Source organism: Setaria viridis, chromosome 3, assembly GCF_005286985.2.
Source record: "Setaria viridis chromosome 3, Setaria_viridis_v4.0, whole genome shotgun sequence".
NCBI lineage: Eukaryota > Viridiplantae > Streptophyta > Magnoliopsida > Poales > Poaceae > Setaria > Setaria viridis.
In genome coordinates this window covers 8,964,500-9,088,685 of record NC_048265.2, presented here as the reverse complement: position 1 = coordinate 9,088,685, position 124,186 = coordinate 8,964,500, and the positions used below count along the sequence as shown (strand labels likewise).

General features: G+C 46.6%; 14 protein-coding genes and 1 non-coding gene across 21 annotated transcripts; 10 read left to right on the top strand and 5 right to left on the bottom strand.

Annotated features, from left to right (window-relative positions):
- Window positions 1–4,529: 4,529 nt before the first annotated feature.
- Window positions 4,530–5,383, bottom strand: LOC117847594 (protein RADIALIS-like 3). The gene is made up of 2 exons (XM_034728816.2): window positions 4,981–5,383; window positions 4,530–4,859 (listed from the first exon to the last, which is right to left on the bottom strand). The coding sequence occupies exons 1-2, from the start codon at window positions 5,256–5,258 to the stop codon at window positions 4,838–4,840; spliced, it is 300 nt and encodes a 99-aa protein (XP_034584707.1). The 5' UTR covers window positions 5,259–5,383; the 3' UTR covers window positions 4,530–4,837.
- A 15,563-nt stretch (window positions 5,384–20,946) lies between these two features.
- Window positions 20,947–22,340, bottom strand: LOC117847875 (protein RADIALIS-like 4). The gene is made up of 2 exons (XM_034729170.2): window positions 22,040–22,340; window positions 20,947–21,365 (listed from the first exon to the last, which is right to left on the bottom strand). Exons 1-2 carry the CDS (start codon window positions 22,291–22,293, stop codon window positions 21,338–21,340), a joined length of 282 nt encoding a protein of 93 aa, XP_034585061.1. The 5' UTR covers window positions 22,294–22,340; the 3' UTR covers window positions 20,947–21,337.
- Window positions 22,341–25,096: 2,756 nt separating this feature from the next.
- LOC117847126 (anaphase-promoting complex subunit 10) lies at window positions 25,097–27,534 on the top strand. Of its 2 annotated transcripts, none has more exons than XM_072292665.1 (6): window positions 25,097–25,352; window positions 25,450–25,510; window positions 25,597–25,689; window positions 26,157–26,227; window positions 26,786–26,890; window positions 27,150–27,534. In XM_072292665.1, the coding sequence occupies exons 1-6, from the start codon at window positions 25,144–25,146 to the stop codon at window positions 27,178–27,180; spliced, it is 570 nt and encodes a 189-aa protein (XP_072148766.1). In that variant the 5' UTR covers window positions 25,097–25,143; the 3' UTR covers window positions 27,181–27,534. The 2 variants fall into 2 exon arrangements, with proteins under 2 accessions (XP_072148766.1, XP_034584181.1); XM_034728290.2 differs by having other exon boundaries at window positions 25,104–25,352; window positions 27,111–27,534.
- Window positions 27,535–32,707: 5,173 nt separating this feature from the next.
- On the top strand, window positions 32,708–40,447 carry LOC117847418 (uncharacterized). 2 transcript variants are annotated; one of them, XM_034728624.2, is made up of 8 exons: window positions 32,708–33,432; window positions 35,478–38,781; window positions 38,920–38,995; window positions 39,117–39,190; window positions 39,278–39,343; window positions 39,420–39,509; window positions 39,594–39,770; window positions 40,214–40,447. In XM_034728624.2, the coding sequence occupies exons 1-8, from the start codon at window positions 32,996–32,998 to the stop codon at window positions 40,247–40,249; spliced, it is 4,260 nt and encodes a 1,419-aa protein (XP_034584515.1). In that variant the 5' UTR covers window positions 32,708–32,995; the 3' UTR covers window positions 40,250–40,447. The 2 variants fall into 2 exon arrangements, with proteins under 2 accessions (XP_034584515.1, XP_034584516.1); XM_034728625.2 differs by having other exon boundaries at window positions 32,711–33,432; window positions 39,120–39,190.
- A 153-nt stretch (window positions 40,448–40,600) lies between these two features.
- On the top strand, window positions 40,601–43,626 carry LOC117847419 (uncharacterized). Its single transcript, XM_034728626.2, has 3 exons — window positions 40,601–41,352; window positions 41,432–41,646; window positions 42,445–43,626. The coding sequence occupies exons 1-3, from the start codon at window positions 41,088–41,090 to the stop codon at window positions 42,616–42,618; spliced, it is 654 nt and encodes a 217-aa protein (XP_034584517.1). The 5' UTR covers window positions 40,601–41,087; the 3' UTR covers window positions 42,619–43,626.
- A 12,625-nt stretch (window positions 43,627–56,251) lies between these two features.
- On the top strand, window positions 56,252–61,706 carry LOC117849939 (glucose-1-phosphate adenylyltransferase large subunit 3, chloroplastic/amyloplastic). The gene is made up of 16 exons (XM_034731685.2): window positions 56,252–56,385; window positions 57,840–58,065; window positions 58,173–58,292; window positions 58,825–58,995; window positions 59,133–59,219; window positions 59,313–59,399; window positions 59,481–59,536; window positions 59,638–59,731; window positions 59,848–59,960; window positions 60,031–60,103; window positions 60,231–60,311; window positions 60,453–60,539; window positions 60,633–60,737; window positions 60,834–60,940; window positions 61,050–61,110; window positions 61,232–61,706. The coding sequence occupies exons 2-16, from the start codon at window positions 57,853–57,855 to the stop codon at window positions 61,331–61,333; spliced, it is 1,557 nt and encodes a 518-aa protein (XP_034587576.1). The 5' UTR covers window positions 56,252–56,385; window positions 57,840–57,852; the 3' UTR covers window positions 61,334–61,706.
- A 29-nt stretch (window positions 61,707–61,735) lies between these two features.
- On the top strand, window positions 61,736–70,922 carry LOC117849005 (uncharacterized). Its single transcript, XM_072292347.1, has 5 exons — window positions 61,736–61,777; window positions 61,944–62,254; window positions 68,965–69,029; window positions 69,895–70,116; window positions 70,705–70,922. Exons 1-5 carry the CDS (start codon window positions 61,736–61,738, stop codon window positions 70,920–70,922), a joined length of 858 nt encoding a protein of 285 aa, XP_072148448.1.
- A 3,376-nt stretch (window positions 70,923–74,298) lies between these two features.
- LOC117847714 (sister chromatid cohesion 1 protein 1) lies at window positions 74,299–80,622 on the top strand. 4 transcript variants are annotated; one of them, XM_034728981.2, is made up of 20 exons: window positions 74,299–74,511; window positions 74,685–74,753; window positions 74,849–74,907; window positions 74,998–75,042; window positions 75,133–75,152; window positions 75,251–75,327; window positions 76,532–76,628; window positions 76,708–76,789; window positions 76,867–76,945; window positions 77,066–77,229; window positions 77,776–77,813; window positions 77,933–78,082; window positions 78,170–78,338; window positions 78,445–78,512; window positions 78,619–78,766; window positions 78,838–78,934; window positions 79,207–79,337; window positions 79,456–79,540; window positions 79,628–79,740; window positions 80,160–80,622. In XM_034728981.2, the coding sequence occupies exons 1-20, from the start codon at window positions 74,459–74,461 to the stop codon at window positions 80,240–80,242; spliced, it is 1,827 nt and encodes a 608-aa protein (XP_034584872.1). In that variant the 5' UTR covers window positions 74,299–74,458; the 3' UTR covers window positions 80,243–80,622. The 4 variants fall into 4 exon arrangements, with proteins under 4 accessions (XP_034584872.1, XP_034584873.1, XP_034584869.1 ...); XM_034728982.2 differs by having other exon boundaries at window positions 74,300–74,511; window positions 78,448–78,512; XM_034728978.2 differs by having other exon boundaries at window positions 74,300–74,511; window positions 77,927–78,082.
- A 6,742-nt stretch (window positions 80,623–87,364) lies between these two features.
- On the top strand, window positions 87,365–90,265 carry LOC117847234 (putative pentatricopeptide repeat-containing protein At3g47840). Its single transcript, XM_034728403.2, has one exon. It carries the CDS (start codon window positions 87,404–87,406, stop codon window positions 89,570–89,572), a length of 2,169 nt encoding a protein of 722 aa, XP_034584294.1. The 5' UTR covers window positions 87,365–87,403; the 3' UTR covers window positions 89,573–90,265.
- Window positions 90,266–91,995: 1,730 nt separating this feature from the next.
- Window positions 91,996–92,068, top strand: TRNAR-CCU (transfer RNA arginine (anticodon CCU)). Its single transcript has one exon. It is a non-coding gene; the product is annotated as a tRNA-Arg (tRNA).
- Window positions 92,069–95,943: 3,875 nt separating this feature from the next.
- On the top strand, window positions 95,944–97,298 carry LOC117847475 (uncharacterized). The gene has a single exon (XM_034728691.2). The coding sequence runs from the start codon at window positions 96,094–96,096 to the stop codon at window positions 96,925–96,927; it is 834 nt and encodes a 277-aa protein (XP_034584582.1). The 5' UTR covers window positions 95,944–96,093; the 3' UTR covers window positions 96,928–97,298.
- A 4,791-nt stretch (window positions 97,299–102,089) lies between these two features.
- LOC117848574 (uncharacterized) lies at window positions 102,090–109,365 on the top strand. 2 transcript variants are annotated; one of them, XM_034730028.2, is made up of 10 exons: window positions 102,090–102,551; window positions 103,453–103,496; window positions 104,161–104,248; window positions 104,330–104,450; window positions 105,386–105,900; window positions 106,628–106,886; window positions 106,957–107,236; window positions 107,465–107,614; window positions 108,214–108,687; window positions 108,766–109,365. In XM_034730028.2, exons 1-10 carry the CDS (start codon window positions 102,344–102,346, stop codon window positions 109,009–109,011), a joined length of 2,385 nt encoding a protein of 794 aa, XP_034585919.1. In that variant the 5' UTR covers window positions 102,090–102,343; the 3' UTR covers window positions 109,012–109,365. The 2 variants fall into 2 exon arrangements, with proteins under 2 accessions (XP_034585919.1, XP_034585920.1); XM_034730029.2 differs by having other exon boundaries at window positions 102,091–102,551; window positions 104,333–104,450.
- A 318-nt stretch (window positions 109,366–109,683) lies between these two features.
- Window positions 109,684–110,668, bottom strand: LOC140222350 (uncharacterized). Its single transcript, XM_072292663.1, has one exon. The coding sequence runs from the start codon at window positions 110,176–110,178 to the stop codon at window positions 109,891–109,893; it is 288 nt and encodes a 95-aa protein (XP_072148764.1). The 5' UTR covers window positions 110,179–110,668; the 3' UTR covers window positions 109,684–109,890.
- Window positions 110,669–111,126: 458 nt separating this feature from the next.
- Window positions 111,127–113,528, bottom strand: LOC117847395 (uncharacterized). Its single transcript, XM_034728601.2, has 4 exons — window positions 112,966–113,528; window positions 112,174–112,590; window positions 112,029–112,059; window positions 111,127–111,923 (listed from the first exon to the last, which is right to left on the bottom strand). Exons 1-4 carry the CDS (start codon window positions 113,027–113,029, stop codon window positions 111,674–111,676), a joined length of 762 nt encoding a protein of 253 aa, XP_034584492.1. The 5' UTR covers window positions 113,030–113,528; the 3' UTR covers window positions 111,127–111,673.
- A 7,317-nt stretch (window positions 113,529–120,845) lies between these two features.
- On the bottom strand, window positions 120,846–122,326 carry LOC117847403 (uncharacterized). The gene has a single exon (XM_034728608.2). The coding sequence runs from the start codon at window positions 122,194–122,196 to the stop codon at window positions 121,252–121,254; it is 945 nt and encodes a 314-aa protein (XP_034584499.1). The 5' UTR covers window positions 122,197–122,326; the 3' UTR covers window positions 120,846–121,251.
- Between the last annotated feature and the right edge of the window lie 1,860 nt (window positions 122,327–124,186).

Here is a 124,186-nt window from a genome sequence, read left to right as displayed (position 1 = left end):
GAGCTAAGAGGTTCCTATGACAAAAACAAGAAAACAAAAGGAAAATAGCCATCATCCAAAGTAAATGGTGAGAACGCGACATATGACAATCATATTTGACCCAAAAGGGTACATAGACAGCAAGGTAGCCTATTGTCTACTTCAACACTACCGTTGACCACTAGTCAGTAGTCACAGTGAAAAGCAATTCAGTTTGATAAAGGTCCCTGGATAACAAGATAGGTTCATTTCGTTTTAAATCTACAACCAGTTGTCTTAAACAATCCAACCATCTCCTGCCAAAAGAATGATGAATTATCTGGAAAATTTTAAATACTACTTCCCTTTCTACTCAGAATAAATTACAGGAATATACATCTTACTGCCTGAGCACTCCAGTACACTGAAATGCCTGAGCAACTGTGAGCACTTCACACAAACATAAAGAGAAATCAGGTAGAGCACATCACAGGGGAAGATACATACTCATCTGAGAGGTTAAATAAAAAAGTTAGAATTATCTGCTCTGAATGAGACCGTCCTAGCTAGCTCCAAACTTGTAGACCTGCATGGTAAAAACCAAAAACTCTTCTTAAAAAATTGAAGGATGACAGTTTCTTATGCATACTAAATAGCTCACAGAGTCACAGGCACACATGATGAGGTGAAGCCATAAGACTTCCATCCTCACAAGTCAGAGCCACTTCCATATAAGTTTATTCTTCAACTCTTCCTTTTTCTGACATGAAAAGGTTTTCATGCCTTGTATTAATTGTGGAGGCAAATAATAACAGTTTGAGGTACAAGCAAGCTCAAAAAACCATCAACAATTAAGGGGACAATAAGAATAGTTTGAGCTGAATACAGAAAAACAAGGCAAAATGACAAAAAAAAAAGAAGAAAAAGGAAGTTCATTCTTTACCAGGTCATTATTAACTTTTCAATATTTACACGGGTAGCACATGCGGAAGCAACATCATACAATGAATTCACAGAAACTACCAATATAGGTATTAGAAAATTTAATGGTCATTATCCAAACATAATTGTATGGCACCTTTTTGTCACACATAATTTAACTTTTGCTACTGTGAGTCAGATAAAAAGACAAATGTAAGTCTGCATCATCTGAGATAAATTGCAAACTACAATAAGAAACTAATTGAGCAAGAGTGTGTTATAACTACTTCTGCATACCCATAAAATTCAATCCGGCTAGCAGCCTAAGTGAAACATGTTTGTTGATTATGCAACAATCATGGATATACGAGGCTCTGTAAAACAATTAGAAAACAGATCTGCCTCAAAGAAAAAAATCTAGAACATTTTTAGATCAAATAAAAAAATTCCTAAAGATGGCAATGCAGCATGACTTTGAGCTTCTGATGTAAATAACTTAACTCACATGACGCACACTTAAAAATCCCTTCTGCCAGCTACAAGCTTTCTAAATCAAATAAAAAAACATTTATAAAGCAGACACTGCACTAGACTTCTCTAGTCCCTATGTCCTAGGCATGCTGAGACACTTATTGAGAAATAAAATGCCGGCCAAAGCCATATGCAGTACATCAGTAGATTCTGCAACAATCAATAACGAATTGTCCTTGCTGAAAACTTGCCTCACCTCAAACTCTTCATCTGATCCACACAAGTCATTTCTCATGGCACGGACAGTACTTCGAACCTTAGTTTTTGTGGGCTGGATTTCATATATAAATGCTGAATCTAAGATGCCATGACCTGCTTGACGCACCATCCTGCAAAGGCAATCGGGCAGTCATGCCTCTATTTTTACTGACTTTATACACCATATATATACAGAAAAAAAGCCGATCAGTGCCTGCCCAGGAAGGAAAAACTTCGGAGCTGCAGGCATCTTCCGTAATCAACAAATTGACCAAAGCGTCAACCACGCTTCACACATTGATGCAATGACCTAGTGTACCCAAATAGTTAAATTGGAAGGCGGGCTACAATTTATATTACTGGCGACGACAGCATGGAGCTGAAATTCACGTGGTCGGCGGAGGGGAGGAGGACGCCCGGCGACAAAGCGATTCCCCCCTCGCTTCAATCGGAGACCGAGTCATCGAGCGCTCGCCCGATTGGACCAAATCAGATCACCAGGCGGGCCTCGGCGAGGGCCGAGGGGCGTGATAGGAGGATGGGGCTGGTTGCGAAGGCGGCACGAGAGCTCGTCACGGCGCAGGGTGCGTAGACCGACGCCGAGGCCGCGAGCAGAAGTGCACAACCCCGGAGAGCACACGGCGGTGGAGGGTTCGCAGGCAGACAGGCAGTGGTTGGGCAACGAGTCGGAGGGACGGAGAGCGCGAGGGAAACTGCGAGACGCAGTCCGGAAACGCGGCGGTTTCGCCGCGCGTTGCCGCCGCGCCGCCGGGCTCTCCCCCACCGACGGAGTTATGATGGGCCTTATGGGAGCACATATACTATTTATGGGCCGGTTCGACGCTTCATTTTCTTCACGCACGCGCCATAGGGCTGTATCGACCACGTCGTTTGAGGCATCGGCCCATGCTGCACTAGAGCCTTTTTGTGTCGGCTCCAATTATAAATGAGCCAAGCTGAAGTTGGAGCTAAAGCTCACGAGCCAGGCGGCTCCAGGGAGCTGTGTAAAAAACTTGAGCCAAAGCATAATACTCCTGCACTGGAGATCTCGTTTGTGGAGAACAAATCAGGTGCACCCTAAGCCCTTGGGGTAGTCCCGTGTCCCTGGCCGGTGCATCCGTTGGATGGAGAATCAACGACTCAAGTGCATCCAGTTCTTGGACTGCGGGTGGGATTTTGCAAAATAATAGGGAATTAAATGCAAAAGAGCCTCATACAAAGTGGATGCACTTAGAGCTGTTGATTCTCCATCCAACGGATGCACCGGACGAGGGTCGGGTGCACCCGATCTGTTCTCCTCGTTTGTGTGCCGGGCCATGGGATGGAAGTGTTGCCGTGGCAAAAAGAGAGTGCGAACTGAGCGCAGCTCAGCTAGTGAGGTTAGTTGTGGTGGAATCTATCCATCAGGATTTGAGTCCTCGACTCGTCACTAGTGCTCGCATTTTTCTAGATTTATTTCAGGATTTAATCGGCGCTATTATTTCAGTAGTAGGCGACATATCCGTCGACAACGAGACACCTGTGGTGACTTCATCAATCTCGTGGATTCGTCAGCTCAGTCTTTCGGAGGTGTTTATAGGGGTAGGGTTGCGTACGTGTATTCATAGAGGTGAGTGTGCGTGCGTGTTTGTGAGCGTCTGCATCTGTTCTGTGTTTCGCAAAAAAAAATTGGATCCGTTGGTTGCGTGCTCGTAGAAGTAGAGTTACGTGCGTGTATTCATAGGGATGAGTGTGCATGCATGTTTGTGAGCATCTGTTTCAGAAAAAAAAGCGCCTGCCGAAGAAGATGAGACGTGCCGAGGTGGTATACTTAATGTACATTGCTTGGAACATCTGGAAAAAGAGAAATTGGCGCATCTTCGAGCATTAACAGATGATCGATGTGCAAGTTGGGCAAGAGATCAAATCAAAGATCATGATTTGCAAGATGGTCTGTGGGAGTTTCCTTTAGTTTCACGATTATTGTAAATATATATCAACTTTGTAAGAACTTGTTTGCTTCTTCTTCTAGAAGTGCCTGCGAGCTTTTTTTTTTAAAAAAAAGACACATTAGAATACTGCCAGCCACGTCTCCACAATAAGTACAGTTCCTACTTCATAGTGGTGCTCTGGTGGATCCACGCCCTGTTTTCCTTCTTCGTTCTACTATAGTTTTTTTTCCTTCCTCTTTTTTATCCGTCCGCACTTGATTGTGTTGAAGTAATTTTTTTTTCGGGTGTTTGAAGTCAATTTGATCAATCAACAAGACAAAAGGCTTCAGCCCTAACTACTTCCTGCGTCCCAAAATACTACTCCCTCCGTTTCAAATTATTGATTGTTTTGGTTCATAGATGTTTGTATGCATCTAGATATATACTAAATATATTTAGGTGCATACAAATATCTATGCATCTAGAAAAGTCAAAACGACTTGCAATTTGGGACGGAGGGAGTATTCGTTTTGACTTTTCTAAATATAAAATTTTATTATATATATAAACATAAGTATATATCTAGGTCAATATTAAAAACTATGTATCTGGAAAATCCACAACGAATAGTAATTTGGAGACAGAGGAAGTAGCTAGTTTCAGCTGCTTGTGTGAAGCTTGTTGTCTTAATTAAGGTCCGCTTCGAGATCGGCTTGAATTAGAAATGCGCAGCTTAAGCTTAACTGTAGGTTTGGACAGTTTTGAGGCTTGGCGGTTGGCGCCACCTTCTAGCGAGCGTAAGCCTTGAGTGGGAAGCTCGCTCAAGCTTGGGGTTGGCTCATAGACCGACCTACACTGCAATTCACTTGCCTGGCAGCCGGCTGGGCCATGGTAATGAGTGAGAGATACACCCATATACATGAGTGAATTAATATTTTCACAGATCGATCCATGTTCGTGGGCCGGCACCCAAGCAAGCATTCGGAACAAAGAAATCATCGTAGAAATGCATTAGCTAATATCAAGTTCATGTTCTTCTTGATTGGTATGGTACACAGATGCAGCTAGGATATAGTAATACATACGAGTGGGTACGAAGGACACATGGGAGATCGATGGGTCGGTCGATCTCGCGTGACAGGCTAGGATACCACTCATCCCATTACTAATTATTAATTAACATGCATGCATCTCATCTGAATTCTTGCTTCTTCCAGCCCACTTGCGTAGGAGTAGCATGGACATGCATACTGTCCCAATCATATATACACGTGCGCGCGCATCCTCTTCCCGATCATCATCTGTAAGTTCACATTCGCCTAGATCTTCAGATGCCTCAGCCTGCGTACAGATTTCCAGTGATGATCAGCTCACCAGAAAAAAAAAATGAAGCTGAAGTTGGTGAATGAAACGGTAGTGATCGAGCCAGCTCGATCGCCATTGCGGCCGGTGATGCACGTACCTGTCGGCCTCGTAGCCGAGGGCGCCGGCGCCGCCGGGGCAGCGGTAGGCGGGGAAGGGCACCTTGCCGGACTCGATGTGCTTGACGTCCTCCTCCAGCAGCTCGTAGTAGCGCCTGACCTCCTCGGCGGACTTGCCGCCGACGGCGCGGGCGATGTTGTGCCACCGGTCGGGGGTGTCCTTGTCGTACACCGCCAGCGCCTGCTCGAATAGCTTGTTCTGCTTCTTCGTCCACTGCGCGCGCGCCGAGGCCGAGCTCGTCATCGACAGCGACGCCATCTCTTCCGGCCTCGCTCTTTGAGCTAGCTGCGCTCCTGGTGAGAGTGAGAGGACCACTCGACCGATGGAGAGGAAGCTCCCTTGCTAGAGATCAAGAGCTGTGATGAGCTGATGGGAGAAGGGGGAGTGGCAAGGGCTGCTATTTATAGAAGTCGTCGAGAGGCTCCTCAGGGAGAGGGAGGTGGTGGACCATGGAGAGAGTGACTCTCGGCTCATCGGGGTGGGGACTGGGGAGGGAGGGAAAACAAGAGGAATAATGCCGGTGCGGTTGAGGCGAGGAGCAAGGAGCCAGGGAACAAAGATTTCTGTCCCCGGGGAGTGGGGGATCTAATCTAACTTTCTATCGCTTCCCTCGCCGGTCACGTCGCCACCATTCAGCTGCTTGCGAGCATCTGTTCTCCCTCCTCCTTGCCCTCCTGATCAAAGATTCAGAGCTTGCTTCTCCCGTCTCCCGTCCGTCTCCCCGCGTGTGTAAATTCCAATACTCTCTCCCATGAAGGCAAATAACACGAACAGAGCCGAAATCTTTGCTATATCTAGTACCTTAGCTTGCATCGTCTGTTCTTTGCACGACACGGACGCCGACAGTTTCCCCATTTCGTTTTTTTTTCAGACCAAAGGCTTCAGAGATCATAATCCAGACATCTTCCCATTTCAGTCGCTACTCGAGTCGTTCTTCACACACTGGTTTCTCCATGCAAAGTTAATTTTGCACTGAATATTCAGACGGAGAGCAAGTGGATATCGAAACAATTATCACTGATGATCTCTGTATATTAGCCACAATCATACGTTTTGGAACATGCATACATACTAACTGCTTGTTAAATTAAAGGAGCTAGATACCTGCACAATTATTTGGTTCAGAACATTCAGTCGCTGTCTCCAAATAGCTAGTTGCAAAGATTGGATTCCATCACTAGAAAGAGGGTGTGTGGTAACAAGATCGATACGTGAGCATATATATCTTGCTTTTTAGAAAGAACAGAGAATAATATCCATCAATCTAGCTCCAAGCTTTTTGTGCATGACTAATTAATTTCAGCTAGCCATTTGTTTCCGAAACCAACTGAAGGAAGAACCGCTTTCCGCGATCCAGTGAAAGGTGCTTAATGTTCCCGCTGCGTGTGCTGCAGCCGATTCGGATCTGTTCATCCCTTTAGCATTTAGGCGATGATTCAGGAACGTTTGAAGGCAACAGCCCCCACCTTTTCCAATACTGTAGTCTTTTATTGAGTATAGACTAAGTGAGCATGTATATACACTCACAAGCTAAAGTAGTTCATAATTCTTGCCGCAGATTCGTTGTGTACGAACTTCCAGTAATTTGAAAACAAATATATGAACCAAGCACCGACCTTTATCTGACCAGAGAAGAATTCAATTTGATGTATGTATATGATCAATTAAGTATCAATTAGGGATGAAAACAATCAGAAATGAAATCAAAGTTCAACTTATGGTACGGTGAGCCATAGATCCTACCATTTATGCATAGATTTGGTTTAGTCTTGCTGATTGCTGTTTTTTCTAAAAAAAAAGGTCAGGACTAAAAGTAGGTATAAAATCCACTTTTGACTCTTATTTTTTCCCCCAAAGTCCAAGTGTCATCCAAAACTTGAAATTAGTACGGTTTTTATCACGAGCCATTATGGAGATAATCTCCTGTACCAACCAGAAGTGCACACATATATTTATTTTGTTTAAAATATAGCACTAGGATTTGAACTCTAGTGGAGGAAATCTTACATCTACAACTCCACGAATTTGTTATCTATGATACTGAGTTACTTGATGTGCCCGATTGGTGGTTAGGGCTCATGTGTAAAGGTTCCTTTATATGTTTATATTTTCCTTCATTTTTTTATTATCTGTTAGAAATCTATCTTTCTTGTATTTTTCATGTTGAATAAATTTAGATTATTAAATTTTAGATATGCATGCAATAACTTTATGATTTTATGCTATTAATTAAATTAAAAATTACGTGCAATTTAGTTACTCCCAATATATGGTTAATTTTACTAAATTTGAGTTTGTATATAAAATTTTACACTTACATTCTGTTTATAGATTTTTATACTGATTTGACATAAGATCTAAAAATTAGGCAAATTAATTACTCTCAATAGATGGACCTCGTAATCAGGGATGGTCTTGAAATAGCGAGGAGACATCGGGTTCAGAATCTGGTGGTGGAATCAGACAATTCATCTATCACTAAGGTCTGGTTCCGTCACATCAAATGTTTAGATACTAATTAGAAGTATTAAACGTAGACTATTTACAAAAACCCATTACATAAGTGGAGGCTAAACGGCGAGACGAATCTATTAAGCCTAATTAGTCCATGATTTGACAATGTGTTGCTACAGTAAACATTTGCTAATGATGGATTAATTAGGCTTAATAGATTCGTCTCGCCGTTTAGCCTCCACTTATGTAATGAATTTTGTAGATAGTCTACGTTTAATACTCCTAATTAGTATCTAAACATTCGATGTGACACGTGCTAAAAATAAGCAAAGGACCAAACGCTCCCTAAGATGATGGATACAATTGATGCCCCTCGATCGGTTATCTCGAGCATTTGGCATATGTTCAAGAGCTCTTTAGGAGTTTTATTCCTATTTTATTTTGCTCATGTAAATAGGGTGGCAAATTTAATAGCTTAGGTTTCCGCTAAATTAGCCTCTTATAATAATATTTATGATGTTTGGATGAACTCCGCCTTGTTTGGCACACATACTCATCAATGATTGTCCTATTACTTTTGAGTAATATAATGCTCTTATAACTACCCTAAAAAGTTAATTTCAATATATGATTACATTTCTTTTATTTGAGAATGTTTTTAGATGAAGGAACAAAAGTAGATTCATTCATTTCAGAATACTTTAGACTGAATGAGGCCGCAATTTCAAAATACAGTGATAGGGGGTGTTTGGATATCAAGGGCTAAACTTTAGCCCTGTCACATCGGATGTTCGGATGCTAATTAGGAGGATTAAATATGAGCTAATTACAAAACTAATAGCAGAACCTTTAGGCCAAATCGTGAGATGAATCTATTAAGCCTAATTAATCCATCATTAGCAAATGATTACTGTAGCACCACATTGTCAAATCATGGACTAATTTGGCTTAATAGATTCGTCTCGCAAATTAGCGTAGGGGTTGTGCAATTAGTTTTGTAATTAGATTACGTTTAATACTCCTAATTATTATCCAAACATGCGATGTGACAGGGGCTAAAGTTTAGCCCTTGTCTCCCAAACACCCCCATAAAATAAACTGCTAATTTAAATATTTTTTGTTCACCGTGGATGAAATTTCAAATTTTACATATGTTAGCATACAATAAGTACATCAAATAAAATCTATGGAATCAATTTAATTATAATTTTTATATTTAGATAATTAACTCCGCAAGTATATGTGGTTTGTATTCTTATACTAATAAATAAATCGGAAGCTCACGTGCAAGACTACAAGTTAGTGTAACCTTAGCAAATGAGTGATTGAGGTAAAAATTAGGTCTAATTGTCCTTAAAACCAAAGAGGTGCAATTTTTCTTCTATATATCCTCCATCACTGATGACATATATATATTGGCATATAACCAAAAACCAAAGTAAAACAAAAGCTCAGCATATCAAATTTGCTATCCCAACTTGCTGTAGAAAGCTCCTTGGAGACATGTGATGATGTGTGACCAATCCGATGCGATCCTCCTATTCTTTCTTTGTTCAGTGTCAAGTCGAAGTGAACCTCTCACTAGATAGGAGATGCGTTAGAGAAAACTAAACGATATTCGAGCCCCGAAAATGTATAGCATTAGGCACGAAGTCTAAGGGGTAGATGAAGTTAAGACTAGGTATACTTGCTTATACTCACTGTTGTGCAAAAGCTAGATGCACACTACGCTAGAAACAGTTTGTGCTGCCATAGGCAAACTAGTGTGCTGGCGGGCGTGATTGGCACCCGCCAGCACAAAGTTTCGTCGAGCCGACGGGGGAGCGCCCGCCAGCTTAGTAGCCACTAGCCAGTGTGCTAGCGGGCGATGCAAGCACCCGCCAGCACAGATCACCCCATCTGTGCTGGCGGTGTGGGCTACTGTGCTGGTGGTCAACCTTAGCCCACAACCAGCACAGATGGGGTGATCTGTACTGACGGTTGGCTTATGTCGCCCGTCAGTACAGAGTCCACCATAAATGCTCCTGTTCATCTTCTTCCCTAGGCAACTTTCCATTTGGAGCTTGCCCGACAGGAGCTCGGAAAAAGCTCCAAAAACATCTAAGGGGGAATGTTTTGCTCTTGATTTCCTTGGAGGTGGTGGCTATATAAGGTGAGTTTGTGCCATTCCAACCTTCTTTTTGAACTTCTATCCATCATATCTAGTTTCATTAGCTTATCATCTAGATCTCAATCTAGAACTAGGAGAGAGAGAGGGGAGGGAAGAGAGAACAAAAACTAGACATGGACTGTTTTTTAATAAAATTCTATGATCTTATTATAAGTATTACAATGCTATGTTTGTCATTTTAATGTAATATAGAATTGAGTTTGATTATATTTTTCCTTCTTATTAATTATTGCATCCATAGTTTTAACTAATGAAGTTGATTCTCTTAATATTCAATTGAGTTTGATTTTTCCCTTCTTCTTGTTAATTATCATATGCATGGTTCAATTGATTCTCATTTAGGATAATATAGAATTGGTTTTTATTATATTGTCCCTACTTATTAATTATTACATCCATAGTTTCAATTAATGAATTTGATTGAATTAATATATAATTGAGTTTGATTTTTTTTCATTCTTCTTATGAATTATTACATCCTAGGTTGAACTGCTCGAGAAAAGATTCAAAAACACTAAATCTCTGGAGGAGGTGGCTATATAAGGTGAGTTTGTGCCATTCCAACCTTCTTTTTCAACTTCTATACATCATATCTAGCTTCATTAGCTTTGGGGTAATATAGAATTGTTTAATTAAGTTTCATTTAGGGTAATATATAATTATTTTTTATTAAATTTCCTGCTACTTATTAGTTAATACATCTATAATTCAATTTAGTTTATGGAACAGCTCATTAAATTAGTTAATATAACATAGAAATCTTGTCATTGGTTGTTAAAGATGGATCAAAGAACATGGATGTATGGCATACAAAGGCATTCGCCTACTTTCATATTAGAGGTAGCGAAGTTTGTGGAGGCTGCGAAGAAGCACGCTCACATTTGCAAGATAAAGCAAATTCGTTATTCATATTTTGACTGCAGCAACAAAATTGTATGGGAGGATACTAATGTCATAAAGAGACATTTGATAAAGCGAGGTTTTGTAGATGGCTACATAATTTGGTTCCACCATGGAGAGGCAGGAGGTACTTCAAACAACATAGATATCAATACTGGCTGTGATGAAGTGGGTGGTGATGACGCAAACGACAATGATCCTGTTATGATGGATGATGATTACGACTGTGGAGATCAAAATGGTGAGATCAAAATGGTGATCAAACAAATGTGCGTGTGGAACCACAGGTGGACGAGGAACGTGATGTTGATATGGAGGACATGTTGTGCCACATTGAACCAGAAGTGTTGCTAGGGAGTGCTAAATGGTTAGAGAATTTCAAGACGCTTAAGAAGGCAGCAAATGACTATATGTATATGGGATGTGGGAAGGAGTGGACAGTGCTACGTTTTGTCCTTCATCTTCTGATCCTGAAGGCTAAATTTTGCTGATCAGATAATAGTTTCAATGATCTCCTTACTTTGCTAGGCAATTTACTCCCGAAGCTGAACTTTATGCTAAAAAACACATATGAAGTAAAGAAGATTAGCAATCCATTGAAGATGCGTGTGTAGAGAATACATGCGTGCATGAATCACTGCATATTGTACTGCAGTGAGTCTGCGATATTGGAAAAGTGTCCAAATTGCGATGCTAGCCATTACAAAAGTAATGCCGATTTTTGTGAGGACTGTGCCGGTTCCTCCATCGGGAATAAGAGGAAGAAGGTTGAAAAGAAAAGTGCTGGTGCTCAAGTGGAGGACGTGTATAGGTACTGATACGACGACTCAGCGCAGAGTCCCTACCTTGGTGATGTGGTACTTGCTGGTGGTGGAGCGTTTGAAGCGTTTGTACTCAAATCCAAAGACCACTAAAATGATGACTTGGCATACTGATCGCCCAGTAAAGGATGACGGAAAGCTTCGACATCCTTCCGATGCTCGCTGGTGGAGGACCTTCGATGCTAATCATCCAGAGTTTTCAGATGAAAAATGGAATGTACAGTTCGCGTTGAGTACAGACGGCATGAATCCGTTTGGTGAAAGAAGCAGCACTCACAGCACATGGCCAGTGCTAATGACCATATATAACCTTCCCCATGGCTATGTCACAAGAGGAAGTTCCTTTTCCTAACCATTCTCATACAAGACCCGAAGCAGCCTCGCATCGACATAGATGTTTTTCTTGAGCCATTGATGGAAGATATGCAGAAGCTTTGGAAATATGGGGTTCGGATGTGGGATGAGTACAGACACGGGCACTTCACACTAAGGGCCATTATCTTTATTACCATCAATGATTATCCCGCCGTGTTTGTCTTGACAGGTCAGGTAAAAGGTAAGACATCATGCGTAGTTTGCCTAGATGAAACATCACCAGTGTACTTTAAGGGATCTATGAAGACAGTGTTCATACGGCATAGGCGCTTCTTATTGAAGACGCACAAATACCACAAGATGAAGGACTTCTTCAATGGCATCAGTGAGAATGACTTTGCTCCAAAACCGGCTACTAGTAAATTAGTATTTGAAATATGCGAGGATGTCAAGTTCAAACTCGGTAAGAAGTCATTAGGTGGTGATGATAAGTCGAGAAGGGGAAGGAAGTAGGCTGAAACTACAGACACCGCAGATGTGCCGTTTAAGAAGATGTCTATCTTCTTTAAGTATTTGCCATACTGGCGAGAGTTGGCGATTGGATGCATCTTCAGAAGAATCTGTTCGATAGTACCATCAGATTCTTGGGCTTATCAGGCAAGGCAAAGGATGGACTAAAATCACGAAAAGAATCTTGTTGACCTTCAAATCAGGCTAGAGCTCCACCTGCAAGAACTACCTAATGGTAAGCATTACCTTCCCCCGGCTAGCTACAACTTAACACCAGCAGAGAGATTGGCCATGTGCAAGTGCTTGCACAGGTTGAAAGTGCCAACCGGATTCTCATCAAACATCCGGTCACTAGTCTCATTGAAAGACATGACAATTGCCGACTCTAACTCTCATGATTGCCATGTGATGATCACAGTTTTTCTCGCTATTGCGATTCGAGCTATCAAACCAGTATTCGTGAAGATGGTTATCACACGGATGTGTTACTTTTTCAACGTGATTTTGTTGAAAGTGATTGATTGTGTCGAGTTGCCTAGGCTTCAACTGTTTGTGTCAAAAACTCAGGTTCCCATCATGGTTGAAGGACCATGAGCATCTATTTCAAGAAAATTCCATAGAAGATGTAACATTGACCAGGTTGGCGTCTGGGCCATCAAGCAATGTCACCTCATGGCAAGCATATGAAATTAATGGATACACATTTTATACCACCGTAAAGGACAACAAAAGTGTGGCTTACCAAAATAGTGGTGTTCACATAGAGGCGATAGATACATCCGGAAAGAACATAATTTACTATGGTTTCATAGAAGAAATATGGGAACTTGACTATGGAGAGAATATCCGGATCCCCATCTTTTGGTGCTAATGGGTCAAACACCTGAATGGCATTACAAATGAAAATTATGGGTTGACACTTATAGACCTAGCCAATGTAGGTTACAAAGATGACCCATGGGTACTCGTTGAGCGTGTCGCACAGGTATTCTACATAACAGACCCTATGAATGCAAAGAAGCACATTGTTGTCTCCGAAAAACAAAGGATCCTTGGAGTTGAAGGTGTAGTGGACATTGAGGATTACAATCAGTATGAGGAATTAGATCTTTTCAAAGACCATAAATGAATAATCAAGCGTGTTGAAGTAAGCATTGATAAATTCATGAAGCCATGGTTACGTACTGATTATGAAGGAAGAATTGTTAAAGGATAAATTACATTTATTTTCTCTTATGTTATTTGACCAATTAATATTCTTGTAAGACTTATTAATGTGTACTAGATTTTATTATCTTGTAACTTACTGTCAGCATAAAAAAAGGTAGGGTACATCCAAGCCACAATACAAGATAACTACATAAATAATTAAAGGCCCTAGAGAAAACAAGTTCAAATGCATAAGAAAAGGGTAGCGGTACAACCATGCATGTTACATATTTCATCATACTGTAGCTATTATCTTTATCAACATCTTGTAAAATACGACATTATGCTCTGTTACCTAATCCATCATCACAAACAAAACATGATCACAATATATAGAATCACAATTTAGAATCACAAGCAAAACGGGAGCATGATCAACATATGTAAAGGTTTTTTTCCTTTAACCCGAGCATGAGCAAAACAGAGCATGAGCAAAGGGGTCAGATAGCATGTGGAGTATGATCAAAATTTTAAAAAAAATTAAAGCATGATCTAACGTTACAGTGTCAGTGAGCACATTATCTCACATTATCTCACATTACTTATAAGAGACATCAAAATCAAAATGCACAGATCAAAATCAAAATTAAGAGACATCTAACAAAATGCACATATCAAAACCAAAATCAAAATGCACAGATCAAAATTAAGAGACATCTAACATCTCACATTACTTATCTCACAATCAGAAAATCTCACATTACTTCTAACATCATCAGCATTGTTTAAAAACCCCAAATTTGTGTACGTATGGAAGGCACTCACCTCACTGCTGCCAACCACATCTAGGGTCACCGGTGCCTTCCCTTTGTCCCTCGTGGCAATGGGTTTGAAGCCTGGTGGGACTTCAAGGTTGGGCTTGACGTCCTCATCATCTTCCATGGTGGCTGCCGTGTCAGTGTCGAGGTGGCGGCTCAGCCCCATGGAGGATGAGGGGCGGCGGGAGGTCGACGGCCCCGAGGTGGACCAAAGCTGCAAGCGTAGTGACCAACGGGTTGGCGCAGGGCACGTGGTGGACCGATCCGGCGAGAGGGGAGGAAGGGAAGTTGGAGAAAGAAGGCACGCGGGCAATGGGACATTTTGGGGAGAGGAACGGGTGCAGGCATGCGAAGATGGAAAGGCGGAGGCCACAAGGGGATGTTTATATAAGTATTATGGGGACAACGATTTTTGTTGGCCCACGCAACGCGCCCAAGCAACACGCACTGTGCTGGCGAGTGGTAATGCCGCCCGCCAGCACAGTGCGTGTTGTGTGGGCCATTTCGGAGTTTCGGTCCACTTGAGGTAGCCGCGCGGCGTGCGGTCACCATAGCAAGATTTTAGTCCCACCTCACTTTTGAATGAGGAGAAACACTTGCTTAAATACTTGGTCGCTGGAGCCTCTCTCGAACTCACGTTATCCTCCGTCTCCCCTTGTGGCTTGGGCCGCAACGTCTCGTGCAACTGCGACTGGTCTTCGGGCCATGCTGCTCGTAGTGCTACGCGCACTCGCAGGTAGGCCCTGGTGACATTAGTAGGCCCCACTATCATCAGCGCTAGCGGGGCGCTAACGCCGCTCGCCAGCACAATGCCTCAATGCTGGCGGGCCGCATTAATGCCCGCTAGCGCAATGATTTAAAAAAAATCAAAATTGTTTAAATACTTGGCAAATAATTTTAAAATTATTTCAAACTTTTGCACATGAATATAAAGATTATTTAGAGAATTTAAAAAATATTATTTCATAGATAACACAAATTATTATGAGTAGTTAGTTCACTTGTCACTATAATTGACTAAATAACGTTTATATCCATGTGTAAAAGTTTGAAAGAATTTGGAAATCATTTGGTAAGTATTTAAATCATTTTGTATTTTTTTGAAAGCATTGTGCTGGCGGGCGGCATTAGCGCCCGTTAGCGCTCAGGCTCTCTGCCCCTCCATATAAACTACCGTCCGGCTGCCAAATTTTCCCATGGAACCGCTGCTGCCGGTCACCGCCGCCTCGCCTCCGCCACCGCACCCTTCCCGCCGCCTCGCCTCCTCCGCCATGTCCTTCCTACCACCTCGCCTCCTCGCCACCTCGATGTTGGGCCTCCGCCGCCTCGACGCCACCGCCTCCGCCTCGACACCCGCCGCCTCCGCCTCGTCATCCCGCGCTGCCGCTCCTCCCCGAGCCGCACCTCCTCCCCGACCTCCAGCCCGCCGACCCTCCCCAAGGCTTCCGCGCCGCCACCGGCCCTCTCCGAGGCCTCTGTGCTGCCGCCGGCCGGCACTGAGCCTTGGTGAGCCTCGGTCTAACTAAACAGAGGATAGAAAAACATGTTTTTGTAGAATAATTGCTAATGTAACTTGATATTTTCCAATGGTATTTTCCAATGTTATAATCAACATGTTTTCGGGAACAATGTATATGTTGCCACTTCAATTTGTAGAATTTTATGACCAAATTTAGATATTATTGTAATTATTATTTGGTAATTTGAAGATAGAAGTTTGAACTGTCACAGCAAAACAATTAAATTTTTCATCTATCTCCAGTAAATGAGCTAGAATGGAACATAAGATCCTAAATATATTTTTTGTGCAATTTTTTGTATCTTATTAGATGCACACATAGTTCAATTTTGAATTAATTTTGATAACCATGTAAAAATTCATTTAACATTTAGAAAATAGTAAATCAGTTTCAAAACTATTAAAACTTCTACCAAACAACTTATATGTAGTAGACTAAATATAAAAAATGTACTGGCGTAGCTAAGATAATTATTTTTATGTGTTACTTCAGAATGGTGCAAAAAATGAAAATAGAAAAATAAAAATGTTGCGTAGAAATGAAACAAGGCCTGCATAAGAAATATTTTGAGTGCAATATTTTGAACCAATTGAAATTTTTTATGTCAAATGCATAAGAAATATTTTGAGTGTAATATTTTGAACCAAATGATATTTTGACCAATTAGGTGTACAAATTTGTGTTGATTTCCATAAATTCATGAATAATTTTTAATTGCAAGTATTACAATTTTGCATATTAAGAGCGACTGAATCCGCCAAGGAGGATTCTGATTCCGACGGCTCATCTGGATCGTGCGAAACTCCATCTGAGTACGAACCAAGCCCACTTAGGACTCACAGGCGCTTAGATGACTTGGATCCTGAATACGATCCAACCGCGAATCATCAGGTATCTGCATGCACATTCATATACTAGCTAGTGATGCGTTTGTTGTTCACATAAAGATGATAAACTCCAACTATTGTTTTCTCTATAGGATGATGACCAATCCTTGGATCATTTGCCACCACGATATCATAGAACATCAACTCTACAGGAAGGCGAGGTAGCTGCCTCTGCACCATAGCCTTCGGCTACAACTCCTTCTAGTAGTGCTCCGAAAAAGCAACGTGGGAAAATAGCCCAAAACCAAATCCCTGAGAAAGGTACGCTCGTCATAGAGATGCTTGGCTCCAAAGATGAGCCCATATTACCTTTGGGGATAGCTGCTAGGTTTCGTAACATATGTGGAGCTATTGTCAGGGACAAATTGCAGACCTGGATCATGACCAGTAACTGGAAGAATGTGCCTTCCACTATGAAGGAAGTTTTGTGGGCCACATTGAAAGAAAAGTTCACTTTTCCTGAAGGTCATGAGGATTCCGAAAAAAAAATTGTTGAGAGCTTCCTTGGGAGATGTTTCAGGAATTGGAGGTCTATGCTTAATATAGAATATGTAAAGAAAGGCAAGAATACTAGGGACGACTTCAGTAGGATTCCTCCAGAAATGTGGGAGGAGTTCGTACAACAGAAGAACACGTCAGAAGCAAGAGCCCTGAGCGAAGAAAATACCAGGAAGGCTATGAAAGCTGCCGAGAATCCCTATCACTTGGGTGCGGGAAGGTATGTGGCCAAGATCGCTAAATGGAGGAGAGAGGAAGAAGAACAGAGGCTAGCTAGTTTATCGGATTTGTTTGAAGGCTTGGATCAGCGCAGTAGGAATTGGTTGCTAGCTCGAGCTCCGGTATTCACACCCAACGGTAAGGTTACATTCAAACACCCAACAACAAAGAAAATTTATGAGAGGTTGGAACAGCTCGCCGAGATGCAAAAGAAGGGTCTTTTCAAGCCGGACAGGGAGAGAGATCAGCTAACTGCCACAATCGAAACCGCGGAGCACTCTGGTCGTGTTCGAGGGATATCATCAGCATTGCCCTAGGGTAAAGCATTTCAAAACAACCAAGAAAGCTACAGGAAGCGGGACCATTATAAGAAAGACCTTGAGGAGAAGATAAGAGCAATCTCCAAGCAGGAGCTGATTGAGTTCTTTGCTACCCAACAAGCACAAGTGATGACCAACCCGACAGAATCCGATCCTCAGCGACAGGTAGAACCACCCCTGCAGCTTGCCAACACAGGATACGTTGCTCCGAGTAGTACTAGCTCTATTGCAAACGTGAGGTATCCCGTAGATGAGATACAAGTGGATACACCATGCAGGTTGGTGATACACCATGTTGGTGATACCTTATGGAAGGAAACAGAATAAGTTTTGAGAGGTTGCAACCAGCATGGCAGTAACGGCTCATGTGTTCCCAAATGAACCGCCGCTAGAATACTCCTGGGTGCAGGTTGTTACTATGTTGGTTGAGTCGTGCGAGCTTGACATCCCTACTGATGAGGGGATTGAGGTTCTTGGTGATGCGATGAATTAGTAAATACTATAGCATTACCGAGATATCATTCTGAATGTTAATGCATCGCCAAAAACCTTAGGGTCAAACCAAGATGAACCCATGCTACAGTCACATGTGCAGGTAGCTACCACTGAGGGCGAGCAGCCGAGTCAATCACATGTGTAGGGAGCTACCAATGAGGGTGGGCAGCCAATGCCACTATCACCTGTGGAAGAAGGTCCCACTGAGGAGGAATGGACTTTGTTTCTCCAAGGCAATGATCCAACATCACTGAGGCCACCACCTCCACCTCCCCAGAGGTCGGCATCTCCAACTCCACAGCGCCCGCCATCTCCACCTCCCCAGAGGCCGCCACTGGTACCTCGTATGGTCAGGACATATGAGAATAGGAATCCATCGACACAAGTCAACAAGTTCATGAACGTACTGAAGACCAAAGCTTCATCTTCCAGTGAGGTGGAGAAATCTGTAGCTTGCGGCCCCTCTCGTGAAAGAAAATAGATGAAGGCCTCAATTTCTTTGGGTTAGATGAAGTCCCAGATAAATATGAGCATGGCAAACCATTCTTGTATCGGTGGGATCTGGTGGACGGCCCATGGGAACTTAATAAGATTCATGGATGGATCATGGCCGCAATGAAGCAAAGCATTCGAGCAATCACTGCGCTTATCCCAAAAAAGGTTTTCCTTGGCGCTGAAGATTACCCGCTTGTGATCGATTTCGAGGATTTGTTCAGACTTTACCATCATCAACACCTCAACATCCAGCTCATTACCGTATGGTTCTTGTAAGTCCACATGTACCGCATACACGAGTTTTACATACATACGTATATATTTTATATATCTAGTACCTGAGCGACTACCTATTCTACAGGATGTAATGGAAAGAGAAAGAATTGATGAACGTTAGGTACTCGGTAGCGTACCTTGACCCAGCACAAATTAGTGAGCCAGAGCACAAGTTCAAACTGAATGAAAGGGTCAAAGCAGAAATGGAAGCAGCACAGACACAAGCGGAGAAAAATGCTATAAAGTTAAAAGCCCACAAAGAAGAAAAGCACAAAGTGTCCGTGTACATTGCAAGAGTTATGAGGAAAAAGGCTCACAAGCAGTGCATCATGGGGGCTTACAATTTTTAGTAAGCAAGCTAGTTTAAATTACTATTTATATACTTGGTGGTAATTAATGTCATCTATAATATAAATTATTCTAATATCATGCAGAGACCACTAGATTTGCATCATGATTTACCCCAAGCTTAGATCTGCAGTTATCCTCGAGACTCTCAGATATACCAAAAATAGTTACAAGGACTTCCTAGACATTGTACAAAAGTAAGACATTCCTTGGTAGTATTTAAATGCATGTTGAGATTCTATGCACCTAAGTTGTATTACTAACTCTTGTCTTTATATCCTCAAAGTGCGCACAAGCTTTACGTACTGAAAGGTGGGGAATGCCTTGAAAACAGGAAGAAAGTGATGAAAATAATAGCACATAGATGGGTAAGAACATAAAAACTTGGTTTCTTTTCATATAATGTATACTTGTTATTTGTAACAACTCATTATTTTTCTATTTGATTGCAGTGCCACAAGCAACCGCCCGGCTCTGTGCTATGCGGATATTACATGTGCGAGTTCCTTGGAAACAATGGAAGGTACCGGACAAACCCCGAAGATGTAAGTCTCTTATACACTGCCATGTGCTAACTTCCTAATGGTAATACATCCTAATCTTCATTTACTGTATACCTGCAGATGCCTAGGATCGACACTCGCGATGCGGTGCTTGAAGACAGAGGCATCGTCAACATTTGTAGGGACATGGCGAGGTTCATCCAACGGGAGATTTGTCATGAGGACGGAGAATTCTTTGATCCAAATGGCGTGTTGGCGGCGGACGGATGCGACCGTCTTCGTAGCTAGACAAAGGCGCCACCGATGTAGCTCTATTCCAATTGTTGAAGTATGTGAATTATTTATTATTCAAGTTTGTTGAATAATGTGAATTATCTATTTTGTACTATGCAGTTTTTAATAATGTAAATTATTTATTATTTAAGTTTGTTGTTATGTGGGTTGGAGATACATATTTAAATTTGGCGGCTAAAAACTAGCAAAAAATAGAAATTATAAATAAATCACGGAAAATAATATATAGGGTGGGAAAATAAATCTTCCTGGCGGCGGGTGGTATGCAGCACAGAATGCCAGTGTGCTGATGGTGGGTTATGCCACCCGCCATCATAGAGAGCCTCTGTGCTGGCGGGTGGATAACGTCGCCCGCCAGCATAGACCGCTATTTGTGCTTGCTCAAAGTTGCTAGCGGGTGCTCGGCCTGCCAGCACACAACCCTTTTAGCCGTCAGCACAAATCTTTTCTGGTCTGATGGCAGGTGTGCCCATTAGCTATTGGGGTATACTGCATTTGAACTCCTTAGCTACTATGCACTAGCTACCGTGTGATAGCAAAAGGTTCAGTGTTGCCTCTCAAGAGCATGAAGTTGATAATACACACTACAAGGACTGCTTGGTAGAGCTCCTATGAAATTAATTCTATAAGGAGTAGAGATTATTTGGTTGAGAGTACGTTGTTCTCTAGGGATAAACTCCAAGGAGGAAGTGAATCGGAAAGGGTAGTTATTTTTGCAACTCCTAGCGTTTTAGTTTATTTTATAAAATCTCTCCAGGGGATCACTCCTTAGCTTGCAAACTAGCGTTTGACATAGCTCTCGACTGAAATTACCCTGGAGTTTCTCTAGAATTACTATGTGGGAAGATATTTTGAAAAAGATTTCAGTCAAACTTTTGAACTTTCCGGGCGTCTGCAATTAGATATTTATTTTTGAATATGCACAAACATGGACATTTCTTGTAGAATACATACTTTCACAATTTTCATAAATTTATTGTATTTGACAAATGTATTCTTACAAAATAATGTGCTCCAAGGGTCACTTTGGACGTATCTTATGACTGATGGGAGAAGCTGCGGAATATTTCTAATTGCTTTGTGATATACACGATACTTTTTTTTCGAAAGAACGTGCATATAATACGTGGACATTTTAGCAGCATCATCGATCAACACCGTTCTAATTAGCTAATTTACAACATGTTGAGGGTGAAAGATTACTCTTCTTGGCCTCCTCCCACCCCCTAGGTCATCCATATTTGGAGCCAATTGATCTCACATTATATTAATAATTCATGCGTCATCTTTGACACCATCGGGGACTCGGCGACGTGGTCGTCTCTGGCGCCGTCATTTGTCTTGATCACTGGAACTTGAGATACTTGGACGACCTACATCCAATAAAAAATCACGTAAGAGACGCGTGCGCGCATGTGAGTACATGTGTCAACTTAGGGTCTGTTTGGTAGAGCTTCATCTGATTCCAATTCTTTTGGGAGCTGATTTTTTGAGAGAAGTGATTATATGGTTGAAAGTGATTCTATTTGATTATTTAGCATAAATTTTTAAAATCAGGATGGAGAATCACTTCACAGAATCAGTAGAAGCTACTTTTTTCAACTCCCAATTTTTTAGTTCACTTAAGAGAATCTTCTCTTTATAAAATTGTTTGGTAGAGTTCCTTCTGGATTCGCAAGAGAGCCCTCAGCTCTTCGTATGTGTCAGATAGCAGCGATGTCGGCAACCCAATGCTCGCACGCTAGCTTATGGAACGTTCATATATCTATCTGTACGCACGCGCTGTTTTTTGTTTGTTTCAACGGCCATGGATATATACATCTATATATCTTGCCAATAATAAAGGTTATCGCTGCCCCATGAGAGCCATGCATGCATCAGGATTAGATCTCATGTGAGTATGTGACCATCTCGCATGGCCACCGGCAGCGCAGAGCCACACTACGACTGCAGGAGACCGAGTTTATAATACCAGCACGACATGTGTTCGTGCGTGCATGCATGCTGCATCATGTGTGGTACATCACCCTGGAACCGTTGAGATTACCTGCTGGCAGCGGCGGCGGTGTCGAGGCCGGCGCCGGCGCCGGCGTCGTAGCGGGGGAAGGGGACGCGGCCGGCCTCGATCTGGGCGACGTCGGCGACGAGGTGCTCGAAGTGGCGGCGCACCTCGTCGGCGGACTTGGCGCCGCCCATGTAGCGGGCGATCTTGTGCCACCGGTCCGGGGTCTCCCTGTCGTACACGGCCAGCGCGCACTCGAACTGCTTGTTCTGCCGCTGCGTCCACCCGCCGGAAGCCATTGCGTCTCGTTCTGATCGAGATCGAGTTGAGTACCCGATGGCGAGCAGGAATGGTTCCTGAGAGAAGCTGGGTGGCCGGGAGGAGCGTATTTATAGAGCGCGCGTGCATGCACGAGGGTGGGTGATGGCCACTGGCAGCGGTGAGCTCATGCACGCTCCGCGCTGCACGTACGGTCGGAACAAGATACCGGAGCTGCTGATACCTACATGACGTACGTGCGTCGGTGCGTGCTCTGCCTTTGCTTGGGGGCGCTGCACGTAAGGTTTTCAGATCTAGTTTGTCTCGTAAACCATGATCAACTATTTTTCTTCCTATACTGAAATGTATAAACTCATTACCTTTCTGCAGGTTCCTAACAAAGCTACCATACTATGCCATATCAACGCGAGTAGTCCCTACGACCCTACCGATTCAAACTATAAGACATGCACTACAACATTTCCACGGTCTTCAAGATGACACTTTGACTACTAATAATTTTCATAAAATATGATATTTAGAAGAAAAAAAGATAATTAAAAATTATGAGTAATGTGCTTTTCATGATGAATCTAGTAGCATATATCTATATTGTGAATATGGTACATTCTTCATACATTGATGATCGACGGGAATTTGATATGTATATCAAGCTTGAAATTGACCTTTGTACTCAGTTTGTCTACTGCAAATAAATTTATGTTGTAGTTGATATGTCATCTTAGCAAATCTCTAAAGTTTTTTTTTTTTGCTTTCTAGGTAAGTTTATGCAAGTCGTCAGGCCTTCTCCGTACCGACCATTTGCTATGATGAAAAAGGAATCCTAATCTCTAGTTAATTATCAACCTATGTCTTCATTGAAATACATATATGTTTATAGATTATCTTGGAACTCCATTGTTCATATATATTATCTAGAAAGGAAATGGTACTGTTTGTTTCTTCTTTGAAAAGAATATAAATACTATATACACTAATCAGTTTTGTGGTGGACTATTTGAAGAGCTAGCAGCCTAGCACCATGCAAGATACTCTAAAAATCACTTGGGAACAAATACGATGCTCCCCCGACCCCCGATGTGTGGATCCACTGATGACAGGGAATGATGCGTGGCCGCGCTCTCAAATCAAATTATCACGCAAGTTGGGGGCCGATCTCCCCACTCCCCAGGGTGCCAGATTCTGCCAACTGCGGTCAAGAACAGATGCCAGCCAAGACGCCAAGCAGTTACGCGCGCAGCAGATTCACCGATCCCCCCTCCTGCAAGTGGAATCCTTATCATTTCTGTAACGGCAACAGCGATATCAGCAGCCGGCCTCCTCTTTACTACTAGCCTGCAGTGGCCAGTTTGTTCCTCTGTCGGCCAAGGAACCGCGCTAGATGCCGCAACTGTTGCGCGAAAAGCTGCGGGATCGAATCCACTTCCCGCGGCTCGTATCGTGATCGAGAACGAACTTTTAACAGTAAAGCTGGTCAAAGACTCCACAATTATTGCGCCGGATTCTGCTCGCGACACTGTTTTGCTTGGACCCTGGATGGATCATTCAGAGCCGCGCGTTGGCTTTCTGAAGAATCCGGCCATGCATGAACGAAAACAAAGCGCATGCAGCTTTCTCTCGATCGCCATATTAGATTATGAATTCGACCTCCACAGACTGAAAATTCGAGCTGCAGAAATTAAAGAATTTTGTGTTAATCCTTGCAGCAGGTGTGTGTAAGGTGCTCCTTTGTTCTGCTGAGAAATTCTTCTTCCTCTGGCTCCAGGGAATCTTCAATCTTGACGAGACGCGAGGCGCTGCTGGCCACACGCGGTGCAGGGCGCCTGGCTTTGCGGGAGGCTGCTGCCGCTGTGCGGGGCGATAAGCATCTACCTGCCAAGTAGGATTTCCCCGTATCGGAGGCTACAGAGAGAGATGTCTCAGCTCCCCGGCGATAAGATATCGTCGCCGGCTTTTGAAGATACCAGATGATGAAAACAACCGGGGGATCTCAGCATCTATATATCAGGGCACATTATCTCCCGGAAAGCTATTCTTCCACGCGCTCTGTCTGGTGCCTGTTTTTCACTCGTAATATAGTACAATTTTCTATTAATAACGTCTCCTCCGTGTCTTCTCTGCTAATTGGCACCTCGATGAATGACAGAAAGGAGGAATTGAAAGTTTAGTGTTTAGCTGGAGACTGTAGATTGAGGTTATCCAAGAACACTGTAACTGTACTGTGGAGTTTGGATGCAGCAAGTTATCTTGGAACAGTTTTGCATGTAGCAAGAATAGTAGAATACTGATACGTCTCGGGCGGCGGCACCGCTCGTTTTTCTGTGGTGTGCAAATGAGATGCTGAAAGTTAGGCAAGTTTTAGATGGTTTTCAGAATTTCAGGTCGGCCAAGATGCCATATTTCATTGAGGCCAACAGTGTTGTGGTTTGAAGCCAGGTGATAGTGTGATGTGCCAGTATTGCGCATCTAAATCTTCTAAGCAACTTGTAGTCATCAGTAACCGGATGTCGTCACGTTGATGATGAGTGGGACCGCGTGGGTGGGATGTGGGAATGTCTACGTCTGCACAAAGAATGAGGGAGACTAAAATTACCAATTTACGTTCGTTCATGTCAATTTTATATTTTTTTTTAAAAAATCTCCAATTGAAACGATATTCAGTGCTTTTCTTCACCGAAAGAAACAGCCAATGTTTTTGCAACATAACAAATATGGAAACAAACTCCGACCTTTTCAAATTATGGGCCCGGCCCAGATCAAAATCAGAGAGCGTTGGGCCGGGCTGCTTTTGTTAATTTTTCCTTTTCCGTTTTGCTTCCCCGCACAACAAGTCCAAAAGCTTCCCCAACATTTCCCCTCCCACCGCGCCGATGGAATCCGACGCCGAGGAGGAGGCCACGGCGACCCCGGCGGCGGCGGCGGCGGCGCCGGCCGCGGGGCGGCTGAAGGGAAGCCCGGAGCTGACTGTGGAAGCGGACATGCGGGAAATGGCGAAGACGGCCGCGTGGAGCGTCAGCTCCTGCAAGGCCGGCAACGGCGTTGCGGCCCTCCGCGACGACAACCTCGACACCTACTGGCAGTGAGTAGCAATCACCCACCACTCGTTTTCCTTTTTTACCTCTTTCATGGGACTAAACGAAATTAGAAGCCTGATTCGGATTTGGCGACTTGGTCAGGTCGGACGGCGCGCAGCCTCACTTGGTTAGCATTCAGTTCCAGAAGAAGGTGCAGCTGCAGGTGCGTGCTTCAGTAGAGATGCTATTCCTTTTGGCTTGTTTGATTCGCGGGGTTCTGGATTAATTTGTTTTGTGTTGCGCGGGCAGCTTGTTGTGCTCTACGTGGATTTCAAGCTCGACGAGAGCTACACGCCCAGCAAGATCTCCATCAGGGCCGGGGATGGCTTCCACAACCTCAAGGTACTCTTTTTTCTCCAGGAAAAATCGTTTAGCAATGCTCAGATGCTTGTCAGGTATTGTAGAGTTTAGGCAATTTTATACATGTTGGTTGGTTGGTCCAACTTATGTGCAGAGAGCTGTGTGTGAACATACATTCTTGAGTTTAAAAGCCTGTGAAAGACTTCAATGATACGCAGATCTCCTGTGTGTTCGGATAAAAGAAAAGCCTGTGAAAGACTATATTTTTCTTACTTTATCTTGTTATTTATGTTGGTCGAAAAACTGAAACTGATGGTAATACTGTAACTTAATTGTTTGTGTATTCCATGCCTTATTTAGGGGTTAGGTACAGTTACATGACCTGGCCTGGCATTTCAGGAGAAAGTTGCTTCCGCATTGCAAGTACTGGTCCTCAGGATGTTGAGCATACTGATTGACAATATTGCCATAATATCAATAATTCGCGATATCTTTTCTCATGATTCCAGGAAATTAAAACTGTGGAGCTTGCAAAGCCAGTTGGATGGGTCCATATATCATTATCTGGGGCTGATCCACGGTATGCATTTTAAGTTGAAGATGAATACTAGTTCCCAAAATTGTATCCTGCAATGGAAGAGTCTGACATAAGTTCTAGGATGACTTTTATCCGGTAAATACGTTGTACAAATATATAGCTTACAACCATGTGCTCACATGCTTATCTATTTAGGTTATACTCCATAATTATGAGTATAATCTCTTTATTTATGTGGGAGGACTAAAATATGCAGACTCAATCTGGCATCCTTGGTTTGTTATTTTGGTGATAATGCTTTTTTTTTTCTTGAATCTGTCTATTGACTTTGAAAAGATCTGGATATCCTGTCAAGTTTACCTGATACTGACTCATTTGAGTCAGATAACTACATCTGTGTTTTTGGTAGGCAATTAATCCAGCCAGCAATACTCTAAAGAATTTAAGATAGTTTAGTGAAATGGTACAGGAATTTTACCATCCTAATATATTAGGAGGTGAAACTATTTCAAAGTAGTGGAAGTGATGCTCTGTTTAAACATTGTACTACTTGATTTTAGTTACTTTACTGCTTACTGTCTGTCTTTCTTGTGTATGCAGAGAAACATTCATTCATACATTTATGCTGCAAATTGCGGTTTTGTCCAATCACCTAAATGGGCGGGACACTCATATCCGACAGATCAAGATCTATGGGCCAAGACCGTAAGTTGGATACCATCCAAGCACTCACCTACCTGTCTACTCATTTTTAGTAATACCCGGGTACATTTGACTGGATTGAGTTTTATGTGCTTACGAAGTAACAGTCTGAGTTCATATAGAAGTTGACATCTGTACCCATGTCACATACTGTGTATGTTACATGGCCTAAATCAAATTTGTACTATAAAATTCTCCATCCTTACGTTTTTCTTGCTTTCAGGAATCCTGTTCCCCTCCAACCATTTCATTTCATTTCCAGGGAGTTCATCACATACTCCACCATTAGATGACAATCAGCGAACCTAATTGTGTGTAGTCCTCCATGCTGGAGTTGTCTGCTGAAGATTGGAGAGTGCTTAACTGCTTATACGGTTTCAACACTGAAAGCACCTGTCAAAGCCTAAGCCTGAGTTGCCCCTGAATACCTGGACTGGAGAATTCACACTCCGTACGAGTTAACAATCTGTTATCCATGTAATGTGACGTTATTCACCTCCATGGGCATGGGAGCTGCTCCGGGAGAACATCGTCCTGGAAACTCTCTTGCACTTTATTTTTAACAATTTCTGACACCTGTGATTCATTTGATATAGACTATTCATGACGATTTTTAAGAAAATTTTAATGTGGTTATTTGAGAAGCAGCTATATGGTTCTTATTTACGTGGGCCTTGAGCCCGGAAGGACTGCTGTGACACTTTTGGAAGCCCACGAACCCTTGGCTGGGCCACGCAATGCACCCTAAGACAGTGGAAAATTGGTCCTGAAGCTGCAGAAGAAATGGCATTTGGTGTTCTTCCACCGTTCTACGCTCCTCTCGCAAAAAAGAAAAGGCGTACACTCTGTCACGCGACTGATAAGTGTTGAGTGAGATGTTCATCAATGATAAAGTAGAAATTTAGAGTCCACGTGGCACGTGCCTTCAGCAGTAATCGCAATTAAGAGCGCGTGTATGTCGTCCTCCGAGCCTCCGACTCGTCCCCTTCCGCGCATCGCATTGCGACCGGGGAGGGACAAGGCAACAGCTGTGCGCTGAAAATGGCATTTGTGGCGGAGGAGAGGGAATCGGAATCGGAAGAAAGAAATGGTCCTGACGATGGGCGTCGATCCTTCCTCCACCACACACCAACCAACCGAACCCCGCCTGTCCAGCCGCCCGGCATAAATGAGCAGCAAGCATCTGCTTGTTGCTGCCCCTGCTCTCCAAATTCCATTCCCACCAGCTGCTGCAGGACAGAGGAGGGTGTCAATTTCCCTTCCCTGTTGCCTTCTCCTTGGACATCACTCGCCTGACACGCCAGCCATCACCAGCCAGTGTGAATTTTGAGCTTCTGATGAAGTGAGCGAGTAGTTTAATGGACAAGGTTAGGAGATGTTTGAAAACATAAAGAACGCAGAAAGGAACAGAGGAGAATATACATGTGCGATTTGGTTGAGTTCGTGCGTAGACAGATAATATATTTCTATATATACATATAAGCATATGGTTTTTGTCAGTTGCCAGGGCGTGCCTGCAACGAAGCTTATAATCCGCCCCATGTTCCAATTAATAATCCACCGGATCCTCCAGCGTTGTACAAAAATAATTGTACCGCAGGCGCATTAATACGTGCAGGGACATGGTCAGGATGTCTTGCTTCCTTTCCACGTCACCATAGTTTACTAGCGGGATTAAACAAGTCGTAAACAAATGCTTCCACTCCACATGACAGCAGCAGGGGACCGGACGAGGAGGAGGAGGTGCACCTAGGATATTGCTTGCAGGCGTGTAGGGCCGTCAATGATCACACGAGCTGGTGCCTGGCTCCTTGACAGCGTGCAGAATTGTTTTACTGGGACCCAGCACCAAGGATCATGCAGCTTCTTAAACCTGCATTGGATAACCCTGTGGCGTTCTAAAGCATGCCCTACTAGCTAGTACACTATCATGATGTAACTTAATCTTAAATAAACCATATTACTGACCTTTTTTAAAAAAATGATTGTTTTTTGAAACTATGTAACGTTGTGCTGGAAAAAGCGAAAGCCCAGAATTGAGGTCTTGTCGTGTAAAGAACATTAGCTGGGCGATCCAAAAGTGAGCTGAACAATTAATAAGAACTCCAAAGTTTTAGAATCGCAGCAAGCAAAAGCATGGTGCATTAGTTCCAAAGAGCAAAGGAAGCAGGAAGCATATGAATCCATATATCGATCTCACCCAGATTCGTGATCAGATGAATGAATCGATCGCTTTTACGTCCTCCTAATTCTCCCTTTCTTTCCGCATTCTTTGTATCTAAGGCATAGATCCCTCTAAGCAAAGCGGCGGGATTTTCGTTTAGTTTATTCGTCAAGGGCTCGATGCGCGTCAGGAATCTTAAGCTTTCGATCAAATCAGCGTCTTTTTACACGGGAACTGACAGCAGGCGCCGGAGATTTCCCATTGTGCATGCATACGGCTTTTCTTTATCAGCTCAAGCTGTCTTCTGATTTGGCCAGGCAAAAAGGGGAAAAATACAGGTACGTTCAAGTGGTTAATTTGTTAATGTTTTGCTTTTCTTTTGTTCGCAAATCTCCGAAGTCGCTTTGAATTGAATAGCATTTACAAATTTCTAATGAGAAAAGAAAATGCATTTAGTCATGTCATTCCTTGTCAGTGAGTGAAGAACCGACCTGATTGAAGCAGCTGGGATCACACAGATATGCGGAATTTTTTGTTCACGCACACATGTATGGAGACAAGCAGACGCGATGACGCTAGATCTTCATGATACAGTGACATAAGCCCACTGCATCTGCATACATGGTACCAGTAGTTTAGTAGAGACAAGGCAATGGTTGCAAGCTCGTAGCCCCACAGTCCCACACAGAGAAATGCCAAAGAGCCAAGAACATCTGCCTGGCTCCGTTCCATCTGTCTGTTACCTGGAGAGGAGAATATGTCGGTCCAACAGACCCATCGCGCCAACAATTGGACTGAACTGCCCCCACGTAGGCACGTCCAAACCAACCCAAAAACAAGAGCAAAGACACTCCAATTGTTTAGGGGGTCTAACCAACCACGACTCGGGCCAAATTCCCGGTAAATCACTTGTTTTTTTTTGCAAGTCTGGACCGTGTAAAATATTGACCCAACAACCATACCACAACAGCTACATAACAAAACACTATCTGAGTCTCTGAGAGGCTTGGCATTCACAGCTGGGCAGATATTCCAATCATCCCAGATGCCCCAAATTGGCAACCACACCACACCAGAGCAGCGACAACGACGCAAGTGACACAAGCCACGGGCCATGGGAATGCTAAAGAAATAGCGCTGCCAGGGCAGACCAGGCAAGCAGCTGATGAGCCTGGCGAGGTCAACGTCACGGGGGCCATGCATGAACACTGACGTGACGGCGACTGTTTGAAAGAAATTAAAGTGTCAGATTGGATTGGACTGCAATAAACTCCTCTTATTAGGAGTGGCTAGAGAGTAGAGACAGTCCTGTCGTTTGCCATGAAGAGAAGCCGCTAGCTTTTGTTATCTTGGTCTTGGTCTCGGTCTCTTGGAGGAACAGTCTAGGGCTAGCGTTGGGGGCATGATGTGGAAGGGACAACGGAAAGAGGCGCAATGATTTCGTGCCGAGGGAGCGGAGGACGCCCCCAATGAGACCGCCCACTGGCCGTGTTCGGGCATAATCCATTGCCATGCAAAAGGGGCCCATCATGGAGCTCAGGGGCACCGATGGATGATTTCAGTTCGGGCAAGTAGAGATCAGGAGCACTGATGGCTCGTGCTCGTCAGGCCACATACGGCTGCCAGATGCAGCATGCATTGCCTGATTGCCGCCTGCCCGGGCTGCTCCCGGCCACGCCACCGGCGATCTGGCCGGGCGGCCGGGCGGCAAGGCCTGAACCGGCCGTGTGCTTGCCCCCTTTGCTTTAAGTTTTGTTGCAGAGAACGGGCGGTCGGTTACGCACGCTTGACCTGGCACGCGTGGAACCTTGTCTCTCGCATCGCACGCTCGATCGATCGCCATGGCCGTTTCTTTCTCTCGCTGTCAGTCTGCCGCGGCAAGGTTTAGCGTGCAAGTAATCGCGCCCATCCCGAGTACTACGACGTTTACAACACCGAGTCACCGTGAATCGGACATCTCAGGGAAAGAAGAGAGGGGCTGCGTTGGGCGGCTGCAGGAGGCAGACGAAACCCGTTGCTTTCGACACGTGAGACGCAAAAAGGCGGACGAGCACGCCATCCCGGGCTGTCCCGGGGAGATCAGTTCGTTGGATGGCTCAGGAGCGGTTGTTCTCCGGGGTTTAATTCCCTCGACCGAGACCCTCCCCAACAGACGACCCAGTCCGGTGTCCACTCCCTCCCTCGCTTTCTCTGCCAGGCACATCGTTTTCGCGGAGATCTCACCACACCCCCAACAGGGCTTGCTGGTGAGGACTGAGGAGTACAGAGTACTACGATTTGGGATGGGCCTCGCCATGAATTGGAGCTGGAGCCGGGGCAGGGCGAGGACATGAACAGGGGAGAGTGCAAAAGCGCGCCGGGGGGGGGGGGGGGGGGGGGGGGGGGGCGCATTGTCCCCGTCAAGCGGCATGATCTGGCCGTGGCTGAGGCATTCCATGTGTGTACAGGGTCCATCCAGTTGACCCTGACGGCAGCGCCGTGCTGGCGACGTGTATGTAGACTTTGATCCGGTTGATCCCAGCAATCGTAGGCGTAGGCGTATAGGCGTAACGTTCGGCGGATGGGGTAGGTAGGGCTCACCGCACAGTGTGAAATAAACCACCAGCATGTCATGTCCTGCTCTCCGGGGCGGGCATAACGCGGTGCATGCAAGGACCGTGGTTGACCGGTTGCAGGCCTCTGCTAACCGTACCCAGCCACCCGACGATAGTGGGCAATCCTTTGGAGGGAGCATGATCTATCCCATAGGCCTGCTTGATCTACTTTATGTTTATGGTATGTCGTTCTAAACTTTGTTCCCCCTGATGAGTCAAACATCAAATACAGTCAAAAGAGGAGAGCTAATTTTAAAGCGTTGCAAAGTCTAAGGAAAAATTGCAAGAAAAACAAAAAATATAATTATGCAAAACAGATAAAGCCATCAGACCACTTAACGGGTTTCGAAATGCATTTTCTATCTTATCGTAACGTGGTTATAACTTACATTTTTGTCAGGATGTGGTTACAACCTGCATCGCAAATCGAACTGTCGAGGCTGCAACTTACATGGGACATACAGGTATACGACGTATCGACATGCACGTATGGCTACAATTAGAATAGAATGCTAGATATAGTTCTGCATAACATTTCATATTCGTCCTGTTCGCTTCAGCTTATAAGCCGGTTAAAAAGCTGAAACGGCGGATTTGTTGTGAGAGAAAAATACCGTTTGGTGGCTGATAAGCCGGCTGAATAAGCTGAAGCGAACAAACCCATTATCCCTTGCAGTAAACACTATTAATATACGACGCAGTAGAGGCAAGAATGATTACTCCTGCCCAAAATCTAAGCGTAGAAGCATGCCAATAAAGATGTTGATTGATCCCACCACCGCAAACCAAAACCCCGCCGCGGTTCACTCGGTCGGCACGGTGAAAAGCAGCCGTCTCCTTCGCCCCCGACTGGCCGACTCCCCCAACACGGCCACAACCCAACGCCCGGGCGCCCGCCGCAGCCGCAGCCGCAGCTGGCAGCAGGCAGGAAGCGACAAGCGCCGACGCGGTTCCGCCCCGCCCGTCTTCCCCATCCATTCCACTCCAGCGAGACGCGCACACATTTCCCCGCCTCCCCCCGCTGCCTTTTTTCTTTCTCCGGCCGCAACGCTACAGCCAAGCCAACACGGCCGCGGTCCCGGCCCCACGGCGCCCCCCAGACTCGCAGCAGCAGTTTTTTTTTATGGAAAGCACCGTCCCAAACACCGCGAGTCCCGAGTAAAGGCCTGCCCGCCTGCCTGCTCTGCTCCCCCGCGCTCGCTCGCCTCCCACTCCCCGACCTCTGCTCCTGTCCTTCCCTTCCTCTTCCTTCTTCCCCCAAACCCAAACCCCCGCCGAGAAGGTGGAGGGGAGGGGGTGGTGAAACCCTAGCGCGCGCGTGTGGCGGCTGCGGCTGCGGCAGCGGCGGCCATGGACGCGGCGTGGAGGGAGCGGAGGCACCACCGGAAGGCGGCTGCTGCGGCGGCCGGTGGCGGCGGTGGTGCCGGCGGGGTAGGAGGAGGAGCGGCGGCGGCCGCCGCCGCGCGGGCGGCGTACGGGGACGTGTTTGGGGGCCCGCCGCGCTTCGCCGCGCCGTTCGGGGCCGCGCCGCTGGACTACGCCGAGGTATTCGGGGGCGTCGCGGCCACCTGCTCCATCCCGTACCTTGACCTGCCGCCCTCCGCGGCCGCCGTCGGGGGCGACGGCGGCTTCTTCGCCTGCCGCGGGAAGGGGGACTACGGGGAGATCTTCGGCCGCTTCGACTTCGCCGACTTCGCGCTGCCGTATGAGGACCTCTTCGGTGGGCCGGGCGCCGAGCCGGAGGAGAAGGAGCCGGAGATCGCGTCGCCGTCCAGCGGGAGCTCCAGGTTCGTACATTTGCCTCCCTCCTCCCCTGCACCTGTAACCTTGTTTTTCCGGGTATAGGTGAACAGTGGCGTTTGCTCCCGTCTTGATGGTTTTCGTTTGGGGACATGGATTTGAGAGGCGGGGATGAGTGTGATTTACGATTTGCTTTCTCAATTTGGAATGCGACTGTGTCACGTCGTAGTCTGGTGGTAGATGGGGGAAGGACTTCTGGGCTTGTACCGTCTTGCATCTTCCCTTCTCGTAAAGGCGGCTCTTCCAATCCTCCTTTTTAAGCCGCACTCTTAGCCTTTGCTCGCTGTCCAGGGTGTTAAGGTTGCAGAACCTGTGTGTTCAGAATTTAAGCATTTCTGTATGATTTTGGAATTTTTGATTCGTAAAGGTGCCTTCTTTGAGGGAAAGTAGCGCCTTTTCTGCCCATTATTCGAGTTTGCGTGAAATAGTGCCATCAGGTGTTGTCATTTGCACTTTTGTGGTGCTCCTATGGTATTTGGGGTCTCTGTTAAGGATGCGCTGTTTGCGAGCTTTTATTTTTTATTTCATGTGGTTACATACAGTATGCAAGTTAGCCGTCCAATTTCTTTGCATGGGTTGAAAAAATTTAACTTACAACATGGGTAGGATGAATTGGTGAGAAATGTTGCGCTGTTGCTGTGGGCGAATTCATATGATCGGGAGGAATTTTGTGGAGCAAACTTGGTACAGATAAATATTGTTAAATGCTTCTTAAAATTAAGTGTAAGCTTTACTTTGGCGGTGGATGCACATATATCCATATACAATGTTGTTTGCTCTTCTATGGTTAGTCAGATGGTATTATACAGAAATGGACATACCTTGGTTTGTGTTTTTAGCTCATGTGCGCAGTTTCCCTGTTTCATTTTGTTGTAATAGGTCTTCCCTGATAGATTGCATGTAACCATTGGCAAAGATTTTTTTAACCATGGGCTGGGCCCTACCACACCTAATAGCACAAATGGAGTTGGTGTTCCTCTCCAATGTTTTGTGAAAGATCTGCCAGTGGTTGTTAGCAGCAACCAACTTGAAGTCCCTGCTTCCTCCTGAGGAAGGAGCCACTGTCACACCAGAATTGGAACATGTGGAACTGAGCAATGTAGTTAAAGAGGATGTTGTAGTGTAGCAAACCAACCAGGTCAGTGCAAGAGGTGTTCGCACCGCGCTTTAGCATGTCCAGTTGATGTGTCTTACTGCCAAGAGAATGGACACGCAGGTGAGCCATGATGTTGCTGACCAACAAACTATATCCGGTAAGTTGGTGAGTCCAGCTGGCCAGGGTCATTGCAGTCTTGCAGGATAAATGAAACCCACCCTGGGGTGGGGGCTGGGGGTGGGGGATGATTTCCTTTGCATCTTGTTCAGACACTGTAGATGTCTTGTCAGTAATGAACAGAGGTGTTACTTGGAGGGCAGGGGGATTGACTTAGGATTACTTCTGTTTTGGGGAAGAACCTGTGGTGGGGCTACATCTAAGCTCTCATCTTGTTCGGCAGGATGTCATATGATAATAGGAAACAGCGAGGATGGTGGCATTTGGGTGGAAAGGGAAGCCATGCCCTTAGCTAATTTAGGTGACCCGTGGCGCTATGCAGTGAGATTGTAGTAATTTGTAACGTATGGATATCTTGTCGTATTGTGATCTTTGCAAGTGAGACTTCATGCTACTATGTTCTGATTGAAGTTGGTGTCTATGTGCTGCTGCACCAATTTTGTCAGGATGCTGATAAATCTAGTTAGTGACGTCAATATGCTATATTTGGAATACCTACTGCCAGTAATTACAATCGAATCTATGCATTAATTGTCTCATGAGGTGCGTCCCATCAAAAACTACATATCCAAATGTGACCAATGAAATCAAGATTTGAGTTTACCATCTGTATCTGCATTCTGTACAGCACCACGTCTAGTGTACCATGATTGTTTTAGTCTATTCATGTTTATTCCCTTGGAATCTGCTCTGGTGGTTAAAGTGAGTGCACTTCATATCCATCACATGATTTACCGTCAATATTTTTGTATTTAACAGATCATCGATAAAAAAGGATTTCAGCCAGCTGGAGGATGAGCCTCCTGCACTTCCTCAACATTACCAAATTCTGGATCATCATCATCATTTCAAAGACCATAAGTTTTCTCCAATATCCTTCTCTCCAGAGACAGAAAGTCAGCAGTTTGTTATGTCATATAACAAGACTACTGAGAGGAGACCTGATGATCTGATTGAGATGCCGACCTGCACAGTTGAACCTTCGATGGACTTTGTGATTGATTCACGCAATTTGTCGCATGGTCCAGCAACAAATCATGTTTCAAGAATTGACAATGGCACAATGGCCAATGACGATAGTGACAAGAACCCAAGCTCTGTTAGTGCGAGTGTGAGGAGTCCTGAGAGTGATTTTATAGTTGATCAGAAGCAGCCAAGTGCATCGTGGACACCTATTTCTGGAAATGTTTCTGCAAATGAAAACCACAAGACCTCTGATAGTCATTCAACACGCAGTACTGTGACACCCGATTATGCATTTCTTCGGGGATCTGACACTGATGCACAGGCACAGTCAGTCAAAGTACAGCCACTGTTGAGGCAGGAACCTAAACTGATAAACAAGAGAGAAAGTGCAGCTAAAGGGGGCATCAATCTTGTAAATCACAGTCACACTCCAACTGCTGCTGCACATAACAGTTCAAGTAGCAACATGCCTCATGCTGACAAGAAAGCTGGTGCCAATCCCACTTCTGCTTCAGCAGCTATGAAGGAGGCAATGGATTTTGCTGAAGCTAGGTTAAAGGCTGCAAAAGAATTGTTAGAGATAAAAGGTGACAGTTTTAAATTGCGGAAGAAGCCAAGTCACCATAGAAGCACAAGGTCTACAGAAATCAAGGCTCCAGTATCCGTAGAGGTAGATACTTCCGAACAAATACTATCAGTGAAAAAGTCATCGGAAGAAGAAAAGAACCATGACGATTCTTTGTCTGACAAGCATAAAAAACTAAGTGTGGATAGATTTTATCATTTTGATGACAATGGAAAAAAGGTATTTCCACTGGAGAAGCCTCAGAAGATGATGCAACGCTCCACTGAGTCCTGTCAAACTTCCAGTAAACTAGAGAAATTAGGCAAGTGGAAGTCCGGTAATGATTTTTTTGAGCTAACTGGAGATGATCAGAAATGCAAAACTGATGAAGCCAGAAGGGAGGATGATAAATGTGAGCAAATGAATCCCATTACTAGTGTCATCAATGATCACAGTGACACTGAACTCAGTGCAGCGGATTCTGACTTGGCAAGGTATGAAAAACTTTGGGAGGTTAATGATGGCAGGAATCTGGGGGTGAAGCATGTAGATCTGCGAGAGGGCAAGACGGTTCCAGTGGACAAAGATAGGGCATCCGTGATTTTAGAAGCTTCTATGGAAAATATGGCACACCAAGAAACTAATAATTCAATTAGTGAGGGACTTGTAACACCGGAAGTTGCTAAGGAAAGCCATGATACTGATGAGTGTCTGGAGCTTCCTTCTACAAGTGATGCCTCCACAAAGCTGGATGTCATCAAGGATATGCGGGGTTCATTACCAGAGCCTTGCTCATCAGGAAATGCCAGCGATTTTAGAGACCTTGGTAATAGTATTCCAAAGGTAAGTCCAGTAGCAGGAACATCACAGGACACAAACAGTAAACTGGTACTAGAAGTACCATGCAATGGTGGGATGCAATGCACTTCTGGAAGTAATGAAAAATTACAGGAACCCTCAGATGTGCCTAATGCTGCAGTTTCCCAGGGAAGCAACATCAAATCATTGATTTTAGAAGAACTTAAAGAATCTGATGTATGTGATACTTTCCCGAGACCAAGACCGAGTAAAATTGAGCAGGAAGCTGAAACTTATGGAAGAGAAAAATTCAGTTTTATTGATGGATCACTCTTGCATAATAAAGGTGCTAAGATAAATGAAGTGCTCTTTGAGGAAGTAGACAAAGTCGAAATTGAGGAGAAGGTTAGTCCATATACACACCCTGAAGAAACAGTTGTGGATCTGGATGCTGAGTGTCCTGAAGATGAGAATGATATTATTTTACAAAATGATAATTTGGCAGACCGAGAAGAATCAAACATGCTGAATGTATTTGAGGTAGCTAGCAATTTGATTAAAAGAGAACTGGATCAAGAAATGCATGGATCAATGGGTCATGGTGAAGCAGAGAATGTGGAAGAAGGAATGGATGGACTCGTCTCTGATGTTAATGATAAAGAAGCAGACGAAACCCCATTAGAAAATACTGACAAGACAGGTAGTGAAGAAGGATCTGATCCTTGTAACCGGGAGGACCAGAAGTCACCTGAAAGTACCAACAGAGGACAAAGTGATGTGGATGCAAAGTGCGATACAACTTGTGATGAAGTTGGATCTGAATCCTTTTCAGGAGATGAAGTTGCCATCAAAGCTGCAAGTGACAGTGCCACCAGAACAACTATTAATTCGAAGGATGAACAGGCTCCCTCTTCAGAAATGTATACTCGCATGCAGCACTCGATGCAAAAAGATGACTCTGCTACATCTCAGACATCTTGTACTGTTCCTAGTCTTGGAGAAACTGGAGAGATTTCGAACAGTGGAGAAAGAGAATTACCAACAGAAAGGTCTACATGTGAAGAGAAGAGCAGGGCTAGCAAAATGGAAGAAAAAGACACTGCAGCAAGGATATCAAAGGCAGAGCATGGGCCATCTCCCTTGGAGACGACACATGCCTCACCAGCTTCTGCTGAGACATGGAAAAAAGACTCACTTGGAGTTCAGAGAGCCAAAGAGAGGGAAAATATAACAAGAGCAGATAGTGCATTTGAAAAGGACAATTGGTCTTCTCGAAAAACACAAGAAGCAAAAGAAAGTGAAAGGAGATTGCAGAAAGAAAGAGAACTTGCTGAAGAGAAGGAAAGACGGAAATTGGAAGAGGAGGAAAGGGAGAGGGAACGAAAAAAAGATAGACTTGCTGTTGAAAGAGCGACAAGAGAAGCGCACGAGAGAGCATTTGCTGAAGCTCGCGAAATGGCAGAAAAAATGGCTTTGGAAAGAATTACTGCTGCACGACAACGGGCATCTGCAGAGGCCAGAGAGAAAGAAGAGAGAGCAAGTGCTGAAGCAGCTGCTGAAAGGGCTGCTAGAGAAGCTAGGATAAAAGCAGAACGTGCGGCAGTTGAGCGAGCAACTGCAGAAGCTCGGGAGCGGGCAATCGAAAAGGCAAAGGCTGAGAAGGCTCTTGCAGAAGCAAGAGAACGGAGGGAACGGTACAGATCCTCTTTCAAGGAGGGTTTTAAGTCCAATCGGGTAGGTGCTTTCTGTTAGTATGGTACATTGTGTGACGGAGTTTAAGAAATTCAGACGATACTATGCAACATTGTTTTCTTTTTCTTTCTCTTTTTTAGAGAACTGCTGACTAGATATAAATCCTGATTCTGGATGCAGGATATTCGACAGGAGTCACAGTATCAGAGGGCGGCTTCCAGTAATTTCAGCAGAAACCCAGATTCTGTCAACAGAGGTACTTAATATGTTCATGATACTTTATTATAAATCATGTGTTTCAAGGAAGCTTTGCATGCATTTTTTTTAAAAATGTTTGTTACTCGTCTTAATTTCTGCTCTTTGATATTTGTTGGCAGCAGTGGTTGAGGTTGAGTCAGCTTTAAGACATAAAGCAAGATTAGAGAGGCATCAACGCACAGCTGAACGTGTGGTACGCCTGATATTTCTTTCTGGTTTTATTTCAGTTTTTGCCTTATTTGCCAGTAGTTTGGTGACTATGCATATTACCTATTTTCAGACAAAGGCACTTGCTGAGAAGAACATGCGGGATGTGCTAGCTCAAAGGGAGCAAGCAGAGAAACATGTAAGACTATACACACAAAGGGAAACTTCTCACTGTATCTGCATTTATTCACAGTATCGGTGTTTATGTATTTCAGAGGTTGTCTGAGTTCCTGGATCCTGAGATCAAGAGATGGTCAAATGGAAAGGAGGGAAATCTGAGGGCCTTGCTGTCCACATTGCAATATGTAAGCGGTTAATTTCATACATCTTTTCAATCCTTCATGTAGAACATGTAAAGGTTATCATTTTTGCTTTGTTTTCCCTGGCAGATTCTTGGTGCTGATAGTGGCTGGCAACCGGTGCCACTTACAGATCTCATTACAGCTGTTGCTGTGAAGAAAGCTTACAGGAAGGCAACCCTCTGTGTCCATCCAGATAAATTACAACAAAGGGGTGCTACAATCAGACAGAAATACATCTGTGAGAAGGTTTTTGATCTTCTTAAGGTATGTGCTTGTTCATTTGGGACTAAATTATAGCAGTCCTTTCCACTTCTGAAAACACTTTCCTGGGAACATTCTTTTTTTTTTTTTTGAAAGCCTTCCTGGGAACATTCTAGTTACATATGATTCAGAATATGCTATCGATTGTGGTAATGTACGGAACTTTTACATGCATGGTTCCCATTGTCCCTAAAGCATATGCTAGTGTGCCCGTTATGCCTTCGATTTATCATACACCTCATGCTGCGCCTTTTGCTTTATTGGAACTCTGGGTCTTCTGAAACTTTGCATTGCTTGCAAACAAGCTTTTAGCTGTGAAACGTTGCTGCATGAACTTCATTTCTGGACGTGCAGTTTTACCATTTTTGCACTCGTGTTTGTCCTACGTTGGTGATAATTCAAGGTGAAAAAAGAACAGATGCTCACTGGCTGCTGCTGTTTTGCAGGATGCTTGGAACAAGTTCACTTCGGAGGAGCGCTAGGATGAAAGCTAAGCAGCGGTTTCTTTTGAGGCAGGAGATTCATTAGTATTTATATAGCTATATGGTTAGTTTCTTCATTCAATATTGATGTAAATATGCAGTTCTAGCTCTAGATATCCATGTCAGAAACAGCGCCAATGCCGCAGGCTATTACCTGTTAACTAAAATCGGTTCAGTAGAAGAGCTTCATTGCTTCCAGTTCCTGCACCGGCTGACCGGAAGTTCTAAGTGGCCAGACGCCGGACGGCGTTAAGCCAGTGCCGAATGCCATCACCAGACCGTGAAACGTAGGATACGAATATACGATACTAGCCCCGGAAAATACGTCGAAGTTTGGTTGTAGTACGAATCCTTGCCTAATTCGATGAGCCTTACTGAATTCAAATAGGACTTGTTTAGGCAAACTTTGGCAAGGAGACCTGGATTTGTTCGGGTTCGGTGTGCCCAAGTCGGCTCTTGCGCTGGCCGGCCTGAGGCCTCGCCGCCTGGTGAACGATATTTGCGCCGGCCGGGCTACGGCGCTGCGGTTCGGGATCGGCGGCGCAAGTTGACGCCAGCGTGGGTCCTCGGCTCGAGCTCCCACCCACCTGAACCCGACCTCCTCATCCCCTTCTCGCTCCAGCCCTCGGTGGCGGTAGCGACATGGAGGACGGGAACGAGAGGTGCGCTACGCCTGCCAGTCCGATCCCGGAGCACGCTAGTTCCTGCGGCGATGGCGAGGATGCTGACTTATTACACAGCTCGTCGTCCGCAAAGGATGGCGACGACGGTGGCTCCTCGTTATGCGATTCATCCTCGGTAGAAGAGGACGACGACGGTGGCTCGTCGTCAGCAGAGGATGACGATGACGACGACGGCGTCGTCGTCAGAGGAAGAGGTCCACGATGGCGGCTCGTCCGTGGGGACGGAGCTGGCTCTTGAGCTAGCCCGGTGGGAGGTGGAGTGGGTGCCGGAACCGGAGCCGACGGAGGAGGACAAGGCGGTGGAAGCTCTCCACCTGGTCCTCTGCCGGCAGTTCACCGAGCACGACCCCAAGTTGGGCTACCCCGTCCCTACCCGCTTGTGCCAGTTCAACATTGCCTTGTTCGACTTTGAGAAAGAATGTGAGTGTGCATATTCACAACCATTTCACTGTTCTTCTTTTGCTCTAAATTTGTGTTGTTCAACTTTGATTATTTGCAGCTATGGCTGGCATTGGTCAACCGCTTTGCACCCTCGATCTATCTGACTGGATGTCATTGGAGGATTCCATCAACGTGGTTTCCTTGAAGGTAGCTGAATCTGTGGGCTACCCGATCAGCGTGTTCGGCACCGTGCTCGCGAGGGATCAGGTTGACTACAAGTGCGTCTATCTTTTCAGGCGGGACAGGGAGGATCCTCAAGTCGTTACATCACCGGTCTGTATTCATCCCCTTGTCTCTGTGAATCCTGTTTGCTAGATTATTGTTTACTGCGAATCCAAATATCGTTTTATCTTGCCAACTTATACTATAAAAATGATGTCTAAATCACTATTTCATCAACATGTACCTTCCTAATAACCTGAATATTGCGCATCTTCATTACTGTGAATTTTGGTTGCTTTTTGTGTGCGTCCAGTGTAGAATAACGTTCTTGAATCATGAAGCGTCTTAATGTTGGCACGTTTTCATACCGGCAATAAAAGAATTTACTCATAACGCATCTTTAGTTATTTGGCTGTTGCTAGAGATCATCCGTAGATTCACTCCAGCAGCAGCAGATTTAATATTTTGCTGGATGTGCATAATCTTGGCACTTATTGTATTTAGGGCTGGTTGGATCCGGCGTCCTGAACTTTAGAACATGTGGATGTTTAAATACTAATTAGAAGTATTAAATATAATCTAATTACAAAATTAATTGCACAGATGGAGTCTAATTCGCGAGACGAATCTATTAAGCCTAATTAGTCCATGATTTCATTGCTACAATAACCATTTGCTAATGATGGATTAATTAGTCTTAATAGATTCGTCTCGCGAATTAGTATGGGGTTATGCAGTTAGTTTTATAATTAGCTCATGTTTAGTCCTCCTAATTAGCGTCCGAACATCCGATGTGACCCTCTAAAGTTTAGTACATTGTATCCCAACACCCCCTATTTCCTTGTTCAGTTCAACCAAGTTTAGATGACGCATATCATGATGTTCTTTTTCCTTATACCTCTTGCACAGGATGATGCGTTGACTTTGACAGGCCCGTGCCAAGGACTCGCTGCAACATCCCACACGTTTTTCGAGGTCAATCTGAAGATCAGGAGCGACGACGGCGACAAGGATTTCAGCGAAGGTTTAGGGAGGGTTTGGTTCCAAGGACTAAGCTGGCTCTCTGTTACATCGAATGTTTAGATACTAATTAGGAGGATTAAATATGAGCTAATTATAAAACTAATTGTACAGATGGAGGCTAATTCGTGAGCTGAATCTATTAAACCTAATTAGTCCATGTTTTGATAATGTGATGCTAATAGTAAATATGTGCTAATCATGAATTAATTAGGTCTAATAGATTCGTCTCACGAATTAGCCTCCATCTGTGCAATTAGTTTTGTAATTAATCTATATTTAATATTTCAAATTAGTATCTAAACATTCAATGTGATAGTAACTTCAGTTCGTGGAATCAAATACCGCCTCAGTAGAACACTGGACCACCAAACAACCAACCCATCGTGACCCGGCTGCTGACTAGCTGGATACACGGCCGTTCCATTCGCCTTGGAAGCTACCCTTGCAGTCAACATTCTGAATCTCAAGGGGCCAAGGCCATGCAGCTTCACCGGCAGAGTGACTGCTTGGACTAGTGGAAAGAGAACCACATCGTCCTGCATGACAGTGACGCCCCGGGCACCGTTGCGGCGGTCGGAGACGGCGGGTCCGTTCCGTTATCTCGCTGCGTGATCGCTGTCCCTGTGGACGAGGAGCTTGTGCTTGCTGTTTGTGTTCAGCGGGATGGCGATGGCGAGGCTGCGGCTGTGCCATTGGAGTTTGAGCTCACTCTAGGGCACGGCGATGGCGAAAGGGTCTGCGAGGAAGGTTCCTGCGAGCTGCGAGTGAGGGTCACTTGGTCGCGCATGCTCAGCAGCAGGCGCCGCAGGGTGTTTGAGATGGTCGGAGATTCCCGGGTGCTGGTGTGATGGTCGGAGACTCTTTTGTCAATCAGTTAGATACCTTTGTTTGTTTTTTTGTCAGTTGAAGTTCCCTTCTGTCTACTTCGTCTCTGTAGCAACACAAATTATAAGAGTTTGTGTTGTGATGGTGTCATTGAGAATCCATCGCTTAATTCCTTTGGAGTTCCAGTTAAATGCTAGGGACCAAATTCAAACATTCAACCAGTGCTCAAATTTTCCCCACGGATGCAGCAGCACTCACAGGAGGATTTGTAAGTCCAGTATCCTTTTCACCAGAATAGGTGATTCTAGATCAGGAACAACGTATGAGTGTTGCAGTTGCACACAGGTGCGCCCATGAAACTTGAATACGTTGAAGCGGCGAACCGTCTCAGCAGTCAGCACGGTCACGGTTACGGTCATGTGCATGTAATATTTGTGGTCGCCGAAGGACGGGAGGAGCAAGAACATGGGCCTTTTTAGTCTGGGCTGCTGGCGTATCACCTCCTCCGACAGCCCAAATGCCCCAATGTAACAAGAGTTGGGCCAGCCAAATCAGGACCCACGCGCATACACTACAGCATGCCAGCCAGCAAGCAAGCAATATGAATCCGTTCCGGCCTCGCCGCCATCTCGCCCCGCATGCCACCTCCTTGCGCCTCTGCCCGTCCGTCGCCGACCGCGCCGCCATCTCCGAGTCCGAACGCAACTCGTAACGCCATATCCGAGGCGGCAGTCGATTTGTTCTATATACGTCCTCACCGGAGACCGCATTCATTTCGATTCCGGCAGATCTCGTCCCACCCGCCGCCACGCTCTCGGTCACTCGCTGCCTCGCCCCGCCACCGTCGCTCTCTTCCCCGCTGGTTCGCGATGCTCGACGAGCGGGCTGCCTCCATCTGCGCCACTCTGGACTGCGACGACGACCCCTCCGGCGCGAGCTGGTTCAAGCGGCAGCGCCTCTGAACTATGCCAATTAGGGTTATTTTGGAGAAATCACCAGTCTCAAGGTCAATAATTTTGATGTCTACTTCACTTGACGCTGGCTTTGATATCTACTTCACTTGACGCTGGCTTTGATATCTACTTCACTTGACGGCTCGACCTTGGCTGCCCCCGACTTCTTTTCTGGAATCTCGATCTCTGACGGAGACAGCTTCTTGGATGCGGTGAAAACTTGCATCATCGAGTTTAGTACTTGGGTAGTTGTCGCTAGCTCCACGGCTTCTGTGTCGTAGTCGTACAACATGTTCAAGTCTCCGCGCAGGGAGAGTACTCTCTTGGGTCCTAGCATCTTGATTACTAAGTACACGTAGTGTAGGATGGCTTTGAATTTGGTCAATGCTGGTCTTCTAAGTATGTTGTGGTACGATATTTCGAAGTCCGCCACCTCGAACCAGATATATTCTGTCCGGTAGTGTTTTTTATCCCAAAAGTAAGTGGCAAAACCACCTGTCCGAGGGCCCGCGTTGCCCAGAACGATCCCATAGAACGGAGAGTTTGTTGGGGTGAGCATATCGGTGACGTCGAAGCCCATCTTCTTCAGTGTCTTGGCGAACAGGATGTTGAGACCGCTGCCGCCATCGATGAGAACAATGTCGGAAGTTCCGATAATAGGTGCCGGAAGTTTCCAGTAACTTTTGGTAGGGGTTGCTCATCCGTTTTATTTGAACTGTGTCGGAAGTTCTGACAATCACTTAACAGAACTGCAACGCCTAGTTTTTGAGGCTCGAGTATTTATACCCCCTCAGCTCCCCTTCATTTGTTGCTGACCTAACTCGAGACAAACACCTCCTTGAGCATTCAATACTCCTCCCCATCCCCCCTTGAGCTAAATCTTTGAGAGTTTTGAGCTAGAGATTGAGTGAGAGAAGGATTTGAGGTGTGCGACTCTAGCTTTGAGTGTGAGGTCAACCAAGTTCATCTCAAGAGCACTTGAAACATCTTCGATCTTTGATTCGTGTTTGTTACTCGTGGAGCTTACTTCTAGACGGTTCGACATCGTTCATTTGAGCACTCTCTCGTTGTGGTGCGTCCAGGAAGTTTGTATTGCCCATCCTCTTGGAGAATTTATAGTAAGTGACTCAATCCTCCTTTGTGGTTGATTGAGACAGGTAAAGGATTAGTGAGGACCCGACTCTTTGTGAGCTTCTCAACGGAGTCGTAGCTTCCTTTGTGAGAGTGAACTTCGGTAAACAAATCCTTTGTCTCGTGTGCTTATTGTGTTCTTCAAGTTCTTGTTGACCTAAAACTTGATTTGTGCCGATCTACATTTTTGTGAAGTTTATATCATAAAGATTACCTGCATTATAGTCTATACTTCATTGCTGAACTTTTGATTCAAATTGTTTCTACTAAAACCTGTTTTATTTTGAATTTCATAGAGTAGCTTTTACTCTGTTGGAAGTTCCGTCCCTATACCAGAAATTCCAACACTGTCGGAAGTTTCGGCACAACGTCGGAAGTTCCGACACATTTAACTCTGTTGCGAAGAATTTTTCAGGTTTTAAAGATCGAGCCTATTCATCCCCCTTTAGGCATCACACGATCCTTTCATTTGGTATCAGAGTCTAATCTCTTGATTAAGGTTTAATCGCTAAGGGATTCAAGATGTCTCAAGTTGGGGATGGTGCCGCCGCCGCTGAAGAAGCCGCTGCTCGAGCCGCTGTTATAGTTGTTGCCAATGTAGGTCTTGGAGGAGGTCCCGTGGACCCTCAAGGCCGGCTACCAAGGAGTCGTCCACCCTCTATTCTTGAAGCAAGCTCCGATAATGATTTCTAGCTCAAGTGATGATCTTAGGGGTGAAGACTTGGAAGCAAGGAGAAGAAGAAAAGAGAAGATGAAAGCTAAGATTGAGAAGAAGGCGGAGAAGTTGATGAAGAAGAGGATCAAGGAAGAAAGGGACAATCATCCTTTCTACGGGTTACATTAAGTTCCTCATAATTATGCAAATGTATCATCTCAATATCCTCCTTCGCAATTTCAATCGGTCCACCTGGGAAAACCTCCTTATTTATGGGACAGATTATCCCAAGTGGTCATATGATATGAAAATACATCTCTACGAACTTCACCCTTCTATTTGGAAAGTTGTGGTTGTAAGTGTAACTCCACCCAAGAATGGTGTACCGACGGCTGAGCAAGCTCAAGATTTCTTCCGCAATGCACAAGCCGTAAGGGTCATCACAAGCTCTCCATGTGCTCAAGAGTTCATTAAGATTCGCTCAGTCGAGATTGCCAAGGTAATTTGGGACACACTGAAGGAGGTACATGAGGGGACCGATCAAATTAGAGAAGGAAGATAGAGTTGATTCATGGAAGCTAGAGCACTTTGTCATGTTTGATGAAGCGTGGGGCAAATATTTGATAGACTAATGCTCCTTGTATCGGACATTAGATCTCTTAGAAGCATGGATTGGTATGATCATAAGGTCACAAAGAAGATGCTTAGGGCTTTCACACCAATGACTTACCACTATGGTTAGAAGGGATCCAAACTTCAAAACAAAGACACCCAATTAACTTCTTGGTGAAATCTTACATTAAGAGTTGGTTGAAAGAGATGTGGCTAAGTAACTTAGTCTAAAGATGAACAAGAGTGTTTTTCTCAACGCTAGCTCAAGCATCATTGTTGAGTCAAGTCCCAAAGCTCTCAGGCAAAGAAAGAAGACTCAAGTGATGAAGGAAGCACAATAAAGAAACCAACTTGGTCTTGAGAAATTTAAAGAAGTTCATGAAGAAGAAGAATTTCAAGAAAGGTGGTGATGATAGGAAGAAGACATCACAGAGAAAATGCTATGAGTGCAAGGAAGTAGGTCACTACATTGCCGATTGTCCATACAAGAAAACAAGGATAAGGAAGAGAAGAGGTACAAGGAGAAGAGCAAGTAATACAAGAAAAAATATCAAGATCAAGCTCATGTTGGTCAAGAATGAGATTCTAGTGATAAAGACTACAACAAAGAATGCATGGCAACTCTAGCCATACTCAAGTCTCCTACACCAACAAAACTCTTCAACAACACTTACGATAATGAGAATGACACTCCTTTCTGTCTCATGGCAAGAGGAACCAAGGTAGAAGAAACAATCACATCCCCATCTCTCTCTTCCTCCATATCTAGTAAGGTGCAAAATGATTTGGAAGATGAACAAGAAAAATATAAAGCTAACATGATAAAAAAAATTTGGAAAGAAAGGTTACAAAGAAATTAAAAATCTTATGGAGAAATTAGAGAAAAAGAAGGAGTCTCTCGATAGGCAAGAAGATTTGCTCATCTTTGAAGTTAATCCGACTGGCGGAAGAAGTCAAGTTGAACTCGGACTCGTCCCTCCAGCCTCTGACTAGGTTAGAAATTGAAAATTTGTTGAAATTCTCGACGAGATCCTCCAAAGATTGGCGCTGGAGTTTCATAGTTTGTTGCTTATTCTTCGGGGTCGACGCAATGTGACGATGGAAATTTCCAGCACCATTTGTGATGCAAACCCAGGAGCCAAAGACGAGTCTCACGCTTGCTTCAAACACGACGACTGGCTTGATGATGACTTGTGCCATCAAGTTCGCCAGTGGATTCTCGGCGAGACCCCCTACTTGGCGTGTCAGTTGTCTGTGTTTAGACCTAGCTACTTGTCGAGGGGGGTGCCCGAGGTAGTATTTTGGTTGGTGGGGCTCATCAAGATCAGGAACTCAAAGGTAACCGCAGACACACGATTTAGATAGGTTCAGACTGTTAGATTGCATTATACCCTACGTCCCATGTGTTTATTGAATTGAATTGCTTTGGAGGAGGTCCCTGTCTCGTCTTATATAGTCGGGGGTAGGGTTACAGGTCGGTTAGTTACAAGAATACTAGTCGGATATGACTAGAAGCAGTTCTACCCTTATTACAACGAGTACATTCCTAATCCTCGACTAGTTTCTATCTTTCCATGTAGACTACGCCACCCCGCATCATGATCTCCATGTCAGATGCATCTCAGTCTCCAGCTCCATATTTAGGACTGTCCAAACCTTATAGTGGGCCGATGTATGTACGACAGTGACCCCGCAAAGATTGGGAACCGAGAGAAACAGACCGCACCGCACTGACAGTTGCCAAGCAAATCAGCCGCTGCAGTCCGCTGCAAGCAGCCATCCCGACAAAACGCGACAACCACTAGCCGCCACCAGAATTGCAATCGCCTTCACATGAGGTAAGCAACCCCCATCAAGCCTGCCATCCTTCACCATACCGCCTTACCCCTATCACCATCGATGCAGCCTCCCATGAACAACGCGTCACCAGGAATGCTACAAACCGAGTTGGGTCTCTGGAGACGATGCCTCCAAAGAGGGGACAACTGAGACGATGCCTCCAAAGAGGGGACAACGCCAGTGGCACCACCGTCGCTCGCTCAGAATCTGGATAGGGTTTTCACCTAGAGGACCCCGTGCAGCAGGGATGAAGCTCCAAGATGACATCCCCAAAGGGGAAAACGACATCGTAGGACGCCGCCGGCAACATCGTCGGCTAAGGCTTTCGTCCGGAGCATCCCACCCCTTGCACGCACGTATTCAGCCCAGCATTCCTGGATCACAGCCATGGGAGCCCATCCGCGGCGCCACTACCGTGCCTCCTTGCATTGCGACGCCGTCGCTCGACCACCCTCGCCTCGACTCCTTAGCGCGCGCGACCGCCACCGGGCCTGCGTGCCCCGGAAGCAGCACCTCCTTCTTTCCCAGGTCTGGCGTGCTCGCTGCCCAGGCCACACATGCACGAGGCCCCTAGCACAAAAGGGGCGCCTCCTTCGCGCCCGCGCGCGGTCGGGCCAATGCACCGCCATCGCCGGATCCGCTATGACCGGCAACGCCGCCCCAAAGGACGAGGCCGCCACGCGCCACCGATTACTCTCGCCGCTGGTCGGATCCACCGAAGGGCCATGCGGATTCAGCCACAGAGGCACCAGAGCCGCGAGCCCTAGTGAGGATCCCATGGCTGCACGCGGTGCAACACTCGCCCATCGCCAGCCTTCACCCCCCACGCCTGGGAGCAACCTGTCGGCGGATCCGGTCGTAGGGATACCGGATCCGTACCCGCCGGCGCCGGATCCAGCCATCCTCGCCGGCGCCGCCATGAGCCGCCCCTCCGACGACCAAGGCGGCCGCGCCCGCCTGGACGTGAAGTCCAAGGCTGTCCCGCCACCACCGTCCTTGCGGACCACTCGGACTTCCGGCGGCCGGCTCGAGCGGCGGCGGTGTTCCGCCCGCGCGTGTCGCCCACGCGGGAGCGACGCAGGGGGAGACGGTTTTGCGACACTAGTTATGGCTGGATATTAGAGAGCTAGATTTGCAGTTTCATTTGATATACCTTCCTCATCCACCTGATTCAACATAGCAAACAGTTGCAACTATTATCAACACAAGATGCACACTAAGGCAGCATGACAATGGAAACAGCACGACAATTTAAGTACCACTGATTCGACAGTATCACTAAAACCGCAACTTCTGCAAAATAATACGATTTTGACCTTAGGAATTTGGACAGTATCACCAGTCCAGTGCTCTCGACAATTCCCTTCACCACCTCCACAAGGGACTCCAATCCGAAACACACACACTCCGGATCAAACGAAGATGAGAGAGAGGTTCCCCACTCTGCAACCAACGCAGATTTCACGGAAGCAACTGAATCGATCAAAACGCTTTCAAGCAACAGCAACCTTCTCCCGAAGATCGGCGTCGACGCCCGACGGTTTCGGCGGTGAGCGACGGCGGGCATACGAGCTCGCCTGCCATCGTCTCGTTTTGGCCTTTAGGCTGGCCGCTGGCTCTGTGTGTAACTTGCTTGTTCTGCTCGACGTCGGTCTTGTTGACGCAGCTCGGTCAGCGATTCCTCGCGTCGGTTCCACCCGCCACGTCTGGAGCTGCCTTGGCAGGAGGCCCGTGACCGAGGAGATAGAGGCTCGTGCTTCGGATTCTGGAGCGCGTGGCAGTTGCGCTTCGCCGCCGTGGCGCAGGCAGGCCGATGCGCGGCGCGTTGATCTGAGGGCCGCCATCCGTGCGAGGGGCCGAGGGCGCGTGCGGCGCCCGGGCAGCTGTTCGAGGCGCGTCTTCCGCACGTACCTTACGCGCGGCGGAGCAGCCGCGCTCTCCGACCCGCGCTGCGCTCCAACGGCCGGCAAACGGCGGCCGGAGTGGCGATGGCCGCGGCGAAGGGGGTGCCGGGGTAGGTCGATGGGTCGCGCGATCCGTCGGATCGGCAACGAGCGGCAGGATCCGAGCGGAGGAAGGCACGCTGGTGCGTCGTGTGGGCTTGAAAGCCCAAGAAGCAGGCAGCCCGGTGATCACCGTGGGCCGTGGGCCGTGGCTCGTTCGGTAGTGGTCGGAAATATGTTACTAATCTTTTTTTAAAACGAAAAATATGTTACTAATCACCTTAAGAAAATATTGTGATTTGACTAGTGCACGTGCCACGTCATGTCATGCTTTTTCTAATCAGCTCTGTAACTATAAGTCTCAAGATGATTATGTACGTAGCTGGAGTTAGTAGTGACATGTTCGCATCCTGTTGTGTCATATGGAATGGGCGTGACGTCATATTGGGCATTGACTAATTGTTCCGAGGTAAAAAAAAAAGGAAATGTAACCAAAGTTTATCCAACCGCAGTACGGCATTTTTTTTTGTCTGAGACAAGAAATTATGAGTCAGAACTGAATTTTCATGTCTTTTAGCCGTAGCTTCGAACTGAAACAAATATGCACAGACCTGACACTTTCAGGTTCAGGAAAGCAGCATCAACACGAACTACAGACAGGGTGCCCGAGCTGTGTTGTGATCTGATGCATGCCCCCCGAGTCAGTCGAAGGCGGAAACCAAATCAGCTCAACGACTGAACGGTGCGCTGGTTCACGCTGGACGCATGGAAAGCTTCAGAGCTCGGAGAGCATTTGATTCATCATGATGGGCGATGGGCTCTTACCAGCATGTTGGAGGAGAAGCGAAATTACGGTCCTCATTCTCGGCGATCTGTCGCCTTCGACTAGGCTCTGCGTGCACGCAGGATTCTGGCGCGAGGCCATGCCTGTGATGACTCGAGCTGCTGCTGTGTTCTGACTCCCCTTGCGAAACGGCCGACGGCGAGCCCGTGCAAGCGGCCAATCTGATCGTTTTGAGCCCTCAGAGGTAGCCTGTTAGGCTGGCGTTGCGCCTTCAGGACAGCTCACTGTTGCTCTGAGGCCATAGAGATTCAGTAGAGTAGCTGAAGTATATTCCCTTTCGTACGTGACTATTACGAAGAGATTAACAGCAAAGAAGGAACTAGTTGAAGCCGGTAAAGAGAAATGAAATCGAACACGGCTACTGCTGCACCTGAAGGGTAGAGTGGCCATGCCGCACATGAGATAAGCCTCGGGCACGCCGCGTCTGCCCTCGAATTGGACTCTGATATGATCTCGAGCAGGAGCCACCCTGCGTGCGAGCCCGCCGCGACTGCGAGGGTAAAACGGCCAGCGCGAGCTGTGACTGTGTCGCAGGCCCGCGGCGCCTGACGGATGGCCGACGAGGCCGCCGAGCCCACACCACGTGGGCGTAGGCCGCCACTCAAACATGTGGCTCTCGCAGCTTCTCGCCGAGATCACACGCATCGACCCGGGCCCCTGATCGGCGGGGCGCTTTTGCCCGCCGCGACGCGTCCAACCGTGCCCGATGGAATTCTCTGCTCTGCGGGGGAGGCAGACGGCGACGTCGCAGCCCGCACACCCACACTGCCTGCCCCCCAGCAGCACAGGTGAGCGAGATGGGGAAGAAGCCGCCCTGATTGATCATGGCTTCATGGGACGGGACACCGCGACGGCGACGCGCGCCCGGCCGGCCCCCTTCGGGTAGAATGTCCGTGTGCGGCGGGTGTGCTCGCTCCGCTCCATTCGGGGATGGATGGAATGGTGGATGGGATCGGAGCGGGCAGGCCATGTGTGGCACGCCTGAATCATTGGGGTGGCTGCCGCTGCCGGTGCGGTGAGGTCCAGGACCCGTACGGCACGTACCGAGCCGCGAACTCTCCTTGTCAAGGCGCACGACGCTGTGCGCGCCCGCCGCGACTTTGGGTCTTTGCGTGAGTCACGGCGCGTGGAGGGCGAGATCGATGGCTCTGGTTGGTAGTTTTGTCCTGTACCGGCCGGCTCGAACGAAGGAAACCGCTTGGAACTTGGGCGCAGTCGACGATACGTAAGCTCCTCTTCCTCCCACGCGAGTTTCAGATATTTGCAACCAATATCAAGAGCCGTGCAGGTATCTCCGTGATGAGTTAGGTTCAGTCAGCGACACTAGCGGCACGTCCTTGCTTCCATCACGTTCACGTACAGAACTACGTGAGCTGATGGATCCGCGTATGCACGATGATCACGACACCCTTCTGCCTACTACTCATCATGCACGGACATTCATGATCCCGCTTTGAGTCCTCATAGTTTAAACTGGTGCCAAATCCCATCCATGATCCATAATTCCGTCTCTGCAGCCATCCATGGCCCGTGCTCTGTGAAGTGCCACGGCATGATGCTGCTTCGAGATGTCTCCTGTCTTGTTCACGAAGAGCTAATTTGCCGCTTATAGCTAGCTACAGTAGTTTATCAAGGATCCAAGGCTGCAACGATGAGTCAAGCTTTTGACACGTGCAGATTTACAACCCGGATCCGGGAAAATGAGAATTTTATTTATTTTTTATTTTAGTATTTTGAAAAATATATGGTCTAAGAAAAAAATTATACCTATACTGCTATTTGAAACGGCGGAAGCCAGCTATCGCCAGTTGAACCAGCAGTAAGTTCCCATCTCTGGGCAGTAAAATTTTAAAAAATTATAACTAATTTATATGAACTTGGATGAAGATAAACTTTATATAAAAATTGTATATCTCGATGAGATCTACAATTTTCTAGTTCAAACTTTTTTCATTTGAAATCATCTTAGTGCTTAAATAATCGACACAAGTTTCGCATCTAAAATTCAAATTTTAGATCTGAAACTCACGTTCAAAAAATCATAACTAATTTATATGAACTCAGATAGAGATAAGTTTTATATAAAAATTGTAGACCTCGATGAGATTTAACTTTGTAGTTCAAACTGTTTTTTATTTTATGCTAAATGAACTTGTGTCGATTATTTGAGCATAAAGATAGTACCAAATGAAAATAGTTTGAACTACAAAGTTGTAGATCTCGTTGAGATCTACAATTTTCATATAAAGTTTATCTCCATCTGAATTCATATGAATTAATTATAATTTTTTGAAATTGTACTGCCTAGAAGAGGGAACGTACCACCAGTTGGCGGTAGCTTGCTATAGTACACATATTCTGCGTTTCAAATTGCAGGTATAGATTTGCAATTTTTCGGCTAATTTATATGAATTTGGATGAAGATAAACTTTATATAAAAATTGTATATCTCGATGAGATCTACAATTTTCTAGTTCAAATTTTTTTCATTTGGAATCATCTTGGTGCTTAAATAATCGACACAAGTTTTGCATCTAAAATTCAAATTTTAGAACTGAAACTCACGTTCAAAAAATCATAACTAATTTATATGAACTCGATAAGTTTTATATAAAATTTGTAGACCTCGATGAGATTTAACTTTGTAGTTCAAACTGTTTTTATTTTATACCAAATGAACTTGTGTCGATTATTTGAGCATAAAGATAGTACCAAATGAAAATAGTTTGAATTACAAAGTTGTAGATCTCGTCAAGATCTACAATTTTCATACAAAGTTTATCTCCATCCGAGTTCATATGAATTAATTATATTTTTTTGAAAGTGTACTGCCTTGAAGAGGGAACGTACTACCAGTTGGCGGTAGCTTGCTATAGTACACACATTCTGCCGTTTCAAATTGCAGTTATAGATTTGCAATTTTTTCAGTAGCTGCTACAGTACACATATACCGCCGTTTCAAATTGCAGGTATAGATTTGCAATTGCAATTTGTTGGTTAGCGATATATTTTTGTAAAATACTAAAATAAAAAATATAAAAATAAAAACAATTCGGAAAATGATCACCAGAACGAAGGCCTCCCTTTCCATCATTTTTTAGATCACCGGGGTGGGGTCTTGTTTAGTTGCCAAAGTTTGGAGGTGCCAAATTACTGTTATAGTACTGTAGCACACTGTAACGTTTCGTTTGTATTTGTGAATTATTATCAAACATTAACTAATTAGGCTCAAAAGATTCGTCTCGCAAAGTACAACAAAACTGTGCAATTAGTTTTTAATTTTGTCTACATTTAGTACTACATGCATGTACCGTAAGTTTGATGTGATGGGGAATTTTCTTTTTTCATAATGCTAAAGTTATGAGTTGGTGGTGAACTTAAACAAGGCCGGATCGTGCAGAGTGGAGCACGGGCAGCAGGCTGCCAGGCTCTGACGGCTCTGACGAGTGATCCTGCGGCGGGCCGGGAGCGCTGGCCCACCGCGGCACGTCCGGACAAGCGGTTGTGTCGCCCGCGACTCCACGGCCGCCACGAGGGCCCGCGCGTGGCAAGAAAGATCCTCCTCGGCGCTCGACAGGCAGGCCCACAGGGCCCGGCCTCGCCACAGTAGGTACACCGTGCTGCGCCTGCGCGCGATTTCAACCGTCAGTTCCCCGCTGATGTGTCCCACTCTACTGCGCTATGCTACGCTCACTCGGACACTCCGGTTACTGCCACCGGAGAAATGGACACGGCCACTCGCACTCGGCGAGAAAGAAAACAGTGCGCCGCCTGCTCTCAATTATACCACTAGGGATTGACGCCTCGAAAAAATTAATAAAAAAGCTAGTTTGCGGACATACTAATATCAGTAGGCACCATGTAATTTGGACTGGTTCCTTTCAATTCCACAGCAAACCAAAGGAGGCACGCGGCATTCACATGTGGATGGAATCCCATCCACATAATTCAGTGACTATAATTCACACATTCCTTGCAACACATAGAAATTATGGAAAACGAAAGGAATTCTATGATATTTGTGATTTCTTTCGATCTTGAAGACGAATGGTACCAACTTAAGTTCTATAATGCAAGCAGGAGCGGATCCAGTGTGGGGGCTGGAGCCCCTACCCTCGCACAGCTCATGAAACCCCGAAGCCCTCCTAAAAAATTTAGCCATGAATGAGAGAGGAGGAAGAAGAAAAGAAAGAGAGAAAGGAGGAAGAAGGGGACCTACCCTCAAATCTTAGATCTGCCACTAAATACAACGAATTAATCGAAAATTGTTTCTTTGCCCACAGTATTCGTGGCCTAACTTTGGATTCCTAAGAATGGTTAGAAACATATGTTAAAGAACATCAAAAAATCTTGATCTCGTACCGGAAGCGGCAGGATCACCCATAAGTTCAAGCCAGAAATGCATAAATGGACGATGAAGCATCACATGTTCGAGAACAAACTAAAAGAAGGTAACAACGGATTTGAAAGGGTTTTTGGAACTTTTTTGAATGAACGATTCAGAAACCTTAAAGTCACGTCAGCGCTTGGCAATGACTAGACATTTTCAGCTGGAAAACGCAGAAACGGACACTCGATGCATCGGACGGTGGAGAACCCACCACTGCGCCGCGAGCGTGCGCGTCGTCACACCGGATGGGGATGGCCAGGCAAACGGTGGGGAAGGCAAAGACCAACCGTGGCAGCAAAGGGGACGGTGCCCGGGGTGGCGTTACCGTGAGCCGGGCTCCTCCCCCACATGGACGGGTAGGGGCACGCGTAGCGCCAAGCGAGGCCGCGGCCACCTCCACGCTCGCTGCTCCCCCTCCCCTCGCACCGTTCGTCCGTCCATTGCCCTCGTCTTCCTCCTCACTCCAACGCCCGACCCGCTTTATAAGCCACCGCCCGCTGCACATCACCACCGTCTCGCACTGTCGCGGCCACCCACATCAGCCTCTCCCAAAGGCCGGACCCCTCACTATTCTTCCGAGAGTGCAATCGATCCGCCGTCGGCTCTGCTCTTCCGTTCGCCGATCCGTTTCCTAGGTAACCTCCCTTCGTCCCCTCCTTCCTGGTTTCTCGGGTTGAGGTGTTGCGGATTGCTGTGCATTTGGGTTGGGGGTGGAGCGTTCGGGTGTTCATTGTTCTTGAAAGAGGATGGGTGTCCGAATGTGTTTGGTTCTGTGGTGCTGACTAGATGAACGCTGCGGGTGTGCGGTTCTTTTCTCCATTTTCACTGTTCACTGGATTGTGCGCTGTTGCGTGGTGTTCGCTGTAGAGAAGTCTGGCGCTGGAGTCGTGCCGACGGTGGATCAGGTGGGCGGTGGGGCGGTGGGATTCTGATGGACACCGGTGCGGGCACCGGCGATGTGGTGTCGGCGGGGGAGTGTGGCCGTGAAGCCCTCTGAGAGGGAGGATGGCTGATCTGTTAGGACTTCTTCAGAGGAGTAGGCGGCGGCTAGGATCACAGTCCTCAATTTCTCGCGCTGTCTGAATAAATTTTCCCTGAATCGACTTTTACCGATTATATTTGTCTGAATTGATGTTGCGGCAAATGTTATTTGAGTCGATGTACTGTCTCTGCACGATTTCGTTCTCGGTTGCCGCTCCTTGAAAGGCTGTACCGGGCCTGTTTCTTGGTCCTCGCGGTGGATAGGGGGAGTCGACGTGTTCTTCCGCCATTTCTTTTCGTCTTCCAACAAAAAGGGATCCTCCGTTTTGTTCTTGGATCCTGTGCAGCTTGTTGTATACTTGTATTTGACTTGTGGCCAGCTCCGTTTCATCATTGTTGTCCTTAAAGAATTCGGGAAAATACCGGCTTTCCTTGCGTCGAGAGGCCCCCATTTGCCGTTTTCACTAGGTTCTGAAACTCTGCAATCCTCCCATTTTGGTGTGAATTTCTGCAAATGTTCAGGTGCGCTGCACTTGTTTTAGGTGACTGGTTTGCTATTTTGAGGCTGTGTCTATTCAACCTTAGGATTTCATTGTTGTTACTTTTCATCACTTGCTTGTGGAGTAATTTAGGTCTTTCAAGAGCTGGAGTATCATTTTCATTTGCGGAGTTCTCTTATTCTACTTTGCTAGGATTTGAGTTCAGAGGATGAAGACAGGATCCCAGCCCAACTGGGGCTGAGATCTTGTGATTCACATGCCTATGCCCTGAAAAGAAGGCAGAAAGTCTTTTTTATGGCTTTCTTGGCTGATGATGTGTACTTTCATCTTTCGCTTTCAAAATCTTCGATGTGGAGGCATCATTTGACAACTGCCCTTTATCATGTGCTTTATTCCGTGACTACATTGATGATCCTCCCTTCTTACGACACTAGGAACTGTGAAAGAAAGTGTGGTTCCTTTTCTTCTTCATGTGGGAGATTATCAGGAACTAGGCAAGAAAGTCAGTTGTTTATCTTGTCCCAATCCAGTTCTGACCTTGTGTTTTTATTGTACACAGTGAACAAATTTTCAGGACTGCTTGGTTGTTAATGGTTGTGATCTTGCAGGTGTGCTTCAGCTATGCAGTTCAGCAGTGTGTTTCCCCTGGAGGGAAAAGCATGTGTGAGCCCAGTGAGGAGAGGTAGTGAAGGTTCTGGGAGTGAGAGAATGAGGATTGGGGATTGCAGCAGCATCAGGCAGAACAGGGCATTAAGGAGGATGTGTTTTGGTGCTAGGGGCACCGCAAGTAGCGCTCAATGTGTGCTCACTTCAGATGCTGGTCCAGACACTCTTGTAAGTTTCATCCCATCGATGCCCTTGTTGGTGTTTCATCACTGCCATTTGTAATTTGATGATATTAGTTGCTAGCGTCTTAAACTCTAGTATGCAAAAACTTGCAGGTTGTCCGAACGTCCTTCCGAAGGAATTATGCTGACCCGAATGAAGTTGCCGCTGTCATACTGGGTGGTGGTACTGGGACTCAGCTTTTCCCTCTCACAAGCACAAGGGCCACTCCTGCTGTAAGATGATACATTTATTTAGCTTCAACTTCATGCACCACGACTGCAGACATAAATTAAAAATCTCTGTAATTTGCAAGCTGTCAATTTAACTAACCATCTTTAGGTTTATAAGTAGACAGTATCCAAAGATCTCCTTTTAACTTTCAGCTTTATTTAGTTTCAAGGTGATACATCTGCAGACAGGAACAACAAAAATGTTGCTTTGCAAGCATTTTCAATTTGATTTGCTAGCTATAAGTTTGTTAAATAGACATTTGTTTTGAGTTTTCCTCTGCACATGGTAATCTATTTGGATTAGGCCAGTTTAAGTATAGCTCATTCAGTTGTGATGTTTCTGTGTCGTGTTTAAATTATTAGTGGCAGGGGCCCAATAGCTTTTATAGCTGGCCCCCCACGATGCCATCCACCACTTTAACCGACATGATGTCAAACTCAAGGCCATCAATGACCATCCATCTATATAGTCATTTCAGTTATCTTTAAATCAGTGGTCTGAATCTTGTTTCTTTCCTTTTGTTGCATTACTTAGGTTCCTATTGGAGGATGTTACAGGCTTATTGATATCCCCATGAGCAACTGTTTCAACAGTGGCATAAACAAGATATTCGTTATGACTCAGTTCAACTCAGCTTCTCTTAACCGTCACATTCATCGCACATACCTTGGTGGGGGAATCAACTTCACTGATGGATCTGTTGAGGTAAGTCACCTAAAATCTGGTATGGTTTAATCAAGAGCTTGCACATTCTTCTCATGATTCCCATCGTATAGCTTGGTTAAATTTCTTTATCTGAGTGCAACATATACATTTACTGATATAATTTTGCCATCAAATAGGTGCTGGCTGCAACGCAAATGCCCGGGGAGGCTGGTTGGTTCCAGGGCACAGCAGATGCTGTTAGAAAATTTATCTGGGTACTTGAGGTAATAATTATATCTAGCAGCAGATGGTACTTGTTGCCTGTACTTATTTGGATTCCTGAACTAACGCATCTTGTGTTGTGTGCACTTCTTCAGGATTATTACAAGCATAAAGCTATAGAACACATTTTGATTTTGTCAGGAGATCAGCTCTATCGTATGGATTACATGGAGCTTGTGCAGGTTGGTGATTTTTCTTGTATTCTATTGTAGGATTATGTTCTTATTTTAGCTATCTGACCCTATGGCATCGGCCTTCTGCAGAAACATGTAGATGACAATGCAGACATCACTTTATCATGCGCACCTGTTGGAGAGAGGTATGGCATTGTTCTACATCAGGTTTCTAATTTTATCAGCACTTCTTCCTTCTCATCAGAATTTGTTGCTCATGCTGATTTTATTTTCTTTGTTTTGGAAGCCGAGCTTCCGACTATGGACTAGTTAAGTTCGACAGTTCAGGCCGTGTAATTCAATTCTCTGAGAAACCAAAGGGTGCTGACTTGGAAGAAATGGTTAGCAATCACCTTACCTCAGGGACTTGATATATAGTTATATACTGGAACGTTCCAAGAGTAACTTATCTTACAAAAATAGCTCTATCTGAAGTGTAAGCTGTTGCTCATTGCAGAAAGTGGATACCAGCTTTCTCAATTTCGCCATCGATGACCCAAGTAAATACCCCTATATTGCTTCAATGGGAGTTTACGTTTTCAAAAGAGATGTTCTTCTAAACCTTCTAAAGTAAGAACTCCGCCTTTGTGGTAATACAGTTCTCCTGTAGCTGTCTGTGTTCTAACTGTAGCACTCTTAGGTCGAGGTATTCTCAACTGCATGACTTTGGTTCTGAAATTCTACCCAAAGCTTTACATGAGCACAACGTGCAGGTAAAACCTTTCCTTTATGATTCAATTTCATTGTTTGATAAATCATGGCGCAGTTTCCAGCTGTCACTAGTTCAATTGTTATTGGGATAGCAGTATCACAGACAGTTCATCTGATTCTGTTCGTCAGGCATATGTCTTCACTGACTACTGGGAGGACATTGGAACACTGAGATCATTCTTCGACGCAAACATGGCCCTCTGCGAGCAGGTTTTTTTTTTGCTGTTTCCAAGTTTTAATATGCTCTAACTGTACGTGCAAATAAACTGAAAATATCTTCAGATGATAAAGTTCCATTCAGACTCTTGATATAATTTCGATCAATGATCTCTCTAATTTTCTCCATTGCAGCCTCCAAAGTTTGAGTTTTACGATCCGAAAACACCCTTCTTCACTTCACCTCGGTACTTGCCACCAACGAAGTCGGATAAGAGCAGGGTACGCGTCCTATGCAACAATGATGCCTGCAAGCTGTAAACTGTAATGTGCAGATTAATGCTGCGCCTATCTGAGCTTTGGATTCATGTGCAGATTAAAGACGCGATCATTTCTCATGGCTGCTTCTTGCGTGAATGTACCATTGAGCATTCTATTGTCGGTGTTCGTTCACGCCTAAACTCTGGATGTGAGCTCAAGGTAGGCAGGCGTGTGCATCAATGGTTGAATTTGCTCGCGCAACAATTGTACAGTCTCGTGCTGAACAGCTGAGACTAACGCAAACTATGCTTGCAGAATACCATGATGATGGGTGCGGATTTGTACGAGACCGAAGACGAGATTTCGAGGCTACTGTCAGAGGGCAAGGTCCCCATTGGCGTGGGGGAGAACACAAAGATAAGGTGGGTGCTCGACTTGAAACACTATGCGCTGCTACACGTGGTGGAAGAAACCTAGAAGTACTCTGCTTTGTAACCTGATGATCGAAGCACTTTTATCTTTGCTTTGCAGCAACTGCATCATCGACATGAACGCAAGGGTTGGAAGGAACGTTTCCATCACAAACAGCGAGGTAAGTGGATTGCGGAGGTGTAAACATTTGGGAATTTGAAGTCTTACATACTCGTACTCTTACCAGCACAAGACCCTAACACTGCTCGTCACTAATGATGCTACTGCAATGTTTCTGACAGGGCGTCCAAGAAGCTGACCGGCCGGAGGAAGGATACTACATCAGGTCCGGGATCGTGGTGGTCCTGAAGAACGCAACCATCAAGGACGGGACCGTCATATAGATGCCACCCTGGGTACAAAGTTCAGTCGTCGTCGTCCTGAGAATTTGGGACGTGTGACCTTGACTTCAGTCTTCAAATGAGGAAGAAGAGCAGATAAAGGAGGATCGGTTGGAGCTGGATGGTTGTTTGGATGAATCCTGGATGACCAGGGAAAGAAGATGTGGTAGTATCGTTACTAGTCGTTCTATGTAGTAGCAACGCAATAAGCTGGCCGGGTAAAGGTGCAGCAACTTTTGGGGGATCGGATCGTTGGTGCATCGTGTAAATAAAACTCGGACACAACAAACGGAACTTGCCCGTCGTCTCCCATGTCTGTTCGTCCATTTCGCGAACGGCTGAAGTGATATCTCAGATCCACCGTGTTTGCGTAGTAGCCTACCCTATCGACCTTCTGGCGGTTACATGTCGTTTGAGGCGATAAATTTTCAACTCGTCACCAAATCGGTTTCTTCTTCGTTTTTATACAGACGAGCCCCTCCACCTATCCAAATCGGTTTCTTTTCTCTTTTTACATCCAACTGGCATATATATACCGTTACAAATAAGGAAAAAAAGGGACTTCCGAGATTGTGCTCGACCTGAGTATATATAAAAACCCGGTCGGCGGCAGGGGCAGATCGAATCGCGCGACAGAACGGCAAAGGCAGCGGCTCGCTTCGGCGGAAGCGGACGAGTTCTCACCCGGAGCTGGTACTACAATCCCCTGTTTTACGGTTATGGAGGTCTCCAGTTGGATCTGGATTGGGATTGCGGGTTTGATCCGGAGTTGGACCTAGATTTTAACGATAATCATGTGGTTTCATGGGAGGAACATGCTGCGGAACCTCTTCACATTGTTCGCCTGCACCAGATAACTGAGTATGACCCAGTGCGTTGTATAGTTGTCCATTCGTGCTGCCCGGTCCTTTCGGTACGGACCCGGTAAGGTACGGTAATTTTCGTGCCGGACCTAACCTGACACGATGCCAACGTCGTGCCAGCCCACGGGCTGCACCGACAGCCTAGGTACGAGCCCGCAATACTTTTTCCATGTTGAGCTGGCCCGCAGAGCACGGCAATTTGCAAGGGCCGTGCCAGCCCGCAGCCCATGGATGAAAAAAACTTTCACCAACTTCAAATTCAAGTATTCAACACTGATTCATGAAAGTTCATCACACTCACACATTCAAATTAAACACTGATTCACAGAATGAAAGTTCATCACACATTCACATTACATTCACAGAATCAAAGTTCATCACACAATCACATTCACATTCACATAATGAATCAAAGTTCATCACACATTCACATTTCACATAGAATATAGATAGAGTTGTTACTAGTTCAACACTTGATCTATGTGATCAAGTGTTAGCTACCTCATTAAAAACCTTCCTAGGTAAAAACTCACACCTCGTGAGAAAACCCTAGGAAGGAAAAAAGAGTACAGCTAGCTCAGAAAAGTTCAATGGTTCAAGTTCAACATTACATCGGTACATCACATGATCATAAAGGTAGAAGATAACTTAAGAACATCAGAACAGTAGTCTTCCTCTTCCATGACTCTAGCTTGGTCCTGATCAGTTGGCATTGGCAGGGGCAGGCCTAGCAAGTAAGAATAAAGTATTAATCATGTTAGTATGTTACTCTAATAGAAGGAATCAATGAAAACACAGGCCTAGCAAGTATTAATCATGTTAGTATGTTACTCTAGTAGAAGGAATCAATGAAAACATGACAGGCAATCGAAGAACAGTTACTGTTTTCCACTAGTTTGCCCTTCATCTTGCTTTGGGTAGGGGCTTCTGAATGTTTCCTCCAGTTCATTGATCTCCTTCTTAACATCATGTTGTGTCCTTGCATCTCCCAACTCCCAGTCCTTGATGCAGGTCAACATCTCCACTGTCTTCGGCAACAACCGTCGGCGCCGCTTCTTGATCAACATCTCCACTGTCTTCGGCAACAACCGTCGGCGCCGCTTCTTGATCACTCTGCTAATAAGACTAAAACAAGATTTCGAAGAAACAGTGGAAACTGGAACATACATCACATCTTTAGCTAGTATGGATAGAATAGGATAGGATAGTTTGTGCTCATGCCACCAACTAAGTATGCTGAAGTCATCCTCATAGCAAGTGACAGCTGTCCAAGTAGGCTGATAACTCAGAAGCAGGAGATATAGGAGGTGTAGATGCAAAAATAGGAGAACCACCTGAACCAAATGGAGCACCAAAGATCTTACCCTATGTAGTTTTTTTTCTTACCGGTAGTTCCTGTAGTTTGAGAGGGCCTGTGCAACCTAACTACACAAAACTTATTTTCATACATGTTAAACAGTTTATATAATTCAGTTCTTACCTCACTAAAATAAGAAGAGTAATCAACACCAATTGTCTGAGAAAGAAGCTGAAGAACATTATGAAAAGCTCTGATCTTGGCTCTAGATCCGAAATAAATGCAAAGGAATACAACAGAGGTATGTTCTGCCAATACTTGAGGAACTTGAGCTTCATGGGAACAACAATGTTTCTGAGCAGTGGCTCAGTCTCTTGGTCATGTAAATGACCAGCAATCTCAATACTATGATGCAACATCAAAGGACTTGTTGATAGTAAACACCAGATAAAGCAATAGTTGAATCGTAAAACATTTCAAGGAATTGCAAAAAATTTTCAGCAATTGTCCAATGGCTATCAATCACTAGTGGCTGGCCATTGTGCAAACCATAATGAGCAGAAATATAGACAGAAAAGATGCTCTTATATGGTAGTAGATGTTTGAGCATGAGATAAGTAGAATTCCATCTCACATCCATATCCAAACAAAACTTATGAGGGCGTACACCCTTGACAATACAGAAGTTATGGAAAGCAGCAATGGCGTTGGTTAGAAGAGTTCAAAAAAGAGATGGCAGTCCTAAAAGCCTGTAACATCCGTAAAATTCATTGACTCAAATCATCCGCTAAATTTTGTTTTCAAAAAAATTTGTTTTCAAAATCTTTTGACCGTTGAGCTCCCAAAAATCCTTTTCTTCGCTGCGATTTCGCCGTCTTGACGCCCGAAGCTGAAAACCGTCCTGTAATCTTTTTCCTCTCCGCAAATTTTGCCCAGCACGCGTGCCCAACCGTTTTCCACATTTTTTGCTGACTCTCCCTTTCTTTTTCTCTTCCTTTTTCCTTTTCCTTTTTCTCTTTTCTTTTTCTTCCTTCTCTTTCTTCCTTCTTCCTTCTTCCTTCTTCTTTCTTCCTCCTTCTCCTTTCTTCCTGGCAGCGTGCGCACGCCTGCCTCCCCTCCCCGGCTGGCCCCCTCTGGGCGCCACTGTGCTCCTCACTGCATGAGCCCGGCCCCGCCACGACATCCACGCGGAGCTCCACCTCGCCACGCCACTGCCCTGTGCCGACCAAGAATCCCGACCACCATTAACGCCACTCGCCTGAGCGCCATTGTCGTCTTCCCTGGCCGCCGACTATAAAAGGGGGCCAAGCCCCGGCCGTTCCTCCATGTCAACAAGCTCGCTGCCCTTTCCTTGCTCCCTCCCGCGCCAAGACACCGCCGCCCCTCTTCTGCGCGCCGCCGCTAGGCAGGCCGGCGCCACCTCCCTATCCACCACCGACGCCCCCTCTCCCGTCGCCACCCGCCCAAGGTGAGGGCCCAAGCGGGTTCCCCACACCCTCCTCCGCCGCCCCTGCAGCCCGACCTCATCACCGGCGAGCTTGGTCGGCCGCCCCCCCACCGGTTTCCCCCTCCAACTCCCTGTACCGAGCCAAGGAAGAACAAAGGGGAAAAAAATCCCCTCCAATTTCGATCTAACCCCCTACTTCTTCCTATTCACGAAACAGCCCTCCCACCTCTCTCAAAGATTCTCTCGCAGATAAGCCCTTCCACCTCCCAAAAATATTTACAACCAGGTCCCTAGTTCTCACAGTTTAGTCCTAAACCTTGTTTTAAGCCCCTAATAAACGGTTATCTCGTCATTTCATGCGCCAAACTTCCTCCAATTAATCCTAAATTCGACCACGGAATCCTCCAATATATTCCCGCCGAGTCATCTCCAAATTCCATGAAAATATTCATTCCTCCTAATTTTCGTTCGCGTTCTCTGTTCGAGCTCGACGGGTAAAATGTTATTTCTCTTTTATTTATTGTGTGCCCGATTGTGTGTCCCGTAGATCGTGGAGTGCCTGAGGAGGAGCTTGAGGAGGAGTTTGACCACGAGCCCGAGCCCAAAGACCAGCACCGTGAGCAAGAACTCCCAGAAGGCTTTGAGGACGGCAAGACCAATCTCACCCTTTGATGCATATTTATCATAATTTTTCAAACACAACCTATTAGCCTGTTTTATAAATTGCATATTATTTTACTACTGAAACATGGTTGGATAGCCACCCCCTTTATTGTTATGATTATTCCTTAATTTTCCTATAATTATCTCTAAATATGATTTGCTCTGTTTGGATGATAATTACTACTAGAATGCTTAGGACCTTGTTACTCAATTCAATCATCAATACAATGTGTTTTGTTAAAGAATAAATGTGTGAGTGTTTTTAAAAGGGAAATTGGGTTTTCAAAAATAAAGGAAAGAATTTCTTATATGAGATGGATGGATGTTTCTTGTGTGAAATACCAATAAGTTGGGCTCGTACCTTTGTGGTTGAGCAAGGTTGGGATATATCCATCTTGTCACAATTAAGGACCGAGTTGATGTGTCATCTTGCCTAACCCAACCATCGTGCAACCACTCGACCGTTGTATGCGGCAACGACTTAGCATAAATCCCACTAGCTAGTCTGTTAGTCATCAGGAGAGCTTGTGAGCAACTGAAGACCATGGAGAAGGAGTAAGATCTTTGTGACTTAGGTCCCGGTTAAGACCTCGTTGGTAGGTCATTAACTCCTTGGTTGCTTCTGTGTTGGCTAGTCAGTCTTAGCTAAGGTGGGTAATGGTTTTGATAGGATCTGCACCGACACTAAGGTGATCGTGCTGCGGTACCCTCCTTGTGGGTAAAGTGTACAACCTCTGTAGAGTTAAAACCTATCCGGGTAGCCGTGTCCGCGGCATTGGACGAGTTATAGCTTGGTCACATGACTAGTGCTTGGAGATGGATGATTCTCATGGCGTGTGTTGTATTTTGGAAGTGTTCGGCAGTTGTGCTGTGAGCTACTGCAGACGGGGAGTCCGGTAGCATTAAAACTTGGATCCTTTGTGTAGAATCAACCCCACTTAATGATTTAGTTACTAAAAGAAATGCTTTGCAAAAACTTTTTTGAAAATGAACCCTTGCATGTGTTGAAAATCTAGCTTTATTGCAAATAAACCCTAACCTTATCCTTGATATATCCTGTGCATATTCTTGATTGTATCCCCCTTCGTGGATGAGGTTGGACTTGTTGAGTACTTTTATACTTACCCTTGTTTTGTTGCTTCAGAGGAAGAACTGGACTTCATCGTCGAGGATTTCGAGCAGGAGGTCGATTCCGCACCTAACGCTGCTGTGGTGTTGGCCTTTGCAGAATGCTTCCGCTGCCGTGTAGTCCCGAATGCTGTCTCTTGATAGTAGTTTGGCTCGCTGCTGTTGTTTATTTACTTATCGTTTTGGCGTGGCTTTCACGCCCTCTCCCTCGAGAGTTGTATGGTTTATGAACTATCTGTTGAATAAATGTGTTATAAGCCTCCTGGGACTGATATTTGTATCACATTTAGTCTCAACTTATATGGGATGCTTCAAAGCCTCAAGATAAGACTTGATACTCTTCGAACTAGACTTGACAATGTGCTTTATCAGAATCAAGTGGTTCAGGGTCTGGACCAGGATAACCAACAAATTTGGGAATGAGTGTGGCCATGGCAGAAGTGTTAGATGAAGCATTATCTAGTGTGACAGAAAATCTTATCCTCCAAACCAAATTCAGAAACCACAGCTTCAATATGTTCAGCAATGTTAACACCAGAATGCAACCAATCAATTAGCCTAAGAGTAATGACTCTCTTCTCTAATTCCCAATCTGCAGAAATAAAATGTGCAACAACACTACAACACTAAGGTAGTCTTCCTTAGCATTGCCAGACCAAATATCAGAAGTAAGATAGACAGAAAAAATAGAAGACTTCAAACATTCAACCAGGGAAACACGACGCTCAACAAAGTACTTGGTAAAATCTTTATTAGTGGTTTGCCTAAAAACTTTACCAAAATGAGGATTGTGAGCATGCTGGATGTACTCCTCAAATGCCTCAGTCTCACCAAAGCTAAGAGGTAGATCAAATCTAGCAATTAAAAGATACAACTCCTTACGAGCAACACTGTATTCTCGATTATGGACAAAGCCATCATAATTGAACTGAAGTTGAGACTGAACAAGAGCAGAATGATTTTGTTTAGCCAAGCACATCTTGTGGTGCCGGAACAAGAGCAGAATGATTTTGTTTAGCCAAGCATATCTTTTGGTGCCGGAGCAAATGCCCAGTACCAGCACAAGAATGCCTAGTGAGAATAGAAGAATAATGAATGCACTTGGCAGCATACCTCACCTTATTACCATTGGCGCCTTCCTGAAACAACTCATCAAAGCCGTTTCATGCAGCAGATCGCCGCTTGGTACCCTTGCGAACACTGGTGCCCGTTGAGATAGTTAGCGTAGAAGAGGGGTAGAAGTAGAAGCTGGGGCAGAGCCGCCTCCGACAGCATCACCACCAGAAGCACCAGTATCCACATTGATGGGAGCAGCAGAGCTACCGAAGATTGCTACAGCTCTAGCAGCTAGGTCGTCCTCATCGTCGCCTGGCATCCCACAAGCCCTGAGGTCGTCATTGATGGTGTAGTTCTTGTCCATCACGGCGATATCGTGTGGCAGACGATAGCCCTCCGGCGTCGACGTCGTCGCCTCGACAGCTCCGTCCCTTAACGGCGCGCGGCCCCCGACGGAGACCTGCAAGCAAAAGAAGGAAGAGAGGATTAGAACCAGGACACCATAGATCTACGACTACGAGAACAAGATAAGGAGGATTTGGGATGAAACCATCTAGATCTAGGGTTAGGGTAACGGATTACCTGCGAAGCCGAAGCCTGGAGCCAGAGAGGACGACAGGACGAAGGCCAACGGTGGCGACTAGCGAGGAGGCGCGGAGGAGGAGACAGGAGAGCAGGAGCAGGACCGGAAGTGGGAGGAGGGGGAGTCGAGGAGGAGAGGAGGACCCGGAGATCTCACCGTCACCGGAGACGAAAGGGAGAGAGGCGAGAGCGAGAGCGGCGGGCGGGCGGCGGCGGAAGAGCTGAAGCCGAGAGAGCGAGAGGTGAGGGATGGTGGCGGCCGCTGGGAGGAGTCAAGGAGACAGGGGGAAGGGGTAGGGTTGCGAGGGGTGCGGTCGGCCACCGGGGGAGTTATACATGACTCCCCTCCCCAGACGCTGGGCTGGCCGGCGCCGCTCCGCGACCGTTGGCTTACGGGCTGGCTACGAGGCCAACCATTCATATGCAGGCTGTGTTGTGCCGCCTGTCGTGCTGATGCGTTGGCCCACGCTCGGCACGAGCCACTAGGCCGAGCCAGCCCAAGTCCAAAGGGTTACGGGTCGGGCCAGGCTAGGGTCGGGCCAAAAAAATCGGGCTTCATGCTGGGCTGGCGAGGTGCGGGCTGCATGGCCAACTATAGTTGCTTGCTGGTTCGAACCCGCTTCTGCAAATTCAACTTGGTCTACTTCGATTTAGACAAACAGTGTGAGTACATTTCTTTACAGCCTTTTTCATCCATCTCCTTTTATATATATTAACTGATGAATAGTCTAGCTCTCCCCCTCCGAAGGGATTGTGAGTTTATTTATTTACATATGTACTGTACCCTACCGTACATACAAAGCAATAATTGGTGCATCCAATAAATTGTTCGTCACTTGCATCATTGAGATCACTATAAATACCTTATAAGCTTATTTGATAGACTGAGTATTTGTGTACAACATCCGTAATCGTGAAAAGGTATGTGTTGATTCTTGAATTTCTCAACAACATGCTACATTGAAATTACATGAAAAAAAATAATTGTTAACTGTATAAACTAAATCGTACCTCCACAAACTAACTTTAAGTGGCGTAGAATATGCATGCCCTGTTAGTGCGTTGTACAAAGTTTGAGTATTTTCTTATGACTTTTGAATTTTCAAAGGACTTCACCGCTCCCTGCGGATCTTAAATCGGGGACAAATCTAAATTCAATAGAGGAGAAAGAAAATGCTCCTTTTCCCAAAATGTAAGGCATTGTAATTTGAGTGAAATGCACATGTGATCCTTAAACTTTGCGAAGTGTCATATAAGTTCATAAACTTGTAAAAAATGTCTCATCTAGTCAATTTTCTTTAACTTTTGACCAAATCTATTATAAAATACACCGACATCTACCACATCGAATTAGCTTTATTAAATCCACCATAAAATATGTCTTGCCGGTGCATCTATTTGGTATTGTACAAACTTAGTCAAAGTTAAAAATTTTAAAAGAGGGAGTCCTTATTGATATTTTACCACCTTTCCAAAAATTGATGCATGCTACCTAATTGTCTTATATACTTCTTTTGTTTGTGTGTAGCTAGGGCTAGTCGTGGGCCACCAATTCTCACGCTAACATCACGTGATCGAATTAAGCTGTCGGATTCGATCAACCTCATTTCCTTCAAGATATTTAAATCCAACATGGGCTACCCGATCAATGTATTTGGCACAGTGCTTGTGAGGGATCAGGTTGATTACAAATGTATATATCTGTTCAGACGTGACAGAGATGATCCTCAAGTCATCACCTCGCCAGTCTGTATTTATTTACCTCTCGTATCATTTGTTGGTTACTAGATTATTTATTACAGTCTCCATATACAATTTATTGGTGTTATCTATCAAATCCGATTCATATACAATTTTGTCTTTGTTGTGTTTCCATATCCACCTTTTTAAAAAAATTGTAGACATTCAACTTCCATGATATAATTATTCAACGGTTGTATATTCGACTCATGCATACAAATTGTATAGGAGGATAGATATCTCATGTGCTCCCAGGGTATGAGTGTCACCATGCTCTCAACACACAAAAGAACCCCAAAAGGTTATGAAAAAGAGGCGACTATGTAGAGAGCGCTCTCGCTAATCCAAGAGCCATCCCAGGTTACCATTTACAAGAGAGATATTCGCCATGTGAGAGCAAAAAAAATTCAAGATTGGTCATCACATGCAAATCAACTTAAAAACAACAGTTTTATAACCATACAATTAAAATCGGATCATTCTATATGACAGTAAAGTGGAAATAAAAATCGGATCATTCTATATGACAGTAAAGTGGAAGGCACTGGGACATCAATTGGAGATGGTGGATCTATTGTGTTATCTCGTTGTTTGGTAGCTGTCCTAGTGAAGGAAGATTTGCAGCTTTGTGTTTGTGCTCGAGAAGGTGGTTGTGAAGCTGCATGCTTCGAGCTCACACTAGATCACTTGGATGACAGTCGTATTTGCTTTCAAGGTTCTTATGAGATTGAAGTGAAGGTTGAATGGACTTCTATCCTGAACAGAACCGAGAAGGGTGTCTTTAGGCATGTGGGACATACGAAGCTGTTGGTGTGAGAACATTCACAGTGGTCGCGAAGGTGCATGTTTCGAGTTGGGGATCACCTAAAAAATTGTAAAATAACAGTTGCATTGCATTGTTTTCAAATTTTGTTAACTTGCTAGAGTTAGGAATGTGCTGGCAGTCTGTCATATCATATGAAATGAGAGTCTGTCCACTTCATCGAAAGATTGAAAATAAAAACTGCTGCTTGATGCTTTTACTTGTCCGAAGCAAGTATGTAGGACCGAAACATGCTCCCTCCATTTTAAATTCTAATTTTCTTTAGCTTTCTCCTAAGTCAAATTGTTCTAACTTTTACTATGTTTTTAGAAAAATATATTAATATCTACAATACCAAATAAATGCATCATTAATGAAACATATTTCATGATGAACTTAATAAAACTAATGGATATTATAAATTAGAGCTTTGTTCTAAGTCAACTTCTCTAACTTCAACCTAGTTTTTTTATTAAAAAAAACACCTGTCAACTATCATTTTAGACATATATAGCAGACGATTATATTTTTCACCGTCGGATACAAGCCTGCGAAAAAGCACTGTTGAGACAAGATACGGTCAGTTATTATGACATTAAACATATGGTTATTATGTAAATGCATATGTATATTAACCTGACGCTTTCTCGGCTAAATTGTCTTCATTTGTTAAGGAAGATCATTGTAAATGTTTTATCATAAAACCATCGGCCCAAATATGCATTCGCACACCTTTGTCTTTGTCTCAGCGCGCACTTGTTGTTCTGGGACGATTAGCTTTCTTCGAGTGTTAGCAACCCAACCCAGACATGTATCTTGAAATGATGTAGAATAGGAAGCACGGGTAGTCGGGACTCAAAACACGTCGCTTCACTATCGTCGTCCGCCTTTGCAAGTCAGCCACGTCCCAACTTTTGTTTTGGGCCAATGAACATTGTTTAGGGGGGGAAAAATCGAAATTCAAGCCTCTAAACATGGCTATTTGATACCTATTCACCACTTAGCAAAAATCAGCTAAGCGTCTAATTAAACCAGGTTCATCGAACTTGACCATCAATTTGGAAAGGATTTCCATCCAAATTTTTGCATTGGCTTGATTCCATGGTGTCAAGCATGTTCAAATTCCCATCTTTCATATTTGGCCAAGTATTTCCATATTTGAAGTTTGAAATTTTGAATTTCTTCAAAATGAATTGACCTTTTCTTTCTTGAGCTCTCATTGTAAGATGAGATCTTGGCATTGCCATTTATAAACTTGGGTCCATTTATCAACAAATAAAATGGGCGGTTTACTTTGTTTCTAGCGAATTTGGAGCATTAATTTGATTATGCACGTAAGCATGGCACAATTGCTAACGAGCAGAGACTAATAAATAAGGCTCAGTTTATTTAAGCGGCAGATTGAATTTTAACCAGGCGTCGTGAGCCAGTGGTTGCCTGCGTTTCATCAAGATTGTTAAACATGCATGATACTGGCTAAGCAGTGATCGAATCCAATCCGAACTCGTTGGTTGCCATACATATGCTTGTTCCCCTCTTCCTTATAAATTCATTCAGGCGCCGCCTCGTGCAGCAACTTTTGGGGATCGGATCGTTGGTGCATCGTGTAAATAAAATCGGACTCGGACACAAAAAAATGGAATTTGCCCGTCGTCTTCCCATGTCTGTTCATGGGTTCTCTGATGATCCGGCCGCCCGTGCTCCCGCAACTTTGATGAGCCGGCAGATGAGCGGCCTAGCGCGATCCTGGGATATTCGAGCCGTGGTTGGGGGCTTGGGGCGAATGGATGAGCAGCGCGAGCTTTCGCACGCGCGGCCCACTAGGACCGTGTTTGTATCCGCTTATTTCCCGCTTATCGGTGGAAATAAGCCATAAGCCCACCCAAACGCTTTGATTATTTCCCGCTTGCTACGTAAGCCGCTTACTTCACAAGCTGGGAAACAACTGAAGACCGGCTTATTCTGTACGCAGGCCGGGAGGCGCTTCTGGGGCAAGCGACCGATTTTTCCCCCGCTACCCTCACCCACCGACGCCACCACCCGTCCGCCCCCGCGCCTCCCGCGACCACCGCCGGCTCCGTCCGCCGCCAGGTCCGGTCCGCCGCCTACAGATCCCGCCGCCGCCGCTCGGTCCCGTCCGCCGCCGCCGCTCCCGCGCCTCCCGTGACCGCCGCCGGCTCCCGTCCGCCGCCCGTTCCGGTCCGCCGCCCGGTCCCATCACCGGCTCCCGCAGCCTGCAGATCCCGCCGCCGCCGCTCGGTTTCCGTCCGCCGCCGCGCCTCCCGCGACCGCCGCCGGCTCCCGTCCGCCGCCCGTTCCGGTCCGCCGCCCGGTCCCATCACCGGCTCCCGCAGCCTGCAGATCCCGCCGCCGCCGCTCGGTTTCCGTCCGCCGCCGCGCCTCCCGCGACCGCCGCCGGCTCCCGTCCGCCGCCCGTTCCGGTCCGCCGCCCGGTCCCATCACCGGCTCCCGCAGCCTGCAGATCCCGCCGCCGCCGCTCGGTTTCCGTCCGCCGCCCGTTCCGGTCCGCCGCCCGGTCCCATCACCGGCTCCCGCAGCCTGCAGATCCCGCCGCCGCGCCTCCCGCAACCGCCGCCGGCTCCCGTCCGCCGCCCGATCCCGTCCGCCACCTGATCCCATCGCCGGCTCCCACCGCCGCCGCTCGGTTCCCGTCCACCGCCGCCCCCCCCCCCCCCCCCCCCCCCCCCCCGCGCCTCCTACGACCGTCGCCGGGCTTGGCCCCTGGCGGCTTGGCCCCCGCCGCCCGGCTTAGCCCCCACCGCCTGGCTTGGCCCCTGGCGGCTTAGGCATGTTGGTGCTCAATAATCAGTATAACCCAAAACACATTAGAAAGTACTCTAAATTTCTATTTCTTGTGAAACCAAAAGAAAGGAGCAATAATGCACAAGCAATGCACTTCCAGATCAACATTCATCTGCATTATAGTCTAGCAGTCAATTAAGCCCTGTATTCAAAAACTATAGGATATATTGTAAAGTATTTGCTATCATATGAATTTTGTATTATTGTAATGTAATTTCTATTTAACAAACTCCAAAGGTATTAGAAATGTTTTCTCCTCAGATTCACAATAAAAATAAGCTATTATCAGCCTTAGGGGCATTCATGTCAATTTACCAATCAGGACAGACAATCGACATAAAATAATCAGGATTGCCAAATACCCTACTTATTCAGACAGTAGATTCTCCAAACAGCAAACTTATCAGATAAGCTTGCTTGCCAGATAAGCGAGTTCCAGAAAAGCTTATACAAACAGCACCTGGGTGGCGGGGGGCACACGCCGTGGCGCGGAACTACCCCGATAGGTTACCAGTTTTGCCCTTCACGCGCGCGCGATTTCTCCGAGCCGCCCCCATTTCTTCCCCCACGAGACAAGCGCTCCCCTCTCCCAAAACCACCACGACCGACCAAAACCCCACTTCTCTCTCTCTCTCTCTCTCTCTCTCTCTCTCTCTCTCTCTCTCTCTCCGCCGCGTAGCGCCGCCCACCACCTCCTCCCCGTCCTCCCCTCGCCGCGCGATCGAGGATGTTCTACTCGCACCAGCTCCTCGCGCGGAAGGCGCCGCTCGGCCAGATATGGTGCGCCACCCCCCCCCCCCCCCAATTCGCGCGTCTCGATCGCCTCGTCGCGGCTCTAATTTCGCTCGTTCCCCTTGATTCCCACGTTTCCCTGCACTTTTCCGACTCGCTGCGCTTACTCCGCTCCTAATGCTGGTGGATTACGCCACTAATCGCGCCCGCTGTCGTTGCAGGATGGCGGCGACGCTCCACTCGAAGATCAACCGCAAGCGGCTCGACAAGCTCGACATCATCAAAATCTGGTGAGCGGATCGGCCCCCACCGGTTCGAATTCCGGCCGGTTTCTCTTGGATTCCTTTTGTTTTGCTGATTTTTGTTTGTGTGATTGTTGTTTTAGCGAGGAGATTTTGAACCCGTCGGTGCCCATGGCTCTGAGGCTCTCTGGGATCCTCATGGGTGAGTTCGATTTTGTTGGCGTCCCCAGCAATTTTTCCTCGCATTTTTCGGATGGGGTTTTTATGTGCTGTGCCCGAAATGCGTGAGCAGGTGGCGTGGTGATCGTGTACGAGAGGAAGGTGAAGCTTCTCTATGGTAAGTTGCTCTCTCTCTATTTTCTGGATATTTTTTATTTCTTAATGTTTTTGCCATCTCAAATTACTTGTGTGTTTCCTTTTCTCGCAGATGATGTGTCTCGGCTTCTGGTAAGAATTAGTTGAAATTTTTCCCAGATTATTTTCTGCATCCTGATTGATAGATTTGAATTCAGTTTGAGTTATTCTTGTGCTAACTTCTCGTGCAGATTGAGATCAACGAGGCATGGCGAATCAAACCGGCCACGGACCCCACCATCCTCCCCAAGGGTAAAGCCCAAGCTAAGTAAGTGAGCTCTTGGTCTCCATCCCTTTCTAAAAGCTTCTAGATGTTACATGTGGGTGTTGGGACCTTGTGCTTTGGCGTGTGAGTGCATACTGGTTATGTTGTTACTGAGGAGACTTGGTGTTTGTATCTCAGCTCTCCGAAAATGGAGATTGCTGTGTGAGTTCAGTCTGTGCTATGTTTATCTGATTGTTTGGATTGACGACTATTGTAATCTGGCTGGGATGTTCATGGAAGTTCATAGGAGAGAGATATGTTGTCAGATTGCTTGGATTGAATTGGTATGTGCTGCAATGTGTGTACTATGCGAAATGTAAGTGGGATTTACAGCTAGCTTGTGATTGCCGTGGTAGCCTGCCGTCCTTACTCACTTGGCTCTTGGTATGCTTGCTGATGATACTTGCATCTGGTGTCTGACTTATGACTCAAAATGATCTTCTTTCACCTGGCCTCATCAAGTCATCATCCAACTGTTTGCTCAAATTTTATCCAGGGGCACTGCATGTTTGGGGTAGACGGACTGTCTGACCTGGATGTTCTAGCTGTAGGTATAAGGGTCTCAGGCAGGGATTATTGGCCTCTGCATTTATTCAAATTCATTGAACATTTGCCAGTCTCAGTTCTGCTTTTGTAACCTTGCTTTGTTTTTTTATTCATTTTGGGACATGAGAATAGGATATGGTTTGCATTTCGCATATTTAGTTGCATCCCGGTCAGTTTTTCCTTCCAATATGTGAGCGTCTTTGTGTCATTGGAGTCCTTTTGGCCTCTTCTTTAGCTTGTCCGTTTACTGGGTAAACAATATGCTGTACATGAAAAATAATGCTATCTTCAAAGGGGCGTCCATCACCTTTGAGAACTGGAAATAAACATCTACTGTCATTATTACTTCTTACATTAGTACCATTGCATAACCCATTACAGCTGTAGTGTATCCCTTGGGAGTTTGTTTGAGAGTTAAATGTAATCTTTCCTGATATAACACCTTTTCTGGTTAAAAATTCTACGTACAATTTGACCTCATTGTTAGTGGCTCTTTCATAGCCAAAAGACCTCAGTTTCTCCCCTTCTGTGAATAGCATGGAATGTCTATGAACTGGTGATATAGGGAAGATTGTTCTTTGCTAAGAGTAAGAAAATAATGTGGCTTTCATAAAAATGAAAGAAATGTGGCATGCTTATCTGACATTGGAAATTCGTGCAGGTACGAAGCAGTAACGCTTCCAGAAAAAATTGTGAATATGGAGGTGGAACAGCCCATGATTTTCTCAGAGGCTGATGCTACCAGGTTCCGGGGAATGGTAATCCTAGGCAATTCTTTTCCTGACCTTGACCTGATTGTCTCCACTCGCCTGACTGAAATCTATCATGCCTGTTCAGCGATTGGATGATTTGGACGAACAGTATGTTAATGTCAACCTAGATGATGATGACTTCTCTCGTGCCGAACATCCTCACCAAGGTTTGTCTTTCTGCTCTTATGGATTTCTTTTGTGTTGCTTTAGGGAGTATTTTCTAACTCTAGGATATTTTTCTCAGCTGAGGCAGTGAATATCACCCTGGTCGATAATTTTGAGTCCGGGCTTGCAGAAACTGATGTGTTCAATCGTTTTGAGAGGTAATCAAAGCTACATACTTATTTTAATTTACCATTCTTTTATCATTTGCTGTTGTATGCTTCTTTTTCTTATTTTGTATCCAGTACAAATATAATTATGCAAAAATGCGTTGCATACAGATTTGACATAGCAGATGATGAGACCACAGTCAATATCACTCCTGACGAACACCCACAGGTTCCAAGTACTCTAGTTCCCTCCCCGCCTAGGCATGAAGACCCCCCTCAGCAAGAAGAGCCATATTATGCTGCCCCATCCCCTGTTCAAGAAGAACCTCAACAAGGTTAAATCAAGCACATGATTTACTCTATGGTGCTGTATGGAAACAAGCGTGGAGTTTTTTAAGACTAGAAATTTTTTGTTTCCAAATGATAACGATTTTCATGCCAATTATTCATTGACATGTTATTTAAGTCGAGTGAAACTTGTACCAAAAATTTTTCCAGTTTATGTTTCTTCCTGAAAGCTAATGGTAATTTGCAGACTCTGTTAGCAAATTCTGGATAAACTTTTGTTTAATGAAATATCTAAAATATTATTCATGCTTTATCACCCATTGCCTATGTACATACTCAAATGGCTACAGCAGAACTCTTTCAGATTAAGTGACTAGGGAGTGCACTCTTGGTTGCAACTACTGAGTCTGCTAACTGCTATATGGCATATCTTACCCTTTTTTTGGCATGCATTAGTTTCTCCCTTCATGATTTGTTTTCGGTTGACTAGTTACCTGATACTTTGACTGCTGAACATAATTTGACTACATGTGTTGTTGTATTAATGCCATGTTTGAAGTATCTTGTTTCAATTACTGATAGTTCTCTTGCAGGGGGTTCACTAGAGGAGCAAGAGGAACAAAAGATGAAGGTAAATATGATCCATGAAGCCTGATTACATCTAGGGTATAATCTATAGATGCAAAAGGGTTTGATTGTTTAGTTTGTTCTTTTTTACCTGAGCTAGCACTTTTCCTGGCACAGCAACAGCAACCACCTAAAGCATCAAAGCGGAAAGCACGTAGGAAACTCGACCAAGTGATTATGGACAATAACCAGATGATGATCCCAGGAAACATATATCAGACATGGCTGAAGGACGCATCTAGCCTTGTCTCAAAAAGGCGTAAAGTTAACAGCGTAAGTTTGGTTTGATTAACCTGTTTTCCTGGAAATTTCTGTGCCGTGCATTCTAATTAAGAAAAATGATGTTTATCATACTTGCAGAATTTTGATTTTATTCGATCAACCAAGATAAGCGATCTCATGGACATGCCCCCGGTTGCTCTAATGTCTTACTTGGACAAGTCATCCTCAGAATTATATTATCCTAAGCCACTTGTGCAGCTCTGGAAGGAATGCACTGCAGTCAACTGTGCAAAAGCTTCATCTTCAGGTCTGATCTCACTTCATAATTTATAATTGTCTCACTTGAAGAAATTGTACTATTAACATGCTAAATGCTTATTTAAAAACCTTTACTGTTTATTACTTTCTTAAAGCAGGGCAGCCACCATCATCACAAGAAAAACAGCCTAGAAACTCGACACCTCATGAATTTCCACCTCAGGTTATTCTAGACTCTTTATTTTCTTAAAAAAATAACACCCTTTCCCTATGAGCCAATCATCATTACTATTATTAGCTTTTTTCCTGATGAGTGATTGAATTTGCAGACTGAAGGAGAATATGAGATGGAAACAGGACCTCACCCAATGGACTTCACAGATGGCATTGAAAAACTCAGAGGAAACGTGAGTGCGGAGTATGACAGAGCTTACAATACTCTGCATAGTGACCATAGTGTTACTCCTGGAAGTCCTGGTAAGTTGAGAAATGAATAAGTTTAAGTTGTGCGTGCTTATAGACAGTCAATGACATAAATCCTTTACCAGGGTTAAGTCGGAGGTCTGGTTCGAGCTCTGGTGGCTCTGGACAGGGGTTTATACCATTGGATCCAGAAGTGCAATTGCCATCATCAGGAAGTGGAAGGTGACTGTTGACTAATAGTAATAGCATGTCACCTATATTAGTACTCTGAACTATGGTTATGTGATCTTTTGGTACTGAAAGAACTTGGCTATTTAAAGAATGCTTTCATGATCTCAACAGAATCTCCTTTTGTATATGCTTGTAAGTGTAGAAACTAAAGTGTAGAGTCTTCTTGATGAAGTGTCAGGCAAATAGAAAAATATCTAGCTCCCTTAGGTCCTTCGTTGTCTTGGTTAGGTTCTTATAGTGGCCATGCCATGGTTCTTGAGCAGGTCCAAGAGGAGGCAACATTCCTCTGGAAGAAGCTTGGGGAATCTTGATCCAGTTGATGAAGACTTTCCATTGGAGCAAGAAGTGAGGGACTTCAAGATGAGAAGGCTTTCAGATTTTGGGCCAACTCCTGGTTGGTTGCGTTTGTTTCCTTTATTCGCTATGTTATATATAAACATGTGAAACTGTTTTCTCGAGCATGTGAAACTGTTTGAACCAACATAGAATTAAACAGTTAACATTCGTTTCAGACCTTCTGGAAGAAACCGAACCAACTCAAACCCCATATGAGAAGCGCTCTGATCCTATCGACAAGGTCACAGAATCAATCCAGTCGTAAGTAGCCTGGGTAACTTAAGTTTGTTGAAGTGAATTACAACAGATGCGCATACATTATCTGATGCTAGAGCCATATTCATGTAGGCACCTCAAACTACATTTTGATACCCCAGGTGGACCGCAATCTGAGTCACTGAATCTGCTAGCTTCAGGGATGACCACAGCCAGGGCAGCTCGACTATTCTATCAAATGACTGGTATTTATTCCTCTATTTTGCTTATACCAGAAAACATATAGTGTGGTTGATCGAGTAAATAGTGGTTGCACTGACATGATTTTTAAAAGTTATGCTAGCATTGTTGGCTTAATGCCTATTCGATGTTTCTGTAATTAGTTCGGCTTTACACTTTGGACGCTATGCAAGCATGCGTTACATCAAGGTTACTCAGCTGATATTGCCACAAAATTCGGCACCCTTTCTTTGAACCTATAACTTTATGGCTCCACACAGTTTTCTAATAATTTTGGCAAGTAATAGTTCTGACAAGTTTCACACTATCCTACACTATGCCGGCCAGATAACTTGTGCTCACTGAGTTTGCTTGAAATGTTTTACACTAGAGGAATGGCTAATCGGAAGTTTATCATAGCACTCACTCAATGTTTGTTCTGCAGTTTTGGCAACTTTTGATTACATCAAGGTTACTCAGCTGGAACCGTACGGGGACATCTTGATCTCCAGGGGAGTGAAGATGTGAACTGGTGCTGCAATGTTGCGAACAGTTTTGCTGCGGAGGTTCTTGCAGTGCACACATCCGTGTTAATATTTACGGCAGTTACATTTTGCACAGGAGGTCTTGTAGGATATATTATTATTGCTTATGCTGAAGAGAAGGAAAGGAAGCAAAGTGACAAGGCAGTAGATTTGTGTTATTGTTTATGCTGAAGAGAAGGAATAGAAGCAAAGTTATAAGGCAGTAGATTTGTGTTAAGTCACAGGAATGTTCTAAGCTATGTTGATAGGAAGCAAGTTATAGGATTGAAATCACATGACACATTGACATATATAGACAGGTGTTTACTGCGCTGCGCAGGCATATTAGGTTTCTTTGGTTCTATACTACTTATGGTTCAGGAAGGGTAGTGTAGCTAATCTTACCACTTTATACCTTGATTATTTATGCACCGCGTTGGGGACAGCACCGTTCTTGTTTGCCCTTCATTCTGATATTACCACCTCGACACTGCATATCTAGATGTAATATGCCTGATAATCATTAATTGCTAAAAAAAAGCTTAGCCTATCTGTTTTCGGATGTTTACGTGCTAAACTCCGTTTATATTTTTAAAAAAAACTTATCTGGTGTGTACACGTGTACACGGTACGCCCATATCCGATCGCGTGGGTCCGCCCCTGAGCTGGGCCGTGGGCCGTGCCCGTGAAATACGGACATATGTCCGCTTACAACTCTTCTTTAACCACGATTAACTACCTGCCCTAATATATACGCGACCGCTTAAACCGATATCTCTCCCCTCTCCTCTCTTTCTTCCTCTTCTCTTAACCTCTTTCCTTTCTTGGCCCCCCTCTCCTAACATCTTTCCGTTCTTGGCCTATTATCCGATCTATCTACTTTCCGATTTCCATGGAGGCTGCTGTCGTGCAGGAGGAGCAGCACCATGAGCTGGCCCCGCAGCTGCAGTTCCCTCCTGGCTACCACTTCGTGCCGACCGAGCAGGAGCTCCTCAGCTACCTCCGCAGCAAGATCGAGGGCCAGGAGCAGCCTCTCGCCGTCATCAACGAGGTCGCCATCCTCGACTGGCAGCCCGGCAGCCTCGTCGGTAAGCAAATTAATTAAACGCCTCTACATGCACGGTTGCGTTGCATCTGCTTAATTGCTGTGGTCCGATCCGACCCGTGTGCGTATGCGATGCGTGTAGAGGCGTACAAGGGGTACGGAGAGAACAAGTGGTACTTCTTCACGGTCAGGGAGCCGTCGTCGTCGAACAAGGAGGAGGAGCCCAACCGGAAGGTGAGGGTGCCGGGCGTCAAGGCGACGTGGAAGGCGACGGGGAGCGTGGCGCCCATCGCGGCGGCGAGAGCCAAGCAGCAGGACGACGGCGGGAAGCCCGCCGAGGAGGAGGAGGAGGAGGAGAAGGTCATCGTGGGCACCAAGAGGGTGCTCATCTACCAGTCCAGCGACGCCGAGGAGGATGGCAAGTGGAGCATGCACGAGTACATCTTGAAAGGCCACGCCAAGGTACGCACGCATATACATATATGTGTGCCACTCACGCGCACACTTTTTCAGAGTGAGCATTATTTGTTTGCGATGGATGAAAATATTGTTAGTACATAAATAAATGTTATAATTTACTATTCCATCAATCCGTGATCCCACGCGGATTAATAATTTTGAGAGACAGGGGTATTCAAAATTTACATATAAATAATTAGCACACATACCTAATAATCAAAATTATTTACATTATGTTGTCTCTAATATATTAAATATTATAACACAATACTCATAGATACACATGTACTTATTAGTCAGCTACGATAGCTTTATTAGTTAGTAATTACTCTATACATTTTTTATTCATATTCATAGTTTTTTCACTTTGCATTGCACCTCCATATATGTTTGATACGTGTTCAATTGAAACCTTTGAGCTATGTGTTTAATATGGAAATTATTATTCTCATCACTTCATCCCTACGTATATACATAGTCTACATGGTGGCACACATCAAGCTTGTATAGCTTGAGTTAGTAGGTTTTATATTAACAACGATAAAGGTTAGTAATTTTGTAACATATATTGGTGTATTTTTGGATTTTTTTTAATAACATGTGTGTAATTTAGATTCATATTTAAAGATACTAGAGGCTATTTGTTTATTGATATAACAGGCATGGTAGTATACTAATATATATATATATATATATATATATATATGCAAATTTAGGGGTTAAGTTATTTTTTATAGTGGCATATGTGGGTAATTTAGATAAAATATTGGGGGTTACTTTGGTTTATATTTTATAATGGTAGAGTTGATTACTTTAGACATACATTTAGGGGTTACCTCAGACTAATTTCATAATGGCAGAGGTGTGTAATTTTTTAGAAAACATAATAAATCCAGTTGCTATGACGATTCGAACTACTGGATTGATGGCCGAATGTTTTAATTTTTTATGAGAATTTCTAAAATTTATTTTTTTTTTCAGGACATCTTGTGAGAATTAACTGGAGGCTCCAAAGGGAGTCTAAAATTAGTAATAGTGAGATCGGATGGCAAATATTAGGAGCTATGCATTAAAGAGGACTAAAGCAATTTTGGAAACAAAAAATGCAACTTTCTATTATCAACCACAAACTTTGTCATTTTTCTAACCATTGGATTGAAATCCATTTAGATTCATCCTTCCATGATAGAAAAATGAGATAAATTTGCAATTAATCTTAAATATTTTATTTATCCACCTAGAACATTTTTTCTTAAATTATGACATAATCTGGCAAAATTTTGCCAAAGATCTGTTTGCCATATTTTTTTGGAACTAGGACTTCACTACTGGAACATTTTTTTTGAACCAAAACATTACAAATTAGACATAATCTTTGCCAAAAAAATCTATCGGATAAATAACGCTTCTAAAAAAAACACTAGTTTCTAAAAAAACAACTCTTAATTCCAACTTCCAAGACACGTTTCCATCTCGGAGCTTGCAGCGTCAGCCCCGTGGCTTACCTGATTGGTCTAAAAAAATTTAGCGTATAGTAGGTGTGATGGGCACGATTCCCTTCTGCTGTTCTGTCTCGTAGCTTACCTGATTGGCAATTAAAGATTAAATTGCCCACTTTAATCTATGTTTGTATGTATATATTGATTGTTTTCGATGACATTCATGCAGATAGGGCAGTATGCCCTGTGCTCGATTCAAAGGAAGCAGCACTCGGACACCGTGGACAACGCCGGCGAGGGCACCAGCAGCCGCAAGAGAACTAAGGCCACTAACGGGGATCCGGGGAAGGCTAAGAAGAGGAGGACAACGAAGCCAGATACTCAACCAGAGGGATTGCTGCTGCAGCAACTACAAGAGACAGGATCCATCGAGGCACCACTGAAACAGAAATCCAGGATAAGGAGAACTGCTACAAAGAGAAAGAATAAGGCTTCCGTGCAAGATGATGAGGGACAGCAGCACCAGGAAGTAGCACCCGTCAGCTCCGTCAAGCCGCCATTGACGCCGCCCCAGCAAGCTCCTTCCCAGGCGTTGCAGCAAAGTGCTCCGCTCCTTTTCGCCGCACCGCTGCAGGGATACACATCACCCACAGATGGAATGCTCGGAGCTTCTGCCCCGATGCATGAAGAAGGCAGACGTGCGAACAGCTTCCAGTACGACGATGACATGCCCCTGTCCGACCTCGACCTCGAGAACATTATGACATTGTGCGAGCAAGAGGAGCGGCCACAGAGTTTCGCCGACAATGAGTTTATTACAGGCAGCCATGCTCAGTATCAACAATGCTATCAACAAGATGATCACGATATGTTTGGAGACCACGATCAGTATCTTTACCCAGAGCTGCAGAATTTCCCGGGCAACATTACACAGAACAACAGCAGCTGGAATCAAGGTCAGCTTCAGAATTACCAGCAGGAGATTATTGGAGGTGCCTTTGCAGCACCAGACCTTCAGCATACAGATGCTCAACACTATGGCCAATCGCCTTACGGGCAGCTGTGCTACAGCTCTCCGCTTCCACAAACAGGTCACTATTCGTCTGACCACTTCACGGGGAGTGTTGAGGGTGACAGTGCTGCTTCCGGAAGCGATGGTGATATGGGTCTTACTGCTGCTGAGCTCTTTGCTATCGACGCGTTACGTGACTATGATCCTCAGGACTGCGTGGGCGCACAGGGTAGTGGGAGCAATCCAGAAGCCTTTCAGCGTCAGGATAAGCTGCTGTGGCCTTGTGGACAACAGCAGCATGCTGCCAGTGGCCACGGGGGCGATGGGCCGCCACCCTCTCGCTGTGCCTCTGAATTCTGGGAAAGATGATGAGGTGCTGGTCGTGGCGGGTATTTTTACGGTCCTTGGAAGGTAAAAGAAGGTGCTAAAGATGTTAGTGACGAGTGACGACCTTCCTGTTGGTATAATTTTGCAGTAACTTTTTATACCTTCCAAGGACCGTAAAAACAGCCTTCTATGCGTGGTGGAGATTGCTGTGCGGTGGAGACTTTGTTCTAGTTATTAAGTTATTACGAAATCTTTTTTGCAAGTTAGTTAGATTAAGTGTCTATGAACTAGAAATCCTAGTATTTGCATTTTCCAGTTAAAAGTAGTAGAGATCGAGTCGTGTGCTATATATGTTTGGCCTACCAAGACTGTTTCATAAGCTTGCTTGGTCTGTGCAGTTTTGTGGTTCCTCCCACATGGAATGTAAAAACTACCTTGTGGTGGTTATGGTTGTTGTTGGGCGACCGGGAGCTTTGCTAATAGTTGTGGACAATGGTAATACATAGGTGTCCCTCTTTAAAATTAGCTCTGTTTAGTGTTTAGGAGTATTTGTCAACATGATCTATCTAGCATTACCTACCGTGTTCCTTATATATATTATTTACTTGGGATAAAGTAGTGCAGAGGCGTATGCTATATATGTTTGTGATCTGCTAAAGTCTGTGCCTGCTAATTGATGATAGTATTAGCTACAAAATTGAGTGTGATTATCTTTGTATTTTCAACGAGGGAGTTATTGATAGTACATAGCTGTTGTTACATTATTCAGATGAATTATTCGGCGCTTTGTCACCCAAACTTTTCTGGATTGATTCCTGTGGTCGAGTTTCATATATTTATCCAAATAGGAAAAGGAATCTACTTATATCGTATTCAAAATCCACTAGAGCCTGAATTGAAATTCGATTTTTACAATAGATTGTGCGCACTGAGTTTGTGCGACTTAAAACATATATACGTGCTTTGTCAAATTAACACTTGAAGTAGTCGCCACCTTCCCCACCCAAACCAAACCTTGCTACCACCAGGCTACCAGCTGCGTCTTTCCTCTTCTGCCACCGGATCATGCACCTCCTCACTCCTCAGGGCTTCCGCGCGAGCGGGCGGGGGCTGAGCACCCGGAACCGGACGGAGTTCGCCACGGGCACGAGCTGGAACACGCCGCGCTCGGCGCGGCGCGCCTGGTACCTCCCGAGCGCGGCGCTGATGGTGGCGACGTGCGCCCTGAGCCCCTGATGCTGGGAAGGTGCTGCCTGTACGCGTCCCACCCGTGTATCCCTGGGATCTTGTAGTACGTCTCCGTGATGAGGCGCAGCTCCTTGCTGAGGATGAGCTCGCGGCCCAGCGGGGTGACCCTGACCAAGCCGCTGGCTCCACGCCCGTGCAGCCTCGTGCCGAACTCGTCGCAGCGGCAGTACTTGAACCGCCTGCTCCGGAGCTTGAATATGAATACTACTGTCGTCATTGTAGAAGCTTGCTGCTGCTGAAACCATATCTGATTAGACCCCTTCTTGACGTGCTGTTCTTAGTATGTCCTTGACTGAGTCCTCGTGCGTTTCAGACGTGCGGTCCTCGGCGATCAGCGCCGGCTTGACAAGGCAAGTTAGAAAAAAAAAATCGATCGATCGATCGCCGCCACAACTAGGACGTACGCGATCGCGTCGCTTGGCGATGAGCACCTGCCGCAGGTATGCATCAGGCAGCACGATCAATCTCCTATCCTTCTGGACGATACTAGATTCAGTAGCCTATCAATCTGATCGACACATGCATCGGTTTCAGTTCGTCCCCTAGTAGCTACTCCATGCAAGTATTTCCCTTCTGCGACGAGACTTCGTGCATGTGTGCCGACCAATTGAGCTTTAATTAATTTGGTAGGTCTTCAGGACAGCAGCAGCAAGCTTCTACAATGACGACAGTAGTATTCATATTCAAGCTCCGGAGCAGGCGGTTCAAGTTCTGCCGCGGCGACGAGTTCGGCACGAGGCTGCACGGCCGCGGCGCGGCCGGCGCCGCGGTGAGGTGCACCCCGCTGGGCCGCGAGCTGGTCCTCAGCACGGAGCTGCGCCGCATCACGCTGACATGCTCCAAGGTCCCCGAGATGCGCGAGTGGGGCGCGACCAAGCAGCACCTGCCCAGCATCAGGGCGCACGCCGCCACCATCAGGGCCGCGCTCGAGAGGTACCAGGCGCGCCGCGCCGCGCGCGGCGCGTTCCGGCTCGAGCTCGAGCCTGTGGAAGACTGCGTCTCGTTCCGGGTGATTAGCCCCCTGTACGGCCTGCCTCCGCCCGCTCGCGAGGAGGCCCGAAGGAGGTGCAGGGTCCAGCGAGAGAGGAGGAGGTTGAAGCGCGCGGCAGCTGCAGGTTCGTCCGTACCCGAGAGGCCGCCGGTGATGGCGAATGAATTATAGGTCGTGTGCTGTGGTGCTAAAGGTGACGACTTCTTGTGTAGAGAACGTGAAAATATTGCTGTGATGATAATTGCTGACAAACAAAAACAGTTTGGCAAAATATCCTTTTCTTAGACGCCTATGTCTTTGTTCTGTGTTGCGTGGCACCGGCGTCACGTACGGCGTTGGACCTCCGACGCTACACGCCGCAGCGCGTACCCTACCTTTCCTGCGTGGCACCGTCGTCGTGCTACCAAGCCCGGCTCCAGCTGCCCGACACACGCCGCTGATCTCTTCCAGTGTCATCATCCCGACACCACCGGCCACCAGCAGACCCGGCGGTCTCCACGGACAGTGGGCTGTAAAGCATTCAAACCAACGATGGGCTTAATTGCCGCGGCATGATACTTTCCAGCCCAAAACTCCAAACGCGGGCCCGAATCCCAGACCGCAGTTGTATCAAGCACACCGTCTTCGACGGCGACGGTACGTACATGCGCCCCAGCACCAGCAGCAGCACGAAGCAGCGGAGCACCGTCAGGTTCCGGCGGAGGGCCGGTCTACGTAACGGCGGCGGGAGGAGGAGGGTCTGGACCGACTCCCGCCCGCCACTGCTTCCAATGCTGAGGCAACTGGTCCGATCGGGCAAGCTCGCGGACGCGAGGTGCCTATTCGACGCAACGCCGCACCGCGACGAGGTCGCCTACGCCACGCTCCTCGCGGGCTATGCGGCCGCTGCCGACTTCCCCAGCGCGATGGAGCTCTTCTCCCGCCTCCGCGCCTCCTCCCCGCCCCACGCGGCAGCGGACCCGTTCGTCCTCAGCCCCGTCTTCAAGGCGTGCGCTTCCGCTGCCGCGGCCGCCGATGCCGGGATCCTCCGGCATGCCGCGGCGCTGCACGCGTTCGCCGTCCGCTCATCGGCCGTCTCCTCCGTGTTCGTCTCCACGGCGCTCGCGGACGCGTACGCCAAGGGCGGCCGCCTCGACCTGGCGCTCCAGGTGTTCGACGAAATGCCGTGCAAGAACGTGGTCTCGTGGACCACGCTCGTCGCCTCGCTGGCGCGGGCCGGCCGCCGCCACGACGCGCTCCGCCGCTTCGCCGAGATGCGGGCCTCCGGCGTGGCCTGCGACTCCCACGCCTACGCGGCCGCGCTCACGGCGTGCGCCGACGCGGGGCTGCTGCCGCGCGGGCGCGAGGTGCACGCGCTCTGCGCCAAGCTCGGACTCGACGCCACGCCCTACGTCGCCAACACGCTCGCTACGCTGTACGCGCGATTCGGCGACGTGGACCGCGCGCTAGCCGCGGTCAGCCGCATGGGCTCGCGCGACGTTGCCGCGTGGACAACACTGATCGCCTCCTACGTCCAGACCGGCCGTGAAGAGGAAGCCATCGAGGCGTTTGTCAGAATGCTTCACGACGAGTCATCAAATTCTGCGGCACCCAATGAGTACACTTTCTCTGCCGTTATTGCTGCGTGTGCAAATATTGAACGTGTCTGTCTTGGAGAGCAGTTACATGCACAAGCTGCACAGAGAGGGCTATCTCATTCCCGCTCTGTGGCGAATTCCCTTGCCAAACTCTATGCGCGCTGTGGCCGTCTTTCAGCTGCTCATGATGTGTTCCGGGGGAGTATTGTCAAGGATGTTGTCTCTTGGAGCGCAATTATATCAGGATATGCACAGGAAGGCTTTGCAGAGGAGGCTTTTGCCTTGTTCTCAGAAATGAGGCATCATAGCAGTTGCCCTCGGCCGAATGAGTTTACTCTTGCCAGTCTCTTGAGTGTGTGTGCAAGTGCTGCAGCAATGGATGCCGGACGCCAGCTGCACGTACTCGCTGTGGCTGCTGGACTTGAACACCATGCGATGGTCAGGAGTTCGCTCATTGACATGTATGGAAAGAGTGGTAGCATGTCAGATGCTGATCTTGTATTTTCCAACCGCACTAGCGATGATGTGATCTCATGGACTGCTATGATCGTTGGGCATGCTGAGCATGGTCACAGCAAAGAGGCACTTGAACTGTTTGAGGAAATGTGCCGTGTCGGGCTAAAGCCAGACCATGTTACATTCATTGGTGTACTCACTGCTTGCTCTCATGCAGGGGAAGTTGAGCTTGGGTTGAAATACCTCAATGCAATGAGCAAAAGGTATGGAGTTGAACCTTCAAAGGAGCATTATGGTTGTGTTGTTGATTTGTTGGGCAGAGCTGGTAGAATACATGAGGCTGAGGAGTTGATTGGAAGAATTGCTGCCAATGAAAGAGATGGTGTGGTTTGGACATCTTTGCTTAGGGCATGTGCAGCTCGAGGTGCAGAGGAAACTGGAAAGAAAGCTGCCGAGAGGGTATTGCAGGCAGAGCCATGGGGTTCAGGAGCACATGTGGTAATGGCAAACCTCTATGCCAGCAAAGGGCAGTGGCGTGAGGCAGCCCAGGAACGCCATTTGATGAAGCAGAAAGGTGTTGTAAAAGGGGCAGGTTGGTCATCTGTCGAAGTTGGAGGGGAGGACAGAGGGGTCGGAGTGTTTGTTTCAGGAGACCGGACAAATCCCCAGGACAATGCCATCTATCTAATGCTTGACTTGATGTACTACGGAGCTGGAATGGTTCGCCATATCCCTGATCAGTTGCATTTAGGATCTGAAGTGGAGCTAACAGTTAACTGAGTAATCCTGAAAGAATCAGTTACTGCAAGGGAGAAGTTTACAAGTGTCCTTACCATGATGTAACATCCCATTTACAGGACATATAAGGTTTGGTCATTTCATTTCTTTTGTGCTACTGCTTTGTGGGAAATCTGAATACTAATGCTGGATCTGGATACATGCCTTGATAAGGTGGCTGCAACATTTAGCATTTCAGACATGCAGGGTGCTGTGGTGCACTGAATTCCAGTCCAATCAAGTATTCTAAAAAAGGAATTATATTCCAATCAAACTAAAGCAGCTGTGGTGCATTGATTTCTGCATCAGACTCGTATTAGTCTACCAAACTGATGTAACATTGGTGCATTGCCCAGTGGCTCCGAGAGAAGCATGAATGTGACTAGCTGCCTGATGAACTTTTTTACAGAAAAAGCATCCTGGTTGTTCAGGTTGTATTCATCATTCTTGTGAAGGGAGCCCGGCCACCACATGGAAGGAAACTCACTTTCTTTCTTTCGTTTTCAAAAAAGGAGGCAATTCACTTTCACAATAACATTTCCATATTCCGTGCTGCAGTGCTCTGTAATTTGTATAGAGATGGTAAATTGTTTCTTGACTGACTTGTTGATTCCTTGGTCTATGTTCTTGTAAAGGCTGATAATGTCAATCCTCATGCTACAATAATAGAGGGGTTACTTTTATCCCTTGTGCCAACTGATCATATGATATTTTTACAATGTTGACAATAGATAGATGCCTATTCTATTGTACAACCTTTTGACTTTTGTCTCTGTGTTGAATGCCATCTCTTGGTGCAAATTTCCTGTGTCTGGTTTCATGAGCTAGATGCTATCAGATGTGTGTGTTTCCTGTTAATTTTTGAAGAATCAAGTACGCTGGTTTCATGAGTAGTAATTGAATGGAATCTGGATATTCAAAGTGCACGGGGAATTTTTGCCATGGGATCAATCAGCAAAGCAGCACTGTAAATCCCCTTTTGGATATGATTATTGCATCTCTCTTTTGTATATATCTTTGCAGGAAGCAGGTGAGGCCCAGAGCAGAAGCTAGCTGCACTAACTACGCATTATATTTGGGCAATGGTAGGGTTAGGGTAGGAGCACTTGGGGTTAGAAAGGAACAAAAATCCCCGGTGATAGATACTAATGGAGTGGTAGCAATGATGCCGCTTTGGTGATGGAGCTTAGCTTAGGCTCCGGGAGACGCTTTAACTAACCCCCATCCTACTCATCTCTCCATCCACAGCCGTTTACAAAGCTTTATCCGGCTGTGACTCCGAGGCACCAAACCAGGGCAGGCCCTACCCGGAATCATAAGCCATGACTATGTCTCAAAAGCGCCTCAGGTCCGTAGTATCACACTGGCACTACTCTAATCTCTGCAATGATGGAGTCAGAGCCGCCCGATCGATCAGCTTCTCCAAATTGCACTACTGGTAGAAAGAATAAAAGGGAACAGATCATCACTAATCAAACGATCAAGGACAAAGCAAAGCTACCGCTCTAGTATCTACTTAGTAATAGTTTACTATTATCACTACACCTCCTTCCCTAACCTTCTAGAAATGAAAAGAAAGTAAAAAAAAAAAGATTTCTTTGCTTTCATGTGTAGCACCTCAGGAGCAGAGGAGCTCCGTTTCCGGTGCTAGAATGTTTTAGGTGCTGGTCCCTCGTAGCTCCACTGGTACGGAGGAGCAGGGAGGATACCCTTCCCTCCTTGGTAGCCGACGTGTTGAGCCCAGGGATGACCACCTCGAAAAGACGGGACAGCTCGAATCAAACCGATCGTGCCCGCGGAGCCGGGGCGAGTCTGAATTCTAGGTGGCCGTGCGTGCCGAAGGATCCGCGATAATTGCCGGAGGAACATACGGCTCGGGCGCTTGGCTGCGGGGGGGGAATCGCGAATAAAACCCGACGGAGACGAAGCGAGGGCGTGCGCTTCCGTCGCGGCAGTGACTGTTGACGAGCGAGACAAGGGCAGCGGATGAGGTGCGAAAAGGGGTTAGGAGGATAAGCACGAAGGGGTCCTAATTTGGGGGGCACTTGGCGCTTGGAAAGGATGAACAAAACCGCTTTGGGTTGGGGCAGCGGCAAGTGGTTGGGCAAATAAGAGAGCACGGAAGCGATGCCTTTATTTTGGCTGCGGCATCGGGTTCGGATTCGATGCTTTGACACGCGGAAGGTATATATCCGTTCCTTAACACGGTGGTTCCGTTGAATTCGGGTGGGCTTTGATGCCACAAGCGGGCGAGCACTGCAGCGTGATGGCGAGGCGAGGCTGCTGGTGGGAATAATCGGGTGTTCTCAAAGCGCAAAACAGAATCGTCCATATGCTTATCGGGTATTACGCTTCTGCTCCAGTTGGGTCAGTCAGGGCGTATGGCCTCTTGGTTATAAAACGTTTTTGTCAATACTTCTCAGCAAGCGCCTGTAGCTCAGTGGATAGAGCGTCTGTTTCCTAAGCAGAAGGCCGTAGGTTCGACCCCTACCTGGCGCGCATTCAGTACCTGTTATTCTCTTTTCCAGTTTGTAACATTCAGTACTGTTTGAAGAAGTTTTTAAGAAGACTTTACTCATGTCATTTTTTTAAACCACACTGCAGTCCCATGTGCTTCTGTTGCTCTTCTTCTAAACAAGTGTCAAACTGGCAAACTAAATATCTCAACCAACCAGCAAACCTAAAACTAACCAAAGTTTCCTAGGCGCGGGCGTGCGCAATGGCGTAGCTAGCCATATCACCCAGTTGCCCGACATGATTACAGTTATCCTGCACCATCACCAATAGTCAATCATTGCCCACGCACTATTCAAAGCCATCTTAGTACGTGCTTCACCAGCAGGAGCTCTCCCCTTTTCGCAGCCAAAGGTCAAGGCCACAAATCTACGCTTTGACGCAGGAGCTCCGCTCGCGCATGTCTACCACAAATCAAAAGCAACGCACGACCCAATCACCGGCGACGCCCCGCGCGCTAGCCCTAGCGATACTAAACTTGCTCGGGCTGCGACGGCGACGAACGGCGGGTCACGCCGCCGTGTCTCCCCACCAAATCCCCCTCTTTTTGTTAATATATGCGGATCCTTTTGGTGCGAAGTGAACAAGTGATGCGCCAAACGCTAGGTTGCATATTTCTCGGCGATCCGACCCCGACGATCCCCGCTCGCGAGCCGGCCGGCACCTCACATGCGGGGTGAAGACGACCCCCGCTCTGCCTCCCTGCCGCGGCACGGAGAATAATTTACAGCCTCCTAGGCTATGTGAACTAGAGGTAGCGGCTAGCTCGAGCACCAGAACCTGCTTTTTCCTCGAGCCTTTAGGCAGAAATCAAATTGTTCCAATCTTCCATGATGCTCGCGCTTTTGTTTTGTGCTGGAGAAACGGGGGAAAGGGGCGCCCTTTTTAACCCCTTTCTGTGAATCATGCAGGGTTTTTTTTATGCGTCGCAGTGATGCGCGTTTTTCTTTCTCTTTTCGCGAACGCTAATGATGCGCATGTGCTGGGGGATCGAAGTGCTGGGTGTGGTGCCCCGTGTTTTTTTCTTTTCACTCTAGTTTAATTCGCATTATCAGTTGTAGGAGCCGTCTACCTTGCTAGGTAGGCGAAAGAATATGGTTGATGATCATTAGAGAAGGTTCAGGCGCTTGCTTACACGTAACCGGGCTGGGGCTAGGGCGCCGACGGCAACGGCTGCCGTTGTTTCGACGTGTCTCGTCGGCTGCTGCTGCCGCCGCGCCAAGACCAAATAAATCGTCGGCAAAGCGAAAGCGGGGTAACAAAAGGCACCCACACGTGTGCACAGCGCCCGCTCGTGTCCCGTCCTGTCCCAGTTACACGACCCGTCCCGGCGTCCCGTCCTCTCCTCGGCGCGCGGCGCGCTGCCCGCCCGGCTGGCCGGCTCGCACGGCCAAAAGCGGCCGGGCAATAGCTGCTACTGGCTGCCTCCAAAGAGAAGCAGGTGAGGAAGGGGAGGGAAGGGCCGGCCGGTCGTGCACGCACGTGTCAGCCGCCTTGAGCCATCAGCCGTGGCATTGGCTCCACACAGCTGCGATCGCGAGACACTGATCTGACCGGTCTGGCTGGTGTGGTTTAGGGTGTTGGACTTTCGGTCCCATCCCCATCCGCGGTGCTTTACGCAAATGTCAGCTAGTAGCAGCAGTATCCAATTTGAAACGCCGGAGAGTCCCGGAATTTTGCAAGCTGCGCCGTCCGAATCCCGATGTTCCAAACGAGTCCAGGACGCTGCTGCGGCTATCGCCGCACGGCCAGCCACTCTGCTGCACGTACGAGTACCAACTACCAAGTCGTACTCGTGGTCTCGTGCCTTCCGGGGCGCCTGACAAACCGTGGTCGCACGTACGCGAAGACAGACAGGTCCACGGGCGGTTGTACGAGAAAGTGGCCTCTGGATCTCAGCAGCAGCAGAGAGCCCTTCCTCAGTTCCTCTCAGCAAGAGTCGGCCAGGATCCACGTGAGAGACATTCGTGCCGAGCGCCGGCTTCGGCGCGAGGGCCAGCACCAGTGCACCACCCACCAGGCCACCAAGGGTCCAGGGACCAGGACGCCCTACAGGCTGCAGCAGCCAGCGCCAGCAGCAGCGGCAGGACGGGCTCGGCGGGGTGTCATCGGCATGAGCATGGCACGCGGGGCATATGCGCTGCCTGCCTGCCTGCGCTGCAAGCTGGCGCCGCGCCGGCCGGGGTCAGCCGGGCCTCGTGCCGTCGTGCGTGCCACTGCCCGTCCCCCTGGCCCGTCAGGGTTTCGGGTTTATTGCCTGCTCCTGCTCGCTCGGAAGCGGGCGGAGTTATTCGCTTCCTGCCGTGACCTCATGAAGATGTTTGCGAGCTCATTATTACGCCGTGTCTTCAGTTAATCGGGGCGGGGCCCGAAACCTAGCATGATCCCGGCCGTCTGCCGCTTTCTTGCGATACTTGGTCAGAAAACCGCCGGAACACGAACACAAATGTGGCGGCCAAACGGCTTTGCGTGCTCGTAGTCGTATAGCACTGAAAATCCGTTCTTCAACCCAATCGGTGCCGCTCGCTAATCTCTCCTTTTGACCTCTGCGCGTGTGTGTGTTCCACAAGACAGAGCTTTTCAGTTTTCAGCATTGGGAGTCACTGCATTCGGCGCATTGAGAAGTTCATGGACCGCCCCTGCCGCTGCCGGTTCGTGACAAGCAGCGTCCTTCCAAGCATCGCTCGGAACAACGGAACGGGGAAAAAGGGAAAGGGGGTGGGGCGATGTGGACGCGAGTGCTTCGTCCCAAGTGGGCGTGTATGGAAAACATAGAAAAAGCGCGGCCCGGGCCGAGCTCAGACCGAGACCATCGGCCTGCTGTAGCAGCCAGCTGCGCAAGCCTAGCACACGCGCGGGACCGCTGCAGGGAGCGCGCCAGAGAAGAGACATCCGAGTCCATCTCGGCGTTGTTTGGGCTGATCGAGGTCGGAATCGATGGCCCCGCGCACGAATCTCCGAGCCGGGCCAGGCCAATGGCGACCCTGCCAGGCACACTGAGCCACACGGCCAGTGCTTCGTGAGACGTGGTGGTTACGTGCACATATATTTCGTCTCGTCTGATGGGGCCCCCAGCTCCGACACCCCCATTTGAGAGCAAATTTGGTTCGAACAGTGTTGGGGAATGAATGAATGAATAGCAAGACTGTACGAGAAAATTTGATCGTGTTGCTTGTATGGACTGGATTTTCAACTAGATCGAAGGCCTAATTCAAATTTACTGCACGTAGTAACTTCTCACTTAGCTTAATCATAACTCCCAAAAGGAAAAACAACATATTTTTACGTTTTCCTTTTGACCCAGCATCTACTACTACTACCGCACGAACCAATTTGGTAGTTGCAATGTTCAGCCGGCTCGGAACAGCCTTCAAACGGCTGCAGCTGCGGCTGGGGCTGGCAACCCAACCACTCGGCTGCCGGCCCAACCAGCTGTCGTTGATTGTAGTTGTTGTCTGACTGACTGCAGCAATTCTTGTAGCGACTGCTGGGCGCATCGGCGTGCAGTTGCTACAGCCGCTATACCAAGCAGGCTGGTTGTATAATACTTGTATCCACAACACAATCATTATTGTCTTAAAATCATCACACCTCTTCAAATCTTCAAAACTTAAGGTTGTACAGTTTTATACTAATGTGCGAAGGAATAAGCTTTACATCCATCCATCAACAGTACCAAATTCTCTAACAATTTAAAACACCGTATGCCCATATAAAACACACAAAAGGAAAAAAGAAAACACTATCTAGAGTACTAAGAGTCAGATAAATGTATTTAACACACAAAAGTCCACAGATAAAGGCCCCAGAAATGGCCTATATAAACCCACCATCCACCTCACTTCGGCCAAAGAATTTCAAGTAGCAGCAGCTCTCAGCTCACACCCTCTCCACTCCACTCTCCCAGACCTTTCAAAAAACCCAGGCGAAGCCAAAGCCCCGGAACGCCACCACGTGGTAGCCGGCCGGTGCCGCAAGCTACGAAGCTACAAGCACGGTGCCAGACAGCCATGGTGGCCGCCGGAGCAGCGCTGCGGCTGCGCCTCCTCTACCGGATGCTTCGCGTGGGGGAGCTCCTCGCGCTCGTGGCCTTCCTCTCCTGGTCGTCCTCCCGCGTGCCGTCCGCGGCCGCTGCGGTGCTGCGGCTCGCCGGGTCGCTCCTCCTCAACGCCCGCTTCGTCTTCGTGCTCGGCAACGCCATCGTGCTCCTCCTCTTCGCGCTGTCGAGACACGACCTCTCCTCCTCTTCCAACCAGCAGCAGACGAGCACGGCCAGCACGACCGCCACCCCACCGCCACCGCAGGCCGCGCAGGCCGCCGCCAGCGCCAGCTTCCCTTCCTTCGCCACGCCAGCTCCGACGCCTTCCAGCACCTTGTTGGAAGAAGTCGCCTCCTTCGCCACGCCGGCGGCTCCACCGCCTGCATCCGTGGAGGCGCCGGAGGTGGTAGCAGCAGCCCCGGCGGCGCCCGAGCCGGCGCACGCGGCCGCGGCGTTCGAGGACAAGCCGGCGGTGCGCGTGAGCAAGCTGGCGCGCGCGCCGAGGCGGAGCAGGTCCGAGAAGATGGGCCCGCGGCTGGCGCGGCGCGCCGTGTCGCCCGAGCTGCGGCGCTCCGAGTCGGAGAACGGGCGACGGCGGCGGTCGTCCGTGACGGCGCGCGACGCGCAGGCGTGTTGGGGCATGGACGACGCGGACGAGTTCCGGCGCACGGTGGAGGCGTTCATCGCGAAGCAGACGCGGTTCCACCGCGAGGAGTCCATGGCCGTGGTGGCCGGCGGCGGGGGAGGCGGCCACTGCGGCGCCGCCGCGGCCTTCACCGGCGGCGCCCTCGCCGTCGTCGAATAAAGTTGACGTAGCGGTGGAACGGCCCTGTGCAAAGTACATAAAGGAGAAGCTTCCCTTGCTGAACTTGTCGATCTCGTGTTCATAGTCTCGCCAAGGGGCTCTGCCCCTGCTCTTCAGATCTGGACGTCCTTCTTCTTTTCAGTTTCTTTTTCTTGTCGCATTTCTTCGTTTCGCCCATAGGAACCTGCGAGGCATCGAGTTGACGGGGGTTTTGGAGCCGTTGGATCGTGGATCCAGCAGAGCGATCGAAAATCCTGTGGGTCTGACGACGAAGGAAATGGACCTGGAATTTGCATGCATGATGTTCTCGCCGGCTCAAACGACCGGGGTCTTTCGAGTTACGCGGAAATGCATCGTGAATTCGGATGTTACGTTTCTGATTGTACTCTCCAAATTTCGTTCTTTCCGGAGACTTGGATGAACGGCGAACAAGCCGGCCGGCGCCCGTGCGGCAAGTGACACGACGCGTCAGGAAACCCAGAATCAGATTCGAACAGTGGCACAGCATCGACAGTAGGGAGAGTGGAGACGCGTTGCATGCAAATGCTCTGTGCCCAGAGGGAGGTTCTTCAGTTTCCGGACCGCAGGCTCTGGAGAGCACGGCACGGCCGCGTGCATGTGCCCGCGAATTGAATCCGAGTCTGACGTGACACGGGTGGCGGGTGGTACAAATGGCAAGCTTTTGCTTGCTCGATATGTCCCGCTCCGTGGTTGCCCTCTGGTTCCTCAGAAAAGATTGATCGACCCATCGACTCGGCTCGTGCCCGCCCGCCGGACAACACACCTTGCGTGGAGTGTGGGAGTCCGCGACCGGGCACGCACCCGCCCCGTCCGTCTCCATCCGCTGTTTCTCCCGGGGGGCCCTACGCCTACACGGCTACACGAGGGAGAGAGAGAACGGAAAGGAGACGGACGGAACAAATTCCTTGTTCCCCCTGGGAAGGGATTTTGATTTTTCAGCGATTCGCCATTAGCGAACGAGCCCAGCACCGCACCACCTCCACGGCTCCACTCCACTCCACCACTCGGGTTGGCGGCGGCAGCCTCTTTGCCGGGCGTGCTCGGCTGATTCCTTGCGGAGTCCCGCGGGGAGGCGTCGGAATGTTTGGCGAAGCGAGAAATCTTTTCGGGACTTTCTTGCGTTGGATCTCTGGCAGTCTGGCTAGCCCATGCGCGCTCAGCGTCGGGTGATTGGTGGTTGATGTGTTCCAGGGGAGAGGGGCGTGTCTCCGTTCGGTGGTCTGTTGGTGCGTTACACGGAGAGGGTCAGAGGGGGTTCCGGTCGTTTTCAGCGAGTTCTTGTTCGATTCGCATAATAGGCCGCCCTGCTTGCTTGGTTGCTTGCCTGCCTGTCCAATGGAATCTGCCGCCAAGTGCTCCAGTCCAGTATCCAACAACGGCGGAGCACGCATTTAAATGGAGCTCCCCTGCATCATCAACAGATGCTAAGCACATTTACCGGGTGGTATGTTGCACGTACCGATCAGCTGAACCTAATAGTATGAGAAAGTATAGGATGGACTACATGCATCGTTTTTTTTTCCTGAGCGCCCATGGTCGCCCCACAAACTTGAGCTCCGTTAACACTGGGTTGCTGCACTCCGTAATGCAAAGTTAGCTGCAGAGGTCGCCAGCCAGATTTCCAGTGCAGCGACGGGCATAAAAAAGCATGCATGTGCAACAAACAAACATGAACGAAACTTGAAACTATCTCATTAGTTCACGGGGGACAGTGCAGTACTTCTCACGATCTAATGGGCAGGTTAACTAGTGCCATCAGGCCGCATTCTTGCAATGATGGCTTGAAGCAATTTCGGTGACAATAAGTAAAACTCACTCACCAGCGACCACTCAAACCACCAGTACTTGGAAGGACGGAGAAAATGCCACCTTTATCTTTCCATGCGGCTAAGTAATATTACGGGTATAAAAGCATTTCTCTGCGAGTATATATCTTTACGCTTTGGCCCTTGCTTTTTAGTTGCTTTGTCTCGAATATAATTTCGGTCGCCACTACCGAGAATACTAATATCAATGTTATCCACAGGTGCATAGTTTGGGCACCCTCCTGCGGCTTGCCCGGCCGGTTCCCTCCAAATCCATTATCCGCGAAAATGATTCTCCTGGCATGGTGGCAGAGACAAAAGGCAGGGTCAACATCCGTCCAAGCAAAGCCCATATTCCGACGCATAATTTTAGATCTTTTGCCGCATTGCCTTCTTTGTTTTGCTTCTTTTTCTAACAACAAAGCATTGTTTTGTTTAACTCACGAGTCATGACTGATGGGCCTCCGTGTTATGCAGCCGTGCCCTTGGTTTTCAGTGGGTAGTGGATGCTGCTGCTACCAACAGAAAATGGCTTTTGGAATCTGTCACTTGTGTGTGCATTGGTTATGTAGTGCTGACTGTGCTTGCCTGTTGAGCAGAGAGTATGCAGGGCGCCACCAACCCGGCCCCACCTGTCCCTTGAGTTGTGCTATCTTGTGTGCAGGGATTTTGAAATGCAATTATGCAAGCAGTTGATGTGTGATGCGTTCGTTCTCGTTCCTCACCGGAAGGAGCACATTCCGGTCTTGTTTGTACGAAAGAAGTTGGTGTTTTGTTTCTGTTGGATCGAGCTGTGGCATGATGATTGAACCGAAAGCCCTTTCAGGTACAGGTCAGGTCAGGTCCCCCGTCCAAGACAACCAAAAGAAGGACCTGAAGCCCTGCAATCTCTTGTTTCGATCCGTTCTTGTTCACTTGTGGCTTGCTAGTTGATAGAAAACAAACGCATAGTTTTCAGACTATATGCACCAGCGTTTCCTTTTTATACAAACAAATGCAGAGTTTTCAGATTGTACATCCTTGTTTCTTTTTTATTGACAGAGAAAGAGGAAACTCAGCATCGTTTTCCCTTCGTTCTTTTTTGGGGTCCCAGAGGAGAGAGGACTGCCCTGAACAACATTCTTTTTTTTTTTAGGAGCCCTGAAGAACATTCAACTCGGAACTCGCTCTAGGAAAAGGAGAAGAACTGAAAAAGAGCACCATTTGGGCCACGCTTAGTTCTCTGGCTCGGATGGCCCGTTCTCCATTTCCCCAACCCATGGGTCGCAAGTGTAACGTGCTCCCTTTTGCCTAAAAATGTCATGCGGAAATTTTGGCCTGCAGCGTAAGGCTCGGCCCCATCTGTCCAAATACCGTCGGAACTCCGGGCCGGTAGTGCATCTCAAAGTTTCGGCCCAGAATCTGTCACGAATGGGCCGGCAGCGCGTCTCAAAGTTTCGGTCCCCAGACGGAGGGAGGAGCCTTTTGCGTGGGCAGCACTCTCGGTTGCACTTGCACCAGTCCAGCCCAAACAAAAGCCATGCGGCGTCCTTGCATCATCGGTGCCCCGCATCGCTGCATGGCAGCCGCGGGAGTCACAGAATATGCCGATTTAACGGTCGGGTCGCACACTTTCCCCTTCCATGTTTGGTGTCTAGGGCAAAAGAAAGAAGCCGCGGAAACCTTAGCACCGAAGCAAGGAAAATGTCCTCCGGTCCTCCCCGTACATGGCATGCGAGCATAGTTCCGCACAGTGCAAAAACTGCAACAAACCGTTAAATACCAAATTTTTACGGACTTATAATGTAGCTTCTCTCATAATATCTTTTCAGAAATATTTATTTAACGACTGTATAGGGTCACTAACCATATTTACCACATGGTCATCATCTACCACATGAGCATCCTTAAATAGGAGGTTCCTATAGTTATGTGTATAAAACAAGACTTCTATTTCGTAGTCAATTTTTAAAATATAAGCAATCTCATATGTAAAGAGTGGCTAACACAATCATCACTTATCTTAGGATAATCTTTAACTTTGCTATAGTTAAATGCTATGTAGGAGTACATGTTTTTCTTATGTGGGTTGCTAATTCATATACCTACATTTGTTTTATATCTTGGATGAGGCCAAATCTTGCTTCATCTGTTTGTTAAGCAATATAAATATTACCTACTGAATGCTACACCTACGCGTATGAAAAAAAATCAATCTATACTGGTAGGAGGGCTTAGGTATACAACCAATTCTTTAATGTTGCAAACTAGGATTTTGTAAAAAAAATTGAACATAATTTTTCACACCATATTTTTGACACCATCTATTGAGCAACTGAGGCAAACATTCTTATTACATCCCTAAGTTCTCACCTAGCCGTACAATCTACAAAGTGTGCGGCAACAAACGTTCGTGAGTGTTTTTTATTTCTCTATACGCATTTTTGATAGCCTATAATTTATTTTTACATCCCTAGGTTCCCACCCAACTGTGCAACCTAGAAACATGCCATGCGCGTTTGGCGATACCCTTGTGCACATTTTTTTATTTCAAACATTTTTTTATTTCGATGGATGCGTTTTTAACCGTCAGCACATATTAAACAATTGAGTTGAATGTTCTTATTTACATCCCTACCCCCAAATAGCTTCACAATCCAGGGGTATGCTATGCGTATGCGGCAACATCCTTTCTGCATGCTTCTTTTATTTTGCTAAATGCGTTTCTGGCGGTACATATTAAGCAACTGTCAACCGGGACGAACTTTCCACAGGGTTGTGCTGCTCAGGGGTGTGTCACAGGCTCGTGGTAGGCATTGTTGGTGCTTGTTTTCACTAGACACGTTTTCGATAACACATATTGATCACTGGAGTACCCTTGTGCACATATTTTTGATATTTCACTGTACGCGTTCTTGACAGCACATATTGATCCATGGAGGTGAAAGTTCTTGTTATATCCCTAGGTCCCCACCCAGCTATCCAGAGACGTGCTACGGTGTGTTTGCCAGCACTCTTGCGCATGTTTTATTTGTTTTTCGCTAGCGCGCACCGCATGCTTACTATCTATCTTTTTTCTCTTTCATCCTTTCTGAACAGAAACCAGAGTGGTTTCACCGAATCTACAATTTCACGGAATTGAAAGCCACAGCTCCTTAGGGGGGAAAAAAAGATTGCGATCCGAACTCCTTTGCTAAGCGGCACCCGCCTGTCAGGGACTCGTAAAACGCGGGCGAGGAGAGTCCGGGTGCAGAAAGCATTAGCCCTCAGGATCTGGGAGCCGCAAGCCTGCAAGCTGCAACCCTACGGCGTCCGGCTGCGGCAGAGCCACCATCCATTTTTTTTTCCTCACAAAATTCACGAAAGGAAACTCGAAGCCACCCCCCGTTTATTAGCTGAGCTCCTGCCCCGGCCGGCCCTCTCTTCCTGCGTGCGTGCGTGGCTGCGGCAATACAGGGTTCGTGGGGGAGCAAGGCGGCGGCGACGAGGGTTTTGCTGCTCCCACACCGCGCGCAGCCGCGACGCGACCGCAGCTCGTCGCTGCCCCGGATCGAGGAGGAGGAGGGGGAGGAGGCAGCGCCTGTGGTGGCTGCGGCAGCGCCGGGAGCGCCATGAGGGGCGGCGGCCGTGGCGGCGGCGGGAGGCAGCCCTTCGCGGCGCCTGACGGGGCGGATGCGGCGGCGATCCCGACCGCCTCCAGGAAGATGGTGCAGAGCCTCAAGGGGATCCTGGCCGACCGCTCGGAAGGCGAGATCTACGCCACGCTCTGCGACTGCGGCATGGACCCCGACATCGCCGTCGAGAGGCTCATCTCGCAAGGTATGCTGGCTTGCTCCCTCGCCTTTTCTCGTCTCACGGGTCGAATTGTTTAGCGCGGATGTTGTCGTGTGATGCTCGTCAGCGCTAGGGTTTATATTTTTTTCGCGCGGGTGATTGGGCGCCGCGCGGATATGTGCGGCTTCGTTTCGTCGTAACCCCGCAACCTGGACGGTTGCTGTTGAATTGTTTGCCAATCCGGTCTGATTCCGCGGACGCTGTACGCTGTGACCTGTTTTGGCTTGCCAGTTTAGGTTTAATTTAACCTGACCGCGTGGAAGGCATACTGGGAAGTTTTAATTCGGCTATGCCTCCAGATTAGTGAATATATCCTTTTTTATATTTTTGTCAACACAAGCAACCCTTTTTGCATTTATGGATGTGTCTTATGGAACAGATGTGGCAACTTACGATGTAAGGGGGTTCAATTTAGTGCAGAAGTCATGATTCATATCCCATTGTAGTCCAGCTGTGTTGCAGAACCATGATAGCTGGCCCATTTATTATGTAATGTCTTGCATGAACATGTCTTTTATCTTCAGCAATAGGATGGTGTTTAAGCTCACTCATGCAATCTTTTCTATTTAATAACTTGGAATAGGTGCATGTTTTTGCTGTTAACTGATATGTGCCTATTAATACATATTTGTTGAATTGTGATTTCTGTAAATTCAATGTTGAGATGCTCAGGTGCCATTATCTTTTGGTTCTTCATGTGCTGATAGCCTTCTATTTGTCCTGTTCTTCAAATTTTTAGGGTAGATTTGTCCTATTTTAAATGCATACCTAGGCATCTGGTATTTTAGTGTCAATTAATCACTACAGTTATGGCTGATGTACCTAATAAATAAAACATGGTATAGCAATATCACGGAATCTAACTTTCTTTATTCATGGTGTTCAGATACTTTTCATGAAGTGAGGAGAAAGCGGGACAAGAAAAAGGAGGTTAGTAGATGTTTAAAATCCTTATATTCCAGCTTTTCTGTAAGTTGACAGTTTGCTTTTTCATCCTTTGATTTTTATGTGAGAGTTTAACTGCAATGTGAGTTGACCATTGATCATGCAAGCTTGCACTGAATGGAACCTCACTGTCTACTTTTCTATCTTTTTTTTTGTGTGGGATTTCGCTGCAATGTGAGTTTAGGGTCACTGATCATGCAAGCTTGCAATGAATGGGGGACCTGGGCTCCTCCAATGCCATCTACTGGCTGATACATACACAGTTGTGCCATTCTTGCTTGACAAATACGCCCTCCTTCCCAAAATTATAGGTTGATTTGACTTTTCTAGGTACATAGCTTTTGCTATGCACCTAGATATACTCAATGTCTAGATACATGGTAAAAGCTATGTATCTTGAAAAGACAAAACGACCTGTAATTTGGAATGGAGGGAGTAATCAGCATACTGCTACAATCGATCAGTTATTAGCTTAGCAGCCACATTATATGGTACATTGTTTGAAATAGATTCATGCATTGATATGCCTATGTTATTGCACTCGGAAGATCCTTTTCTGTGATCTTTAGTGCATCTTCACATTTTGATCCGAGTCAATCCATGCCATCTGGTTGCCTATTATTTCCCTGACAAATTCTATCATCTGCAGACTAAAGCTTCTCAGGAATCAAGACCTCGATCATTCCAGAAACCTATGAATCGAGGATACAAGGCTGGTTCTGATCGAAGTGGGCGAGGTAGGATGCATATCATATTGTCATGGAGTTTATAGTTTTCTCAGTCCAACCACTCATCTTGTTTTTTCCTGAACATATCAGCAGACTCAATGGGTGTTTCCAAAGGCCCTATCAAGAAAGAACCAGAATTACATGCTCCGCTTAACTCATCGGCCTTGGATGTCAGGACAAGCAATCCTACAGAAACAATTTCTGCTACAGGGTAGGGGGTACTTACTGGTTTTTGCATGGAGATTATTAAGCTATATGTCGATTGTTTAGTTAGTTTGTCCTTCGTTGTTGTTTGAGTCAATGTTCTTTCTCTTATTTCATTATCGCCCTTTTTCGTTCTTTGTTTCGCATCATTTCATGTGACTCTTGTTGGGCTTCATAGCTAATCTAACCAACTTGCTTGGGAAAGGCTTTGTAGTTTTTGAAGCTGTTTCATTAGTTTCAATCATTCCCTTATACTTGTTTATGGTTTTGCAATGTCCATTCTGTCTATTAAATTACATAAAAAATATGTTTTGGCTGGTATGGAAAACCTTAATGGCTCGAGTTTCATCTCCTTTTGGTTCTATTCACAAAACACCTACTAGAAGTTGGAATAACACATATTTCAGGTGCCACAAAACAGAGTGTATCTTTGACCGAACAGATTGTCAGTATTTTTGCATGTGATCATCAGTTATTTGTTTTACTTGTCATCCTAGCTAGCGAGCAATTATATCTGTCTTACAATAGTAGTTTCATCATGAAAACAGTACTTAAGTTTCATTATATTTTTGTATGTTTCACTAACATATGGCTAGAGAAAGCAATGGTAGAAAATGTTTATTGATACCATATTGATGCCCTACTCTACAAGTAACCTGGTACGCCATTGCCAGGCCTGATACCTTTTCACTTGATTATTATGAAGAGACCAATCATCTGTACATTGTCAACGTTTTTGTTTGCTTCATTGTTGCATTAGGTGTTCTATATTCTTTCTGTTCATATCATGCCATAGCCATTTTCCAGGGCAAACTGGGATGATCTTTAAAATTTGAGAATGTACAGTGCGAACTAATTATGTTTTATGTTTCTGGTTATTTATACAATGTAGCTTGAAGGCTTCCTGTCAGGAATCTTAATGTCCTGTGCTTCTATTTGCAGCAATGTTGCCCAAGCTGATGCAAAGAACACCACTCAGCCTCCATCTCAAGTGCAGCATGGTTGGGGTGGTATTCCAGGTCGTCCTTCCTTGGCTGAAATAGTGAAGATGGGCAGGCCTCAAGCTAAAAGTGGGAGCAGATCTGCTGCAAGTAGCACAGCCATGCCAGCCGTTGGTGATTCAGTCATTTCCAATACACCAAGTCATACACCCAAGGAATACAACAGATCTGCTTTCGCATCAGAACCAAATGGTGCTGTTGAGGTGCACTCTGTACCTAAAGATGCCTCCTCAATTGACATGTTACCTCCAGCAGAGGGAGCAGATGTGCCAGCTCCTTCCATTGAAGATTCATCAACGCCAGATGTCAATGAAGATGGTATTGAAAAGAGCACAAATTTGGAGGGTAATACAGATAAATCAGACTATACTGAAGTTGCCACTCATCAGGGTGATGACTTGATAGAGAAAACAGATGACTTTCAGTCCAATGGCCTTTCATTTGAGCCTAACCAAAGTAAGTCAAAATGAACCTCATTTTGCATTATCTGTATTTCTGCATGTGGTTGTTCAGCTTATATGATTCTGAAGATCTACTAAGTAAATTAAGTTGGAAGATAGCTTATTTTATTTCTGTGGATGATTTTTTTTTTGTTTCCTAAGGTTATCACACCCCCATTTGACCATCTTTAATTTTACCTATATTTCCCTTTTTCAACTAAAACCATCTGCTGTGTCAATGGTTTGAGATGTTATCAGGGTTACATTCCCTGCACCCAAAGAAACCAAAAGGTTATTACAAGTTACTAAAAACTCTGAACCACCCAACATTTACATTATTGCTTGGAATTTGGGTCGTTTTGCTTGGATATACTATTGATGGGAATTTGGAAGGTAGGAGGGTGTGAAACACCAGCTGAGAAATCAAACAAATATGGAAATGCAAACACCAGCTTACCCAGCCTACCAGGTGTCTGGCACAATCTGGTAACACCATTATGCTGAGTCAGTCAGTTGAAATTTCTTTCTAGAATTCTCGATTCCTATCTGCACGTGTATTTTTTGTATTGCATTGTTGCATGCCATACTTCTCAGTTACCCATTAATAAAGACCTGTTTCATATCTGTGTGCTACAACACCTTGGCGACTGTGGATCTCTGAAACTGTTTGTCTTTCTAGTAACCTTTTGCTGTTGCTCATGAAGTTTCTCATTTTGTATTACTATCTACCCCTTTGATGGCAGATTTGAATGGAGATATGTCTACCACGACGAAACAATTTGACCAGTTGACTCTACACGAGGAACCAAAATCATCTGATGATAATCCGGCAGTAATAATCCCTGATCATCTTCAGGTTTCAAATGCTGACTGCGCACACTTGACGTTTGGTAGTTTTGTGTCTGGAACACTTGATGCATCTTTGACCACGAAACCTCTTGAGTGTCATGGGGACGTTGTGGCAGCACCTGATGACCATTCAATTGACCAGACAGTTGTCAGGTATGCTTTCTTTTTTTAGTATTCTTCACCCCCATTTTATTGTGTAGCGCTTAAAAGTCCTTTTTTTAAGAATCCACGAGGATGAAAGCAAGGCGGCAGGAACTCCAGCAGCTAATGAATGTGTTGCTTCCGCGACAAACAGCAACATGGAGAATCTTGATGTTACATCGGTACAACAATCTGAAGTGACGATAGCCAATTTCCTGGATGTTACAAACAATACTGAATACAACCTATCAGCAACCTCAGATTATGCAACTTCAAGTGCAGCGCTCCAAGATTCTGCTTCACACAATTACCTGCAGGAAAACCGACAATTCCAGAATTTATCTCCTTTATCAAGCTTTATGGTATGTACCTATGTGTTATCCTGGTTCTAACTTTTCATTAAGAAAAAAAAATGTATAGCCCACACACGCACGCTCACTCACACACACACATGCACACACGCGCGTGCGCGCACCCATCACGCACACACATGCCACCTTGCTAAAATAATGCACACAATATTAGTAATTTATTCATACTGCACTGTTTTCCTCCACTAACAGCTGTTTTATTACACTACGTATCTGCAGCAAATACAAAATGGTCTCCTGCCACCAGCGATCCCACCATTGCGCGAATTTGATCCAGCTTTCTCACTATTGCTCACTAACCCTCCTATGATGCATGGTACGTCGTCATCGTCCATGAACAATGCAACTGTTTCTACGCAGCCCCAAGAGGTATGAACAACTTCATCTTCATGTTCAGCTATGCTTTTCATTGAAGCAGCCATGTATTTCTTGTCAACTTCATACATTATGTCTTTAAGGTAATTGATGTTGCTAGGTAAACTAATTGTCAAAAGCTATGATGTGGAAAAGGGTAGAATATGTTTCCTTCATTTTTTGTTGTTGTCAAACTAAATGTCACATGGGACTCAGAGTTGGCTATAGAGAATGATCAGCTTTTTGTTGTATCGGTTGTCAATGGTCCTACTATTTGAATTGGTGGAAGATTTGCAATTTTTGTCAAAAGCTGAGGAAGAGAAGCATAGAACTTTGCTATTTTGCTATCTGATCATTTGCTAATCTTTAAATTTATCATGGTACCTGTAAATGTGTTAAGAATGTGGTGATAGCATGATAAGAATTCTCTTAACTCTGCCATGTGCTCCTTATTGTGTATAGCTTTCCTTGTTTATCTTCTTATCATGTGTTTGCCACACAACAAGCTAACTACGTCATGAGCAAGCTTATAGCTTTCCTTGTTTATCTTATTGAATTATCTTATTGAATCTAACGAGTATATGCCACTTTCTTATTGTGTTTGATTCTCGCAGAGTGCCAATTCAGTTGGGTTACCCAACCCACAATTGACTCAATCTCAGCCAAGCACAAGCATTGCGTCAGGGCCTCCTCTCCCTCAACATCTTCTTCATCCCTATGCTCAAGCAACTCTTCCTCTTGGGTATGCAGGCATGATTGGCTATCCATCTCTGCCCCCAAGTTATGCATATATCCAGCCTGCTGCTTTTCAGCAACCATATATGAGCAATATGTTCCACCAAGCAGCAGCTGCAGTTCCCAACTCGAGTGTGAAATACCCTCTACCACAGTACAAAGCTCTAGCTAGCTTACCACAGCCAGCCTCTTTGCTCTCAAGCTATGTTGGAGGCTTTGGAACCGCAAACAACATGCCAGGAAATTTCCCTGTGAACCAAAGCACAGCATCAGCGACCACAACTCTTGGGTTCGATGGATCAGTGCCTCCACATTACAAAGAGGGAAATCAGTTTATTTCTCTTCAGCAGCAGGTAACTATATTGCACCTGAGCTTTGCCTCCGCGATGGGCAAATTATGTGATCACTAATTTTTCATTTGTTGCTGGCAGAATGAGAACCCTGCAATGTGGATGCATGGAGCTGGTTCACGAGGAATGCCCCCACTTGCAGCCAGTACCTTGTATGGCTATCAAGGGCAGAGTCATCAGGCTGGGCTTCGGCAGGGCCAGCTACCTTCGCAGTTTGGCACCGCACTTGGGCAGTCACAGCCAGGCCTGGGCCCAGAACACCGAAACCCCAGTGATGGCAACCTAAGTGCTGCTGCTCAGGCTAACCCAATGTGGCCTAGCTATTGATCCATCCCTTGTCAACCTGAAGGTGGCGGCTTCTGTTGTGTGCGCGGACGCTAGAGATGGCATCCAATGGCTTTTGGCCTGATCCAGGCAGACGGATAGCAGCTGTGTACATGAGTTGCTATCGTGACATTTTGAGCCCGAGAGATACATGTTGGAAACTTGTAGCGTTTCTTAGGATATGGGCAAGGTTGTAGTTCGATCTATTTATTCAAATTCTGATAGAAAAGGATCGTTCTTTTTCTATTTTTTTTCTTTTTTTGCTGTCTACATATCTTGTGACAATAAACCTGAAATATCTAACACAGCAGCACCATTAATTTTCGAGGAAGCAAAAGAGGAGCCTAGATTACATCACCGGCATTCTGTGCCCTTGCATTTCACCTGCTTTGCCACCATCTCATTGCCAATATTGTCTGATCCATTGCCAAGATTGTGTCTGATCCATTACTAAGATTGTCTGATGCATTACCAGGATTGTGTCTGATCCATGACCAGATTGTGTCTGATGCATTATCAGGATTGTGTCTGATGCATTATCGGGATTGCGTCTGACCCATTACCAGATTGTCTCTGATCCATTACCGTGTCAGGACTTTCTGTGAATCTTGGGATGAATTGCTTGGAATCGTTGTTTGAACAGATTCGCAGTGTTTGTATTCATGAAAAATGATATTGAGGACCAACCACGCGACAAGTCGTTTTATTTTTCGTGTATTCACAATTTTACATGTTCCATTGCGCGCAAGGTAGATGTAAATAGAGAAAGTGTGGAAATACATCATTTTGTTTGGGTCAAGAACTGACGATCAATCCTCAAGACCTGCGATAGGATAGGTCGTTCTCCGGGCGGACAGATCCTGTTCCGTGGCTCTCACAAGGTCACAAGCGGAAGCCGAAGCGCAGGAAGAAGAAGCAGAGCTTGGCGAGGACGACGACGGACTCGACCACCCACAGCAGGTAGAAGAGGACGTTCTGGTACAGGACCTGGAGGAAGTCGACGCGCGGGAGGCCGCCTGCCCCGAGCCTCCGCCGGCGCAGCGCCGCGGACAGCGCCCGGACGCGCAGCGTCCACCTCGGCGACTGCTGCTGCTGCTGGCTGCGCCCCCCGGTCCCGGCCACCGCCGCCACCTTCTTCCGCAGCCACTCCCGCTTCCTCCCGCCGGCCATCGGATCGGTGGCCTGTCGATCGGCTCTGGCGTCTCCGAGCTCTCTGCTAGCTCCAACCTGATCCCGTGTCGTCGCTGATATTCTTGCTAGGCTACTCTACCCCTAGCCTTTTATGTTGCAAGGCGACGCGTTCAATCCTTACTTGAAGCGCGCGTTGACGAATCGCTGCACTACCAATTTTCTTAAGTTTGGGATATGATATGCGAGGGTGGTGGTTGAGACCACGGACCAGGCGGCAAGAGGCTTGAAGATTAGCCATCCGTCGGGTCAAATTGTAGGACACGCCAGTGCCCAGGGAGCAGTGCTAACGAGCCCGGTAGTTTCCTTGGAGGATCGTGAGAGCGCTGTGCTCAGTGCTGACGACGGCGGGATCTTGGCTTATGCATCTGTTCTTATGCAATAGCAATGGTAGTGGAGTGGTTAAGACTTGCGTGCGTGGCGCCGTGGTATGTTGATAGCGGCCCAACCACTAACGCCCGCCTAACGCCTGCATGTGCCCTGACGGTTTGGCATGCACGGACTGCTTGGTTCGGTACCGGTTCCTCGTACGGCCGTCGAGGGACGGCCTGCCGGCGCGGCGGGGAGCTGGCTCAGAGAGCCAGATGGGCCGGTAGAATCCTTAGGTGGGTTGACCTCCTCTCTCCGTGACCGTCGGCCCACGAGGTTGGCCATGAGTTTTCAGGTCGCAATTGAAAGAATCAGAAAATGCTTGTGTATTATAGGACTTTTCTGCCCTGTTCTGTGCGGCCTGGGCGGCTGCGCCGGCGTACCGCGTGCAGGTGCAGGCGTGCAGCCAGCCAGCCAGCTGCAGCCTGCAGGGCGCGGCCGGCGTGCTTGTTCCAACCAATGCGCTTTTTTGCTGCTTCCGGCAGAAGAGGCGAAGCGTTTAGCGTGATCAGGATCTCAGTACAATGGTTGCTGTCTGTCAGTCTATCTTTACACATCTGATTGAAAGGGGATGTTTGGATACGAGATGCTAAACTTTAGGAGTGTTATATTGTTCGGATGCTAATTAGAAAGATTAAACATGAGCTAATTATAAAACTAATTGCAGAACCCCTATACTAATTCGCGAGACGAATCTATTGAGCCTAATTAATCCATGATTAGCACATATTTACTGTAGCAGTACATTGTCAAATCATGGACTAATTAGGCTTATAGATTCGTCTCGCGAATTAGACTCCATCTGTGCAATGAGTTTTGTAAATAGTCTATGTTTAATACTCCTAATTAGTATCAAACATCTGATGTGATGGGTACGCAAACACCTGAAAAGGGCAGCAATGCTGCCAGCCTGCTCGGTATCACTGATCTGCATGACTGCATCTGCTCTTTCCGATCCTGCAGATTACTTGTACATAGCTTCTGCATCCTATGCCGCATCAACTCATGGCGATCCCCACTTCACCTTCATCCCTGAATTGAAGAAACGCCAGAACGTGCTGCAGTGCACGGTCGCGACGCGGCAGCTTGGGCTGTTGCGCGCGCAGGTTCAGCCGGCCAGCGTCAGCGTCACGACCAGGACGCACGTCGTCAGCGACAGGATCGCCGTCGTCTTCTTGCTGCCGGGCACCGTCACCGCGGCGGCGCTGATTTCGCCGCCGTAGTCCGGCGGCGACATGGACCCGTAGAGAGGAGGGGAGTTGCCGTACCCGGCAGGGGGAGAGCTCCCGTACCCGCCAGGCGGAGACCCGTACGTCGGCGTCAGCGGCGTCGAGGTGTTCAGAACCGAGGCGCCGGTGCTGTCAGAGAGTTCACCCCAAAACGAAAGAAATCAGCACGTTTATTTAAACCTTGTTTCTTGTAGTAATATTGTTTTGATCGCTCAAAAAGCTACTAAAATTTACCTCGTTGCTGGATACTGACACGTCGAAGTACCTGCGCATGCAAATATGCAATTGCAAATAAGTGAATCAAATATACATATATATATCTTCTCAGAAACTACTTTTATCTCGATGTGTTCAGGATGGAGCTTGATGGGTGGTTTACTTGGGTTGGTGCTGGTGAGGACGGCGGTGCCGCCGAAGTCGCAACTGGTCTGGACGGGGTTCTTCTGGTAGTAGCTGTTGAAGGCGTAGGAGGCGTGGTCGCGGACGGTGTCCGGATTGAAGCAGCTCCCGCCTTGCTGGATGGCGGAGCAGTCCGCGCCTCCCTGCCCGCACGCGTAGTCCAGCGCCACCTGCAGCGACGTCGAGCTCGCGCTGGGGCTCGCCACGCACCAGCTCCCGCCGCTGGCAAGCGACGGCGTCTGCGTCGCCGGCGTCGCGGTGGGCATCGCCGTGGGCGTCGTGACCGTGGGGGTCACCACCGGGACGGTGGCCAGGGGCGAGGTCACGTCGCGCTCCGGCATGTCGGCGGCGCGCCCCGGCTTGGCATGCTCTGCTGGTCTCTGCTCGCTTCCTCTCGCTGCAGCATGAACCAAACTTATCATCTTTTCAGTACCTTGTGCTTAGTTTGATCATTAGTACTGTATTCTCCTGGTGAGTAAGCAAAACAAAAAACACATATTTGTTTCGTAGTTGATCGTGATAAAGTGAGTGTTTGTCTGTTGTTGCGACTGGTGACATGACACTCTGCTCGTCAGCTGCAACAACCACGTCAGACTTGATTAAAGTGACCAAACAAGCAAAGGACAAAACTCAAGATCTCCAACCAAAAACAGCGCATCTGTATTCTCTGTAACTAACCATCTTTGCTGTTCAAATCGAAGCTAGCAGCAAGTAACATCTAACGTACCAATCAAAGAATCTGCATCGAAATGACAGAAGCTCCAATACTCACCATGGCAGAAGAGGAGGACGGCGAGAAGAGACGCCAACCAATGGCCTTGCCTCAGACCTTCCATGACCCTTGCTCCCCCGAGCTCGCTCAGAGCCCGACCACTCCGATCAAAGCTTGCTCAGCTCTGAGCTCTGCCTCGCAACGAGGTAGCAGCAGCAGCAGCAGCAGCAGTCGGCAGGAGTGGTGTGCTGATCCAGGAGCAAGTCCAAAGTGAGCTAGCCAGCTGCTTCTGCTGCTATCACTCTTGAACTCACTGCATCCGCAGCTGCTGGTGTGCAGACGCATATGCTTTTCTAGTTTCTGAAATTCGCAAGGCCGGGTCGGGGAATAAGAGGAAACTTGGGCGGGGAGACTGCTTGGCCAGGGGCTTTAATCTTCAGTACTGTGCAATAGATAGCGAAAGGGGTGGGAAAGTAAGAAAAGGTTGGATGAGTTGGGGTGAACGAAAGAAAGAGGAGACATTCTTGATGCTATCTGGTGGGGTATGCTAGTAGAGCGCCTTCATGATGGCTTGCTAGCCGCCATGATGAGCCGTGGATTTCCGTTTGGTGCAGCCCGGGCACCACCCGGGATTGGATATCTTATACTAGATTGGAGCGAATTTCTTCCAGATTCGTATGGGAATGCGATTCCTTCTTTCCCTGCCACAGCAAGTGCTGGTTTAAATCATTTACGTATCTGAATCACTACGTACACTCTATACCCCCTTCTTCTCAGGTCATTGTTCACTCAGAAGTGCTTCAAAATTCCGCATGCTACCATACAGATGTCAAGCTCATCATCGTTTCATGATGGCATGCACGTTGCCAGTAGCGATCGCTTTTACCTGTCGACCGGGATGGTTTTGATCAAGCTCGCGATAGGCTTGGTAAAGACTAAAGAGAAGAAGGAGACCAACTTTTCATCTGATCCCGTCACGCCTGCGTCTCCTTTTAATTTCGACTGCGCAAAGCCCACGGGACTAGCCGATAGATCAGTGATCACCCCGAACGTACAAAAAGACGCATCGGAAGGGAAAGCGCCTGACCTGGAGCAAGGTGATGACTCCATCCATGTCTCCACTCCACGCTTTACAAGTTTACATCTCCTTTCGCGCTTCTTGAGCAGCTGCGCGGATCGGCCATAGAAAAAGCTCAGAGATTTGCCTTTTGTCCCTCGAGCCATATAGGCCCAGGGCTAGCCGGCGCCGCCTAGGAGTAGTAGAACAAGAACGTGGTCGCCACTCGCCACCCTGAGCATCCGATGAACAGTTGAGTCATTTTGTAAAAAGAAAAAAAGTTAAGAGTCAGACGAACTAGTAGTGCCACGAGTAGATGCAAAGCTGCACTAGCAGGCTGGTGTAAAGCCAAGGAATCTGTTGCCAGTGGCCGCTCTACTAGAATGTTTCCATGGAATGGAATTTCCCTCTCTGGTGTGGAGACTTCATATTGAAACAGGAAACTACCAGGAATCAAACCTTTTCCTTTTTAAAGGATGGTGTTCCGGCTTGGAACATTGCAGCGTGTACTGCGTTCTGATTGAGGCCTCCTTTGACACGGCTCATCCCAAAACGAATTCACCGGTGAAGCCAAAGCCGGTGAGCCAAAAAAACTGGCTTCACCTGGCTTTAGTTCCGCAAAACGACTTCATGCTACAGTATCTCGATTTGCGTGAAATAAGATGAAACCAAAGTCGAAATAAGCCGTGCCAAAGAGGATCTAAATTTGTCAAGAAGCAGCAAGAAGCAAGCGTATAATCATGGCGTCGTCAGTGGGCGCCTTTGGCCGTGGCAGTCATAGTCGTAGCTTGACAACACTAGTGACAAGACTAGCAACTTGTTTGCGAATTTTTAAAGCTGTCGGAAGGAAGGTTTGAAAATTTTTCATCCACATCTAGGGGCAGGCAAAGAAAGCCGCTGCCGCCGCATCCTCCTCCCCTTTATTCTAGTGTCGTTTGCTTGGGGTAGTCTAGAGCCCCCTGCCGTGCTCGGGATTGCTGCTAACACACTATGGATGGCGCGATGATTGCTTGGGGTAATGGCGATGGCCCGCGGCTTAGACCAATCATCAAGACCAAATCAAAAGCTGACTGCTGCTAATGAGCAGATTTGAGCAGAGCTGGGCCAGATGTGAAAAACCAACAGAAAGGCGAACACGATGATTGTTGGGCTCCACCCCGGTGCGTTTAATTTCTCCTTGGCCCAATACTAGTTGGGCCACGGTCTACGGCGCATAGGCTGGCTTGACCTCCTCCTTAAAGTTTCCACGTGGCTACATTTCGGCCCAAAACCCATAGTGGCACAGTAGATGTCCATCTGGAAACCTCCTGATTCTGAAGATCAAGGCAGTTCACATCGACCCTAGTACCCAACTGATTCAGGAAAGAGGAAACTGAAGCCAAATTCCATCACTTTCCATGAGACCAAAGCAGCTCATCGATCAGGTCATCCAAGCTGATAAGAAACTAACGCCAATTTTACTATTACGAATTGGAGGCTCCTCTGAGACCTCCAGGTGAAGCCATCTAGGATCCTAGATGGACAGTCTAATTGGAGGCTCCTTTGAGACCTCCAGGTGAAGCCACCTAGGATCCTAGGTGGATAGTCTAAAAAATGAGAGAAATTCTAAAAATTCTAAAAAAAAACATATGGCCAGATTCAAATCATTATAACCATTAATCTATTATGTTTTCTAAAAAATTACCCACCTATGCCATTATGAAAATAGCCTAAAGTAACACCCTAAATCTATATCTAAATTACCCACTTATACCATTATAAAAAATAATTTCAAATAACTCCCTAAATTTGAAACTAAATTACCCACCACTAATACTTGAAAATAACTTAAAGTAACTCCTTAAATTTATATCTATATAACCTACATATGTTATTATTAAAAGTAACATGAGGTAACCCTAAATTTTAAACCAAATCACCTTAATTAAAAATATACACCAATATATGATTCTAAATCATCTATTTCTTACCCTATTGGTATATGATACAATAATTAAGGTATATACATGATGTGTGCCATCATTATTTATAATGATATAGAAGAAGTAATGAGAATATAAATTTTTATGTTAAAATTATAGCTCAAATGTAGGATCCATTAAACAAATTCAAGCGCATAGTTGTGATGTAAAGTGAAAAGTTAAATATTATAAATGTAGATGAAAATATTATAGAGTAATTACTAACTAAAATCTCTCACAATCGGATGAAAATAATAAGTATATATTCATATAAGTATAGTGTTCAAATATTTAACAAATGCGAGGCAGCTTAAGGTAATAATTTTATAGCAATGTGGCCTCATTTTTTTTCATTGGGGACTCCGCATTAGTTCTCATGAGACACACCGTTAAAAAAACACAAATCCTAAAAATTCTCACAAAAAATAGAAAAAACAAACATCAAATAGCCATTGGTCTATTATATTTTCTACAAAGATACCCACCACTATCTTTACACAAGTATTCTAAAATAAATCCTAAACCTATATCTAAATTACCAAGTTATGCCATTATAAAAAATAGCACTAATACTTAAAAAATAATTTAAACTAATCCCTTAAAGTTGCATCTATATTACCTACATATCACGTTTACTAAAAATGTACACCAATATATGATTCTAAATTGTCTGTTTCTTACACTATTGGTATATGATATAATAATTAAGGTATATATGCATGATGTGTGTCACCATTTATAAAGATAAAGAGGAATTGATGAGAATATAGTTTTCTTTGTTAAAATTATAACTCAAACTTATGGTCTATTAAACAAATTCAAGTGCATAGCTATAAATCAAAGTGAAAAGTTAAAGATTCTAAATGCGGATGAAGAGTTATTGAGCAATTTTAAGGTAATAGTTTGCAGCAATTTAGTCTTATTTTTTTCTATTGGAGACTCCGCATTAGATCTGACGAGACACGCTAGAAAAAAAGTCAAATCCTAGAAATGCTCACAAAAATCAGAAACATCAAACATTAATCATGTAAACTATAATCACCATAGTCATTGGTCTATTATGTTTTTTTAAAAAGTTGCCCACCACTATCATTATGAAAATATTATAAAATAAACTCTAAACCTATATCTAAATTATCGAGTTTTACAATTATAAAAAATAAAAAATAATCTAAAGTAACGTCATGACCTTCATCCAATTTACTCATGCATATCATTATAAAAGCATGACTTAAAATAATATTTTACGTATGTTGTTATTAAAAATAAACCTAAAGTAAATACTAAATTTTAATCTAAATATCTTCATGTGCATCTAACAGAAATGTCCAAAAGTAAACTAATGTATGATTCTAAATTACCTATTTATGTTGTTGTTAATATAGAAATATGATAGTACTAAGTCAAGGTATATACGCATGATAAGTGTCACCATGTAGACCACCTATACATGCATGTCAGGAAGTGATGAAACATATTAATTTTTATGCTAAACATAATGTATGGAGGTGCGATACAAAATGAAAAAGTGTGAATGTGGATGAAAAAATGTATAGAGTCACAACTAATTAAAAACCAATCACAACTGGACAAAAATAAGTACACATCTATATGAGTATTATATTGAAGTTTTGAAAAAAATGAGAGAGTAGTAGGTAAATAATTTTGATTATTAGATAAGATTTTAATTTTTAAATAATTTTTAAATACAATAAATTTTAAAATATTAACTCATGTGGGAGCATGGGTTGATGAACTAGTATATATACTAATTCTTTTTGCGTCATCCACGAGAGCCACGCCGTCCGGTTCCAGGACAGGACTGCGGAACAAGTTGGGGGCGAACCTGACAGCAACTGTTGGAGCTGATGTGCCCAAGCCAAGCCACTTGTTCAAGTGATTGGCACGATGCCCATACCGAGACCGAGTTCTCAGTTACAAATCCGCGGGAATGCGGCTGCGAAACCAAAGCAATGCAGAATAGCAGGAGTAACTCGCAGGGACGGTGTGTTCGATAAAAAAACTCGCAGGCAGGTAAACTCAAAACCGTCCCTCGGCAGCCACAGCCGGAGTTTAGTCACCCAGCCTCAATTCTCTCGACGTCTGGTCCTGCCGAGCTGAAAGCCTGGCGCGTCACCGGCGACCGCGACAGGAGTTCGGCATCGGCCAGACGGCCACCACTTGCTCGTGCATTATCCAGTTCAGACCAGTAGTTGCAAGTGTGCAACCAATGGCCATCCCCGCTTCGGGGAGAAAAAGGATAACGCTTTTTTGACTCTCAAGTAGAACGGGTGTGAATGGCCACTGTTCTTCGTGCCGGCCCTACCGCCAATCAGTTCAAAAAAACTTCAACAGTTCAACCCAGCATCTGTCAGCTTCAGTAAGGCTGAAACCTGAAGCCAACAATTCATTCAGCCTCCGCTCGGCCAATGATGCCACCAACTTAATCCTGTTGAGAGTAAGAGAGTTGAGATCCGTGTAGTTTTCTTCGGAAGAAAAAGAAAAGGAAACAGAAATACAAGCCCATACAACGAACTAGAAGCAAAAGACCGGGCTTTGTCTACATTCAAAGCATTTTTTAGTTTGGAAGAAAAAACAATATTGTTTCATAGAATGATTTGATATTTTCTTAATAAAAGAGCTATGAGGCGATCCGATACAATAAATCTTGTAGTTTATCAAAACGCGACACGTTAAACTCCTGGTTCTTGGCAACTACTGACGACCCCTGAATATACACAGCATCTGCAACGCAGTTAGGCAGTTGGTTTAGTTTAAGCAGCAGGTGATGTTGGTTCCCAGGACAAGACTCCGGAGTTGGCCATCACATGACAGGCACCAATTGGGGGCTTATCCAGCCTCAAGGACCCCTCCAACTCCAGCATCAACGCACACAGCCACTTGTTCAGCCGCTGATTGACGGCGTACTTGACACTCGGGACCCCCTACTACATGTGCTGCGGTGACAAACTCACTGCAAGCTCGGGGGACATGATTGTTTGCTGAAAGCCTGAAGCATCCTGAGCCAAGAACTTCTTTTTGCTCGGCAGCCAGGGCAACACTGAGTGACCGGGGTTGAAAAAGTGCACACGGCAGTTTTTACGCGGCTCAGAGCAGCTTACGAGCAGTTTTCAGAGGCTTCGCGTCCGGAGTCTGAGAAATTCTACGATCTACTGATCAGATAACGGTGACACTCGGCATTATTGGATAGAAGGAACAGGGACCTGAGTTTGACAAGGGGGGACTGGACTGGAGTGGCGCGCTTTTCCTTCTTCAGTTCAACATCCTCCTCCTCGCTCTCCCGGTGTTTCGATCCGAAATTCAAAGCCATCCTATTCATAGTTCCTAGCAGACGACTTCCTTGTTTTGGATTATTGTATGTTTGGTTGAATCTTCTCTGCATCTCTCACGAATAATGTATTGTATTTTGCTCCAATTGTGTCCTGCTGTGTGCTTGTATTATTGCTGTTGTTTAGCCTCGTCAAGATGGCGTGCGTATGGCATGGAACCATGGATCCATTGACCACATGTATCTATTCCTTTTGAATGGAGTAAGCTGAAGGGTACAAGAAACGCAAGTTGCCGTATAAGGAACTGATAAAAAAGGGTAGCAAACGAGCAAGAACAGCTCATATGAGCTGAGTACAAACTGCAAATTGCATGCTCTCATGGTCTCATGCACACCATTCTCCTCTAGTCCTCTTCCCTTGAAAATGGCAAAAGCTTTGCCAATGGCTCAGGAGAAAAAATGTACAGCCATGGCATAAGCAGTTACAACTTACAAAGGCAACGATGATAACTAACAAAAAGAAAAAAAAATAAACAGGGAAAACAACGGCAAGGGTTATCCGATGCAACTGCTTTGGTCCCGGTTTTCAGAGAGTTGACATCGAGGGCCGCAAAATTGCATGTTCTTCAGATTACGACGCACATCGACATTCGTACAAAGAAAAAAGGGCGCATATGTGATGTCGAAGGAAGGAGCGATAAGGTCAGCATTGGTTTCTGAAGAAAAGAAACGGAGCAGAATCCATTGGCAGTCGCGTCGCGTTCATGTATGAATTTTCCAGCGGGATGAACAGGAACCCCTTTTGGGGCCACACTACGCTACCATCCAACTCCCTAGCTAGTTTATTGTACAAGATGTTCTCTTGCTTCATCTCGGCATTTATCTGTCAATAATGCGGCTTTATCTTTGCACTGAACAGTGGTTGGCGTCAATAATGTACTCTCCTGTATTATATATTTCTTGCTGTTCCTTTCTGATCCAGAATTCCACATGGCTTCTGACTTGGATCCATTCGGTGATCGGAATTAATCGAACGCGGTGTGCCGATGGCACAAGAAATGCCGCAAGTTGCTCTAAAGAAATCGAGGAAAATGAGGTAGTGAGAGCAACAGATACACGAGTAGCTCGCTTTTCAGAGCAGGCTGTGACCTGCTCGCTCTCTCGATACACATCCGCAATTCACAGCACTCTTTTTCCTCACGGATCGGCGGAAACTAATCTGTCGCGGGCATTATAGTTGAAATTCCAGAGCATAGTCTCAGTTCATTTTGCTTGCAAAGACTGCAGACCGTGTAACCGAAGTTTGTCAAACTATGTCTATGCTTGCTCGCAGAAGTTGTCGGCATCATGTTTGGTCTTTGGGGACTTGATTTTGTTGGTGTTTTTATGGAACATTCATCTGCGACCACAGGATGAACGAGACAACGGTGGGATCACACCTGAAGTGACTCCAACCTCACGCAGGCCTTCCATCTCTTTCTCCACTGCTACCCTTGGAAAATATCATTCCGATCATGGCCTCCAAACCACGAACCATGCATCATCCGCAAACATCAGCTGATCAGCGACAGTGATCGATAGAACGGGTCACCAGCATCAGGGGCCCAGCGTTTTGTTTGGTCACAAAATAAGGTGCCCTAGAACCTTCCTCGTATCATTATCAACCACCACGATCACCCACGTCTACAGACAAAAAATCTGTTCCTCACATCACATTGGTACGATCATAATCACACTACAGGATCATTACAAGCCATCTACAATGCGTAAGAAACTACGGTGACTGCGACCACTCACTCACCTCCGGCCACGATTAGGGCCGCGGGCATGGCCCACACCCCGCGCTTAACCGATGCTAATGGCGGGTTTAATATACAACGGACGCCGGCGCACGGAGGTGGTTCCTCTGCAGTACTATTGTCTGCAGTTGGGTCACTGACATGTGGGACCGGACCCACACGTTAGTGACTCAAGAGCAACTCCAACTACTGGCGCACATGGGCGTGTACAATACCGGAACTGCCCTTGCTTCCCGAGCCTCACGTTGCCACGCTGGACCCACGGGTGGCGTCGGACGTGGAGGCGGCCAGAGGGGTGGTGGCGGGGTCCTGCTGGCCGGTCGATGACGACGTCGTCGCCGTGCGGTAGGCCGCGCAGGCGTGGCGCGCCGGCGCGCCGAGCGCCGCGTCCACGGCGACGTCGCTCCATCGGTCCCTCATCGCCCGGTTCAGCCGGGCGACGAAGCCCTCGCGCTGGCCCTCGAGGTGCCTCAGGAACCGTGCCGACATGCACCGGTGCTCCCCGTCTTCCTCCTCTGACGACGACAGAGGCGCCGACGCCGCTACCTCGGCGGCGGAGACGAGGTACTCCACCATGGCCTCGGTCACGCGCGCGGGCGCGGCGCCGCGGCCGTCCCACAGCCACATGCGCGCGACTGCGCGGCGCACCGCGGCGGCCACGGCGTCGGCGGCGTCCGCGCCGGTGCCGGTGCCGGACACGAGCGCGGGGCTCAGGGAGACGACGTACTCGCCGGGCGCCGCGGCGGCGTCCACCGTGGCGCCCGCGGTGAGGTTGTGCCCGGCCATCTTGACGGTGACGCGCCGGACCTCCTTGCGCGGGAACGACGCGTCCGGGAAGAGCGCGCGCTCCACGCCGCGGCTGGCGTGGAGCAGGATGCGCTCGGCGCGGCCGTTGGACACGAAGAAGAGGTCGAACCGGCGGCCGTCGGCGCCGGCGCCAGCGCCGCCCGCGCTCACGACGTCGATGCCGAAGCCCCTGGCGGCCTCGTGCTGCGCGAACAGGGACGCGCACGCCACTGCGATTACGGCCACGACGCGGAAGACGATGCTTTGCGTGGAAGGTGGTGTGGAGGAGGGCGCCGCCGGAGGGGCCGGGGCAGCGTCGACGGTGATGTCGTCGATGTCGACGGAGGACGAGGAGGTGGCGGCGGCGGTGGAAACGGGGAGGAGGAGAGGAGCCTCCATTGTGGTGGAGCACGGGTAGAGGTAGGCCGAGGCTTTCCTTGCCAGTGCTTGGTAAGCAAGGGAGGCGACGGCCGAAGTGAGCTTGGAACTGGCTGGCCGGGGCTGGTTGCCACGATTATGCGAGCGGCGCGGGTTATTTAATGGCAAATGTTTTGGCGCCCGAATGATTGGGTCAGTGTTGGGTGCGTTGCCCGTCCGGTGTCAGCCTGACAGATTTTTCTGGGACGCGCCCAACAGTCCGTGCTGAAACCAGGCAAAGGGCGGACAGGGGCAATGGTCCTGCGCATATCTGATTCAGGCGATTCCTGCCTTTCAGTTCTACTCCCTCCGATTGATGCAACTCTAGCATTTGAAATTTATCCTAAAAGGATGCAACTCCAACCAAATGTGAGACCCACCGATGCATGGATGTATTAAAAAAAATCAATAGCGGTGGGGTGCCTATAGCAAGTTCAGCTGTGGTGCCACGTACGCTGGTCCGTGGACCACCGAGATAGTTCCAGACTTCCAGCATGCAAAAATAAAATAAAATAAAAAATCAACCTGGCTTTCTTTTTTCTGTCGCCGCACAAGACCGAACGGTCCCAAGCTTATCGATCTTTCCAATCCACCGCAACACTCATTTATCTTTCCCATCTAATTTTCCGTTCTTCCCAATCCAGAACTCCTTCCCGTCGATCCAGCCCTGTGCCCTATGGCTGCAGGCACCCGCGACAGGCTCCGTGGAGGAGGGAATGCGGGTGGCCCTTTCCGCGTGCAGATCCGTGGAGGCAGGAAGCTAGGAGGTGGCGGCAACATTAAGAAGGTGGGCGACGACGGCATTACGAAGCTAGGGGCGCGTGAAGGCCGGATCGAAGGTAATGGAGATCAGATCGAAGAGGGACGAGGCTGGATCCTTGTGCGCGGCTGCCACATCGGATGCGCTGGCTTGTGCATCAACAGTCAGGGCAAGGTTTACACCCCCAACTCGGAGGATGAAGACCTAGACATGGAGATGGATGACGTGGCCGTGTTGGGGGTTGTTGCTGTGATGGTGCCCGTAGCGCGCTCTCCTACCATTGTGGCCGCCGCAGACGCGGGTCGCGCCATGGTCGTGGCCACGGACGGCGCTCCGGGCATGATGGTGGCCGCCGACAGGGCTCCGGGCATGGAGGTTGCCGCCGACAGGGCTCCAGACGTGGAGCTAGCCCCGGAGGTGCTGGCATGCCTGCAGGTGGTGCTTGTTGGCATTGATCCAATCTACCATGCCATTTTCACTAGCTTCTACAAGGTCATGGTGCCTGCTTTCTTCAAATCCAACTAGCTCTTTTGCTGTACATTGATGTGTGATGATGTGGTGCTTTTCTAGGATGATGTAGTGCTTTTGTGGGATGGTATAATGCTTCTGTTGGGTGAGGAAATGCTTTTGTCTGATCTTGTAGCTTGTGTGGGATGATGTATAGCTTCTGTGGGATGATGTATAGCTTATATGGGATGTTGTAGTGTTTCTGTGGGATGATGAAGTGGTAACGTGGAATGGTTAAGTGTTAATGTGAGATAATTTGATATCTAGATGATGAAGAGTATTTCAGCATCACAGTAACAATGTATTGAGCAATTACGCACACATTTAGCATCACAGTAGCATCATTATTTTATACACACATGTATAGGCTTCACACACATGTTCAGGCCTCACACACATGAGCCCAGCTATTGACTTTCCTGCTTAATTGGCAAGTCTCATCCTCTACTAGGTTAGCGGGAATGTTGTGATCTATCTTTCGTCCACATCTTCGGTTCTATAAGGACTGTTGCCTGTACCTAGTCTATACTGGCAGCCTTGATAGCGTCCTGAACTACTTTAGTATCCCAACAATGTACCTGGGCATTTGTAACTCCTTGATGTGGATTGCATATAGCTTGATTGTTGAGAGGAGCATTACCGTTGATTCCGATTATGCCATGGTCTGATTATTAATTCACATTTCCACGCACTGATGGCAATACA

Bases quoted from the DNA above. Each gene is read 5' to 3' on its own strand.
- LOC117847419 (XM_034728626.2), top strand. From the start codon at position 41,088: ATGACGATGACGACGACGGCGTCGTCGTCAGAGGAAGAGGTCCACGAT. The intron at 41,353-41,431 runs GTGAGTGTGCAT...GATTATTTGCAG, and splicing joins GTTCGACTTTGAGAAAGAAT to CTATGGCTGGCATTGGTCAA. The intron at 41,647-42,444 runs GTCTGTATTCAT...CCTCTTGCACAG, and splicing joins CTCAAGTCGTTACATCACCG to GATGATGCGTTGACTTTGAC.
- LOC117847594 (XM_034728816.2), bottom strand. From the start codon at position 5,258: ATGGCGTCGCTGTCGATGACGAGCTCGGCCTCGGCGCGCGCGCAGTGG. The intron at 4,860-4,980 runs GTACGTGCATCA...ATCTGTACGCAG, and splicing joins CTCGGCTACGAGGCCGACAG to GCTGAGGCATCTGAAGATCT.
- LOC117847875 (XM_034729170.2), bottom strand. From the start codon at position 22,293: ATGGCTTCCGGCGGGTGGACGCAGCGGCAGAACAAGCAGTTCGAGTGC. The intron at 21,366-22,039 runs GTAATCTCAACG...TATTGGATGTAG, and splicing joins ACCGCCGCCGCTGCCAGCAG to GTCGTCCAAGTATCTCAAGT.
- LOC117848574 (XM_034730028.2), top strand. From the start codon at position 102,344: ATGAGGGGCGGCGGCCGTGGCGGCGGCGGGAGGCAGCCCTTCGCGGCG. The intron at 104,249-104,329 runs GTAGGATGCATA...TGAACATATCAG, and splicing joins TTCTGATCGAAGTGGGCGAG to CAGACTCAATGGGTGTTTCC. The intron at 108,688-108,765 runs GTAACTATATTG...TGTTGCTGGCAG, and splicing joins TTATTTCTCTTCAGCAGCAG to AATGAGAACCCTGCAATGTG.
- LOC117849005 (XM_072292347.1), top strand. From the start codon at position 61,736: ATGTCGTTTGAGGCGATAAATTTTCAACTCGTCACCAAATCG. The intron at 69,030-69,894 runs GTGAGTACATTT...GTTTGTGTGTAG, and splicing joins CTTCGATTTAGACAAACAGT to CTAGGGCTAGTCGTGGGCCA. The intron at 70,117-70,704 runs GTATTTATTTAC...GTTGTTTGGTAG, and splicing joins AGTCATCACCTCGCCAGTCT to CTGTCCTAGTGAAGGAAGAT.
- LOC140222350 (XM_072292663.1), bottom strand. From the start codon at position 110,178: ATGGCCGGCGGGAGGAAGCGGGAGTGGCTGCGGAAGAAGGTGGCGGCG.
- LOC117849939 (XM_034731685.2), top strand. From the start codon at position 57,853: ATGCAGTTCAGCAGTGTGTTTCCCCTGGAGGGAAAAGCATGTGTGAGC. The intron at 59,400-59,480 runs GTTGGTGATTTT...GGCCTTCTGCAG, and splicing joins ATTACATGGAGCTTGTGCAG to AAACATGTAGATGACAATGC. The intron at 59,537-59,637 runs GTATGGCATTGT...TTGTTTTGGAAG, and splicing joins TGCGCACCTGTTGGAGAGAG to CCGAGCTTCCGACTATGGAC.
- LOC117847418 (XM_034728624.2), top strand. From the start codon at position 32,996: ATGGACGCGGCGTGGAGGGAGCGGAGGCACCACCGGAAGGCGGCTGCT. The intron at 39,191-39,277 runs GTACGCCTGATA...ACCTATTTTCAG, and splicing joins AACGCACAGCTGAACGTGTG to ACAAAGGCACTTGCTGAGAA. The intron at 39,344-39,419 runs GTAAGACTATAC...TATGTATTTCAG, and splicing joins GGGAGCAAGCAGAGAAACAT to AGGTTGTCTGAGTTCCTGGA.
- LOC117847475 (XM_034728691.2), top strand. From the start codon at position 96,094: ATGGTGGCCGCCGGAGCAGCGCTGCGGCTGCGCCTCCTCTACCGGATG.
- LOC117847234 (XM_034728403.2), top strand. From the start codon at position 87,404: ATGCGCCCCAGCACCAGCAGCAGCACGAAGCAGCGGAGCACCGTCAGG.
- LOC117847714 (XM_034728978.2), top strand. From the start codon at position 74,459: ATGTTCTACTCGCACCAGCTCCTCGCGCGGAAGGCGCCGCTCGGCCAG. The intron at 76,629-76,707 runs GTAATCCTAGGC...ATGCCTGTTCAG, and splicing joins CTACCAGGTTCCGGGGAATG to CGATTGGATGATTTGGACGA. The intron at 78,083-78,169 runs GTAAGTTTGGTT...TCATACTTGCAG, and splicing joins AAAGGCGTAAAGTTAACAGC to AATTTTGATTTTATTCGATC.
- LOC117847403 (XM_034728608.2), bottom strand. From the start codon at position 122,196: ATGGAGGCTCCTCTCCTCCTCCCCGTTTCCACCGCCGCCGCCACCTCC.
- LOC117847395 (XM_034728601.2), bottom strand. From the start codon at position 113,029: ATGGAAGGTCTGAGGCAAGGCCATTGGTTGGCGTCTCTTCTCGCCGTC. The intron at 112,591-112,965 runs GTGAGTATTGGA...TTCATGCTGCAG, and splicing joins CGTCCTCCTCTTCTGCCATG to CGAGAGGAAGCGAGCAGAGA. The intron at 112,060-112,173 runs GTAAACCACCCA...TTGCATGCGCAG, and splicing joins CCTCACCAGCACCAACCCAA to GTACTTCGACGTGTCAGTAT.
- LOC117847126 (XM_034728290.2), top strand. From the start codon at position 25,144: ATGGAATCCGACGCCGAGGAGGAGGCCACGGCGACCCCGGCGGCGGCG. The intron at 26,228-26,785 runs GTATGCATTTTA...TTGTGTATGCAG, and splicing joins TTATCTGGGGCTGATCCACG to AGAAACATTCATTCATACAT. The intron at 26,891-27,110 runs GTAAGTTGGATA...TCTTGCTTTCAG, and splicing joins AAGATCTATGGGCCAAGACC to GAATCCTGTTCCCCTCCAAC.